General features: G+C 43.5%; 1 protein-coding gene across 4 annotated transcripts; it reads right to left on the bottom strand.

The window, feature by feature from the left end:
- Window positions 1–20371: 20371 nt before the first annotated feature.
- sec31a (SEC31 homolog A, COPII coat complex component) lies at window positions 20372–102276 on the bottom strand. 4 transcript variants are annotated; one of them, XM_059988866.1, is made up of 30 exons: window positions 102092–102276; window positions 96424–96476; window positions 89741–89830; window positions 87359–87482; window positions 85721–85919; window positions 81877–81972; window positions 76496–76636; window positions 74561–74703; window positions 73608–73707; window positions 72342–72503; window positions 71415–71567; window positions 69462–69686; window positions 65374–65448; window positions 65121–65174; window positions 61228–61302; window positions 60398–60494; window positions 58724–58902; window positions 58506–58632; window positions 56537–56682; window positions 52150–52323; window positions 51726–51908; window positions 41163–41252; window positions 38766–38901; window positions 36268–36549; window positions 32238–32276; window positions 30420–30481; window positions 28115–28366; window positions 25051–25170; window positions 23704–23775; window positions 20372–21204 (listed from the first exon to the last, which is right to left on the bottom strand). In XM_059988866.1, the coding sequence occupies exons 3-30, from the start codon at window positions 89817–89819 to the stop codon at window positions 21025–21027; spliced, it is 3765 nt and encodes a 1254-aa protein (XP_059844849.1). In that variant the 5' UTR covers window positions 89820–89830; window positions 96424–96476; window positions 102092–102276; the 3' UTR covers window positions 20372–21024. The 4 variants fall into 4 exon arrangements, with proteins under 4 accessions (XP_059844849.1, XP_059844848.1, XP_059844850.1 ...); XM_059988865.1 differs by lacking the exon at window positions 96424–96476 and having other exon boundaries at window positions 102092–102275; XM_059988867.1 differs by lacking the exons at window positions 32238–32276; window positions 96424–96476.
- Window positions 102277–106523: the final 4247 nt, after the last annotated feature.

Below are 106523 nucleotides of genomic sequence, written 5' to 3'. Positions count from 1 at the left end.
CCCACTCCCAATTCCATCCTGGAAGGCCGATCATCAGTGACACAACTGGAGACAGAAGAAATTCCATATGCTGGAGTCTGGAGCAAATCAGCAGGCCGGGCAGCATCTGTAGGCGGAGAAATAGTCCAGATGCTTCTTGATCTGAAACATCAACCGTTTATTTCTTTCTACAGATGCTGCCTGACATGAGACTGGACTTGAGACACCACTGTGAGGAACTACTCTAGAATCATCTTGGGTCTTGTATGGTTGATGTCAAGCAACCACTGTCATCTTCCTCCATATGAAGTAGGAGTCCAACCATTGGAGGGATTTCCTCTTAATATCCTTTACCTTCAGTTTTACCAGAGTTGCTGGATACAACACACAATCATCTGATGTCCACGACTCCTTGATGTGACCAACAGGACTGTGTCAAGTATTCCTCTGTCAGTTCAAGAATTCGAAGTGGAGTTCCTCCATTCTTCCAAAAGAGAGGTCTGCTGCCAGGCACGGAATCATAGATATGATTCCCTTTCTCCAATACTCTGTCACAACTAGTGTTCCCCTGATACCCCTGTCCAAATTAGAATTTATCACTTGGATGACCCTAACTGATTTTAAACTGAGTATATAATCCATAAGTGTTGATCCTGATTTCACACCCCCCCCCCCCAAACATAGCGTAGATTTTCCGTTTGGATTAGTTAGATTTTTTTGCCATAATTTGTTTGTAATGTGTAAAAGATTTCAGAATTTCAAGCAGGAACTAAAAGTCTGCAATTTTTTGTAGAAAAAAAACAACAACCATATAAGGATGGACCAGGCCACAAAATTATATTCGTCTTTCATATTGAATGAATCATCATTGGGAGTCTGTGTTTGTGGCATTTGTTTGCTGATTTGGAGGAGGGACTAAACGTTAGGCTGCCCTTTTGAGTGGAATAACATGACTCTAAATCTTTGCAATGTAATATTTAAATTTAAAATAGTACTCCAAAAAATGGTTACTGTATCATAATACCATTAAGAATCATTTGCTAAGGTAATTTTAAGTTAAATTTGTGCTTAATTTCTTCATATAAATGACTGATGCCACATTTAAAAAGGTGTTGAAAATAAAATAACTTGTCAGGAATATAATCAAGTAGCACTATTATCATTCTTAAATCTAACAGGGAATGCTTTTGAAAGCAGTATGTCTTAACCTTTGATAACAGCAAGGGAAGCTACTAAATATCAAAAGAAAAACTAAAAACAGCATTTTCAACTTCCTTGAAGATAAATTTCTAAAAAAAGTTCAGATCACAACATTCAGGAAGGAGCTTACAGAACAATTTAAGTGAAGCTTTATAATACCATATTTCAAAGGGATACTATTATTTTGCTAATGTATTGTAAATGCCTATAAATAGCAGGTTTTAAACTTATGCTTTAATGAGCATAGAAAAGTAATTGTTTGTATAAACAAGGCTCAAGTTCTGGTAGTATAATGCCTTTGTGCAAGTTTAGACACTTCTCAGAGTTGCCCTTCCTAATGACACAGAATAACCAAATTCAGGAAATGCTGCCTGAGCCTCCAGAGTAAGCACCGCTAGACTAATGTCGCAACAGAACACATTATCCCAGTAACCCAACAATCTTAGTTTGATAGCCTGGATAATTTTTTTTCCCTATATATCATCTGGAACAAATGACATTTATAAGTTGAGAAGCCCATAGATCTTCATCAAGAAGTTTCCTCAGTAAGTGGAAATGAGATTTTTTTTCCCTCAAAGCTCTTTCGCAACACAGCGGATCAGAAGCATACTCAACTGGAGCCTCAATAATGAGGTTGGATTTTACTGCCGAATAAACCTTCCTCGCCCAAACTCTGCAGTTAGGCTTGGCCCATGAACTATGAGTTTTGCCTATCTTGGCTGCTACCCTGTTCATCCTCAATGTCTGCCGAGCTTTTCCTGCATATTTCAGAGACCACCATGTAACCATGGAGGCATGGAGAGTGGAACAGGAGGTTTGTGAGAATAAGGAGTGAAAAAAGTAAGTTGAAGTATGAGACACCAGAGAGACAAAAGCAACAATGAAGAGAAAGGGAAAAGAGTGGAGAGAGAAACAGAAATGTGTCAGGAAAATGGAAAGTTCTGATTGGAGGAGAGAGAGAAAGACAATGTGCTGAAGTTGTTTCAATATCACAAGCTTTTTACAAGGGTGAGAGAGATGAAAATCAGAGAGATATTACTCTTCACTGATGAATCAGATGACACCGATAAAAAAAAAACTATTGTCAAGGAGGAATGTGTTGTTGAGGTTGCAAATGCAGGTTGTCATGTATGATCAGAACAAGATATCTTGTTTTCAGTGTTAGCTCTCCCACTCCTGGCTGATTTCATTAAACGTTCAGTCTACATTGGAACAATGCCTCTCTTCTTCCTTCAGCTCTGAATCAACCTTTAAAGTAGGACTTCTGCTTTCATCCACACCATTATCAACAGGAAAACTCAGATGGTTCCTTCTAGGGAGAAAAGCTGCTTTCCTGGTGTCATGGGCCTGACTCTAGTTCTACATAGTTGTGGTTGATTCTCAATTGCCCCAAACAGGGCCCACAAGACGATATCGAAGAGAAACAAAGCATGGGCAATAACTGACCATTTTGACCTCAGATAATATCCACTGACATCTTTCACTAGCAACACATCTGTCTCAAGGGCTGTCTCGACCCTGTAACCAATCTGTACTGAGGATTATCTAGAATATGACCTTAGCCAGACTCCACAATCTCAAAGATCATTTCCATTTGGACTCAGGGCCCTCAAGGATCTGTGCCCATTCTGTCCCGAGTACTCTCTCTGGCCTGTTCTGACTGTTTATGATTTCCTAAGAGGGTTTCAGGTACGTCTCCAGACTATTCCCAAAGTATTTCAAAGCTGGTCTCCATTCTATTCAGTCTGATGAAGAATCTTTGGTTTGAAACATGGAATTGGTCTTTACTTTCTTCTCACAACTGGGTCTAGTTGCACAAATCGTGCAACTGGATCTTCAACTTCCTCACTTGCTGGCCCTGGTCAGTACAGTTTGGCACATCTCCTCCACGATCACCATCAGCGCCGGTACACCACATCCAGGTTTAATTATCATCCAACAGTACATGGATACAGCCAAGCGAAATGGCTTTACTACAGGGCCAAGGTACAAATCACAGTCCATGCAATCATCCAGAACACAGGGTCCAACAAAAAATATATATTGCCTGTAGGGTTGCTCGCTGAGCCTGGGGGTTAGGTTGCAAAAGTTTTGTTGCCATTCAAGATGACATCTCCAGTGCCAAACTGAGTGTTGTTTCTACCGGGTGCTCATGTTTATGTACATGGGTCTGACTCAGGGCTCTGGTTGATTTGCTGTCACACTGGGTCCTGGCCAACCGGATAGCTGAATGATCTCCGCTGGCCCACATCCCTGGTCATTGGTGAATATGAGCATTGGTTCCTCAGGTGTCCCTTGGCCCCAATCCCACAGATACATAGGTTCAGAAATGGCATCCAGTTCAATATGCTTGTTAATAGAGTCTTCCGTTGAGAACCAAGCCTCTAAGAATTCTCTTGATTTCTTGTCAGGAGTCTGGGAAGCTACGAAATTCCTGGTAGAAGCACAAAACTAGTAACCACCTGGACTGCTGCAACAGGCAAGCCCACAGCTTGAGGTCTAGTTCTCACAGCTCTTCTGCCTTCTGTCACACCAATGAACAAGGAGGCGGACTCGCTGTTATCTATTCAAGATTCAATAAACATTATCTATGTCCAACAGAGTCCTCTGATCATGGGAGAATTGTCCAAATCAACCACTTGCTGTTAGACTGCACACCGACTCCGATACCCTTCTGTAGCAAGCAGTAACATGGTCCACGCCAAGGCCAGCTCCTCCACCAATGAGCAGCTCATGGCTGGGGTAGACCTGCAGTACTTGAAGTTCTTAATGTCCAGCATTGTCTTGCAATTGTAATAACGATTTTTGAAAAAGACCTAGCACAAGGTTGTTTGCTTAGCCCTCTGCTCTACTTGTGAGGCTGTGTTCAATGCCATAATTTATCTATTTATATTTGTTTGTATTTGCACTTTGTCTTCATTTGCACCTTGGTTGTTAGCCCTTTTGTGTAGCTTTCCATTGATTTTATTGTATTTCTTTGTTCTGTTGTGAATGCCATCAAGAAAATAAATCTCAGCTGTCATATAACCATATAACAATCACAGCACGGAAACAGGCCATCTCAGCCCTCCTAGTCCGTGCCGAACTCTTAATCTCACCTAGTCCCAAGTCCCACCTACCTGCACTCAGCCCATAACCCTCCACTCCTTTCCTGTCCATATACCTATCCAATTTTACCTTAAATGACACAACTGAACTGGCCTCTACTACTTCTACAGGAAGCTCATTCCACACAGCTGTCACTCTCTGAGTAAAGAAATACCCCCTCGTGTTTCCCTTAAACTTCTGCCCCCTAACTCTCAAATCATGTCCTCTCGTTTGAATCTCCCCTACTCTCAAATGAAACAGCCTATTCACGTCAACTCTATCTATCCCTCTCAAAATTTTAAATACCTCGATCAAATCTCCCCTCAACCTTCTACGCTCCAATGAATAGAGACATAACTTGTTCAACCTTTCTCTGTAACTTAAGTGCTGAAACCCAGGTAACATCCTAGTAAATCGTCTCTCTGCCCTCTCCCTAATTTATTGATATCTTTCCTATAATTCGGTGACCAGAACTGCACACAATATTCCAAATTTGGCCTTACCAATGCCTTGTACAACTTTAGCATTACATCCCAACTTCTGTACTCAATGCTTTGATTTATAAAGGCCAGCATTCCAAAAGCCTTCTTCACCACCCTATCTACATGAGACTCCACCTTCAGGGAACTATGCACTGTTATTCCTAGATCTCTCTGTTCCTCTGCATTCCTCAATGACCTACCATTTACCCTGTATGTTCTATTTGGATTATTCCTGCCAAAATGTAGAACCTCACACTTCTCAGCATTGAACTCCATCTGCCAACGTTCAGCCCATTCTTCTAACCGGCATAAATCTCCCTGAAAGCTTTGAAAACCCACCTCATTATCCACAACACCTCCTACCTTAGTATCATCGGCATACTTACTAATCCAATTTACCACCCCATCATCCAGATCATTTATGTATATTACAAACAACATTGGGCCCAAAACAGATCACTGAGGCACCCCGCTAGTCACCGGCCTCCATCCCGATAAACAATTATCCACCACTACTCTCTGGCATCTCCCATCTAGCCACTGTTGAATCCATTTTATTACTCCAGCATTAATACCTAACGACTGAACCTTCTTAACTAACCCTCCATGTGGAACTATGTCAAAGGCTTTGCTGAAGTCCATATAGACTACATCCACTGCCTTACCCTCATCAACATTCCTCGTAACGTCTTCAAAAAATTCAATAAGGTTTGTCAAACATGACCTTCCACGCACAAATCCATGCTGGCTACTCCTAATCAGATCCTGTCTATCCAGATAATTATTAATACTATCTCTAAGAATACTTTCCATTGATTTACCCACCACTGATGTCAAACTGACAGGTCCATAATTGCTAGGCTTACTTCTAGAACCCTTTTTAAACAATGGAACCACATGAGCAATACGCCAATCCTCCGGCACAATCCCCGTTTCTAATGACATCTGAAAGATCTCCGGCAGAGCTCCTGCTATTTCTACACAAACTTCCCTCAAGGTCCTGGGGAATATCCTGTCAGGACCCGGAGATTTATCTGCTTTTAACTTTCTTAAAAGCACCAGTACTTCCACCTCTTTAATTGTCATAGGTTCCATAACTTCCTTATTTGTTTCCCACACCTTACACAATTCAATATCCTTCTCCTTAGTGAATACTGAAGAGAAGAAATCGTTCAAAATCTCTCCCATCTCCCTCGGCTCCACACATAGCCGACCACTCTGATTCTCTAAGGGGCCAATTTTATCCCTCACTATCCTCTTGCTTTTAATATAACTGTAGAAACCTTTCGGATTTACTTTCACCTTATTTGCCAAACCAACCTTGTATCTTCTTTTAGCTTTTCTATTCTCTTTCTTAAGATTCCTTTTACATTCTTTATACTCCTCGAGCAATTCCTTTACCCCATGCTGCCTATATCTATTGTAGACATCCCTCTTTTTCCAAACAATGTTTCTAATATCCCTTGAAAACCATGGTGCTTTCAAACCTTTAACCTTTCCTTTCAACCTAACAGGAACATAGAGATTCTGTACCCTCATAATTTCACCCTTAAATGACCTCCATTTCTCTATTACATCCTTCCCATAAAACAACTTGACCCAATCCACTCTCTCTAAATCCCTTCGCATCTCCTCAAAGTTAGCCTTTCTCCAATCAAAAATCTCAATTCTAGGTCCTGTTCTGTCCTTCTCCATAATTATATTGAAGCTAATGCTATTGTGATCACTGGACCCGAAGTGCTCCCCAACACATACATCTGTCAGCTGACCTATCGCATTCCCTAATAAGTGATCCAACACTGCCCCATCTCTAGTCGGTACTTCTATGTATTGTTGCAAAAAACTATCCTGCACACATTTCACAAACTCTAAACCATCCAGCCCTTTTACAAAATGAGCTTCCCAGTCTACGTGTGGAAAATTAAAATCTCCCACAATCACCACCTTGAGTTTACTACAAATATCTGCTATCTCCTTACACATTTGCTCTTCCAACTCACGCTCCCCATTAGGTGGCCTATAATACACTCCTATCAGTGTTACTACACCTTTCCCATTCCTCAATTCCACCCAAATAGCCTCCTCAGAGGAGCTCTCTAATCTATCCTTCCAAAGCACCGCCATAAGATTTTCTCAGACAAGCAATGCAACACCTCCTCCTCTGGCCCCTCCTACTCTATCACACCTGAAGCAACTAAATCCAGGAATATTTAGTTGCCAATCACACCCTTCCTGCAACCATGTTTCACTAATAGCTACAACATCATAATTCCAGGTATCAATCCACGCTTTAAGCTCATCCACCTTTCTTACAATGCTCCTAGCATTAAAATAGATACTCTCCATCTCCTCCTCTCTTTTCATCCCTAACAATGCATTCAAATTTATTATCCTTTTCTTTCTTCTCCCCTACATCTTCGGGCTGAGCGCATCCCTTCTCCATCACCTGCCTTTCCTCCCTCACACACTGTCTATTTACTTGCTCTACTGGTGAACTAACCTCCCCTCCCATAGTTTCCTCAAATTGATTCCCACCCCCCCCCCACCATCTCTCTAGTTTAAAGTCTGCCTTGTAGCCCTAGCAAACCTCCCCGCTAGGATATTGGTCCCCCCAGGATTCAAGTATAACCCGTCCTTCTTGAACAGGTCACGCCTGCCCCAGAAGAGGTCCCAATGATCCAGAAACTTGAATCCCTGCCCCCTGCTCCAATCCCACAGCCACGCATTCATCCTCCTCCTAATTCTATTCCTACTCTCACTGTCGCGTGGCACAGGCAGTAATCCCGAGATTACTACCTTTGCGGTCCTTCTTCTTAACTGCCTTCCTAACTCCCTATACTCTCGTTTCAGGACCTCTTCCCCTTTCCTACCTATGTCATTGGTACCTACATGTACCACGACCTCTGGCTCCTCACCCTCCCACTTCAGGATATCTTGGACACGATCAGAAACGTCCTGAACCCTGGCACCAGGGAGGCAAATTACCATCCGGGACTCCCGATCACCTCCACAGAACCACCTGTCTGAACCCCTGACTATCGAGTCCCCTATTACTATGGTCCTCTTTCTGCTATCCCTACCCTTCTGAGCTACAGGGCCGTCCTTTGTGCCGGAGGCCCGGCCACTGTCACTTCCACCAGGTAGGCTGTCCCCCCCAACAGTACTCAAACATGAGTACTTATTGTCAAGGGGTACAGCCACTGGGGTACTCTCTAGTACTTGCCTCTTCCCCTTCCACCTATCTGCCTCCCGTGGCTCCGGAGTGACCACCTGCCTGTAACTCCTCTCTATCACCTCCTCACTCTCCCTGACCAGGCGAAGGTCATCGAGCTGCAGCTCCAGTTCCCTAACTCGGTCCCTCAGGAGCTGCAGTTCGGTGCACCTGGCGCAGATGTGGACGTCCGGGAGGCTTGGAGACTCCAGGACCTCCCACATCCGACACCGAGAACAACAAGCTGCCCTCACACTCATACCTCCTGAAAAACTGAAAAATAACAAGAACTAAAAGATAAGCCTACTGTGCCCTCTTCCGCCTAAGCCCCCTGAGCCCAAGCCCTACACTCTGCTCCCGGCACACTCCGCTGCCCGCAAACGAAGCTGCCCGCTTCTTAAGGCTGCATTCTTTTTATATCTTCCCTCCTTCCCAGGCCTCCTCACGTGCCTGCGCAGTCCCGCCTCTCAGAACTCCGATCTGAGACGCAATTGGACAATTTGAAAATGGCCGCCACCGCACTTCCTCTCAAAGCCTCGCTGTCCTCTTCCAAAAGAGAATCCAAAAAAGAGAATATATGTACAGTACGTGCATAATAAATTTACTTTGAACAGAATCTATGTGACTTACTGTTTCCAGTATTTTGAAAGATGTCTGTCTACAATCCGACTCCAGTGCTTCCTCAATATATTCCAGTCTCTGAGGTGTGGCTCGACCCTTCTGGATTGGAAATATTCATAGAATCACAGAACACTACAGCACAGAAATAGGCCCTATGGCCCACCTCACCTGTGCCAAACCATTAATCTGATTCATCCCATTGACATGGACCCAGACCACACCCCTCCCATCCATGTACCTATCCAAATTTTCTGTTGATATCGAACCTGCATCCACCACTTGCGGGTTCCACACCACCCTAAATGAAGTTCCCTCTCTCGTACCCCTGAAAAATTTCACCCTTGGCCCTTAACCTGCGATCTCTAGCTGTGTCATCTACCTTGGTTGGAAGAACCTGCTTGCATTTACCGTGTCTAACCCCTCATAATTCTGTATACCTCTATCAAATCTCTCCTCAATCTTCTACATTCCAGGGAATAAAGTCCTAACCTATTCAACATTTCCCTATAACTCAGGCCCTCAAGTCCTGGCAACATCCTTGTGGATCTTCTCTGCACTCTTTCCATCTTCTATCCAAGCTGGTATCTTGCCTGTAATACCACTAGCTCTTATTAAACAGCCTCATGTGTGGCACCTTCTCAAAGGCCTTCTGAAATTCTAAATAAACATCCGCATGTTTCTTTGACTTATTTCCTCAGAGAGTCCCAGCAGGTTCATCAGGCAAGACTTTAGCCTATTTTATTGTGTTCCACAAAGTTGCCCAAAACATCATCCTTGGTAATGGACTCCAACATCTGTCCAACCACTGAAGCCAGGTTAACTGACCTGTAATTTCCTTTCTTCTTCCTTCCTCCTTGCTTAAAGAGTGCAGCAACATTTGCAATTTTCCAGACCTCAGGAACTATTCTAGAATCTAGTGATTCTTGAATGACCATTTCTAATGCCTCCATGGTCTCTTCAGCCACCTCTTTCAGCTTTCTGGATGTAGTCCATATACCCACCTTCAGACCTTTCAACTTCTCAAGCACCTTCTCCCTAGTAAATGCACTCACTTCTGCCCCCTGGCACTCCCAAATTTCTGACATTCTGCTGGTATCTTCCACAATGAAGACTGTTAGTGTGACTGAGTTGAATAGAAACATAGGAAACCTGCAGCACAATACAGGCCCTTCGGCCCACAAAGTTGTGCCGAACATGTCCCTACCTCAGAAATTACTAGGGTTACCTATAGCCCTCTATTTTACTAAGCTCTATGTACGTTTGTACCTATCTAAAAGCCTCTTAAAAGACCCTATCATATCCGCCTCCACCACTGCTGCCTGCAGCCCATTCCACACACTCACCACTCCCTGACATCTCCTCTGTACCTACTCCCCAACATCTTAAACCTGTGTCCTCTTGTGGCAATCATTTCAGCCCTGGGAAAAAGCCTCTGACTATCCACACAATCAATGCCTCCCATCAATTTATACACATCTATCAGGTCACCCCTCATCCTCCATCGCTCCAAGGAGAAAAGGTTGAGTTCACTCAACTTATTCTCATAAGGCATGCTCCCCAATCCAGCAACATCCTTGTAAATCTCCTCTGTACCCTTGCTATGGTTTCCACATCCTCCCTGTAGTGAGGCGACCAGAACTGAGCACAGTACTCCAAGTGGGGTCTGACCAGGGTCCTATATAGCTGCAACATTACCTCTCGGCAACTAAACTCAATTCCATGATTCATGAAAGCCAATACACCATATGCCTTCTTAACCACAGAGTCAACCTGCACAGCTGCCTTGAGCATCCTATGAACTCGGACCCCAAGACCCCTCTGATCCTCCACACTGCAAAGAGTCTTACCATCAATACTATATTCTGCCATCATATTTGACCTACCAAAATGAACCACTTCACACTTATCTGGGTTGAACTCCATCTTCCACTTCTCAGCCCAGTTAATCGTGCACAGTTGCTGATTTGTCCCTAGGCATGTGACAGTTGCTATATTAACACCCGTTTAACGGGCTCCTAGCTGGGCTCAAGTCCTTCCATGTTACATAGGAGGAACAACTCAAACTGCGATATTCTGCCCCAGTTTGTAAAGGAAGAGATTTCTTCTGATCATGCTTTTGTTCTGGTTCAGTGGCAGCATGCTCTGACACAGCTGCTTCTGTGGAGGTCAACCAAAGGAGTTATTGCCTTTTTTTTAATGTATCTTTTACAATCACAAGACCCTGCTGGACATTAATTTAAACTACTGCAGATCTACCCCATCTGTGAGTTGTTCATTCGCGGATAAACTGAAAGAGCTGAACTTGGTGTGGACCATGATGTTGCCATAACGGAGGGGCAAAGGAGATGTGCAGGCCAACAGCCAGTGAATGCCTCGGATGCTTCTCTTGTGATCGCAAGACCCTTTTGGACACTAGTGATGTGGAGTGCTGCAAGTCCAATTCTTTGGCTTATTGGCAAACCAAGGGGGGGGGGAGTGGATCATAGGGGGCTGCAGGGCTTTGACCAGAGCAAGAGCTGGGTGTCAAGCTGCAGTGTCGCCTGTTGGCAGGTGCCCAGGGGGAGGCATCAGAGTTGGGCACTGCACCAGAGTGCCAGAGGCAGTATGGCACGGTGTCCATGCTGGAGTTGGTGCTGCCCCCTGGTATTCACTCGGCAGAAGACAAGCTGCATTGTGTTTGACTGCAGACTGCTACAATAGTCATGGACCCAGGGATCTGGACTGTATGTATTGTTTGTGTCACTGTAGTTTACTGCTGTCGTATATGTGCTATGTGTGCTTTGTGCTGTGAATGACTTTTGATACTGCATTTTGCACCCTGGTCCTGGAGTAAAACTGTTTCACTTGGCTGTATTTGTGGGTATTCATGTTTGGTTGAATGACAAATAAACTTCAAAACTTGTACCAGAAAAATGGCATAAGTGGTCAAAGAAAACCCTGTAGGAATATACCTCAGGGTGAGTCAACACTCAGAAAATGTTTCAGCAACATTTCCTCATCTTTGACTCTGAGTCAAACCGGAATTTCAGACCTGTCTCTGAGGCGCTGCTGACTTGCAGAAATTATCTTGCCCCCAAAGACTTGGTTGGGAACTCCAAGGCTGGGTCATTTAGGCGGGAAGCTTCAATCACTGCCTGAAGCTCCAAACCTGCACCAAACAGAGCCGAGAGGCCTCAGGCTCAGACCATTTCAAAAGCTTGCAGGCATGCTCACCTGGATGCGGCTTCGATCCCAAATCAAAAGGTTATGGGTTCACAACCCCCTCTCATGAAGCAAGCACAACTCTAGACCACTGTCCCAACGTAGGAATGAGGAAGTGTACACCTGTCCATCCAGTGGGAAGTTTAAACAACAGTGGGTGCAAGAGATCTCATGACTCTGCTTAGAGTAAGAGGAATTATCTCGGGGGAGGGGGTTGGTTCCCCATATTTATCCCTCAATATTGTTAGAACAGTTTATAGCATTATCGCATTTGTGAATTAGATATTGACAAACTGTCTGCCACTGTGACTCATTCTCCCATACTACCAAGTGTTCGGGGGTCTCATCACTCTTTCTACATTGCACCTGGAACACACGACCCAGCAATATGGTGACAGAAGGTTCACCAGAGGAATCACTCAACATTACCACCTTCCTCAGGATGGTTAAAATCAACAATTGCAGACCATAGTAGCAATGGCTGCATCTCATGACTGAAAGTTTAACCGTGGTGGACAACTTTTGGTGAACAGAACAATAAAAAAATAGAGAATGAAAGATTAGTAGAGAGGATAATTAAAGGAAATGAAACCTCGTGTTTACTTTGAACGGGGTTAAATATTATTGTTATAAACACAAGAGATTCCGCAGATGCTGCAAGTCCAGAGGAGCAAACATGAAGTGCTGGAGGAACTCAGCAGGTCAGGCAACGTCTAAGGAAACGAATGAACAGACAACGACTGGGGCAAAGACCCGTCATCAGGCCTGCAGAAGGGGAAGAAGCCAGAGTAAGGAAGTGGAAGCATGGGGTGGGGGGTACAACCAGCTGAGGGGAGAAATAGGTGAGTGAGGAGGGGGATGAAGGAGAAACTGGGAGGTGAGAGGTGGAAGAGGTAAAGGGCTGAAGGAGGAGGTATGTGACAGGAGAGCAGGGAGGAACATGGGAGATAGGGAAGGAGGGAGGTGATGGGCAAGTGAATAAGAGAGGAGCCAGAATGGGAAATGGAAAAAGAGAGAGGAGGAAGGGGAGGAATCACTGTAGGCTAGAGAAATTGATGTTCATACCATCACATTGTAGACTAGCCAGACAGAATACGGGGTAAATATTATGCCATTAGGAAATGCAGTGTGTTATGATATTAAGGTCTTCTCATCTGTCATGTATGTTGAAATTTATAGAAATTCCACTATATATCATTTATAGAGTTATGACATTAATGAAGATTTATCAATGTCAAGAAACAATATTACAGTACAGTAGGCTAACACAAACCATGTGTTTGTATTTGGTAAAATCTATAATGTCTGCTTTTCTATTTTCTAGCTTCCTAATCATTCACCAGATTTTCATGAGCTATTTTGTGGCAGATCAGAATCAGTAAAACGAAAGAGTTGATTATGGTCTTCAGGAAGGGTAAGATGAAGGAGCACATACCAATCCTCATAGAAATATCAGAAGTGGAGAGAGTGAGCAGTTTCAAGTTTCTGGGTGTCAAGATCTCTGAGGATCTAATCCAGTCCCAACATATCAATGTAGTTATAAAGAAGGCAAGACAGCAGCTATCCTTTATTAGGAGTTTGAAGAGATTTGCCATGTCAACAAATATGCTCAAAAACTTCTGAAGTTGTACCGTAGAGAGCATTCTGACAGGCTGCATCAATGTCTGGTATGGAGGGAGGGGCTACTGCACAGGACTGAAAGAAGCTGCAGAAGGTTGTAAATCTAGTCAGCTCCACCTTGGGCACGAGCCTGTGAAGTACCCAGGACATCTTTAGGGAGCGGTGTCTCAGAAAGGCAGCATCTATTATTATCCAGCACCCAGCGCATGTCCTTTTCTCATTGTTATCATCAGGTAGGAGGTACAGAAGCCTGAAGGCACACACTCAGTGATTCAGGAACAGCTTCTTCCCTTCTGCCATCTGATTCCTAAATGGACATTGAACCCATGAACACCACCTTACTTTTTTTTAATACACAGTATTTATGTTTTTGTACTTTTTAAAATCTATTCAATATACTTAATTGATTCACTTGTTGATTTATTTATTATTATTTTTTAAAACTTTTTATTATGTATGGGCTTGAACTGCTGCTGCTAAGTTAACAAATTTCATGTTACGTGCTGGTGATAATAAACCTGATTCTGATTCCCTAAATTATGTTAAACACAAATGAAATATTCAATTACATAATATATTCACAGGATAGTCTGAATTAAAATAATCTGATAAATCTTTTCACCATGCCTCCACGATGTTCTTGCTGCTGCATGTTTTTGAATCACGATGAATATTCACTTGCTGATTTATCTCATTTTCAGATATATTATTAGTGCACTTCAACAAAATAATTTACACACATTAAATTCCAACCCATTATATAAATTATCTCACTGTGTATCTACTCACGCCAGATACTGTCTAAGAGGAAAGTTGAAATCCCAGCCACGCATAACAGAAATTTTTAAAAAATCAGTAAGGTAGATTAACATCACAACAAAAGGAAAATCTATGAAATTACTCCACAAAGAACCTCCACAAAATTTATGCAAATACAAAATGCAACAGTTGTACAGTTGTAAAAAATTACAGCTCAGTCATATATATTAAATACAAGACATAACTAAAGTTATTAGATTAGATTAGATTCAACTTTATTGATGTGCCAAGTACAGATACAAAGCCAAATGAAATGCAGTTAACATCTAACCAGGAGTGCAAAGAATAGTGTTATTTACAAAATAACTGCAAATAAAAAGTAAGTGCTACAGCACAAAATATAAAAGTACTGAGACAGTACAATATGGGTGCAATACTGTTTAGCGCTGTGATGTGAGGTTCAGCAGGGTCGCAGCCTCAGGGAAGAAGCTCTTCCTGTGCCTGCAGGTGTGGGAGTGGAGGTTTCTGTAGTGCCTACTGGAAGGGAGGAGAGTAAAATGTCCATGGTTAGGGTGAGATGCATCCTTGATAATGCTATTCGCCCCGCTTAGGCAGCGTTTATGGTAGATGTTCTCAGTGGTGGGCAATTGGGTACCAGTAATCCGCTGGGCATTTTTCACCACACGCTGGAGGGCTTTGCGGTCCAATACGGGACAATTGCCATGAGATGCAGTTGTTGAGTATGCTCTCAATGGTACAGCGGTAAAAGTCCGTCAGTATCCTGGGACAGAGGTGAGCTTTCTTGATGCTCCACAGGAAATAAAGGCGCTGTTGCGCCTTTTTGATCAGGATGGAGGAGTTCAGGGACCAAGTGAGACCCCCAGAAACGTGGACACCAAGGAATTTGAAGCTTGATACACACTCCACTACAGCTCCATTGATGTAGATGGAGATGTGAGTGTGGCTCCTAGCATGCCTGAAGTCCACAATGATCTCCTTGGTCTTCTGGGTGTTAAGGGCCACGTTGTTGTCAGTACACCATGTGGCCAGGTGCTGGACCTCATCCCTGTAGGCTGCCTCGTCATCCCCTCTGATCAGGCCTACCACCGTGGTGTCATCTGTGAGCCTGATTATGGAGTTAGAACCATTTACAGGAACACAGTCATAGGTGAAAAGGGAATACAGAAGAGGGCTCAGCACACAGCCTTGAGGCATGCCAGTGTTCAGGGTGAGAATGGAGGAGGAGAGGTTGTCTAACTTAACAGATTGGGGTCTGTTAGTCAGAAAGTCCAAGGTCCAATTGCAGAGGGATGAGCTGATACCAAACTGACAAAGTTTGGCGATCAGCTTGGAGGGGATCACAGTATTGAATGCCGAACTAAAGTCAATGAACAGCATTCTGACGTAAGAGTTGGGGCTGTCCAGGTGGGTCAGGGCAGAGTGAAGTGCCGTGGAGATGGCGTCCTCTGTTGACCTGTTGGTGTGATAGGCAAATTGATGGGGGTCCAGGGTAGTGGGCAGACAGGATTTCAGCTGTGATGGAACCAGTCTCTATGATGCGGGTGAGTGCAACTGGGCAGAAGTCATTCAGGCCTGTGGCAATGGAATGCTTTAGCACTGGCACGATGGTGGCAATCTTGAAGCTTGTGGGGACAACTGCCTGGGCTAGGGACAGATTGAAAATGTCCATGAAGACTCCGCTAACTGCCCTGCACAGACTCTGAGCACACGGCCAGGTATTCCATCCGGACCAGCTGCCTTCTATACATTCACCCTGCTCAGGGTGGCGCTAACATCGGAGGTGGAAAGTGAGAGAGGCAGTTCACCAGGTGGGAGATCCACTTTGAGGGTGACCTCCTTGTTCTCTCGGTCAAAGTGAGTGTAGAACTAATTGAGCTCATCAGGGAGGGAAGCAGAGCTGGTAGGGGGCACAGTACTAGGTGGTTTGTAATAAGTCTGTAATAAGCTGTATGCATGCCATATGCGTCAGGGGTCTGAGGAGTTGAAATGCTCCTCAATCCTATGTTTGTATGTATGTTTAGCCCGAGAGATTCCCGTCCTCAGGTTGGCCCTGGCTGAGCTGTAAGCCTCCTGGTCTCCAGACCTGAAGGCTGAATCTCTGGCTTTGAGCAGGAGGCGAACCTCTCTGTTCATCCATGGTTTCTGATTGGGGAAAACTTTTATTTGTTTTTGTGATGTCACTCTATCTACACACTTGTTGATGCACTCAAGGACAGAGTTGATATCTAAGTCGATGTTAATCTGAGAGTCTGTGGTGGCATGGGCAGCAAACACGCTCCAGTCTGTGAGCTGGAATTGGTGCTGAAGAAGAGTCAGCACCCACCAGCCAGGTCTAATAGTCTTCCTTGTGGTTTCACATGTTCAGTGACCGGGCTATACTTTATCACTTTACACTTGCATTTTTACAGTTCCATTAGAAGTTTGCTTGAGATCCTAGAGAAAGGAAAATCAGATGTTTATAAAAATTCATTCATGGGATGTTATGTCAAGTCAAGTCGTCACTTTTATTGTCATGCTGGCACAGTACATAGTAAAAATGAGACAACGTTTTTCAGGACCATGGTGGTACATGTCACAGTACAAAAACTAGACCGAACTACGTAAAAAACAACACAGAAAAAAACACTAGACTACAGACCTACCCAGGACTGCATAAAGTGCACAAAACAGTACTGGCATTACAATAAATAATAAACAGGATAATAAATAAGTAGGGCAAGGTGTCAGTCAGGCTCTGGGTATTGAGGAGTCTGATGGCTTGGGGGAAGAAACTGTTACATAGTTTGGTCGTGAGAACACAAATGCTTCGGTGCCTTTTCTCAGATGGCAGGAGGGAGCAGAGTTTGTATGAGGGGTGCATGGAGTCCTTCATAATGCTGTTTGCTTTGCAGATGCAGCATGTGCTGTAAGTGTCTGTAACAGTGGGAAGAGAGACCCTGATGATCTTCTCAACTGACCTCACTATCCGCTGCAGGGTCTTGCGATCCGAGATGGTACAATTTCTGAACCAGGCAGTGATGCAGCTGCTCAGGATGCTCTCAATACAACCCCTGTAGAATGTGATGAGGATGGGGGGTGGGAGATGGACTCTCCTCAGCCTTCACAGAAAGTAGACAATGCCTGCATTTATCTCCGTAACAGCCCCGTCTCCCCCAAATTGATGTGGCAGCTAGAAGCCAACCCCACTGGAGGCACAGCTTTGAATTTGTCTGTGTAGAGCTCTGCCAATGTATTTCTGAATATGACTGGCATCTGTTTTTCATCTGAAACTAAATGATCTATCTCTTTTCATGTGTGATGTGTCATGAAACATGCCTCTCAAATGCTTTCTCTGGAGATTAAAGTGCCTCATGGCTTAAGTGCTAGAATCTCTCGTTAAGCACTCAACGAGGCATCAGTGACGTTTTATAAGAGTGAAACCTTTGGCTTTCCATATACTGGGGTGAGGACTCCAGTTATTGCAGTATTGGTATTTGAATTTCAGAAACAGAGGCTTGGGCTAGTTATCAATGAGCCCAGATAGCTACCAAGAATTTGATAACAATGCCTTGAGTCTTCTCTGCAGAGTAAATGGGTGATGCTGTAGTCTAAGCATCCAAAAGCTGAAGAATAGTTATAAAAGAGTTCAAATTATTTCCTAAATGGAATGACCTAGTAGTTTTAGGATTAATTATTCCATTAATACCCCTCATTTTGGCTTTCAAAATTTCCAATACACTCCAATGTCCAAATGACTGTTTGGGGATGTGACCTGACCATCCCCATATTGACCGAGTCTCCCGTCTAAACTTAGATCACTTTCAACCTGGTCTTCAGAATTTACAAAACCAGTAATCAGTACGTTAATCAACTTTTTTTTTCACCAATACATTCATGCAACATTTTACCTATAGTTCTCAGAATCAAAATCAAGTTTATTATCACTGGGAATAATCTAGCCGAGAGAGAAAATAATAATAATAATGATAAATAAAATAAAACATAATAATGAATAAAGTAGTAAACAAATTATCATCAATATCTTTGTTCTGTTTTTTTCAGTTGACAGCAGGTACCAGTTTTTGTTATTTACAATGTATAGATACCCTTTTCTCTTAAGTATTTTTGACTTGTGATCCTTTTTGTGAAGTTATTCCATTTGTGCAAAATCCCTTTTATTATATTAATGTTGGGTTTCAGTCAAATATCCGTGACACACTCAAGACTCATGAAACATCAAAATCAGTATACTGATCAAAGGGACTCCTTTGATGTTGATTTTTTAAAATACAATTACAGCATTTTCATTAGTTCAGTCTGTGGCGTGATCTGTGTTAAAAGGGTTTGATATCACTGAACTAAAGGTATTCAAGAGTGCCGGGGTGGGGGGGGGGGCACACAAACCCATTCTAAACAAAATGATACATACTTTGACCAACAGATGAGGCATGGTATTACAATATAAAGTGTTGGAAGTAGGTGGCAGACAGTGGAGAAATAAACAGAATTCACTGTTTGAATAAAGCAAGTTGGAATGCTGCTCTCTGTGAAACATGACCCCAGGTCATATCTGTGAAATCTCTCATCCCATCAATGTTTAATTTCATTTGTTTCGAGCTATGGCAGTGTAACAGGCCCCACCACCCAATCACCCTCATGTGACTAACCCTTTGGTAGGTAGGAGGAAACTGGGTCACCCGGACGAAACCTACGTGGTCATGGGGACGATGTATAAACTGGTTATAAACAGCGGCAGAATTATACCTGGGTTACTGGCGCAGTAATTGTGTTGTGCTAACCGCTACCATGGCATCCTAAACCATGTCTGGTTACACTGGAGTACCAGACGCTTTATCTGATACATGTGGCAGCGAAGTACACTATCTAAAGTTTCTATTTCTTGTCAGTGATGATTGTTTTTGCTCTTAAATACAAGTCAAAATTTGGTTGTTATGATATGGTCTGAAGGTCCCCATTTCTGAGTGTTTGAAGTCTCCAGGTTACACCGAGGGAACCTAGTTTGGAGAAGCGATCAAGTTCATGAGCTAAAGATACACAATCCTGCAGGTTCATTGGAACTTGGATTTGTTGACATATTAATAAATTTATCTCTACTCTCAGGATACTGAAATCAAAATTTTAAAAAGCATTTTCACAAAACCCGATCTACATTATCGGTGGATTGTTGGAAATACCTCAGATTTCATGACTGTTACGTGCCAGAAAGGAGTAGGTGTTCATGAGCATTTGCTTTAACTGAAGCCAGAGTGATTATCTCCAATTGTTCCATTTATTGCGAGGGCATGTAGAAATACACATTTTCCATTTCATGGGAACTGTGATTTTTAATTAGAGGAAAAACACCTGACTTTGTTTGATGTAACAACAATCAGAATATCACTTTCCCACAGATATTTTAAGTGTATTGAATATCAGCATTACTCTACAGCACTACTCCAGTAAGTTAGTAACAGTTCAACTGTTCATGAGCTTCAATCCATGTTTAAACTATTTGCTTTAGACTTTCCCCACTCAACAAAACGTTCTGGTAAGTAACAAAAAGGAGGATTATACTGAATTGAACAGATACTTTATAATACCATCTGCCAAAAATACACTCAGTGGCCACGTTATTAGGTACAGGAGTGGGATCCGGTGTGGCCTTCTAATGCTGTAGCCCATCTGCTTCAAGGTTTGATGTGTTGTGCGTTCAAAGATGCTCTTCTGCACAGCACTGTTCTAACACATGATTATTTGACTTACTGTCACCTTCCTGACAGTCTGAATCAGTCTGGCCATTCTCCTCTGACACTCTCATTAACAAGATGTTTTTACCAACAGAACTGCAGCTCACTGGATTTTTTTTGTTTTTTTGCACCATTCTCTATAAAATCTAGAGACTGCTGTGCGTTAAAATCCCAGATCAGCAGTTTCTGAGGTACTCAAACCACCCTGTCTTGGCACCAGCAATCATTTCACAGTCAAAGTTACTTAGATCATAGTTCTTCCCTATTTAAATGTTTGGCTTGACCAATATCTGAGCCTCATGACCATGTCTGCATGCTTTTATGCATTGAGCTGCTGCCACATGATTGATGGATATTTGCATTAACAAGCAGGTGTACCTAATAAAGTGGACACTGAATGTACTTCTCTGATAATCAGCTATCTTAACAGCTATGAAGGATTAAAAGAATACTAAAAGGCAATATACTTAAATAAATTAATGTTTATTTAAAATAAGATGAATTTTTAGGTGTGTTTCCAATTCATAAAATTGAGCACAGAGCAGACAAGCTTGTTGGAGTTCTTGTACAGTTTACACTGCATTACAAGCAGCTATTTCAACTTTTCCCAGAGCCTTGGTTGTTAACTGAGTATCATCAAGTCCTCATAATATACTCTTCCACTCTATGTAAATGCACTGTGCTAATCACAGACTTGTGATCTAAAAGTACACTCTGCCACCAAAGTCAGTGGGATAAATCTGTATTATCTCATATTTTGATCAGACATGCATGTAGTTCGATTAAAACAATACTGTGTGGATTCCATTTGTCCTATGTAGGTCGTATCATTTCATTGGTTCGTTTTTTTAAAAAAAATATACAGGCAACATAGATTTAAAAGATCAAGGTGCATTCCCATTGACATAATTTTATCAGATTATATATTGGAATGTTTTGCCTTGTTACAGAAGGCGCTATGGTAAAATGCAACATGGACTGAAGCAATTGTCCAATCTACATTTAACCACAAGTATTCGAATGGTCTTTGCTTAGATTTTCCCACCCAAGTCAGCATAGGTTTGGTCATCATTGATTTCGTAAAGTATATAGCTGTCTTTTCAAATACATTTTGATATCAAACACCTAGTTTATTAGCCTGGGTGAGGACCACCTTCAGAATCGGCATAAATGCTGAGATCTCACTGAAGTTGCTGGTGCTCACTATGTGTGTGTGTATGCTTAACCCTTCGGTGTAGTTCTGGCTTTCAACGCTCCTCGCTATGCTGTGCAAACCACCAATTATGACTGGCGAGAGCTGTAAGAAATGGAACAAATTATTAAAATCAACATCACATTTTCTCGACTACAAAACTTCTCTCGCAGCTAATACAATATTAATAACACCACTTTAAATAATGGTCTTCCAGCCCCTTCTAACAGAATTTATAGCAAGGTCAGCCTGATAAGACATGGATTCCTGATCAGAAACCGAGAATACTCCCAAACACAAGTCAACTTGTAGATTTAAGTACTTATTTTCAAGAGTGAAATAAGTCACAGTTTTAAAGTGAGATTTATTAAAGTTCTGGCATCTTGGTATTAAAATGCACTACACACTTTGCCAGAAAGAATTAAAGATACACCAGCACTTGCATTGGACAGTACAACTCCCCTAGCAAAGAAAAGCTGGGATGGTGGACAGAGAGGTAGTGTGCACTGGGAAGAGGGTAAATAGAGAAAATATTTGATGGATTCCTGCAGTGGAAGGTAATATATGACTAAGCTTCCACCAGTTACAAGTCTTAACACAGCAGCTGTGGCTTCTTAGTACGGCTGTGGTGAATCAGCAAAACAAATGTTGCATCCAGCTGGCCATCCAGCTGAAATGTTGCGCGCTGCTTTCTTACGCATCGTTAATATGGGCTGTATTTGCCACACAAATGCTAATGGTCCTTTGAAACAGGTCAGCTGGAATGAGCACATCAGGACTTGGTAACAAGCAGGAGGCTTCATTTCTGACTGGGGGCCACAACTGTTCTGGGCAGAAACGAGGATAGGTGAAGCGGTCTGGACATGCTGTTTATTTGACACTATTTTCATTCACATCATACAGTGAAAGGGCTGAAATACTTTTCCTGCCACTCACACAGCACTGGGAAGCGAATAGCAGAACAGTCTAATATCAGCATCTGCCAGAACCACTACTTAAAGAGAGGACCAAGTTAAAGAAAAAATACTTCAAGAAGAATAAACTTACAAAGAGTATCAGCAAAACCTCTGCATATACTTATTCTGAGGAAGAAGAGATACCCCATTTCCTCCACTCACTGATCACCCTGACCACACCAGGACTAGTTTTCAAGTCCGGTGCTTATAGGAATTGTACTTGTGTTTTGCCGAGCTGGGGGTGGCCGGACTCCAGTTCAGCATTCAACTTTGCCTTTTACCCAACACCAAGGAAATGCCTAATTTCTTCTAAGGTGTAGCCCTACTCACTACCCAGGGTGGGGCCACCGGGCACATTTGCGAGATGTCCCTGTTGATCAAATGGCTCGACGATACTCACCTCCAGGGCTTGTACGGAGGGAACAAGGGTGCTCTCAGCCGACAGCCTGTCCCACAGGAGTAGCAAATGAGCAATTTAGAGCGGACTGCACACTCTCTTATGACTATTAATTTCTGAAATGGAGGTAGGAATTACTGTCCAGGGCCGGGGGCCTTTCTGCCCAGCTCAGCTTTCTAACACAGCAACTGAGTCTTCAGTGGTCTAAGAGATGCTTTCGAGAAAGTTAAAACTTCCAACCGTTACTCTTATGCACAAGCTCTTATTGTAAACAAGTGAACAATAGGATCCTCATCAGCCCATTATTTAATCAACAGAAAACAATGGGGTCCACGCCAGCTTAATTAAACAATACATTCACCTGGCCTGATGAATGTCTTTGAACATCACATGCGGGTGAAGTCACCAAGTAGTAAAAAAACAGTATAAATGTTACAGAGCAGTAAGGCTCGTTAGGAATGGTCAAGGAATGACAAGAGGAATGACAGAAAGACCAAGTGATTAGAATCCATTTCTCCTTCGTTTTCTGCAACAGACAACTCGTTGGCATGGTTTTTTTTAGCTTATAGGAATTGTACCTGTGTTTTGGAAAGCCTTGTTTTAGAAATGGTTTGTAATTTAGAAATCTTTTTTGAGATAGAACTGCTCCAAGTTTTTAATGTGTCTTAAGAATCTTATCTAAATTCAAATGTAATGTTTAGTGTTTAAACTACTTCATCAGCTGGCAGTCTCTCCTCCGTGGTAGGGAGGAAGGACCCACCCACCGCTCAAGTAGTGGGCACTGGCAGCTAAGCACGCCATGAAGGATAAACAGGGAGGTGATCTTGCCTCTAAAGAGTAGGTGGCTACAGTATAACCTCCCTTTAGTGAAGGTACCCGTAGCTATCTATATTGAATGGGGCTTAAGATAATTGAGTTAAGAATTTTGCAAACAACAAACCTAACACTGTCACAGGAAAGCATTCCTGGAAGTTATATCTGCACAGAGTGGATTTTAAGCAAATTCCACATGCTGAGAGGGTTTACTGATATTTTTTGCAAAGTATCACTCTGCAGGATTTGGGGAAATATAAAAAACGAAGGTGGTTTTCAATACAGTAAAAATACAGAAAACATTAAAATATATATTTATTTCTTTAAATAGATGTTCAATGTCAAATCAGGATGATTAATGGTTACACTAAACCCGTAACAAGATGCAGCATGCCACAGAGTAGAACACAGAAAGGAAACTAGGGTTAAGTCACTCACCATTTGGTCCCGTAGCTTATCATACAGGGATTCTAGTCGCTTGTTAGCATCGTCCAGCTTTCTTTTGGTTTGCTGTACAAAAGTTTTTTTTAGAATAATCTAGTTAGCAAAAGATAGCAGCAGCAGAATCTTTAAATAAAGTTTACTGTAATCCTCCTGTTGCTATTAATGCACTTGAACACTCAGCGGCAGTTTCCCCTGCAGGTTGTGCAGCCCAGGATGCCTCAGAGTACTGGAAAGCCACTTTCCCTCCTGACTTGGGCTACTATCTGTATGAAGACCACAACTCTTCTTGTGACAAACAAGAGGAAATCTGCTGATGCTGGAAATCCAGGCCACACACACAAAATGCTGCAGGAACCCACCAGGCCGGGCAGCATCTATAAAAAAGAGTACAGTTGACATTTCTGGCTGAGACCTGTCAAGAGACTGCATGCTCTTCTTGTAGCTACATGGGTATGCCCCGTTCGACAGGCTAAGTGGTGAATAAAAATTATTGTAATTACAGATGAGTGGCAGTAGAATCAAGTTGGATGGGAAGCAGGGGACACAAGAGGAAAAGTGAGAATGGTGCTTGATGGCTGGCAGAGACTCAATGGGCCAAATAGCCTGTTTCTATGCTGTGTGACTCTGCAACCCCACGTCTCTTCCTTCTAAACTTCAAGTTTTCATCTGCTTAATTTTCATGACTTGTTGTCATGGGGTGATTGATTTGGGGTTTGGTTTAGAAAACCTTTCCTTCCCTTCCATCATCATTCTGTAATAATTCTTACTCAATGGGAGACTGCGGGGTGCAAGTGGACTGTCAATGTTCCTACGGTGCTTACACTTCAGAACTGACTGTCTACACCTGCCTTTCTTTGTGGTTTAGTGGCAATCTGGTATCTACATTGAAGAGGTGGTCACAGGACACCAAGAGGACTTGTTGACCTCCCTTCTCCACCAGGATACGGAGACAGTTGCAACACGGGTATTGTGGTTCTAGCTCAGTTTAGCAACATAGGTTTGGGCTGCAGTTGGAGGAAGCCCACAGTCTCGGGCAGACCATGTGGAGTCTACTGAGGTCAGCACTGGGCCCAGGTCACTCTGGATGCAAATCAGCAGCTCCTTCACCTGCACCTCTGTGCTACCCAAGACTGTCATAATTCACCGCTTCACCTTGAGAGTCAAATGCTTTCAAAACAATTTCAACCTTGGCAGTGGAGCGCTACGATTGTGAACGCTAGACATGTCTAACTGGTGGCTCAGAGCTCAATCAGAGCACGAACACATCAAAGGATCGTGTAAGAATATTCACCCCCCCCCCCCCACAAGAGTATTTAACAAATTAGCACAGTCAGTATGTACCGGGTCAGTAGCTGCATTCATACATCGTTGAATCAGTCCTTCAAATGTGATCTTCAGGATCGCATGCTCTTCAGGAATGGGTTTCTTGGCAATTTTCTCCGTTGTTATCGGTTGCACTGGCTGAACAAGTTCAAACAACACACAATTTTCAGATAAATTCAACACCAACTCTGGTATTACCACTAATCACCTCTCAAAGTTTCCAGCATTAAGTCAAATGGAGCTTCCGCAAGTGAGTCCAGCTGATGTGACTACGTTATTCATTACAGAGCTACCATATGATGAGTTGTGTAGGGCAACTGTGGACCCTAACGTCTGGCACATTATGCCAAAGGCCAAATTTATTCAATAAGAATAGAAACATTTGCCATCATGTGGCTAAAACTGAGATGCCAACCTGTGGAAATTGTTACAAAAGAGGATTCTGAGAGTGCCAGATGTCAAAGACAGAAGTGATCCAACCACCTACAATCAGATCAAGGTGTTGCAGTCCTGTCATATCCAGTCTTGAAAAGTGGGGTGAACAATTCAGCCAGCTAACAGGGACCGAGGCAGAAGGAGCCTTGTTCGAAATAATGGCGGGGCCGGATATGCAGGGTGTGGTGGGGTGGGGAGGGGAGAGGAGGAAGAAAGAGAAACTATGTTAAAATGTTCCCAGTAACCTTCAGCCTGGAGTGCCAGGTGGATGTCCCAGCCTGCTCTCCACCATTACAATTATCCAACTTTATCAGATGTAATTTGTTTCAAGTGATACGAAGGAAGAGATAATATACTGGGCACAATGATAGCCAAGCTTTACTATGAAGATACACTCTGGAATTAGCTGTTTCTCGGCCAATCTGAGCCAATACAGCCAGCCACCTGACACAATGGGCAATTGCTCGAAATTGTGAATGGCAGGACAGACCCGAGGCAGCTACTGGCCATCCAGTAAGGAGTAAAGCCCAGTTCAGCTTCCACTGGAATGTACCACGGTTAACCACAATGTAGCCCTGATCCAACCAGTGCACAGCAGGATGGCGAGCAGTCACACCTTTGAAATCAAGGCAACACAGACTGCAACAGAGAGAGAGCCCATGGAAACTGGGGACAGGGAGATATCTCCACTTAGCACAGATCTGATGGTATTAGTTTACAGTAAGCAATCCCTCATGCACACCAGTGTCCAGGGGTCAAACGCTATTTCATCAGACTACCTTAAGTTCAGTGGCAAGATTCTCTGTCGTAGGTTCATAGAGACCTGCAGCATGGAACAGACCTTCACTCAATCCCAGCTACGATGCCCATCTAAGCTACCCTCCTTTCCCCACATTTGCTGCATATTGCTCTGGAACAGGGCTTCCCAAACCATGCTCCAAAGCCCTTGTATCCATGTACCTTTGTGTCAGTACTCTGAAACATTATTACAGTACCGGCCTCAGCCACTTCCTCTGCTATCTCATTCTACATACTTACTGAACACTCTCTGGATGAATGCGTTGCCCCTCAGATTCCTACTAAATCTCTACCCCTCACCCTAAACCTATGTTCTTGATTTCTCCAACGTGGCCTGGTGCATTCACTCGATCTATGACCGTTAAGACACAAGTTATCAGGCCTTTGATTCCTTCCAGTCTGCTCTGCAAAACCCTGACCCTCATGATTTTATGCACCTCGAGAAGATCGCTCCTCGTACTCCCACACTCTACTGAAAGAAAGTCCCAACCTGCAGGGCCTCTCTCCACAACTCAGTCCCGATGTCCCGAATCCCAAGTTTAGCCCCATCGCCTTCTTGGTCAATGGGAAAGTATGTGCTCATTCTTTCCAGACCCAGGCTGCAGAGCAAATGGTCAAATACACAGCATTCAAGAGCAAGGCTCCACCCCATCCTTACAGTTACAATCACCAGTCCCTCATCATCAACCTTCTGGAGATCAAAACGGATCCAGAACTTAACTGGACCAGCCATTAAAAATACGGCTACAAATCAGAGGCTGGACTACCTGTGAGAAATCCTTCACCTCCAGATTCCCAACCCCTTCCACCATTAAAATGCATGTTACAAGCCTGGGAGAATTCTCTTGACAGGTTTGGCATCAACCCCACAAATCCATCACCAATATCATCAGGGATTAGAATAATAACTGACAACTAACTCACACATTCCACGTTATTCTGACTTGCCTTGTACCTCAGGGAATGCCTTTACTGACAACCGACAATAAATGACAACTAATTCACACATTCCACCCTGCCTTTACCTCAGGGAATGCCTTTACTGACAACTGACAATAAATGACAACTAATTCACACATTCCACCCTGCCTTTACCTCAGGGAATGCCTTGTACCTCTCCCAGTGCTTCTGAGCAACAGCTAGCAGCTCCCCGCTATCTTCTCAAGAGCAGCAAGGGCTGGATGTGGATGAAAATCGATGGTCCTGCCATCAACAACTGCCCGCTGAAATAGAAAACACTATAAAAATAGATACCTGCCACAGCCAAGAGTTTACGTGGAGAGGATCAGTGGCATAATTGGGACAAGAAATTAAGTGAAGATACCAAATTTGGAGAAACCTTTCTGTCGTACGTAAAACAGAGCACGCATAAAGCACTCACCTTATCCCAAAATAAATCACCACACAGCCTGAACCAGCTTTCCTTCTTTCTAAATCAATCTTCTGCATTAAAGTACTGTACAACTTTACCAGTGTTTATAAACTAAACAAACATTTGACAGCCAATTGTTTTGCCCCCCTCAGCCTGGATTGTCCATGTAACTAAAACAGAGATATGAACTAACATTTAGATTACAACTGGCCAAGTCACCCTTTAGCTTATTTACTCCATTCCAATTGAAAGGAGACATAAGGCCGGAAATGACTCAAAGAATCAGCAGGCTGAGCTTAATCCATTCGGAAGAAGGTGAAAAAAGATGGTGGCATGCGTGATTATATAGCCTACTTATATTGTGCATGTTTACGTGGAAGTTTGCAGTACCTGAATAAGTTTACTGATTTTGACTCAGCCAAGTTGGCCCTGGGTTTAATACAGGAACAGGTATAAAACACGAGAAAGCAGTTATACCAGCATGATGTCACCAGTCGGAGCGCCGGGCGCTTCTTCCGTGCTATGCTTTGGCACCATCGTCGGTACGGCCGGTTGCAACATTCCCTGATATGGATTCTGAGCTCCTGGGTTTGGAAGCTGCTGGGAGGTCTGGAACGAAGTGTGTGGTGGAGGAACAGACTGCTGGCTCTGGATCGAGGTCTGAGAGTCTGCGACTGGGTTCATTATGGGAGCAGTGATGGGTGCAGGAGGGGTGAAGTTGCCGGAAAACTGCAAAATATTGTAAATGAAAACAAGGGATAATTGTTGAACATATATATTAAAAAAAACCAGACTGGTTTAATGTCAAAAATCTAAGAGTAAGGTTAAGGTACATGTAGTGGAAATCCATAACTTTGTGGGACTCAGAGATGTTAAACCATAGGTGTCAAACTCAAGGCCCGCGGGCCATATCCGGCCCGGCGTACAATTATATCCAGCCCGCGAGATCATTTTAGATAGATCTATTATTTTAATTATTAATGGCCCGGCGATATGAAGCCTATGATTGTAAGTTAATACCAATCATAAAAATAATGCTTGCTCAGCAGTTTTCTTCATAAGAAACGGAATTTGTGAAGTGAAACACTTTGTAGTTATAGCAGAGACTGAGACACATGAGAACAGGCTGAAAAAACGGAGGCAATGAAAGCTGCGTTCGCACGCGCCCGACTGATCTGGCCCGCATGAAGCTGCATTTTGCCCAATCCGGCCCGTGACCTAAAATGAGTTTGACACCCCTGTGTTAAACCAACGGTTCACACATGCAAACATGCGTGCATATACTTATGCAAATATACATGTAAATTAATTACCAATGAATACATGCATATTTAATATTGTTACAAAAAACACTAATAATAGAAACACAGCAATCTGAATGCAAAATACAGAAGAGAGTAATATTCATCCTGCGATCTGATATCATTAACAACAAATTCCTGACAACCACCAGAGGCAAAATTGCTAGAAACTATTATTAAAGAAATGATAACAATCCACTTTTAATACAAAAGGACAGGGGCAAAGCAAAATAGATTTACAAAAATATAATCAAGTTTGACATTTTAAATTTAGCAGATAGGAACCCAGTGGACGTCGAACATTTGGACTTTCAGTATACTTTCAATAAACTGCTATTAATTGCGGAACACCAAAAGAAACTTAAAGTGCGAATTTATTTTTAGGTTGGGAAGGTACTGGGATCTCAACTACATCGTAATCTATATCCAAGGAACCCGAGTATAATATATCCAAGTCAGGTGCCAGTGCAAGTTACAGAAGGATGCGGAGGAGTTTCAAAGGGATATAGCCAGGCTTTTTGAAACGGGCAAGGCCCCAGTGCATGGACGAGAGGGGATTCTGCAGAGATCAAGCTGACTAGGCCTATATGCTTTGTACTTTAAAAAGGAAGGAAAGAAGGTGATCTCATTTGGGCACAGCAGCATAATCTTGCTTCTGACTAAATGTGGACTCAAGCAGCGAGTTGAACGTGATATATGGAAACCCATCTCATTGTTACTGAATGGCTGTCACCTTCAACTAACAGAAGTCTGTGGCAGTGCTCCTAGCAGTGGCAGATTTCACTTAGAGAGTCCAAATGGGTCATCAAAATTTGGGAAGGGGTTTTGGCTAGGTCAGAAGAACAGGAAGCAACTTCAATCGTAATTCTCACCTGTTATACATCCCCACAGTATCTTTAAATAACAATTTTGCATAAAGTCACATTAAGAGTTTACAATTTCCTGACAATGTGTCTTGTTTATTATAATGTCACTCTCCCAGTGCAGTAACTATGCATTTCTTTGCCGTCAGACCTATTCCAGCTCCACTAATCCCTTTTTCCCCCCCCCCCCCCATATGCCAGTCTTTCTCACATGCCCTGGTCCACCCTAACCACTTTGTACAGCAGCCATTTAATTGAACAACCCAAGCATCTGTGGTAAAAAGGAACACGTTGGGGCATTTGACACGTTGGGGGATGGAGCACGGAGCAGCAAGAGTGAACTTGACACGGACAGCACCAGAAATCAGGATTGGATCCACGTTACCTGCTGTGCTGCCCCAAAACAGAAAGGTATAATGGCTGGCTTACACAGATAACACCATTCTAATTATGGACAAATAAATCTGTAATGGAAACAAAATCAGAAATGCATAGAATAGCTCCGTCTATTGCCTGGCCTAAATATAGTTTGGCCACTAACACTGGCCCACCTCACATACAATATCTGGCATGGATCCCATGTTCCAGTTAAGAATATTTAAGGATTTGTTAAGTTACCATTTGCTTCTTCTTTGGCATCCTACTCAAAGCTGGAGGGTCGTTCCAACCATTTTGTGGTCCTTTGAAAAAGAAACAGCTTTTTAAAAAATTATTATTTGAGTTACAAGAGTGCTTGACAAAAACAAGAAATTGCCTGAATGTCGATCTAAAGAACATGCATCACTATTAAGACGAGAGGTGTTTTGCAATCTTTTTCCTTGGTTTGATTTTTTTCCCTCAAATCCCAAAATGGAGAAACCAACACGGAGGAGTTACTGATCTTGAAGTCAACAGAACTGAGAGTTGCTTGGTTAAGTGTATTCAGTTGTCAAATTTTACTTAGCTATTCCAAGTGATGGTGAAGACAATGCTTCTAACTATTTGTCAGCTCTCCGTCAAAAGCCTTAAAATAATTCTACATCCACTGACTAAATACGCAAAATTTCAAGCAAAGCTGGATTCAAAAATGACTGAACAGAATCAGCAAGTAATTTGATATTTAGCAGCAATGTAAGAGTTTACAAAAGTTTTCATGCCTGCTCACTGTTCAACTGCTACAACTTAACTTCTGATCTTTTAAATGTCACTGAAGCACACTGAAATGCATTATACATTTCCACATTACATAAATGACAGAGGCAATGCATAACAGCTCCTTTAGTACGTGGTTCTCAAATTTTGGTTTGGTCTTAACCATTCCTGTTAACTAAGGTGCTTCCCAGTCTCCTCTGAAAGTCCTCACACCTTGCTCCAGCAAAATTACAGTTTTGACGGTTAAACCTACTTCCCGATTCTTCACATCCATTCCTCTCCAATCATTACACGCTCTAAATCATAAATCAACAAACACACTTGCTCAAATTTTATGCTGCAAGCTGCACTTTCTTTGAAAGCCTTTGCCCTCTTATTACAATTCACAAACAGAATTTTAGCAGGATGACAGGACCTAACCAATAATCGTAAAAGTTACAGAAATGGGCTTTGAATACTGAACTACATCACAGCCACCTCTGCTCCTCATCATAATTTGACCACCTTAACATGCAAGTAATGAGCACTTTGCATTGAAAAATGTGTTCCACTGGATGTAGCAGAAAAACTGATGTGGCCAGCATGTGGCCATGTGGCATGTGGCCAGCCAATGGACAACACTGTAATAACCACCATCACCCACGACCCACGTGAAAAAAATTGCCATAGTTACAAATACTTGTGTCAATACAGCGTCAAAGGGAAAATGAAATTGCCGTGTAATCAATTAGATTAATCTCTTGAACCTTGTGATCACGGAATAAAATTATTACAGAAAAACTGCATTATGTGATAGATTTTAATTATTAACTCAGGGTGTAAATGGAACGACTGAGGAAAATAAAAACGTCAAACACTATTAGCTAATACTAAATATGACATGTTTCCAGCTATGCATTAACTGTAGGATTTGCAGCTGAACATGCAATAGCAGTTTTTGCTCTTTGACCTTGCCTAAAAAAAAGCGTCTTCACACCTCACTAAATATGAAATGCTTGAATCGAAAAGCAGAAATATTGTTATACAAAATCTCACTGGATTAAAATAAAATTGAGCCCAAAGGTTTGCAATTAAAGTAACCCTTGCTACACAGAACAGTGCCAGCAGTTTTATTTTCCTCGAGTAGAAGCATATTTAAACATAACACGGAGGCGTGGATCATCATGGTGCTAATGAAATCATGCATATCAGTTTCATTTTAATTAAAAATTGGCATCATTGGGATTACGTTTGAATTTTTACAGATTATTCTCAAATCAAATCAACTGAGATTTCCAGAGTAACATTTCATTAACTCTAGTTCACCTTCTAAGAAAATAATTTGGTCCTGGGGATACGTATCTCCTGCAGACAAAAGCAAAGTCAATTCAGAACCAGAGACACACAAATGTGGCTTAACGTTTTGTTAATTGGGTGATGTCAGAGCGATTCTGGGGTTTGGGACATGTACATTTAGTATTTGGCTTTGGCGAACAGTCTTCATATCTGAATATGTATTGTACGTTTAATTTGGAGTGCAGCTCTGAACAATGGGTTCAGAAAAGCTGTGAGTCCCAGTCCAGACAATGCAGATTAAAATTCATTTGGATGTTTGTGGTGTGGATGTGAATCAGGTGGTGGTAAAGGTTGCACGTAGTTTTGAAGAAAGCATTGTCCATACATTGTAAATCTGGAGTTGTCCTTTGATGTTTGGCACATAAAGTATCGAGCCCCACATTGGCCCAGCGAGACCTTGCCACTGAAAGCATCTCTGTATGATACCTGCTGTAGCTGGTTTTTCTTGTATAAAGAAGCTCCTTTCTATCTACCAGTAATTTCTCCAGTGACTTCGTTCTCCCAGCAATAGATGATCTCAAATAATTTAGTAGTAGGTTGACATTTACCGGGCACGTAAACCTCTCAGAGATCTGTTTGTGTCTCCTACGTCCTTGTAAAGCATGAATAAGAAGGTTAGTGTTTCAATGGTCAATCAGTCTGCAAAATATTCTGCCTACCCTGGAGTAATATGTACAAACAGTAACAAACTGGAAGCATTACTGAACAAAGAGCACAGGCCCCTGACTCCCAGCTTATAGGCTGGTGCTGTTTACAGACTACATGGTGACTCTGGCAATGTTTTCATTGAAAATACACATCCGTTAAGAGCTCCAGCCACACCACAAAAATCTGCAAACTACACTTCTGAGGATTACTTCTAAATTGAGCAGGAAATATACACGAATAAACTCTTCTTGGGCTTCCAGCCCAGTATGGGTGTCCACTATAACCGACGTTTCGATGACAAATTCTGCCATCTTCTTCAGCAAGCAATACCACCCTGTAAAAAACCCAGAGCTGGAGAAACAGCAACAATAGCTCCAAAGCCCTCATCCCTGGGAGATGACAGATATACAAGGAAGATGGTCTACACTCGGAAAGAGGTGGAGGACTCTGGCGAGCTACTGTTAGCAGCCTATGTCCCAGAAGGGGTGATGGGCTTAATTTCATCCAATGGTGTGGAGGAAAGTTTAAGGAATGCTTTCTCATAGCCATTGAGTACAATTAGCCCATAACCTTCTATGCCTTGGCAACTCAAGTGCTTTTACACAGATTGATGTTATATCTTCTGAGAAACACAAGCCAATCAGGTATACTACTGAACTTCACTAGTACTTCCCATACTAGTGTCTGGGGTCTGCGTCCAACATGAACTCAGTTAATGCACCCAGCAGGTTGGCAACAGCTTGTTCAACTTCTCCGTCCCCATCAACTGAAAACCTTCTCCTGTGTGGGGAGCACAGAATATTAGACCCATGGTTACCTGCATCGTTCACCCCCCCCCCTCAGTTCTACAACAGTGGAGTAATGCGAGACAGAGCTTTTACTCTCAAACTTCAAAGAAAAAAAATGAATCCCTCTGCACACTTAATTTCTTCTCATGTAACACTCTTCAACAAATACTTCATCTACCAGCAGCTCCAAGAACTGTTACTACCCTTCAACCAACACAAGGGGATCACTACACTCACTGCCACAACATCCGATCTCACTTGAAGGACTCTTATCCTCTCGTTATTTATTTACATTTGCAATTGCACAATTTGTTGTCTTCTGCACTCTGGTTGAGCTTCCATTAACCCTGTTATAGTTACTATTCCATAGATTTGTTGAGTATGCCCGCAGGAAAATGACTCTCACAACATTACATATTTACGCAAAACACCTTGACGTTGAAGCAAATTGCTGGGAAATGATATTAGTGTAGATTAGTACTTGTGGTGGGCCAAGAGTCTCTTTATCCTAAAACTCCAAGACTAATTCATGGATCTATTCTGAGGTATACTCCTGACTCTAAGTTGCCTTTGATCAAGTGGAAGGCCTGGATTCCAATGCCTTCCGTTCCATTCCAGCCATCTAATGCCATGACAAACTGAGCTTTAGTTCACCACATCTTCTAACATTGTCTGAAACTATTAACTCCTGATTAGCAAGAGTTAATAATTCAATTGCCTTTGACTGAAATAAACCATATATTTTCTTACAGCAAATTATACACAAATAAAGAATGGTATAATTCCTCTACGTGAACAGGGGAAAAGCAAATCTAATAAAATTAATGTCCCAGGACTCAAAATAACTTCATTGTAGTACTTTTAAATTAATTTGACTGATTTTAAGTTACCTGATGAGCTGAGATAAGAAACTGGAAAAATGTTTGCCGACTAGACTGGGCTAGTGTGCTTTACGTACGGCTGGTTCATACCTAACTCAGCCAGCCACGTTCTCAGAGTCGCACGTGAAGTACAGAAGAGAGTTTATGCGATGTGAGAAACACAAACTTCAGAAGACATTTCAAAATGTTCCACAAAAGAGACTGTTGGCTCAGAGAGTTACACAAAGATTAACGAACGGGGAAGAAAATTGGGCAGAATAATAACAAAGAAATAAAGGTTCCAGAGTATTAAACCTTCTGCTGCAAATGTGCTGTGTCTGCCTGACTGCCTCCAGAGTACTTGCTGGTGCCTCAGCCTTTGTGTTTCTTGCTTATACTTGAGATAAGAACATTCCCTTATTACAGAAGATGAAATGATGCATCCAAGCCAGAGTAGCCCTACAACCTCCAAAACAGAATTCAACGTATCTAAGTATTTACGGGAAACTTTTGGACCTGTTCTCCAACAGACATGGATTGTCCAAACTCTGAGATGGTTGAGCAATACAGTACAGAGGAAAGTTCCACAGTCTTGGTGTAGGTGCCCATGTCCAAACAGAGTTAAAATCTTGTTCAGACAATAAAGATGGTGAGAAATTTATTTAAAAAAAAGCCTTACAGTTAGGCTCCACTTGGAATAGCATTGTATTTCAAAAAGATATGGCCTCACAAATAATTCAGATTTAGCGGGTGGCTTGAGAAACAATTGGTTATGACGAACAACTGAGTAAATGTGTGACATTCATCAGAACTAGCAGAGTTTACGGATGACGGGAAATATCCACCTCAGGGTTTCCGGGGAGGTGGGGAGAGAGGCAACAATCTGGAGTTGGGACAATTCCAGACAAATCCAGGAAAACACTTTCATAGAACAGTATATGAAAATGTGGAATGTGTTTGGCAGAAAGCCAGTGACTTCAAACTGATTTAAAATGCAGTTGGAAGCAGAAGCATAAAGGAAAACAGAGAAACAGTAAGAAATTATAATTCAAAAGATTCAGCTGTTGTGGAGGACAATGGACCAATGGATTCGATGGACCAAGTATTTGCCATTTTGGTGAAAATCCAATCAAGTTTGTGTCTTTGCTGGTGAAGTGGAAATGCAGGAGTTAAAATAAATAGGAATTAGTTGATGGAATTATAACTTGGACTCATCGCTCACGGTGCAGAGGGCAACTACCAGACCTGCAAGTTTTTCAGAGTCAAAGTGCAACACAGAAATGTTCTATTTCACTTGCTCTTCAACAATCATACAAATTGTGATCATGCTCCATGCATGGTTTAAACAAGCACTACCTTCATGAAAAAGCAGAAGTAACTGAAACTAAAGTCATGCCTCATTTTTGCTTGGTATATATCATGCAAGGCTGTGTCTCGATGCAATACGTTTTTGCTTGTTAATGAATAGTTAAGCCAAATATTTTTCATGAAGGGGGACATTTTGAAAAGGTCCTGGACAATGCACAGTAAGCTGTTATGGAGGACATGCTTCACCTCCCCCCTGCATATCAACCACAATGCCACTAATCATACAACGTTAAGTGCAATTCCTGTTGAAAGGAGAGAATGAAAGCCAACGACAAGCCAATGACAGCAGACCTGTTCTTTGTGAGGCAGGCAGTCCGATACTTGCAGCTGGTGTACCTGGTGGTCCTGTTGAGGGTGGATAGGCCACAGAGGACGCCGGAGCTCCTGGTCCGCCATGCTGGTAGGATGCTCCAGAGAGAGTCGGGAAAGCAGAGGCGGGGCTGGAGGCTGGAGAGGAAACCTGCGGCTGCCCTTGGAACCGAGGGGCCATAGCTGAGGGCAAAGAGTGAGAAGAAGCAGGGGGGAAATATGTAGATGGGGCTGAAGGTGCAGAGTGTTGATGAGGTTGATAGTAAGCTGGGCCTCCAGCTCCGTGAGGGTACTGCTGTGGCTGATGAGCTATGAAACAAAATTACACCATTAACAAGCAAGAAAAAATAATCGATTATATCATCATCCCATGTAAACACTAGACCATAGTGAAAATGAGAATAAACCCCACAACCTGACTGCATTACAAACTTTGTATTGAAGTGAGCTTATCGGCACACAGTGTTGGCGGCAGCTGCTGCTCTTTCCGAGATAAACTGCAGCAAACGCAACACTGCAAACTGTGTTAGCTTCCACATTCAGTGGATACAGAGCTCAAAGCTTCAGCCGAGATCCTTTGGTAACTCTACACAGCAGCAGGGAAGAGAACCTTCCACCCTGATTTTAAAGGGATCAGGCACTTGTTACAGGTGAGCACAATTCTTCTAAAAATGTTTGATGTTTTCTCCAATCACTACAATTTACTAGCTTGGAGGAGGCATATTTGGAGGGGTTTTTGTTAGCTTCGAGTTTCTGCCCTCTGAGACACTTGTAGGCACTTTCCTTGGCACAGGGCACAGTTAGGAGGATGAGCAGAGGGCAGATACAACTGTTCGAGCTGCTGGAAGAGAGAAGGGGACTCTGACCACACTATCACCTTCAGCAATGTTATTAAAGGAGAAATTCTTCTGCACAATCCACAACGCCACTATGCTTCAGTAAGAACTATTGGACTGGAGCTTTTCACTTCATGCGGCCACAACTTCAGGCAGCTCACTGTCAATATCCATCAAGGTATTTGTGCAGATTAATTAAACTAGATGAGTTTGGCTTCTTGGAGCTGGATTCATCACAATATTATTGAGGGTGCCATCTAGTGTTTGTGTAAGGGAATTGCAATTGAAAAGGAGAGAACTGCATTCTTTTTCATGCAAATGGTGTTGGCTTTGGCTAGCTTACACTTAATCCACCTGCCGTCCAACACCACATTTCCCACTGTGCTATAACCGGCCACCTCCTCCCCTCTCCCAATCCAGTTTCAGGCTCTCGGTTTGAAACGTCGACAGTCCCATTTCCCTCCACTGATACTGACTGATTTGCTGAGACCCTCCAGCAGGTTGTGGTTTCCTTTCCGCTTGCCAGAGAACAGCTTGAGTAAAACTTAGTTACTCTGTTTTGCATTTATTATTGACCTCCATGTTCTGGCCTTGGGAGCTTAAAGAGAGCATGGGAAATGTGGTCCTGGACAGTTTATAGGGAACTCAGAAAACGACACATCCAGTCAGATGCCAAGCATTTGAACAGCAGGTTAACAGAGAATTTCTTTTTCTCCTTATACATTGCTGAAGGCACAAAATGTAGAAGCAAGAAGATTGGTGGAGGGAGTCAGGCAGCATGGTTCCCTCAAAATAGATTTCAACCAACTTGTGATCCTAATACCCACTTTATACCTACCACCCAGTCCCGATTTAAATAGTAATTCAGTGAAAAAGAGAGCTCAATCCAACAGGCTTATGCCAGAGTTTACAGTTCACACATGCCTCCTATTTCAGCTCATTACTTTTGGGCAAACTTCTAATCATGCTTCCCTCAATTAACTTAATCACCTCAACTGTGGATTGTGTGGCAAGCTCGACACTCTCACTTGTCTGAAAAATCAAGTTACTATTGAATTTTATATTGACAGCACTGATCATCTGCAATTCCCCAAGAGTGGAAAACTCTTCTCAAATTCTAGGCCCGTTTGAAGATTTGAGGTTAAAGGTGTACTGTGGGTACCTGTCGCCATTTGCTTAACCCAAATACCCAGGGGATTTACATGAACGTATCGAAACAGAATTTACAAGATGTAGCTAAAAGTAAAATGTAGAGTGCCAAACATTTATCACACATTTTCCTGTCAGTAAAAATGCTTCATAATAAACTGGACAGCAAAAACAAAATGGGAGCATGAAAGGATATCACCAAAAAAAAGATTCTACGCTTTAAGTTAGAGAATATTTTCTTAAGTAAAACTTGTCTGTTAAAACCTTAAACATGCATGAACATTAACTTACTGGACAGTTAATCAGAACTCTACCCATAGGAATTTTATTTCCCACATTTATTGCTGGTTTAGGATCACAATTCTTCCTGTTACCACATTACTATCTTGACTTCAGTGGGTAACAGACATATTCAGGGATCCCAGGTTGCTCAAAGACGCAAACTTTCTTCATTGCTACCATCTGGCCTGACTAAGCTTCAATTATTCACCGGATAATTTCCGTGACTCATAGCAGGGAGGGTGCTCCAATTAAACTTACTTGGGGGGAGGGTCTGACGGGATCCAATCGGGGAATAGAAGTTGTATGCAGCGGATGTCGAGTTCGGTGCCTGGACCTGCCCAACAGGATTTGGAATCACCTGCGGTGCGAATCCTGGTGGTGGGGGGGCTTCACCCTGAGGAATGAACAAAACAGCCTGTGAGTACATGGAACCAAACTTTGATAAGATATGTATTTATTAAAAGGATAAACAAGATGTGAACAGCATCAATCTTTTAGAAAGCTGGATGGATTTCAGATACCGTTGAATCATGGGCTAGCCCTGTGAGCAATTTCATTCAAACACTGACAATGTGACTTTCTTCTATCAAGTACCAACTTTAAAATAAACTACATTTGTACTGCTTCTCTTGTTTAATATTGGTCTCAGAGCAGCTTTGGCTGATGCAGGCACTGAGTAGGAAAAGAAAGATTTTGGAGAAGAGCCAAGGAAAAAAATTCTATTTTTATTTTAGAATGATATGTATTTATTGAAGTGCGCATGGTAACAACTCCAAGGATTCGTGGAGAAGAACTGCTGGGGATTTGGAAGCACTAATGGAAACTGAGGGACAGTTTCATCAGAAAATCAAAGTGAGTGCAATGGAAAGTACTTTGCAAGTTTGGGTCCAGACAAGCAGCCATACAAAATGTATTTTCAAGTTTCTTACACAGAGCTGAACTGCCATTCCACTCACACCACTGCCATAATGCTATTTCATTTTACGTTTATGACTCAATACAAAATGGAAACCAAAGTCTTTATGTAAAGGAACTACAGTTCTTGGTCTACCATCATGTGAAGAGCAAGTTACAACAGCAAAAAAACCAAATTTACTGACAAACCATTATTTTTACTTAACAAAGTCTAGCCACATTACTTGAGCAGAGAAATGCAGAATATGTTCAACTTGCAACACTTGTCAAAGATCATGTCTAAAACATGACTTATTAAATATGATGGTTATCTCCCTTTTCACAAATCTAACACATTAAACTTTAAGATATGGTCCAATTTGGAAGTTGAAATCAAATTCAGGCATTTGTGCATTAGGGGTGATATCTGTGAGTTTCAACTGTGCATCAAATTTCATTCTTAAGTGTAGGAATGTTCAAGCCAGCATCTTACTTCCCTTTTGCACATCCATTTTCTCTGTTTTTTTCTAGATAGCAATTAAAACTGATGGTAATTGGTTTAACAGTTTGACAAGGTAGTCCCTGAAAAGAAAAGAGTTCTGAAATTGAAAAGGGAATAGAACTAAACTCCAGTGGCTTTTTTAAAAAATCTTATCTGTGACATCATCTAAAATGAACTTGGAAAATATGAATATTAGAAACAGGATGTCTTTCTGTGTGCTTCAGAATGACTGACAAAAGACTAGTTTGTTGCTCCATCTTTTCACTGCTGTGTAGATTTATTTTTGCATTCAACAAAAGTGTGCCAATGTACTCAAGTGTGACCTATATTTTTTTTGAGCTCTGCAAAAATAAAATCGTCACTAATAGGCTCTTCAGTACAACAACTAACAGCTTCTCTAGTAATCAAGTTTAGTAATCTAGTTAATGAGACCTGCGCATTGCAGCAGGAACCGAATTTTTCAAGTACCCTCGGCATGTCACTTCTTCACTTCCCTCAATCAAACGTTTGCTAAATACTTGTCATGACAAACTATGCAGGTGTCAAATTCTCACCTTAAATTACAGTTAAATTCAATTAAAACCAACTTAAGTACAATTAAATTCTCATCCTAAACACAATCTCCTGCCTGTCCCCATGAAGTAAGTTACTATAATGAAAAGTCACAACAGTAAGAACAAATGGTCTTAAATAATCTAATTTTAATTTTTTTTAAATTTTTCCCTTGTTGGTGTTTGGTGCACTCCAGGAACAGCTGGTGCAGGGAATCAAATCATCAGCTAACTCCCTAGATGTGATCATTTATGCAAAGTCAGATGGCTGGATATTACCCGCCCCCCCCCCCCCCCACCACCAAATTTAAACAAAATAAAACTGAGGCATCACTAAACCAGAAATAGAGCTCCGTCAGTGGGTGGAGCAAGTCAAATTGCTAGGACAGAACTGTTTCCTGGTTGGCAGCACTAAACACAGGATATTGGATCTCATGCCAGGCCTATGCTGGGGATAATAAATCGGCTTCTGATTCTGAAGTTGCAAAGTTTCTGTTTCTCCTTCCGAGAAACTGATATATTTGAGGCCCACAATTTTACTTCATTTTGGAAAATGGAATTTTCTTTTGGAAAATGTGTTGAATTTATAGAATGTGCAACTATTTGGCAATGTTTAGTGCTACCGGCCAAGAATTAAATTCTAGCCCTGGTTTCTGCCGTGAAAGCAAGGCTGCAAAGTGAGAGAGCAGGAGATTAACACTGTTGTACCTGTGTGTTAGATGCAGAGAGTGGAATAAAGCTGGGAAGGGCAGTGGATGTTTGATTACTCCATGATGTGACTGTGCGGGCTGCTCTAACCTGGAGCAAACAGAGACAGACACCAATAATGGAAAAAAAATAAGGAATCACACAACACGCATACAAAAAATAAAGGATGGCATAAAAGCTCCCATCAGTAATGCACAAACAAAAGTAAATAAAGACCAACGCTAGTTAAGACACTTGCATTTTGAAGTTCACTCAGCCACACACACAAAATGCTGGAGGAACTCAGCAGGCCCAAGAGCATCTATGGAAAAGAGTACTGTTGATGTTTTGAGCATGCTGAAGGGTCTAGGCTGGAAACGTCAACTGTACAGTACCCCTTTCCATAGATGCTGCCTAGCCTGCTGAGTTCCTCCAGTACTTTGTGTGTGTTGCTCGGATTTCCAGCATCTGCAGACTTTCTCTAGTTAATGATATTACTGACCACATTTGAAAGATGTTTAAAAATATTGTACTGCATGCATTCTATTCAAATCACCACTGCTTTTCTCCTGAAGACGCACACCTTCAATTGCATTACAATGTCCCATAAAGTAGGTTTGGCACCAAGCATCTTCAAATACTCACACAAGACTCACCTAGGGTAAACTGTCGTAACCTTTTCCCTCACAACAGGGCAAGGCGCCTCAGGTCTAAGGTGAGACGGGAGATTTAAAGGGGAATAGAGGAAAGAGAATTTGTTTTTACTCACTGAGAGCCGTTTATATCTGGAAGGAACTGCCAGAGGAGATGGCGTACTCAGATATAACCATCACAATTAATAGCTATTTTGTTAGGCACATCCTCCAAGAGATCACAGCTTTGCCGTACAGGTTAGAGGCTTGCCTGCCTCAATGACCCGGAGATCTCAGTTGGCTGGAGTCAGGGCTTTATGGTAGAGTCACCCATGCCAAACAGGTCAAAGGGTAGAGGTCGGATTAAAAATGGACAATTAGTCCTCCAGGGGTTCAGCTCAGGGCCAACAACCCTGACCAGTAAAACAAAACTGTTATGGAAACAGCAATGAAGAATCCTTCTACAGAATCCTCCTCTTGGACAGGCACGTGGATGAAAGAAAAACAGAGGGTTATGGGGTAGTGTGGGTTTAGTACTTTTTTTTAAGGATTATATGGATCGGCACAACATGGAGGGCTGAAGGGCCTGTACTGTGCTATAGTGTTCTATGGTACTATGGTGCATCTGAGTGTGACGGTATTCCTGAGTCTCCACCCGGCTGACAGTAGTGAAAACCGAGGAGTAGCTACTGGCACGATGAAGGAAGCCTAAATCCCGCCAACACCAAGCTGCCAGTGTAGAAATTCAGTGGACTCTTCCCAAGGTTTGAGACTTACGAGTTAAACAAGATGTATTACTGTTCACCGTGCCCATGAGAAAACGGGGCACCATCTAATCCTGGATAAGGAATGTATGGGCATCATCCGAGTATTCTGTCAACAGAGACGTGAGACGATCGGAGAAGGGGGAATTGCTGCACCAGATTCAACACCTGGCTGGTGCCCGGTTGGTTGATCAGCAGGGCAGTGCTGAGCTTACAGTAAAGCAAACTTCCCACGTCTCTAGTCCAGACAACATCTGCCAGAGCTGAGGACAGGATTGGATTCGACTGACCTCCCTGCTCTCAGGCTAAACAACCTCTCAGGGTTTGCCGGCAAGGGCCGGACAGGAATTACAGCCATTTCGCAAGGCTTCCCAGACTCTGGCGAACAGTAGCCTACAAAAACAAGTTTTACTTTATTTCAACAGGGTGCAGACTTCTCCTGTCAGACACTTCAGCTGTGTGCAGAGATCAAAGCAGTAATGCAATATAAACATACTGTATTTTGAATAAGCACCATCCAGCAGCCAAGGAGACGGAACCAATTCAACACATAATACCAATTGCTTCTCATCTCAAAGCGAAGGCACTACTATGTGGCTGTGGAAGTGATCAATCAGAGCTTTTTTAAAGTTGACCACAGAAGTTCACCCTCTGTTACAACTACTCAGCCTGTGATAAGAGCACCATACAGGTTTTGAACTTTGCTCCCGAAACTCAGCTCAAGTTCCAAAGGGGACCAAGTTACGGAAGCATACCGTCATTCCACAGTACTTTCAGGATCGACACTCCCATCTTGCGGCTGTAGATGCGAATGCCTTTTCCCACAGGTTTAGCTTGTCCCCAAACGGTATCAGGAGAAAGGATATAGTAGAAAGGCTATTCTGGTTTTCCCCACCTCGGCAGGATATTTAGAAAGAGCAGTAAAAAAGGTTGCAGGCCCAGTAAACCTGCTGGAAACATGCTTCTAGTCCAGTCAGCATATACTGGGAAACTTGGAACACTGTGGCTGCACCTTTGAATCAAGCAGGGGGAGCATCTCTTTCTCTCTTTTAAACACGATAGTGCTCGAATCTGCTAAATGATTCCACCAGTTTCAGATTGGTGTGTTGCCAAGCATCGCGGACGGAAATAAAGCCAGGAAATGGACTAAGGAGGACCTGTGGCTGCAGAAAAATGTAAAAATTAAGAAACAAATTCAATCATCACAGATGGGGATGTCTGGGCAAAGAGGTGGCAGACTGAACACAGTGCCAGGAAGCATACAGTCATGCACTTCGGTAGATGAAATGAAAGGGTTGACTGTTTTCTAAATGGAGAGAAAACACAAAAAACTGAGGTAGAAAGGGACTTGGGAGCCCTTGCGCAGGATTCACTGAAGGTTAATTCGCAGGTTGAGTCTGTGGCGAGAAAAGCAAATGTGATATTAGCATTTATTTCAAGAGGACTAGAATATGAAAGCAAGGTTGTAATGTTGAGACTTTATAAAACACTAGTGAGGCCTCACGTGGAGAATTGCGAGCAGTTTTGTGCCCTTATCTTAGAAAGGATGTGCTGAAACTGGAGAGGATTCAAAGGAGGTTCACAAAAATAATTCCAGGATTGAACAGTTTATCATTATGAAGAGTGCTTGATGGCTTTGGACCTCATTTAAACCTATCAAATGGTGAAAGGCCTCAATAGAGTGGATGTTTCCTACAGTGAGGGAGTCTAAGACCAGAGGACACAGCGTCAGAATACAGGGGTGTCCTTTTAGACCGGATATGAGGAGGATTTCCTTTAGCCAGAGCATGGTGAATGTGGAATTCTTTGCCACAGGCAGCTGTGGAGGCCAAGTTATTGGGTATATTTAAGTCGGAGTTTGATGGATCCTTGATTAGTCAGGACATGAAAGGATATGGGAGAAGGAAGGAGATTGGACCTGAGAGGGAAAATGGATCAGCCTTGATGAAATGGCAGAGCAGATTCGATGGGCCAAATAGCCTTATTCTGCTCCTATATTTTAAGGTCTTATGGAACATGCAATCACTGGGGAAAGAGGTAAATTTCCCTTAGATAAAATGAAAGTGTAAACACAATTCTAGAAACATCTTAGTAGTGTGTTACCAGCAATGCATATAAATGACCCTTTACCCATGAGACAAATGCAGCAAAACGAGCTGTATTCTTCAATCAGACCCGCTCGTTAATCCTGTCGGAGTTTACACAGCCAGAACAACAGGACCTTAGCACACATGGGTCATTATCTGAATGTTCTGCCTCAGGTTAACAACCCAACTGGTGATACATCCAATCAGGAATTGTGACCCATCGCCAAGGAAAGCTCTGGCCAGGGGGCAGGGGAGCAAAAAGCGAAGTAGGAAAAACTGGCCAGGAAAGGAAAATCTGCAAATCCTTTGAGTTCCTGGGTGAATCTAATAATCCAGAAAAAGACTGACCCAGATGGAATAATCCAGAGCAACACACACAAGATGCTGGAGGAACTCAGTGGGCCAGGCAGCATCTAGGGAAAAAAGTTTCAGACTGAGTCACTTGTGTCTTTTTACATAAAACTTCTGAAGATACTTAGCCCTATAGAAAATTGTAACTTTTCACTACAAGGTCTGACATCTGAATATTTTACCATCAAGAAGGATGCCAAATTTATGGAAACATGGATACTGTCATCACATTGTTTTGATGGTGAAGGTTTAAAAGATCAGCAAGTCCTACTATTATGCAATTGTCAGAAAGAACCGCTGGGCTGGGGTCTTGCAGCTGTGAGGAAACCACTGTAGTTGCACAAAAAGGGGAGTCAAGTTCACAGCGAGGAAAACAAAACAGAGATAGAACTGACAGAGTCTGAAATAAATAAATCTGGAGGACATGATGAGACGTCATTAACGTTCCACATAAACAGCCCCATGTTCTCAAATCTCCAGTAGTCACTCCCAAATACAGGGTATTCACTATTGTTGCTACGAAATATTGCTGCTCAGTTGGTGGAAATGAACATTATACACTATGCATCTACGCCACATTGACTCCGCTCTGTGACAAGCTCAGGCTGAGGCTGTGGGCCTGCGCCAGGCTTCATGTCTGAGGACTCACCTTCATTCTCAATACTACCTGCTTACTTTTACTGCTTGCACCATTTGTGTTTTCCCCCCTCCATGCACATTGGGTGTTTGCTGTTTTTTAATGGATTCTTTTGAGTTTCTTGTTCTGTGGCTGTGTGTGAGGAGACGAATCTCAAGGTTGTATAATGTTTACATACTTTGATAATAAATGTTCTTTGAACTATACAGTAGTTATTCTTGATTCAATACTCTCAAATCTGAATATATTGAAACACAGTGCTTCATCATAATCAACTCCTAAAAAGATTTGCTAACAGTCCACAAATGGTGTTATTCAAACAGGTGATCTATGCGTGTGCTGGTAACGCACCAAGATGGGAAATAAAAGAAATATTGGCAATTACATACAAACTCATCACAAAATAAGAAGGGCTTCAGATAATGATTGACTGTGAATCTCGGGTAGCTCTGAGATTGAAAAGGGAAACCTGGACCAGGACCAGATACTTGTACCTTCCAGAATATGATGCTTTGAAAGTGAAGGATATCAAACAACAAACTCAGATGAGCAGAACACATGACTGGAAAAGAATCTTAAAAAGAAATGTAAAATAAGAGAAAATCTGCAGATGCTGGAGTTCCAAGTAACACACGCAAAATGCTGGAGAAACTCAGCAAGCCAGGCAGCATCTATGGAAAAGAGTAAATGGTTGATGTTTTGGGCTGAGCCCTGCTGAAGGGTCTCGGCCCGAAACATCGACTGTACTCAATGCTGCCTGGCCTGCTGAGTTCCTCCAGCATTGTATGTGTTAAGAGGAATGTATTTTGTTTATAATCTTGTGAAGGCAAAAACTATCTAGTAAAAATATTGAAAATACTGGAGTTGTGTAAATAATTTTGATCTGTTAACTTTGATTCACAATCATCCAGCTCTTCATTTAATGAGAACAAATCAGTTGCACAGCGGACTTCGAAGTGAATGGTCCCGGGTTCGAATCTACTGGCCCCTCGCACACTTCCCTTCCGTGTCAGTGTCAAGCTAGCAACTCAGCCTCGTAAAAAATAGATAAACGCTAAGGGAACGTCAAAGTTGCTGCCCAATGTGCCACAAAGGCACAGAGGGGAACAACGAGGAATCAGGAAGGAAAACGAAACGGGGGATTATACAGTGTGTTTCACTGCGATCACAATGGATGGTCCAGCTGCCAATCTACATACCTATCTGACTCAGTCAGCACCCCTGAGGCTCTCATTACAGCACCAAAAACAAGGGATTTAAAAAAAAAACAAAGTTATCAACAATATTGAAGAATCAAGGCAATGATAGAAAAACAAAACGACAGCATTTTCCCTGGGGGAGAGAGAAATGGCCTTATTGCTTCACAAACAGAAGTGCAGCCCGAGGAAGTCCCCATGTCTATTCACTCACATCTGTACAGACCAGGTGGACCACTTACACAAGAAACTCTGCAGATGCTGGAATTCCAAAGTAACACACACAAAATGCTGGAGGAGCTCAGCAGGTCAGGCAGCATCTATGGCAATGAATAAATAGTCGACATATCGGCCCGAGACCCTTCTTCAGGACTGAGAAGGAAGGGGGAAGATGTCAGAATAAAAAGGCAGAGGAAGGTGGATAGCAGGACTGGGATAGGTGAAGGTCAAGGGCTGGAGAAGGAGGGATCTGACAGGAAAGGAGAGTGGACCATAGGAGAAAGGGAGGGAGGAAGGGATCGAGGGGGAAGTAACAGGGAGTAATAATTCATCTCACCTGTCTATTACTTCCCCTTAGGTCCCATCCTCCTTCCCTTTCTCCTATGATCCACTCTCCTCTCCTATCAGATTCCCTCTTCTGCCCTTGACCTTTCCCACCTGCCTGGCTTCACCTATCACCTTCCAGCTAGCCTCCTTCCCCTCCCCCTACCTTTTTATTCTGACCTCTTTCCCCTTCCTTTCCAGTCCTGAAGAAGGGCCTTGACCCAAAACGTTGACAGTTTATTCATTTCCAAAGACGCTGCCTGGCCTGCTGAGTTCCTCCAGCATTGGTGTGTGTTGCTTACAGTGAACCATTTTCCTGTTGACAAATGTCACTTACACTACTTTTTTTTGCCATTTATGTCTTTGCACAGTATGTCAGCACAAATCAACCCATTTCCTGTCATCGCCTCAGTCTGATTCTGATTCCAAATTCTCACAGATGCTATATAACAACTCTCTAACTGAATTTATTACGCCAGAATTTTATGCCATGCTCACAATAGTATCATTCTACAGGAAAATCCAAGCCAACATTTACTAGTGCAACACACACAAAATGCTGGAGGAACTCAGCAGGTCAGGCAGCATCTATGGAAAAGAGTGAACGGTTGATGTTTGAGGCTGAAACTCTTCTTCAGGACAATTTGCTACAGCTTTTCAACTTGCTGACTTGCTTGACAATTCTTGTCCCATTTATCAAACATTTCCATGTCTCTTTGTAAGATGCTGTTATGCACTGTGTCAAAGGTTCATTCCTGTTGCCCCATAAGTCTCCCTACAACCGAGCTGCTGGTAGATACTAACTAACTAACCTTATTACTACTGCGGGGGTGGGGGGGAATCCATTTCAAATTATATTCCTAGGTTGAATTACGTCTTCAACACGCAATAAAAACAGAAAATTCAGGTCAAGCAGAATCTTTGCAAAGAGAAACTTAGTCATCAGAATGAAATGTTTAGTTCCTCTTTCCATAAATACGGCTAACTCGCCAAGCGTTTCAAGCATCTGCCGTTTATCTTTTCTCTCTATACGTAGTTGATCTGCTATATATACATTTATCTATACACTCTATATATTTATCTAATGATTATTAGATAAATGATTGAACTAAACATGAGATGAAAAGACTACTTGGCTCTTTGTTCCAGCTCTTAAAAAAGAGCGGCCCAATTAGTTTCAATCCGCTTTCCTTTCACTACAGCATGGCAGAATGTCCCCCTTCAATTATTTATCCCCTTCTCTTTTGGAAGTTAGTAATCAATCTATTCCCGGCACCACTAACGGCAACGTTGAGGCATGCTCAGGAAAGAGTGAAAGCAGCTGGAGACGCACATGCTCTGCTGAGCTCCAGCTGTTAAGGTGCAAGTTAGCAAGACGAATCCAACTAGTAAAACATCTTACAATCGCTCGAGGCGTTCAGTAAGAATCAGAGCTTGGTTGTTGAAATAATCAGATGATGAATAAGGATGCCGAGTTCCTTGCGAAGACAAAAGACCCTGCAGCAGATTGCAGCAAGATCTGCGTCAAAAATAGAAATAAAAATACTTCAAATAATAACCAGTTTTCATATGGGAGAATAAATCATCACCCTCAAGGCAACAGTAATTTCACAATCCTCTCGGGTAGCCGCTCTGCCTGTTCTGCATCTAAATTTGATTTAATTAAAGTGCGTCAACCTTTTTGCACAAATCCAGTGTGGGATAAACTTCTGCACAAAATGAAGCAATCACTGTATGACTGAGCATCTCATGAAATAGGGGCTTTAGGGAAAGCACATCAACATTGCACTTGGGTTGCTGAAGGTTTGAGAAAGGGGAGGGCAGAGGTCATGCCCACCTCCAGGCCCCTCTCTAACTACCGGGCAGGAGCCTACAAATTGGTTTCCTTGACGCCTGCCTGATCATGCTTCCACCTCCAAAACCAAATGGCACGAGTAACTGAGGGCAAAAAGAAAAATCTTTAGAATTTTGAGATGATGTTGAAAATGATGCAAGCAGCATTTTCAAGAGAAAAAAGGAGGTTAGCAACCTTCCTCAGATCCTTCATGAAAATTGTTCTGGGCTGGATAGTCCTAGCCATCTGACTCACTCAACTGTACAGGGTCTCAACTGGTCTGAATAGCAAAAGGCTCCTGGTGGCAGAGAAGAGGTTCTTCCCCAAAACTGCCCACTTAATGGTGTGACTGTTGTAATTGTTATTGGCTTTAATAAACAACTCCAGCATTCAGATACATAAAAATCAGAATTAACACAAAGATATAAAGCATTTAAAATATAAAAAGCACATGGATTAAAACTTTAAAGATAAAGAAGCAAGTTATTGTCCTCCTTTTGCTTTCTACCTCAAGCCCCCAGTGAAACTGAACCCCATGGCAATGCCTGGAGATCTCAGTGAGACCAGGCCCCGGGGCTGGTGTCCTTACAGCAGAGCAAACAGGCTGGCTCAATCCTGGAAGGCCAGTAGTCAGCTCTATGCTCCAAAGTCAGTGTCTTGCTTCAGCTTCAATGGCTGAATGCTGGTAGTTGCAAGTGGAACCCATACTAACGTCAGTACAATGTGGCCTTCTAACATTTACCCTTTTGATGTGATCAGTAATCCACAATGCACTGATGAAACAGACCGTTTCAATGTAATACAAGCTTGGTTTCTTTCTTTAAGAACAAACTATTGCTGAGAATAAGCTTCACTGACTTCAGCAGGCGCTTTCTGTGACCTTCCATCTAAAGAACAGCAACTTACAATCTCCTTTCACTGAGTTTATTTGTCTTCACACTCATATTCTATGAAACTTTCACTCCAGCAGGTTATTAATAAATATTACTGTAGAAAATATGTAAAAACTTAAAGAGAAAGTGATGTCAATGTGGACTACCCCTATTAATAACATTATTTATTACTTAGTTACACAAGATCAACATTTTTATAACAGAGGAACATATCAGAATCCTTTTTGACTGCCTACTTTTCTGTCATTTGGGATTGTTTAAAAACTCTATACAAGTTGTCATTGCATTACTTCAGTAATTTTCCTTTGCATCCTTTCCATGGGCCTGACATCTTTTCTAAACTAGGGAACACAAATGCGCACAATATTCTGTGGTTGAATAGACGGTTCACTGAGGGTTAGGACTACCATTGTAAAGTCAGGGGCCCATGTTTAAATACGTTCATACTTATCCTTCATTTCTCTCTGGCTCTTCGGGTTTAACAATGTCATATAAAATTTTTATTCTCCTTTTCAACATGTTTCTGTTGAATTTCATCTGCCTATCCAGCATATTAAAAAAAAACAAGTTTAAGGCTCTTGTGACAAATTCTCTTCAAACTTCATACAAGCAGCAGTCACTGTTTTTTCCCCCCTATCAAGCCACAATTTTCTCAAAACAAATCAATCTATCTTTAATTAATCCACATCTTCCAATATGAATGATCCTCCTACTTTGTATTACGTCCTCCAGAACTTAAACACTCACATTCACTTTGTTGATCTGATCACCATTTCTATTTTTTTTTGAACAAAGCTGAAAAAACAGCCCCTGTTCTGTGCAGTCTATCTACATTTCTTGTTGCTTGGTAAAGCAACCAATGTAATGAAAGACCTCACTCATCTAAGGTCCCATTGTTATAAGATGACTGGTTGATAAGGTGAGCTCTTGACCACACAGTCTACCTCGTCGTGGCCTTGCATCTCATTGCCTGCCTACACTGCACTTTCCTTGTAACACTTTATTCTGCATTCTGCCTTTCCCCTTGTCCTACCTCGATGTAAGTTATGGTGATATAATATGGACGGCGTGCAAAACAAAGTTTTTCCCCACTTTACCACAGTCCATGTGACAATAATAAAACCATTCACCAGCTCAAAGTAACCTTCCAGTCTTCAGGCAATATTTTTAAATCCAAAGGCAGCTTTGAGATTGCAGTCCAAAGCCGCCTGTTCGCATTATTACTTTAAGAAGCGTACTATTAGTCCCATTTTGACCAGGTCTTAATGCATGCTAACTCTCTTATCCAACAGCGCCCATGTCCTTCCAGTTTTGTAAATGTATTCTTCTGTGAAAACTGGGAATATCAGACAACTACAGACAGAAGTGACTTAAACAGGGGCATTAGCAAACGAACAGATTGGGACCTGGATTTATAATATCACATAACTGGGGCTGGCAGAGCCCAGACATTAAGCTTGGCTCTTTCAGTGTAACTGGATATGACACTTCACCTTATTCAAATATCACCTTGAATGAGCACACGCCTGATTCTCACAAGGAATTTCCACCAACAGAAGACAGACATTTTTCCATTTCACTTACATCTCAGAGAACATAAAAAGTTCTATATAGGTTGCCCTAGCCTCGGGTGAAAGAGACCCTTACCTGTGGGTAGTACTGTTGGGTGAGGGCTGAAGGTTGCGGCTGTCCCTGGCTGAGTGAGTGACCGGAACCGGCCCTGACTCTCGGCCCTTGATGCTTCGCATAAGAGGACGGAGCCGATTCCTGCCCTGCTACTTGTTCACCCTGGGCACGGAACAGTCTGTCACGTAAATGTAGGATTGTCATCTTTAAAAAAAAGAGAGAAAGACTCACGTTATCAGAACTACACAGACCACCTAAAGGTAGCGGTGTTTTCTTTTCGTGCTAGCAAGCTTGTTACTTGAAAACAGTAAACAAAGGCTTCACAGCAATAATCTAATAGACGATCAATAAAAATAAAAGATTATTCATTGTACTTCTGGTAGCAAAATTATTCTATATTGAGCAGCAGACCAAAGTCTACGAATGTAGTAACACGTCGACTTGCCTGATTTGCGTCAGTAGGCAGGTAAGATAAAGCAGCGGCCAAACTCCCCTGGGCTGCCAGCAGACTAGCATACTGACTCATCTTCTCCGCTAGGACGGCCCCTACTCCGTTACTCTGTGCTCCTTGGGTAAGTTCGATGGCTTTACGCAAAATCACTACTTTCTCAATGAGATCCTGAAAACACAGAACAAAATAAAAATGCACAACATCAAGATCCTGGCAATGGAGAACCCTCCTCTTGTTAGATCATCGGTTGGAATGATGCACTGGGTAAGGCATCATGTCGAAATTAAATAGGGTATAGTATAGGAAAGCTTGACCATTTTTACTACATGCCCTTGCAGAGTTCCTGATGCACAGGGCTGCACCCTTTCATAATGTTAACCCTGCAGTGTTATTAACTGCTGAGGTGATCCGGCCAATATACAACGCAACTATGACCTGCTGAGGCAGCCAGTCCAAGAAACTTAGCTCCCATTCCATGTGCAGGCTCTCAGTCTCAAGAGTGCTTCTTATCCACACAACAGTGGTGAAGAGTAGCCCAGACCATTGGCATCAACCCCTCCATGTAAGCAGAAAAGTCCACATTAAGACTGGCGAGATCATAGCCACGTTATGTCCACACCAACCTTTTCCATTTGAATAGGAAAATACATTCTTCTATGACTTAGCATAATTCAGTTTTTCAAATACAGAAACTTTTTAAGAGACCCTCCATACTTGGAATTAACACACTAGTAGTCAACTCTGTAAACCGTTTAACATTCCAACAAACGCTTTCTTAATATTGAAGCCCAATCCAAAATGAATCAACAGAAGAGAGCTACTAACATCTTGCTCAATCGCAAACGTTACGTTGCAGTGTGAAGGGTGTTGTCTTTCAGAAAGTCTATTTTTTTAAAAAAGTCTCCCATTACCTAGCAGCTTGGGGGAATTTTAAATAAGTCATGGCATAATTGAAAGAGAAGTGAATTCTCCCAGCAAACCAATTACCTTTACTCTCTGAACCAGACCAACACCAACACATGAATTTGTCACTCACACCTCAACCTTTGGAGGTTTCTTGCTAAGTGCAAAATATTATTATTACATTCTATCACAAGATCAGAGCTAAGAGTAAGTAATCAGAGATGTTGGAGAGTTACCTGATCAGATATTGTGTAAATACTTAACACAGAGCTGTTTTCAACACTGCAAAAGGCCAATGCACAGTGCCGTGCAGTGACGGAGTGACTCGAGCTTTCAATTCTAGCTGCCTTGCTGTTAGAAAAAGCGAGGAGTATTCCAGCAGTTCTATCATTGTTGGCTCAATTTAGTGAGTTTTCTGGGTATAAGTTAAATCTTAATAAGAGTGAATGGTTTCCTTTGAATAGACAGGTCCCAATATATGGAAATTTACCTTTTAAATTAGTTAATGACTCTTTTATTTACTTAGGGATTAAAATCACAAAAAACCATAATGATTTATTTAGGTTTAATTTTTTACCCTTAATTGATCAGATTAAAGGCTTGTTTACTAAGTGGTCACCATTATCTTTATCTCTAATAGGCAGGATTAATGCTATTAAGATGGTTATTTTACCTGTTTTTATATATTTTTCAAGCGGTACCAATTTTTATTCCGAAATCTTTTTTTTTTACTAATGTTGATTCAAAAATTTCCTCATATATATGGCTGAATAAAAATCCCAGGTTAGGTAAAATATATTTACAGAAGACAAAGAAGGAAGGTGGGTTAGCATTACCTAATTTCAGATTTTATTATTGGGCAGTTAATATTAGATATTTGTTATGTTGGTTGAAAGACTGGGGTGGATCTTTTGGCCCTCATTGGGTGAGTTTAGAAATTAAATCGGTACCAGGTTATGCTCTGGGTTCTATTTTAGGGACTTCTCTCCCTTTCGCTCTTTCTAAATTGCCGAAACAAATCGACAACCCGATAGTTAAACATACTTTACGTATATGGTTTCAATTTTGGAAATTTTTCGGGTTGACTCAATTTGTTTTAAATATTCCTATTGTATCTAATTGCTTTTTCCACCCTTCCATTGTAGATCAAGCTTATTCGGCTTGGAAAACTAAGGGATTACTAAGATTTTCTGATTTATTTTTGGACAATTGTTTTATGTCTTTTGAGCAATTATCTAATAAATATAATTTGCCTAGATTTCATTTTTTTAGATATTTACAGATTAGGCATTTTTTAAGTACTGTACTTCCTACGTTTCCAAATTTTGTGCCTTCAGATATTTTGGAGAGTTTGTTTGAATTAAACCCTTTTCAAAAAGGGCTTATATCAAAACTTTATAATATAATTATGAAGATACGTTCAGAGCCCTTTTATAAGACCAAAAATGATTGGGAAAGAGAGCTTAATCTCATTATTCCTATTGAGAATTGGGATAGAATTCTTCAATTAGTTAATACATCTTCGATATGTGCCAAACATTCGTTAATACAATTTAAGGTCGTACATAGGGCCCATATGTCCAAGGATAAATTAGCTCATTTTTCTTCTTATATAAATCCTATTTGTGATAGATGTCAATTTGAAACCGCGTCTTTAACTCAGATGTTTTGGTCATGTCCGCTATTGGAAAGATACTTTTGATATTATCTCTGCGGTATTGAATATCGATTTACAACCTCATCCTATTACCGCAATTTTTGGTTTACCAATGATGGACTCATTGCATTTATCTTCTTCCGCCTGCCGAATGATTGCATTTCTAACTCTGATGGCTAGAAGATCTATATTGTTGAATTGGAAGGAAATTAATCCTCCCACTGTAATTAATTGGTTCTCTCAAACTATGTTATGTTTAAATTTAGAAAAAATTAGAAGTGGTGTATTCGATACCTATTAAATTTGAAAAGATATGGAGACCATTTATTCAATATTTTCATATGATGTAATATGACCCTGTTCCAAGTTCATTTGATTTTCCAGCTTTAATCCTATTTATGTTGAGAGGATTGGAGTTGACGACATTGATGATTATGTATTCTTGAGAAATATTATAAACAGCCCTTTTTTTTCTCTTTTTCTAGTTTTTCCCTTCTTTTTTTGCTTCTTTTTTCTTCTTTATTAGTTATTAGATTAGTAGGTTAGTTAATTTTGCATAACTTTTTTTTTCTTTTTTCTGTTTTTTTTATATCATATTATGAAATATCTAGATTTACCATGTTCATGCATATACTGTATGGTTCATGTTTTGGTAAACGCATTTATACTGTAACAATAGACAATAGGTGCAGAAGTAGACCATTCGGCCCCTCAAGTCTGCACCGCCATTCTGAGATCATGGCTGATCATTCACTATCAATACCCAGTCCCTGCCTTGTCCCCATATCCCTTGATTCCTCTATCCATCAGATATCTATCCAGCTCCTTCTTGAAAGCATCCAGAGAATTGGCCTCCACCGTCTTCCGAGGCAGTGCATTCCACACCTCCACAACTCTCTGGGAGAAGAAGCTCTTCCTCAACTCTGTTTTAAATAACTGACCTCTTATTCTCAATCCATGCCCTCTGGTACTGGACTCTCCCAACATCTGGAACATATTTCCTGCCTCAATCCTATCAAATCCTTTAATTATCTTAAACGTTTCAATCAGATCCCCTCTCAATCTCCTCAATTCCAGCGTGTACAAGCCCAATCTCTCCAAGTAAGACAGCCCTGCCATCCCAGGAATCAACCTAGTGAATCTACGCTGCACTTCCTCAATTGCCAGAATGTCCTTCCTTATAAGCAATAACCATTGCTTATGTATTTTTTCATGTGTAATGGGAATTTGTTTGTAATCCCTTTATTAATATATCAACTGTATTTTGTTCATATTATTATTAATAATAAAAAGATTGAGAAAGAAAGAAAGAAGAAAAAGCGAGGAGTGAAACCCCACAATCTTCCCGAGGAAAAGATTAAAGAGTGGGACTGGAATATGAGACAACAAAAGGTGTTGAAATCTTCCTGTCTGGATTTGCACTAAGGCTTAACTTAGATGCTAATATTATGTCATCCAGTCTGTCTTTAGCCAGATGTTATAACTAAATCTTTTCTGGGAAGATGGAGCTGAAAATTACAGCAATTTCATGGCATTTAAATAAATGATCATTGAACTGAACTGATAAGGATGAGCACCCATGTGTGAAACCAGTTTGGAAGGATATTTTTCAGCTTAGCAAGTCAAAGGTAGTGCCATCTGGGACTTGTACTGAGATTTATTTTTTTATTTTTATTTTTTTTTTTAAAAACACACTAGGGAAGAAGCCCCACTGCAATGAAGTACATCAAAACATTACAAACAAAAAGAAAATATCACCGTCTCCTCTTGGAAAATTAAAAACAGAACTGCATTGCCCAAAGGAATTTCAGTCAGACTAACCTGGAGAGCGTGGGGAGAGTTGCCATTCTGAGCTCTATCCCAGCAGGCAACCAGCTTCTCCACGTTCCCGGCACAGATGTAGCACAGGCAAGCTTGAGCTTGAAGGCTGTTGTCCCCTTCACTTTCCAAACGTGCGCCCAAATAATCTTAGGTGAAACAAACAACAACATTTTTTTAAAATACCTGCTTTTTGTTTAATTTACTTTCAATTTGCATATCTTTCTGAGAGAGCCATTCCCAGATCCGTGGCTAAAAGCGTGACCACACGGGTCCCCGGCAGACTAGGCCATTTTCCAAATGCACCCCCCGCCCTTCAGCTTCAGCAGTGCATTCCCCGAGTGAGTGGCCGACCAACACTCATTGCGTACTGAGATTTAGAGAGTTCCAACAGACCAAGGTATTGACATCATGACTAAAGTCTGCAGTCCGAGGAGCAGTGCTAGTGAGAAGAGGCATGCTGATCCAAATCTCTGTTGGTGTTCTTAACAGAGTTGTACAATATATCTTTTAACTGCACTCAGCTGAAGAACTTTTACTTTTAACTCAAAAGGCAAATTTTACCTCAAGTGAAGTGACCTCTCCCAATTGTATAGAGGTACAACTTGGAAAGAGGCCTTCAAGTCCAAACACACTCATCCCACACTAATCCCCTTCTTTTATTTTTCTCACCTTCTCGTCATCCTCTACAGATACACCGCGCCCCCCCCCCCCACAATTAACCAGCTAACCTGCATGTCTTTAGCAAGCAGGAGCAAACTGAAACCCGTGTCACCGGGAGAACACGCCGACAGGACCCGAGACAGGGATTGAACCGGAGTCACTACCGTTGTGAGGCAGTGACATCACCGCGTGGCCACATCTAACTGACTCGCAAATAGGGAGCTAGCATCTTGGAATCTAGAGTACATGATCAGATCGGCAGATTCATAAAGTGTCTGGGGGATATCCCCATTTGACCTGTGTCCTGCCTCAGACAAGCCCCTTGCAATCCACAAACTATCACTCTTTGCCTACTGTACCTACTTTGCCTACTGCCTACTGTACCTCCTACACCCACAGCCAAGTCATTAACGTACATCGGAACAGCAGGGGCCACCACTAGACACAGACACTCCACCCATTACTAATCCAAACTTGGATCCAATTAGCCACCTCACCTGTGCCTTAAGCTCTGAGACCAAACTACCACGTGGAATCTAGTCAAATGCCTTACATAGATCACGCGTACAGACCAGCCCTCTTTGATCTCCTCAGCCATCTCCTCTATACTTCTGGCAAATTGTGGCATGGCGTTTAGGGCAGCAATGAAGGTCCTCCATCTCTGGCAGTGTTCAGGGCTTCCTTCATCGTGTCAATAGCTTCCTCTCGGTTTTCACTACTGTCAGCCGGGAGGAGATTCAGGAATGCCGTCACACTCAGATGTATAAGGATTCTTCATTGCTGTTTCCGTAACGGTTTTGTTTGACCAGTCAGGGTTGCTAGCCCTGAGATGAACCCCCAAATCTGGAGGTCTGGTGAACCACTCTTAGTCTGTCTACTACCCTTTGACCTGTTTGGCATGGGTGACCCTACCAAGAGACAAAGCATAAAGCCCTGACTCCAGCCAACATACTCTCTGGGTTATTGAGGCACGCAAGCCTCCAAACCATGATAAGGTTGTGATCCTCCTGGAGGACCTCCTCAATAAACTCACAGATTTCCCTTACAAAAAGCAATGCTGGCTATCCTTGTTGCTGCCACAAGCTAAATTACACAGGGGCAATTTGTCTTCTGCAAGTTACTGTCATCCACACAGACATCGGAAGTAGTGATACCAGAAATTCTGAAATAAAAACAGAAAATGCTGGAAGTACTCAGCAAGTCAGTCAGCATCTGTGCAGCAGGAAACATTAATATTCCAGTTGCAAAGAATGGAACTTTATAATTGTTTACAGTCAGTCAGAACATAGGGCAAAGTGACTCTACTCACCACAAAGTGCAGCAAATTCATCAGGCCCAGCGTACGTCAACAAGGCAGCCAAAGCTTCTTTCCAGTTTTGAAGATCACATGACTGCAGAATTTCTTCCCAATCCTGTGTCACCACAGCATCTATCAACTAAGTTTTATATCGAAAATTTAAGAACAGAATTCTGCGATACGTATTACAATAAAGATGATGTCAGTGGTCAAAAAGAGAGCCACCTCACCCTGGTGATCTTGCTATTTGTCTTGGCGAAGTATTTTTTCTGTGTCTTGGCCAGAAGTTCCTGTCCTCCGGCTATTGCTAAAATGATGGCGTCTGCCATTCGGTTATCGTGCAAGCAAAGATCCACGGCTCCTTCAAAGTTTCCCATCAACAAAGCCTGCGTGATCAACCCATCAACATCTGAGGAATGGAAAGAGTTGGTCATAATACATTCTTCTCACCAAAATGCCTTAATCCAAGCACTGGTACAGTTTAACATCAAACTGAATGACCACTCCGGGTGTACTTTAAAAGAGGCACTGGGCTCGGCCATCTATCTGTTCAAGAGGATATAAAAGACCTTGAGGCACGATTCTCACGGCAACTTCTGCTGGTGACCAGGTCAATGCTGGTCCTTCAAGCATTACCGTCAAAAGCAAACCAGTGGACAATTACTGTGTGAAGCTCATAATCTGCATTAATTAATAGCTACATTGATTTATGGTGAAGTGCCGAGTTTTAGAAGCAATCCATTTGGTGCACAGCACCTGTGACATTCCAAAATCCTGATATGCAAATTCACTCCTCCCTTTCCTACACCAACATTTACACAGATTTGAATCCGTACCACTTGCACTATTAAGCTTCGAAACAATGGTAATCTCGTGACACAAAACCCAAGACAGATGCTCCTCAGCACATAACTGATGAGGGAAGCTTGGAGTAACTTGGAAATCTGCCACCTCTGTGGCTGTCAGAGCATCTTGACTTTTCCTTCTAGCTCACCCCCAGATTTCAAGAAGTCCTCAAAAGCCTCACAAGATGACTGCGCTGAAGCTGCAGGAAAACTCCTGCCGATAGTCCAACTCAAGCTGTTCATTCAGGGAAGGGAGACCCAAGACAAGTCCTCTAAGCCACCTAGTAACTAAGTGAGCGTGTAAGGTTAAAGGAAATAGTCGCGTTCACAGAATTTAACCTTATATTGCCTGCATGGGAGAAATTTTTTAAAATTAAATGCAATGAAAGGCTCAATTAAATCGGTACATTACAAAGTTTAGAAACTGATGTTCTGAGGAATTGGTACTCTAGGAACAAAGCAACAGGAAATAACCTCTGTCAAGAGCATCCACATAGAGCCAGCAACTAGCAATGAATAGAGAAAAAAACAAAACCACATGCATTTTGTTCAATTAAATTGCACCTATTTTATCTGCAGATAAGCAGTTTGTCACTCATACAGCTTGTACACAGACTGAGTGGATTTCCCTTAAAAAGAAACTTTACTAATTTAATGATCATTAATGATGGGGGTTGAATTCTCTGGATTTCATTGTATGGATTTAAAGCCTGAATAATTTATGGAAAAGATATCATCTGTTTATTATTCCAAGAAAAATATTTTACAGAGCAGAGGCAAATATTCATTCTAGCAAGAACTAATGCAGACCCAATGAGTCAAAATGACCTTTCTCCTTGCATGCTATAAATCTGAAATAATTACAGGCTTTTCTTGGAGAATCTAACAATTATATCAACCAATTTTAGGGATGCGGTTTGCTGGGTTAATTATTGAGCAAAAACATTAATTATGCAATTAATTTTTGTTCTGACTTATTCACTCTATTCAATGAGAGAAAGTTTGCTCTGCCATTACAACTCATCTGAACACAAATCAAGCTTTGTACAAACTAATTACCTCCACTAATAGAGATACTGAATTTTGTTTCTTTCTCAACTTGCTTCTTAGATGTTGCCTTATCCAAGTCCTCATCCTCTTCATGCTCATTTTCCACCTGTGGGCATCAATTATGAAAACACTCACAAGCGCGTTATCATTGGTACTCACATTTAAAACACAACCCATCTTATTCCATTCTCTAAAGTTTTGAAGGGCATGACTGCCAAGAGTTGTAACTCTTGAGCTGAAAATGGGTAACTGTTACACTGCAATCAGAATACAAGGTTGTCAAACACAACCCAACTCCAAATAATAATGTGCAGACCTAAATTTACAGCCCAGGCAGATTATCCTTTTCCCCAACGGTCAGGCAGTGAGTGTTGGAATCATCGGAACTTCCCTCAATTTACAGTTTAGTTCCATTAAGGGTTCAAAGGTTTAACTGAGTCAGCTGAGTAACAGCAAAACTGGCCTCAGTTAGTAACAGGAAAAATCAGCCATGGTTCCCAAACTGGATCACGTCAAGCAAGTCTACAGTATCCTGCTTCCTGGAAACATATACAGCAGCAGGAAAAGATACACTTGCCCTAAACGGCCCCTCGCCACGACATGATGCAAGTGTCATTTACTCGAGGTACTGGAGGACAAAGTAGCCCATCAAAGTGTCAGCATCTTCGTGGAAGGAGGGAAATCCCATTTGACAACAAAATATTAAGAAAACATATTCAGATCTTAGGTCAATACTTCACATTTCCAATACCAAGCTGACGTTTCTAAATACTAGTACAACCAGCAGACAATATTATCATATTCAGATTGACAAATGACAATAAGGATTAATGTGATACCTCTCCCAGGCACTGATCTTCTAAAGCAGGGCTGTCTTCAGCATTCTCTGCTGTCTGCTCAGAGTCCCTGGGAGCCTTAAAGAGGAAGGGTTAGATGACAACATCAGAAGGAAGAGTAGGAAGCACAAGCCAAGCTAGATATAACAACATCTGGGATCAAAATGGGCTAAGAAGATTATTCCACAAGTGATACAGATCATAATACCAGAGTCTGTCAGTAAAGCATGAAACTCAAACCACTGAGATACTGACATTCGTTCAGATCATCAACTGTAATGATTCTAAAGATTTACTTAAAAACATTAGCATATTATAATGCATTAGCGGTCCTCAATATGATGGGGCATTGTCTTTCCCCTCCAAGCTCAGCTCCATCCCTAGGGGATGTAGGTCAATGGAAAACTATTACTTAACCCAGAACTGGACTGGTATTCATCTTGGAAGGACCATTGATGGTTGATGTGACAAACACTCAAACCCTAACCGGAGTGGTGTCACCACCCTGAAAATGAATCATAGCACCCAGATTTGTTCTGGATCTTCTCCTGTGGAGAGAAATCGCTGCTAATACATCATTCCTCAACAACTGTTTCCCTCATATCACTGCACAAAATAATCAACCAAAAAATAAAACTACGTATTTAAAAATAAAATAGTAAGATGCTTAAATAGTGATAGTATAGTTTCAGACTCAATGCAAAGTTGAATGAGTCAGAAATGCTTAACAGACTCACATTTTGCTCCATCTATCTCGCTTCTGAGCTTTTAACATTGATGGCACTACCTAGCCTGTTGGGTTTTTATGGAGATGACTTGTTCCATACTGGAGAAGTTTTAATATTCAGTTCAAGTACACCTGACGATCAGCTGCCTCTATTTGGATAGGCCAATCAGAAAACAAAATGACTTAATTGTCCACTGTTAACATTGCCGTTTTGACCCACTTGCCCTGTTTGCAACAGCCATTTAGATACCAGGATGCTGTACCAGCCACCTTTCACCTCCAAGCTTAAGACCTCCTTTGGTACAGCAGAATATTACACCCTCGACTCTGCCTTACTATTTACTACCCCAGAATTCAGGAGAATATTCTTAACTGCACTAATGTACTTTGCCCCGTTTACCACATCAGCCACCTTGGTATGAAACAACCCCAACTCTGTATCATCCAACCTGGATTTAAATTCATAACACAAAGATGAAAGCCATGCCCAATGAAACACCGCAACTGTTTAATCTATAAGAAATATATTCGCTGGTTTAAGTAAAGATTTTCAACTTGTGGAATAATATTCACCCCATGATCTGTTTAATGATGCTAATATTCAATACAAATCAGACTGATATAAATTAACCACTTTTTCAGATTACACAATTATTTGATTTAGTAATTGGTACAATTTTTAAAAAGCTACTTCATCAAATCAAAATTATGAACTGAATAGTAGAGTGCTGCAATTGGAGAAAGAAAGTAAAGAGAAATAAAAGGTGTTCAAAATCACACATGGTTTGATATTTAAATAGGGAGAAACTATTTTCAACAATCAGTGATTTGGGTGACCAGAAAGCAAATTTAAGTTAGGTTAGAAATGAGATTTAGATTGGAAGAAGTTCAGCAGAATGCTTCATTGAGGAAGTGTTGAAATCACGATCCATATGAATTTTAAAAAGAAAATTAGGAGCACATCTGAAATCAAGAATTTTAAAGAAAATAAGAAATTATAGTCTAATTGCTTGAAGAAGGAAATTCATTCAGGGGTTAGGGACAGATTACACTATCACTCCCCAACCTGCAAAATTAGACTATGAACTTTCCAACCACCCAAACTAAAACACTGCAAAAGTTAAACAGTACCAACATGTCTTCCCTAGAAATAATTAGGGAACTTTATTTCTTATAATAGTGTTAATTCCGGGAAATCAATCTTTATTTTAGTTCAAACCAAGTTGAAAGACTATAGTATAGGGTTTATCATTACTAGAGGACACGAGGAGATTAACAAATACGTTGAGATGTGGAGTCATAGAAATATATCGTACCGAATCAAACCCATTGCCACCAATCCTACATTAATCTATCTTTAACCATAATCACAACACAGCATAACTGTGACCAGTAACCAACACAAACAACGCATTGCCAAAGGGTTTCGGCCTGAAACATTGACGGTACTGTTTTCCATAGATGCTCCCTGCCCTGCAGAGTTGCTCCAGTATTTTGTGTATGTTGCCTGGACTTCCAGCATCTGCAGATTTTCTCTTGTCAATGACTAATCTATCTTCCTGGTTCTTACTAGTCACGACTTTTTCCAATGCCGACACCTTGTGCACCCCCTTCCCTTTGTCTCACCATTGGGAGGTAAACTACCTTCTCCACCAAGTGTTTAATTATCCCATCTTGTTAACCAATCATCAACTGATCTAACTTCTACAAATCACCACACAGCTCTTAATTGATCAAAGCTCACACTTCATTGTCTCTGCACAAACTTCAACTACAAACGTTTGTATGTTGATCCAGGCCAACAACTTAAAACACGAACTCTACTTTTCCCTCTGTACGAATACTCACTCAGACCACTTCTCCAATTTATAACACCGAAATAGAGAATCTCCCATTCGCCAAATGATTGATCCTTTTTATCCCAGCCCTTGGCTTGGGGGTTCTTCCTCGTGAGTCTCCGGAGTTCTTGCTGTTTTGCATTCGAAGCCCCTTGTTCTTATAAACTTTCCTATCAGTTCAAATGCTGTGCTTCAATCTCATTGGCTCGAGGTCACCTGACTGACCTGCGTCAGGCTCCCATTGGACGTCGTCCAAGCCAGCAACAATTTATTGCCCTTCTGCAACTGACAACTTGTACGTGCTGCCGAAGCGTTTTGGCCCAAAACCTCAACTGTTTACTCTCTTCCACAGATGCTGCCTGGCCTGCTGAGTTCCTCCAGCATGTTGCGTGTTGCTTGGATTTCCAGCATCTGCAGATTCTCTCTTGTTTGGAACTTGTAACTAATGTCTCTTTGTTCTGAATCAGCCAGTTACCAGGCTCGAGCTACTCAGATCAGGCACAGTCTCCCCGTCCAATTCTATCTGCAAGTTCTATCATAGCAAAGAACCCCCTCACAAATAACTTCTTATTTGGAAATTATCTCTAGTTCTGCAGATTATCAGGAGCATCACTGTGTCAACTTTATTTGCACCTTGATAGAACTATTCCTGAGTTCACAAGACAGCTCACAAAATAGAGTTTGCAGAACAGCTTCACAAAACGGCAGCCCCATTCCTTCACGCACATGGCAAGAACAAAGGCAATTGGTTTTCTACTTCCACTGTCCTTGACTCATCTGAGTTCAATGTTTTCTTCCATATTTTAAGAGCTCCATGACCAACAATCTAATTCCTCCTACTTTGGCTCACTCAGTATTTCTTGAATGTCTGTGAAAACTCTTGGAGGTGTTGGTTCAGTTTCTGATTGGACAGTTTACCTAATTTAATCCCTATTGAGACCAACAGCGAAGACTACCTGCAGGGCACAGAATGAGGCTGAGCCAACACAATCTATTTTACAATCACAGCAAAGTCATCGGTTTAACATAACAACACAGAATATTCAGGTTGAGTGGTCGGGACAGGAATCATTCAAAAGAAACTCCCGTCTGAGAAAGTTGTTAATAAACAGCAAAGAATGTTGCAACTCTAAAGGGACAGGGGTACATATTTCAGAGGACTGAGGGATTAACTTTATAATTTTTATGAAGAGCTGATACAGTTATAATGAGATGGAGGACCTCTTCAATGTAAGTTGGAAATAAGCACAGAGGACAATACTTGTCCCTGTTTCACAGCCAGCACTGGCAGGAATGTGTGCTACATTTCATCTGCTTTACCCCCTCTGTACCTGATCTGATGGAAGCCCGATCTTGCCTGCCCCACTTTGCAGTGCCGACGCAATCTAGAGTAGAAATTAAAAAAAAACATCAGGGTTAAATGGTGCCAACACAAGAGAAACTTGCTCAATTTATCTAGTACTTATCATCTGGCTCTCCAAGTACACTGTTAGCAATTAATCCTTTCACAAAGACACAATAACTACCACAATTTTCATCCAGCCTGTCTTTTTAATCTCAGCTTAATAGAAATATTCTTCTTACCTTTTCTGCAAGCTCTTCTTTTTTGTATCCGAGAAGTTCCAGGTACTTATTGCGATGATCTTTCTCAAAGTTCACCTGTGTTAAAGACCGAGAAGTCAATATGAGCGCCTGTGTGTTCTACATTCTGAGCTGACCCCGGTAACCATGTTGTGTTACACAATGCAGTTAACCAGAAAATTTTAAATAATGGAGCTCAACCGATTGCAAATGTTGGATTCATTATAAATAGAAACAGGAGTCGGCCATCTGGCCCATCGAGCCTGCTCCACTATTCAATAAGATCATGGCTGATCTGGCCATGGACTCATCTCCACCTACCTGCCTTTTCCCCATAACCCTTGATTCCCCTACTGTGCAAAACTGTGTCTTAAACACATTTAATGAGGCAACTTCTACTGCTTCCTTGGACATAGAATTCCACATATTCACCACTCTCTAGGAAAAGCAGTTCCTCCTCATCTCCATCCTAAATCTACTCCCCTGAATCTTGAGGCTATGTTCCCTAATTCCAGTCTCACCTACCAGTACAATTTTCTTGCCTCTATCTCATATATCCCTTTCATAATTTGACATGTTTCTAAGACATCTTTACTTCGTCGACCAAAGTGACCATATAGTTCCCTGCACTGTATTCTATCTGCTGCTTCTATGCCCATTGCTCCTAATGTGCCCAAAGTCCCTCTGCAGACTCCCTGTTTCTTGCCCTTCCACCTATTTTTTGTATCATCTACAAGCTTCACTTCAAAGCCATCAATTCCACCATCTAGACAATTGACATATGACGGGAAAAGCGGTCCCAACTTTGACAGAACATCTCTAGCCACCCACCGGCAGCTAACCAGAAAAGGCCCCCTTTATTCCTGCTCGTTGTCTCCTGCCAGTCAATCAATCTTCTATTCATGCCAGTATTGTTCCTGCAATACCACGGGCTCTTATCATGTTTAACAGAGTTGTGTGCAGCACCTTGTCAAAGACCTTCTGAAGAACCAAGTAAACAACTGACACTCCATTGTCTAACCTGCTTGTTAGTCCCGTAAAGAACTCCAACAGACTGTCAGGCAAGATTTCCCCTTAAGGAAACCTTGCTGACTTTGGTCTACTTTACCACGTGCCTCCAAGTATCCCAAAAACTCAACCTTCACAATGGAAGCTAACATCCTCCCAACCACTGAAGTCAGGCTAACTGGCCTATAATTTCTTGTTTTTTCCCCTCTCCCTTCTTAAAGAGTGGAGTGACATTTGCAATTTTCCAGTCCTTCGGAGCCATACCAGAATCTAATGTCTCTTGAAAGATCGCTACTGATGCCTCCACAAATTCTTCAGCTACCTCTTTCAGATCTTTAGTGTAAATTCATCTGGTCCAGGTGACTTATCTACCTTCTGACCTTTCAGCTTCCTAAACACCTTCTCTTTAGTAATAGCAACAACTCACTTCAGCCCCTGATACTCTCCAATTACTGCCATACTGCTGGTGACTTCTGCAGTGAAGACTGATGCAAAATACTGACGTTAGGTTCACCTGCCATTACTCTGTTCCCCCATTTCAACTTCTCCAGTAGACAAATGTCCTCTCTTTTACTCTTTATATATCTGAAGAACTCTTTGGTATCCACTTTCATATTACTGGGTAGCTTCTCATATTTCAACTTTTCTCTCCTTTTTGCTTTGCTTTTTAGTTGCCTTCTTTTGCTTTTTAAAAGCTTGCCAATCCTCTAATTTCCCACTAATCTTTGCTATAATATATGCCCTCTCCTTTCCTTTTCTGCTGCCCTTGACTTCCTTTGTCTCATCTTCCCCCCCCCCCCCCCCCCGTTTAGAATATTACTACTACTTCTTCAGGACATCTCTATCCTGTACCTTCCCAATTGCCCCACGAAATTCAGCCATCCCTGCTCATGTCCCCTTCCAGTCAATTTTGGCCAGCTCTTCTCACATGTCTCTGTAATCCTCATCACTCCACTGTAATACTGATATGTCCGATTTTAGCTTCTCCCTCTCAAACTACAGTGTGAATTCTAATATTTTAAGAACAGTGACTCCTAAGGTTTCCTTTACCTTAAGCTCCCTTATCAAACCTGGCTCATTTCACAACACCACATCAAATACCAAAGTCCCACTAACCTTTCCCACACTGAGGTTAACCACAAGCTGCTCTAAAAAAACATCTTTCAGGCATTCCAAAAATTCTCTCATTCAGGATCCATCATGTACCTGATTTTTCCAATCTACCTGCATATTGAAATCTCCTGTGACTATTGTAATATTGCCCATATTACACACCTTTTCTATCTCCCTTTATGATTTGTACCTCACACTCTGTTCAGAGGTCTGTATACAACTCCCATTTAGGGTTTTTTTCTTTACACTTGCAGTTTCTTTAACTCTACCAATGAGGATCCTACATCTTCTAATTCTATGTTATCTCTTAAGGATTTGATTTCATTTTTTAACCAACAGTCACCTCAGCCCCTCTACCTACCTGCCTGTCCTTTCAATACAGTGCATATCTCTGGATTCTAAGCTCCCAACTATGACTCCCTTCAGCCACGATTTAATGATCGTGGCTGAAGGGAGTCATAACATCATATGTGCCAATCTGTAACTGTGCTACAAGTTCATCTACCTTATTCTGCATACTGGGTGCATTCAAAACACCTTCAGTCCTGTATTCATCGCCCTTTTCGATTTTGGCTCCTTGTTACACTTTAACTCACCCCATTGACTGCAGTTTTGCCCTATCATCTGCCTGTCCTTCCTGACAGTCTCACTACACACTGCCTCTGCTCGTATACCAACTGCCCCAACCCCAGCCCGATCACTCAGTTTCCCATCACCCTGCCAAGTTAGCTTAATTGGTCCCCAACAGCTCTTGCAAACCTGCCCTCAAGGATATTGGTTCCCCTCGAATTTCTGTACAGATCATATCTTCCCCAGAAGAAATCCCAATGATTCAGATAATCTGAAACCATGCCCCCTGCACCAATTCCTCAGCCATGCATTCATCTGTCAAATTATCCAATTGTTACCCTCACTGGCACATGGTACAGGCAGCAATCCAGAGATTGCTACCCTGGAGGTCTTGGTTTTCAGCTTCCTTCCCAACTCTTGATACTTCCTCTTCAGGGCCCTCTCCTTTTTTCTTATTTATGTTGTTAGTACCAACATGTACCAAGACTGCTCCCCCTCCCCCTTTAGAATGCTGTGGACCTGATCTGAGATGCCCCTGATCCTGGCACCTGGGAGTCTCTGTAACGTCCACAGGATCTCTTGCTGTGGGATCCTTTGTTATTACTGCAGTCCTCATCTCCTCCTCCTGAGCACCAGACTTGGTGCCAGAGACTGGTTGCTGTGGCTTTCCCCAGCATCCAAAACGGTTACTTATTACTGAGGGGAATGGCCACAGGGGTACTCTGCACTGGTCGCCCGTTCCCTTTCCCTCTTCCGACGCTCACCTGACTACCTGCCTCCTGCAACTTAGGGGTGACGACCTCCCTGTAGCAGGAATCTGTGAGGTAAAGATGCGTCTGGTGGTAGGATCCCATGGAAGATAGCAGAAGTTGAGGAGTAACTTTAAATAATTACTCTTTATTTAAATATCCTGGCTCTTTTGCAGGGAGCAGTTACTTCATTCGGACGTCAAAATTATGGAAAGGACTTCCTTCCCCTTTTAAGATTACCTTGTAATTACTAGGGGAAGGAACGGAACATGGTTTAATCTGATAAAAGATCAAAGTGAGCAATGGATGATTCCTGACTTCCTGATTAGTTACCCTGTTGACATCTCAGTGGCCCAAGGGGATGGGGAATTCCAGACAATCCACTCTTATGATTTTCAGCCAACCCCAGGACTTTGATATTACTGGCACTATGTGTACATACCCATTTCATTGCTCACAAACTCAAGGTATTCAAACAGGTACTGCACAACTTTCATGTTTAAAAAAAAAAATCCAGAGACTTGGTCTGGACTATAAAGTTGGAAACTGAAACTGTGTGTCCGCAGCCTTCCCCACAGCTACACAACTATAAATCAGAGATCAAAAGTAATGCATCAAGAGTCTAGCAATTCCTTCTCCACTTGTTCTCACCTTTAAGAATCCCCAGACATTTCTCTCAAAGTCCGTCTGGGCAGCATTAATTTTCGACTGGCAGTACTCCACAAAACTTCCCGAGTGAATGGTGTTCTGCAGCTCATTGGAACGGTTCAAGACGTCCGACTCGGTCACCACCTGACTGACGAACACTTGGAATGGAACCTGCTGTTGCTGAAGCTGGGGTTTTGTGTGCTGGAATGTGACCAGCTTTCCTCCAAACTGCTCCACAAGACCAGTGAAGCGTAAAATGAACGAAAGAAAACACACACTGGTTAAGTTCATTTTACAGCATTGGCAAGTGCAAAACTATAGGTCAAAAAATCAATCTAAACTACATACTATAGTATACAATTTGAAGACAGTGACGGTAGAAACTGCGTGACCTTTGGTATTGTCTGTCCAGAGTTTGCCTGTTCTCCCTGTAACCACGTGGCTTCCCTCCAGGTGTCCTGGTTTCCTCCGAGTGGCCAAAGACAGGAGGGTTGGTAGGTCAATTGGCTACTGTGTGCTGATGATGGCACAATCTGGATGGAGCTGATGGGAACGTGGCAATAACAGAGTAGATTAATAAATGGCACAAGCCCCACACAAAGGTCTTGTCAAGAAACTCGCCCCATATCTGGAAGGGGAGTTCTGAAGTAAACTGAGGGAAATCTAAAATGGAAGGTTAGCACTGACTGAAATCAAACTGCATTAAAATGGTTGTTTCACTACTGCTCCAGTAACTGTTCAGTAGCTGAGTGTTCTGCAGGAAGGTCCCAATTCAAGCTACAAAAAGCCAAACACGGTAGGTGGTGAAAACAGCTTAAGTGGGCTCTGCTCATTAATTAGAAATCAGAGGGAGATATAGTACAGAAACAGGCCATTCAGCCCACTGAGGACACACTGACCATCACCCACTCATCTACACCATTCCTACATTAAGGTTTCAAAGGTACATTTAATGTCAGAAAAATGTGTACCAATCCTGAAATTCTTTTTCTTCACAACCATCCACGATAACAGAGGCATGCCACAAAAAACTGAATGACAGTTAGAACCCCAAAGCCCCTCCCACACGTAAGCAGCAGCAAAGCAACAATCCCTCCCCCCACCATCGGCGCCCCCACTGAGCACTCAAGCGTGCAGCAATAAAGACACAGACTTGCTGTACCCCGCAGACTGCTTGTAATTCGACATACCACAGGCTCTCTCTCTCCCCAGTAAGGGAAAAAGAGGTGTCCCCGTTTCACCCATTTATTATAGTTCCCACTTTCTCGCCCCTGATTCTACACACCGAGAATTTCACACGGCAGCCAATTAACCTACCAAACTGCACATCTTTGGGCTGAGAGAGGAAATCAGAGCACCCACAGGGTCACAGAGCGAACGTGCAAACTCCAGACAGACAGCTCTCAAGGTCACGGGATCTCTGGTGCGGAGAGGCAGCGGCACTACCAGCTGCGCCCACTGTGTTGCCCTGACAAGCGGAGCTGCTCGTTCCTGGCAGCCCAGGAGTCAGGTGAAGGGGGGAGCAGCCTTAATGTGATGGCTCCGGCAGTCAGATTCTGCCAGCGTTTGTTGCCCCACATCACACACAAATCTTCTCCAGCAGAAGATTTTTATTTATTGAGATTCTGGTTTATTGAGATCTGTGCCACCAGAAATGCCCCGATTTAATTCGAGCCTAATCATGGGACAATTTACAATGACCAATTAACCTGCCAACTGGAACGTCTTTGGACGATGCGAGGAACCCAGAGGAACCCCACACTGTTGTGGGGAGAACATACAAACTCCTTCCTGGCAGCGGCGGGAATTGAACCCGGGTTGCCTGTATTGTAAAGTGTTGTGCTACGCTATCCGCTGGGGAACAACTAGAGACATTAGATTCATGGTCCAGAATGGAGGGAGGAGAGCTGGAAAGTTCTAAATTACACACTCTGTTGTAGATTACACAGAACTTACAGCAAACGTAGCTCCCACGGGACGGCGGATCCACTTGGGTGGCTTCTTAAGAGGCAGCACAGTACTGGGCTGAGTGATGGACTGAGGGAGCTGCAAGGGAGGAAGAGCCTGTCCTGTACCAAATGGATCCAAATTCCCAAAGGAAGCAGAAATCTAACAGAGAGAGGGAGAGCATAAATGAACAATTAAGAGACAAGGAGGGGTCAGGCAGGAATCCAGATAGATGCTTACACCCGGATCTTTGCTGAATCCTGTATTGATAACATTCTCACTGTGCCTACAGCGCCTCATCCATTCTAGATGCAAACAGACGACAGTTAGTAGCAGTGACAGAGTTTGCATGGGCAAACCAAACAGCTCACTCACTGGTTTTCACCTGCAGAGTGTCTGTTACCTGTCAATTAAAAAAAAACAATCTCAATGCAGTTATGAAAGTCAGCACTGAGGTGCAACCCAGGTAGGCAGAAGATACGATGAAAGCGAGACTAGTTTACCCACGTCCTCATTTGGGGAAATTTCAAAAAAAGATACCAACAGCAGCAAAAAAAATCCTGTCAACTTTATGGCAGATCTTCAAAAATCCAACCCAGAAGTTTTTACAGCAAGATATGAATGTTGCAAATGTAAGACTCATCACAGTATGGTGCAGGCTGAAATGAATAAATACAACCCACTGCCAGAAGATTGCACATGAACATTGACGAGCTGCTGTTAAAAGGCCCTTGGCTCGACTGCTTGTGTTGAATGGCCTTACGGAAGCTCACAATTCTGCATAAGTCAGAAGACTGTATCTACATTTTAGCTCTTGGCTGAGCGCTGAAGAAGCTTCCACAAATGCCAATGCAGAATCTCCGTGATGGAGCAAGTGGCAAAGCACACATTAAATGGGAGAGGTGTCCCTGCTGGCTCTGCACAATATTTACTTACGTCGTCAACCTGCTTCTGCCTTTGTGCATCCAGACTCCCACCCATTAGCGAGTAGATGCTGATGTGGCCGTCAAAAGCAGCAGCGGAGAGGACAGCGGGATTCCTGGGGCACCACTGAATATCAAAGCACCACTGAGTCGCTGTCGGCAGTTCGTACACAACCTAATCACAGCCAGGAACAAGAAAAACAAGAGTAAATCACAGCAAACGTTGTTCGGATTAAAATCATACAGTATACTTTTGATTTCTGATTTCACCATCGGTGTAAAAATAGAAAATAACTTGCAGGTGTGTCATCGCAATGCCCGAACATCTATAGCTTTGAATAGTGTGTGCACAATGATAAGAGAGGCTTGAATCAGGAGATTCCTCAGAACATACTGAAATGTGGATCCTGTGGAAATGTGGTCTGTTTAAAATCATTTGGAGATGAGGAAATGTGAATTCAGGATGTTCTTAAGCAATTCAGCATGTTACATTATTCTGTAAAAAGACTGTCAATTGAATACATGATTCTGCTTTCTTATTTTTGGCACAGATTCCTATGCTGGGCTCCAAATGATTGCCCACGGGCCTTTTATGTGGAAATGCACTGTCAAAGAGAGAAAGTGAGATTTTTTTTAAATCTACATTGTTACCAAAGCTCTATCGGACACTACCTTAATACAGAACAAAAAATAAGCTAGCATCTAATAGAGCTTTTGAGACTACATAGATCTTTAAAAAATCCATTACATTCTCACAATGGCAATCAGTTTCCACTTAAGAGGCCTGCAGTCATTTTTTCAATTATTTATTCATTTATGGGATATGGATGTTGCCAGCCAAGCCAGCATTTATTGCCCATCCCTAGTTGCCCTTGAGAAGGTGGTGATGAGCTGCCTTCTTGAACCACTACAGTCCCTGAGATGTAGGTACACCCACAGTGCTGTTAGGGAGGGAATTCCAGTGACAATGAGGGAACAGTGATACGTTTCCAAGTCAGGATGGTCAGTGACTTGGAGGGGGATTTCCGAGTGTTGGTGTTCCCAGGTATCTGCCGTTCTCGTCCTTATAGATGGTAGTGGTCGTTAGAATGAAAGAAAAGTTATGTAAAGTGGACATTTTTCTAATTTGTGGGAAGGAAATTGGGACAGTTTGAGGTCAACCTCAGAATCTAATTTTCACCTTACTGACGTGAAAAGTCGTTTTTGACTGCATGCAGTGACCTAGCACTCAGAGACCCCACCCCACTGCGGAATCACTGAAGCGGCCAGCGTGACCAACCTCTGCAGTATTGGGGTTCCAGCAGAGCATACGGTTGTCCTTGCCACAGCTCAGCAGCAGCTCGGGATCCGCCAGGCTCCAGGCAATGGCTAAAATTCCTCTGCAAAACAAAGTCAATTCACAACCGTCAGCAAGGGTGAAATGCTGCCACTTAAAGACAGCCTCACAATTTTAGTTACATTGTGCAGTCTTCCTCTCTCGCGGATCATCCAAGTATACACTTACACCAGATTCGGGCATCTTCTCGGAGCTTGGCCCAAATTACCCTCCTGCGCACGACATCCCATCCAAAATACTTGAATGATTCTTCCAATACCACTGAAAATTCTGGCATGAATAGTGTGTCCAAGGTCTGAATGGGGCTCAAACATACTGGGGGGGAGGGAGGCAACTGCCTCAGAATAATACCTGAGAACCCTGAGGACAACGAAAGAAAATCAGAAACAAGCCTCCCTCCATAGTGGAGAAGGGTCGCTGCCTTGGATGCTACTGCACTGACGACAACAGAGAACTAACAGCCCTTTGTGGCAGGCCCAGTGAAGGTAGTGTAGCCACGTGTTGAGTGAGATGCCCACAGTTCCGAGAAACATAAGTGAGCACTGTATCAAAAACAGGGCCGCGAAGAGATAAATGCAAACTAGGCCGATGCATCACATCCACTGAATTCCAAAGAACATGTGCGATTAACTGGCCTCTCCAAATTGCCCCTCGTGCATAAGTGAGCAGCAGAACCTGGAAGTTAATGAGAATGTGGGGAGAACTGTGAAAATTACAGTATTGCTGTGGTGTTCTGTAAGTGGGTGGCCAATGGTAGGGTTCTGACCTGTCTCCTTTCTGCCAAGTTAACCAGATATGCTGAAAATAAAAAGGACATCTTAAGTAATTAGATTTTTAAAAAAACAAATGGGATTGCTCAGCAGTATTCTCCGTGGGGCTCGGACACAAACACTTACCTGGTGTGGCTCTCCAGTGTCCGCAGAGGAGACGTCGCAAACCGCAGATCCCACATCTGAATCACTGGCATTCGGTCATCCTCTGAGGCCACAGCTATCTGCGTAGCAACGTCGGGATGCCAGGCCAGGCCTGAGCAGTGCATCTGCCGGCAGAGGACAGAACAGTCACACAAGATGGCACATCAATTGTGGCAGCACTGAGCACTGGTGACTTAAAATCCAGGCATTTCCAGGTTGGGGAGGTGGGGGGGCAGTGTGCCAGGAAGGACAGCCAAAAGGAGAAAGCACAGCAAGTCATGGGTGAGAGGACAGTCAGGCGAGGGAGGCTGGGAGAAGAGACAGGAGTACTCTAGGGAGGAGGGGAGGGGAGAGGAGGCAGGGAGAGCGCGAGGAAATGGAGGTTGTGTGATCAAATTGGAGGCCAGGGAAGAGAAAAAGAGGTGGCCAGAAAGACAGGTTTGGGATGAAATGGGACGAAGACAGCTGGGGTGGTGAGGGTGTGGTGAAGAGTGACAGCACAGGGAAACCCAGCCAGATGGTGGAAGGGGAGAAGTTTGGAGCAATGGGCAGGGTAGGTACTATGGGAATTGTGGCAGCCCACAAGAGTTGCACAAATGCGAAATACCGTCAAGCACTGGTGGTTCAGTTTACTTTCACGCTATCCAGCTGATAGAAAAAGCAGAGAACCAGAGAAATGCAGGAGAGGGAGAACCAGCAGCAGGAAGTATTGGGTACAGCTTAAGAGGGTGATCAGACTCCATTCTAACATGCACACTGTCAGAGGTGTCTACGGTCTGCGATTTCATCTAACAATAAAATCCACTGTCTTTCGGCAGTTATTTTAAAGACTGTCTCTCCTACTGATGTGTGTGTGATTTGTACGCACTCAGTTGTGTACATTAGGCTGGAGGAACGTTGTTTCAGTTGGTGGTAGAATGCCAGAAACTGAACACAAACTTGAATTTCAACTTGGACTCTTTAGGCGTGTGACTGTCAGTGTAGAATCAGTTCAGGGTTGTGGTGAAGGAAGTTCAGGAGACTGATGGTTGTAAGGTAGTAGCTGGTGGTGAGGGGCCTGAGGCTTTTGCACCTCCTGACTGTAACAGTGAGATTGCTATCTGTTACCTGACGGAAACTGCCCAAATGCTTTTAACAACTGTTTACGTATGTTCTCATCTCTTAGAAAGGGAAAAATGAGTTGTCCCGTTTAGACTTAACTAGTTAGATGATACAAGTGCAGGAGCAGACGCCTTGCTTTGGAAGATCCGATGGAGAAGAGTGTGTGCTGTTGCCTCCTTACCCCAGGAAGGGCAACAAATCCATCAACATACACATGAAAGAATGCCAGCCAACATCATCAAAAATGACACGTGCAGTAGCTGCTGGCATAGCATTTAGCCCACAGATGAAGGGCTGCCTTTCCGTGTTCACAGGGAGCACCATTCACTGGTCCTTTTCAGTCGACCACTGTAAGCATACTCTCTGAATTCCCTGGACCCGATATACTCAGACTGAAGTACCTCACGAGAAGTGGAAAAGTGTTCCAATCTACTCCTGCCAAAAAGAAATACATTGCTCACATCTGCTTGAGAACAAACCCCCAGCAGGCAGGGAACAAGATCAGATCGTGAAAACTGATTTTAACACAGAGTGCTGCTCAAAAAGGTCCTGCACCACCAATCATTTGCCCAAAAATGTTAAAATGCATTCATCTTTAATGCATTTTGATTAAGACCAACTTTCTGCGTCAGTTAATTGAACTGTGCTGAGTGGCACAGTACGTTGAGAACTGTTCGATTTTATCCCAGAGAGCACCCTGGGGAGATGCGCCACTGGATCACAGCATCGTTCTCACCAACACAACACTTAATATTCTTTGCTGCAATTAAGTCACCACAAGAGCTGGCCTAATGCTTCGCCCGGAAACCCACTTACGCGGTTAGTGTGGTCGCTGACTTTCAATATGGGCTCATTCTTCCGCAGGTCCCAAACAACAGTGCGACCGCTGGGAGTCGCCGAAGCCAGAATATGCTGCACCTGTCTGTTCCATGCAACACAACTGACGTCTTCAAGTGGCTGAAAATAAACATTGATTACGGGTAAGTACACGATACACATCACCAGTTCGAATATCTTCTAGAATTCTACATTAGCTTACTAATCAGAAAAGGAACTTCACTCAATAAAACTGTACTCCTTTGCAATTCAGGTGGACAATGAAAGCAGGATGAAATCACCCAGGAGAGATTTGTTTTGATTATTTAATAACATCAGTATCACCCCAGCCGAGATCACCCCGACTTCAGCCACCGAGCAGCCGAGATCACCCCGACTTCAGTCACCGAGCAGCCGAGATCACCCCGACTTCAGCCACCCAGCAGCCGAGATCACCCCGACTTCAGCCACCGAGCAGCCGAGATCACCCCGACTTCAGCCACCCAGCAGCCGAGATCACCCCGACTTCAGCCACCGAGCAGCCGAGATCACCCCGACTTCAGCCACCGAGCAGCCGAGATCACCCCGACTTCAGCCACCGAGCAGCCGAGATCACCCCGACTTCAGTCACCGAGCAGCCGAGATCACCCCGACTTCAGTCACCCAGCAGCCGAGATCACCCCGACTTCAGTCACCGAGCAGCCGAGATCACCCCGACTTCAGCCACCGAGCAGCCGAGATCACCCCGACTTCAGTCACCCAGCAGCCGAGATCACCCCGACTTCAGCCACCCAGCAGCCGAGATCACCTCGACTTCAGTCACCGAGCAGCCGAGATCACCCCGACTTCAGCCACCCAGCAGCCGAGATCACCCCGACTTCAGTCACCGAGCAGCCGAGATCACCCCGACTTCAGTCACCGAGCAGCCGAGATCACCCCGACTTCAGCCACCGAGCAGCCGAGATCACCCCGACTTCAGCCACCGAGCAGCCGAGATCACCCCGACTTCAGCCACCCAGCAGCCGAGATCACCCCGACTTCAGCCACCCAACAGCCGAGATCACCCCGACTTCAGCCACCGAGCAGCCGAGATCACCCCGACTTCAGCCACCGAGCAGCCGAGATCACCCCGACTTCAGCCACCGAGCAGCCGAGATCACCCCGACTTCAGTCACCGAGCAGCCGAGATCACCCCGACTTCAGCCACCGAGCAGCCGAGATCACCCCGACTTCAGCCACCGAGCAGCCGAGATCACCCCGACTTCAGCCACCCAGCAGCCGAGATCACCCCGACTTCAGCCACCCAACAGCCGAGATCACCCCGACTTCAGCCACCGAGCAGCCGAGATCACCCCGACTTCAGCCACCGAGCAGCCGAGATCACCCCGACTTCAGCCACCGAGCAGCCGAGATCACCCCGACTTCAGCCACCGAGCAGCCGAGATCACCCCGACTTCAGCCACCCAGCAGCCGAGATCACCCCGACTTCAGCCACCCAGCAGCCGAGATCACCCCGACTTCAGCCACCCAGCAGCCGAGATCACCCCGACTTCAGTCACCCAGCAGCCGAGATCACCCCGACTTCAGTCACCCAGCAGCCGAGATCACCCCGACTTCAGCCACCGAGCAGCCGAGATCACCCCGACTTCAGTCACCCAGCAGCCGAGATCACCCCGACTTCAGTCACCCAGCAGCCCAGATCACCCCGACTTCAGTCACCGAGCAGCCGAGATCACCCCGACTTCAGTCACCCAGCAGCCGAGATCACCCCGACTTCAGCCACCCAGCAGCCGAGATCACCCCGACTTCAGCCACCCAGCAGCCGAGATCACCCCGACTTCAGCCACCCAGCAGCCGAGATCACCCCGACTTCAGCCACCCAGCAGCCGAGATCACCCCGACTTCAGTCACCCAGCAGCCGAGATCACCCCGACTTCAGCCACCCAGCAGCCGAGATCACCCCGACTTCAGCCACCCAGCAGCCGAGATCACCCCGACTTCAGCCACCCAGCAGCCGAGATCACCCCTTCAGCCACCCAGCAGCCCAGATCACCCCGACTTCAGCCACCGAGCAGCCGAGATCACCCCGACTTCAGTCACCCAGCAGCCGAGATCACCCCGACTTCAGTCACCGAGCAGCCGAGATCACCCCGACTTCAGTCACCCGGCAGCCGAGATCACCCCGACTTCAGTCACCCGGCAGCCGAGATCACCCCGACTTCAGTCACCCAGCAGCCGATCACCCCGACTTCAGTCACCCAGCAGCCGAGATCACCCCGTCTTCAGCCACCGAGCAGCCGAGATCACCCCGACTTCAGCCACCGAGCAGCCGAGATCACCCCGACTTCAGTCACCGAGCAGCCGAGATCACCCCGACTTCAGCCACCGAGCAGCCGAGATCACCCCGACTTCAGCCACCCAGCAGCCGAGATCACCCCGACTTCAGTCACCCGGCAGCCGAGATCACCCCGACTTCAGTCACCCGGCAGCCGAGATCACCCCGACTTCAGTCACCCAGCAGCCGAGATCACCCCGACTTCAGTCACCGAGCAGCCGAGATCACCCCGACTTCAGACACCGAGCAGCCGAGATCACCCCGATTTCAGTCACCGAGCAGCCGAGATCACCCCGACTTCAGTCACCCAGCAGCCGAGATCACCCCGACTTCAGCCACCCAGCAGCCGAGATCACCCCGACTTCAGCCACCGAGCAGCCGAGATCACCCCGACTTCAGTCACCGAGCAGCCGAGATCACCCCGACTTCAGTCACCGAGCAGCCGAGATCACCCCGACTTCAGTCACCGAGCAGCCGAGATCACCCCGACTTCAGTCACCCGGCAGCCGAGATCACCCCGACTTCAGTCACCCGGCAGCCGAGATCACCCCGACTTCAGTCACCGAGCAGCCGAGATCACCCCGACTTCAGTCACCCAGCAGCCGAGATCACCCCGACTTCAGCCACCGAGCAGCCGAGATCACCCCGACTTCAGCCACCCAGCAGCCGAGATCACCCCAACTTCAGTCACCCAGCAGCTGTATGCAGATGCCACTTATTTATACAGGTGGTCAGGTGCCAAGCTCCAAATCATCACTGACACATTTATTTACACCTACAAGAAGTTGGCATTTACGAACATACCAACTAGGAGAAGGAGGAAGACATGGCCCTGTTCAGCCTTTCAACATGATCGCAGTTGATCCCCGAAGCAAAGGTCACCTACCAATCTGCTCCAGCTTAATCCCACTCCTCAGTAATCAAATTCCATTATGAGACACTGAACTACTTCCCACATCTCAGGAACTACCTCTCAACAAAGGCAGGCATCGACAGTACAAAGTTACCATCGGTCCTTGTGCACCCGTACAATCTTCGGAAATTCAAAGCAAAAAGTGTTTGAAGATCAAGACTGACATAAAGCCATACCGGGGCTGACTGCTTCCCTCCAATGGGCTCTGAGGCACAGACTACCCACAGAAGAGATACCACCAATACCACAAAACCTTCCACATCAACTGGCAGAATACACAACATGGAATTCTTTAAATGCATGCCGGAGAGGTGTTTGAGCTAGTGCATGGCACTGCACTGCAATCTTCAGAAACATTGCCAGACAATTGGAGGAAGTGTCATTAGAAGAACATTTTGCAAATAGTGACTGTAATTCCAAGCTTTAAGGAGGACAAGGACAGACTGGAAATTAAGGTCCTGAATTGAGGGAATGCTTAATGCAATATGTTTACATTTCATTTAAGTACAATGAACCAGGGTTTACCATCTGCAGGTAAATCTGCAAGAGACCAATGAGACGCACTCTAGAGTGTTTCCATTTGAGTGGAAGGTAAGTTTAGCAAGCAAGTTCAAGGGTTGGATTGGACCAAGTGTGTAAGAGAGGGGGGTGAAGATGGACTTTTCTAAAGCTTTTAACAAGAGTGTATGAAATCAGTGGAAGTAGAAATCGACGTTCATGCCATCAGGTTGAAGACAACCTATACGAAATACAAGGTGTTGCTCCTCCACCCTGAGAGGGGCCTCATCGTGGCAGAAGAGAAAGCCATGGACCAACATGTTGGAATGGGAATTGGGGATTGGAATTAAAATGGTTGGCCACTGTGAAATTCTGCTTTTGGCAGGTGGGGGCGAGATGCTCGACAAAACTGTCTCCAATTTACATTGAGTCTCACCAAAGTGGAAGAGGCAGCATCAGGAGCACTGGACAGAATGGACGGTCCCAACAGATTCACGGGTGAAGTGTTGCCTCACCTGGAAGAACCATTTGGGGCCTTGAATGGAGGTGAGGGAGGAAGTGAATGGGCAGGTATAGCACTTAGACTGCCTGTAGGGTTAAGTACCGGAAGGGAGATCAGTGGAGAGGGACGAATGGACAAGAGAATCACGGACTGAGGGATCCCTATGGAAGGTTGGGGGAGGGGGGAGAGTTAAAGATGTGTTTGGTGGTAGGATCCTTTTGGAGATGGCAGGGATTGCAGAGGATGATGTGCTGGATTTCGAGACTCATGGGGTGGTCGGTGAGGACAAGAGGAACTCGATCCTTGTTAAGGCAGCAGGAAGAAGGGGTGAACAGAGATGGGAAGGAAATGGAGGAGATGCAGATGAGGATAGCATCAATGGTGGAAGAATGGGAATCCTGTTCTTTAAAGGAGGAGGACATCTCTGACGTTCTCGAAAAGAAAACCCTCATCCTGGGAAAAGATATGACGCAGATGAAGGAAATGCGAAAAGGGATGGCATTTTCACAGGAGACAGGGTGGGCAGAGGTATAGTCAAGATAACCGTGGGAACCGGTAGGTTTATAAAAGATGTTGGTTGACAGTTTGTCTCCAGAGATGGAAAGAGAGAGATCGAGAAAAGGGAGGGAGGTGTCAGAAATGGGCCAAGTGAATTTAAGGGCAGGGTGGAAGTTGGAGACAAAGTTGGTGAAATTGACGAGCTGGCATGAAGCAGCACCAACGCAGTTGTCAATGTAGTGCAGGAAGAGTTGGGGAGCTCTTGTGTTGAGTATTCAGTAATTTAGTACAGTGGGGCAGGCAACACCAAAGTCAATTCAAGCATTACATTAATACTGGGGAAGGGATGGTAACAATACCTGCACCTCGTAGTTAACAAGACAACTGTAAGGCAAGCTGGATAAACCATCGTCCACAGTACGTGTCCTTGCTGACAGTGAACCAAACAAAGGGAATAACTTTGATGGGATGCATTCCATTTGAACTGATTAGATACTGTTGCTTTAAAAAATACACTATCACAAGTAAATTACCTTCGGTTTCTGAGAGAAGAAATATTTTTCTGTCCATTTTAAGATAAAACCAGCAAATGAAAAGTTGCTCAAATATAAGGAAATGTTAATTAATAAACAAACCTGACATTTTGGTCCTGGTGTCATCGGTGTATCAAAATTATTCAAATCCCAGATGTAGATCTCAGACTCATTGGCTCCTGAGGCAACAAGGTTATTCTGGTCAAAATGAGAGATTAAAATATTAAGTGTTCAGGAAACAAAATGTTCACAAAAACTTGGGGAAAAGATGTAAGACAATGATTTTGTTTAAAATTGGGAAATATCTGAAATAACAGCAAAGCTGAAACAAAAGATAAACATGTTCAGACCCACTGGTGGTTCTTGTTTGGATTACAGTTATTAAGTATTACACTGGACAGCCAGCCCATGCTGTTCCTTTTATTTCGGATTTAACAGCTTTTCTCTTGTGTGTGCAACTTGGCGTAAATACATCTTACTCACTCTTTTCTGCTACAGACCCTGCTAGATGAATTGCAGATGTGGACAGGAGGTACAATTCTACAAATTAATTAGGTCAGAACTACGGGAGATTTATTTTCAGAAGCAAAGAAAACAAGAAACTTTGCTTAAGATTAACAGTGGAGGAATCAAATGATATAGTAAGAAGCATCTGAGAAAACAGGTTTAGGGTTAAGCTTTCACAAACTAGAGAAAATCTGCAGATGCTGGAAACCAAAGCAACACACACACAAAAAGCAGCTGACCAGGCAGCATCTACAGAAAAGAGTACAATACATCTTAGATTATTTTTTAAGCCAGCAGCCTAGTTTTGAAATGTCCAACTTCTTACTCGTTTCTTCATGGCCTCACCCTAAGTCTAGACTTGTGTCAATGACCATTTTTTTCACTCTGTCTTTGACAAATATACCTTTAATTCCTGGATCTCGGCAATGGAAATCCAAATGATCTTGCACTTCATTATTCACCTTCTCTGTAGCTTTCTGTTTCACCCTGTTCTACCTCAATACACTGTGTAATGATTTGATCTGCATGAACAGTGTGCAAGACAAGCCTGGTACATGTTACAACAATCTACCTTTCATCTCGCTCTCTCTTTGCTTGTAAAACCACCTCAGGGACCAAGCCTTCAGTGACCTGTTCTTGTGTCCTCTTTGACTCGATACAAGTTTCTGGCTATACAGTGCTTTGATATGTTTTACCACATTAAAGATGTTACATAAACCTCACGTCATTGTCCACACAATGATCATCGTATAATATCCTACAGCAACCAGTGTTTACTCATCTATTGTAGATTTGGTATCTTTCAAACCAACACAATGCAAATTCTCCAATACCTGTAAGGTACTTCGTTAAAATCTGGAGTTTATGAAAATTGCCACAAATCCATCGACCTTTCTTCCTTTCTTGCTTCCTGTGCCAGCAGTCAGCACGCTGGAGACTAAGTTCAAACATTGTCTCCTCGCCACTTAAAGTCTTACCTCCCCATTTCAAATCCAACAAAATCATTTTTCTCAATTTTTTAAAATCTTTTTTCCCCCTTGCAGTGTATTCCTAAGGATTTTTTTTCTATTTTGGTTTAACAGTATTTGTTAAGAGCATTCTGACAGGCTGCATCACTGTCTGGTATGGGGGAGTGGGTGTTACTGTACAGGACCAAAAGAAGCTGCAGAAGGTTGTAAATCTAGTCGGCTCCATCTTGGGTACTAGCCTACAAAGTACCCAGGACATCTTCGGGGAGCGGTGTCTCAGAAAGGCAGCATCTATTATTAAGGACCCCCAGCACCCAGGGCATGCCCCTTTCTCACTGCTACTATCGGTAGGAGGTACAGAAGCCTGAAGGCACACACTCAGCGATTCAGAACAGCTTCTTCCCCTCTGCCATCCAGTTCCTGAATGGGCACTGAACCCATGAAAGCTTTTTAAAACTATATTATTACTGTTCTTTGCATGATTTTTAATCTATTCAATATGCCTATACTGTAATTGATTTACTTATTTAATTTTATTATTTTCTTCTTTTTCTATATTATGTATTGCATTGAACTGCTGCTGCTAAGATAACAAGTTCCACGACACATGCCGGGGATAATAAACCTGATTCTGGTTCTGACTCTGAAATGCAGTCATTATCCATACAGATATGAAAGCAGGTTACATCTTTCTGTGCTGGAAGCTTTTGACAGAACGAAGTACAAGAGTGACAGATTTTTCTCCAAACTCAAAAGCGAGATGAATGAAAGGCCAAGTGGTGAAAATGAACAGACCTAACAATAGCACCATAGGGGGCAAAGAGTTTAATGATCTGTAAACTGTTCAGTATAAAGTGATTTGAGAAATCTGTGAGTTAATGCAGATATAGAGAAAGAATAAAGAGCACTTTGAGATTAAAAGGTAAAGGAGAAAACTATCTAAAGATTAAGTTTGCACTAACTTCCACCGGACAAGTGCAGCAGGAGTAAGTGCTAAAGGGCAGAACTACAGTTATAACCATGGGAAAGCCCTTCAACCCAACTCACTCATGCCCTCTGATGGCATTTCAGCCATATCACTCTCACTCATTTCCATCCTTGTGCCTGTCCAAATGTCATAGTTGTACCTGCCTCTCTCACATCTCTGGCAGCTCGTTCCATATATCCATTACCTTCTCGGTGAAAAAGCCCCTCAGGACCCTTGCAAATCTTTACCCTCATCCCTAAACCTTTTTCATGCCATGGACCCCTACCTTTGACCGATGGGTCCACGGACCCCCCGGCTGGGAACCCCTGCTTTAAACACTATGCCCTCTAGTTTTAGATTCCTCTACCCTGGGGAAGACTGCGACTACCTACCCTATTTATGGTCCTCATGAGTATCAATAGAAGAGATTGCCTAACATCAGAGCTCTGCTGAGTGTCCACCTTGGGAACAAGGGCATGACCTTTAACCCAAAGAAAATTTCAACTTTAGCGAAGTTTATTTGGAGAATTATGGGCAAACTCCCCTGACCCTCCATATATCATTAAACACCAAACTTCCTGTGCAGGTGGGCAACAAAGACAAATCGTGTAAATGTGGCCGAGACACCAGGATACACTGCTCAATGAGGCCTATTGCGGGCTATTGACCCATCTCATTGAAAAGTTAAATATGAATCGCAGATAAAGCATACGTGTTTCTACTGGGGGCGCCACCTTCCAGCCACATTCCGAAGGCCCGTAGTTTGGTAGCTTTTTATTTTGAGTTACCGCATGGTAATAGGCCTCTTGCTGGGCTGCCCCATTACACCCACACTAACCTATACGTCTTACGGGAGGAAACCGGAGCCTTCACACGGTCACAGGGAGAACATACAGACGGTGGCAGGAATTGAACCCAGGTCGCCAACACTGAAGTGGCCTTACGCTAATTGCTAGGCTATTACTGTTGCGTGTACCGAGGGGAACAGTGAAAAACTTTGTCGCGCACGGAATTCACTTCCTCACACCCTCCTTCAGAAATCAATGCACGCTGCTGTAACCAGGTTTCTGTTGAGCAGATCCAAAGCCCAAAGTGAGACCTGAATCTAGCACCAATGATTCAGGCAGGAGTCACACATCGAAGCCTGTGCAACTAAAGATGCCCAAGAGGTTAAAGTTCAGCCACATCCTGGAACTTGGCACAGGCGCTGCTGCACTTAGTAAAGGAAGAGGAGGTGGGTAAGGAAGAGTGACCCGACAGTAACCAGCAGATTGTATCTGTAGTGGAGCTGATTATAACTGTAATCAGTTTCATCAATTTATCTGCAACGGGTTAAGCACAAGTAGGGGAAAGCTTCGAGAACAAACTTGTTCTTCCCAAAGGTGATTTCCCCAGTTAATGCCATTCCTCATTTTCAGAATAAAAAAAAACACTCCTTCACCCCGGGTTTGTTGAAGTAACAAGCAGAAAAGTTGACATTTTTAATTTTTTTATACCGAATTACCTGAAAAGGATTAAAATCGAGAGCTCTGACTGGGCCACTGTGACTATCATTCTGGCCGATCACAACTCCCTCTCCTCCTGCAATAACTTCAGATGGATTATACAGAATGATGTTCCCATTTTCTCCACCAGCCACAAGGACACTGGACACCAGGCCCTCAGATGCATTTCCATGGGTGCCCCAAATCAGCTTGTGGTACCTGAAGAACAGACAAGGGCAAGTATACATTTTAGCACATTGCAGACTAACTCTGGAAAAAGATCCAATCACAGAATGCTGGAGGAGCTCAGCAGGTCAGGCAGCACCTACAGAGGGAAATAAACAGTCGATGTTTCAGGCCGAGACCCTTCATTGGGACTGAAAAGGAAGGGAGAAGCCTGAAAGAACATGGATTCTCATTCTGGCTTCTTCCCTGTTCCTTTCCAGCCCTGATGAAGGGTCTCGGCCTGAATCACCAACTGCCTATTCCCCTCCATAGACGCTGTCCCACCTGCTATGCTCCTCCAGCATTCCGTGTGTTGCTCTGGATTTCCGGCATCTGCAGAAGCTCTTGTATTCCGGAAAAGGTCATTAACCTGAAACAGTAACTCCTCTTCTCCTGCCACAGGTGCTACCCGACCTGACCAGGTAGGTCAGAAAGGGATTTGGGCAGTGAGAGAGCAGGATGGTAAAGTGAACAGTCAAGTGGGAGGGGAAAGGACAGGTGAGAACAAAGAAATGAGGGAAGGTCAACCTCAAAGATGGGGGGGGGGGGGGAGTTGGAATCCACTGTTTTTTAAAATACATTTTATAAGATATTAAATGAATTAATGTAGGACTAAAATTGTAGCTTAATCATAATTTGTAGTATTTTAAACTCATACATTTGTCACCATGCGTGGTGGTTTGCCACCAGCTACACTAACAGTATATCACCCTGCTCGTTTCTCATTGGCTAAGTGTTGGCACATTACCCATGTGATGTAACTGTGCAGCCGTTGATTGGTTTACTCTTATCTAAGGAATTTCTGTTATCTGGATTGTAAAGGCATGGGATTTTCAGAGGCGCCATTGTTTCTTTCATTGAATCTATTAAATCTTGCCTCTCAGCTCTTCAATTAGTTTCAAATGTCTATATCTTTGTTAAAACTTTAAAATAAAATATCATTAAGAATGAAAACTCCTTGCTATTGTTCATCCCCAGAAGACAGGGTGCAGAGGTTGAGAGGTAAACGAGGAGTAGACAGGGTGCAGAGATTGAGGATAAACAAGGGGTAAACAGGGTGCAGAGGTTGAGAGGTAAAGGGGTAGACAGGGTGCAGAGATGAGAGGTAAAGGGGTAGACAGTGCAGAGGTTGAGAGGTAAAGGGGTAAAGGGGTAGACGGTGCAGAGGTTGAGGGGTAAAGGGGTAAACAGGGTGCAGAGGTTGAGAGGTACACAACGGGAGTAGAATCCAAAGGGTCAATATTAAAAAAAAGTAAAATGTAAAACCCATGCCCATTGGAGTCAGCTCTCCAAACCATAATTTCACAGATGACTTGTTGAACCACTGATTTCCATGCAGGGCAATAATGATTGGAAAAGGACTCCTTCTTCCCTGGTCGAAAAGTCATTCAGTCTACCTTGACAAACAAAACACATTCATGATTTTTATTTACCTGTGACTGGACGAGAAAGTACCACAGGATTTCATGTCCAGGGTTGCATCGGCTAGGTCCAGCTCAAAGATCTCCAGGGAAGCGTTGGTGCTGAACGTCGCGTCCAGCTGCTGGGCTGAGGTACCTGATGTCAACAGTAATCCACAATGGAACAGCTGAGCATTCAACTGAGTGATCTCAACAACACTACCAACACAGAATAACACACCCAACACCGTAAATATTGCTTTAAAGTTTCTGGACATGAACTATTTCTGACATTGACAAACATCAATTGTTGTCAGCAAATATACGTACACATCTATGCAACCAACTGAAAACTATTTCCTCCACTAACTCTGCCCTAAAAAATCCTACATTTCAAATTCTCACTCCTCACTCTGTGTTCGGGCTCACTGCAACCCGAAAATAGCCAGAAGTCCTCTCAGAAATGTTAAAATATTACAAAGTCCTCTCTACAAAGAATGTCACTTGATTATTAAGCTTCAAGTTATTTCATAACAGATATGATAGAGAATATATGCATTTATGCCCAAATCACATGTAATAAAAGTATTATTTTCTAGGGAAAGGTAACTCGAGTTATTCTAGAGTTTGAAGCACATTAACACACAAGTAAAACCAAACGCCAAGGGGCAATCGTTTTGTTACAGACAATTGTTTGTACATGGAACAGACCTTCAATTTATTTGTATGTAGATATAATTCAAAAATATGTTGTTCATAGAGAAAGCTGGCATCTTGGGGGAACATTAATCTAAGGAAATTAGGCTTGAAGGGAAATTTAAAAGACTCCAGATTGTGAGACCATTAATTTAATCAAAACTGTAGTGTATACAAATGGAATCACAGGAAAAGCTGGTGTAGCTAGCAAATAGCGAAAAAATTCAGATCCTTAGAACAGACTTGCACTCTAATCACGAGTAGGACTCCTACATATACCGCATATGACCATTACATTAGACCACAAGATATCAGACACGTTTGTCAGAGGTATTAAGATTAAAGACTGTTGAAGTTTCTGCCCCATTCTAAAAAAAAGTTTAAAATGTGAAACTATTATATACTTAAAGCAAAGATTCTTTTGCTCAAGTTAATGTGAAATTCCCACTCAAAATGATTCAGTTTGGACAATGCTACAGTAAATATTTCACTAGGGGCCTCTTTTACTACAATGATCAGGTGAGGGGTGCAGAGAACAGTGGGTGGAAATGATAATTAAATTGACTGAACTACTTTGACTGATTAAAGCAAATCATTTCTCATTCTGTAATTTCAATGGCCAAGGTCAGAGAGATATAAATTCATATCGACACTGATCAGAACACGGCCAATCAGTGTTTGCCTTTCTCGAGGGTGTGCCAAGTCTAACGACAACTGTACTATGCTCCATTTAGGAACACTTAGAGAAGCTGAGTCACATCAATTAACACACACATATTAGGGTTTGCTTGATCACTCAACATTCAAAAGCATTTGCCAGCAGGATGGTAAGAAGAAATGAAAACAAGGGTTCTACCCCCAAACATTCCAAGATCGATATCGTAATGCAGTAATTATAATAACCCCCTCTTCACAATTACAAATTTTTCAAGGAACAAAAACTTTAATCCCTCCCTAAACTGTTCAAACTGCATGGTTGACCCCGAAATGGAACAGAAACCATTCTTGTACAAAGGGTGAAAACAAGGCAGCACAAAATAGAAAAAGACTGTGGGGGGGGGGGGTGGAGAGGGGGAGATGGGGGGAAATGGGGGGGGAGAGGAGAGAGAACACAGACACAGGCCCCCCTTCTGAACACCAGCTATACGTCTTACACTTATCCCAATATTAATCTCACTTCTTATTCTTTCGAGTCTTGGCTGAAATGTCAACTCCATAGACGTAGCTTCACCTGCAGAGTCCTTTCAAAAGTGTGTGTGTGTGTGTGTGTGTGTGTGGATCTGTCTGTCTGTCTCTGTATTTCCAATAACTGCAAAATCTCTTGTGTTTTACTTTCCCATTCTCTTTGACCACACACCCACCCGCCCACCTGGGTGCAAATTCACCTCCCAAACCACACGTTTTTGGAACGATGGAAGAAACCTGCACAAGGTCAGGATTGAACCCAGGTTTCTGAAAATTTGTGGCACTGTGCCTCCCCCCACCACCCCCAGGTGCCAGCAATAATACTTGTAAACAACTTTTTCTTAATTTAATTTGATTTTCACATTTTCAATTCCCACTAGCACTGATTTAGCTGAAGTCAGTGAACTTTCCTCCCCACCACCCCAGTGAATCAATATCATTCAGGTAATTCTATGTGCATAACGAGCTTTTTGTGAAATGCACGGAAGACTTGCGCAAATGAACTGTTTTCCATTCAACGTGCGACTCTCTTACCTGCAGCCAGGTAGATAGGGTGATGTTGGGACGGACTCCATGCCTGGATGGCGGTCCGGTTGATAACCTTCAGCTTCATTCTTGTTCAAACTGGGAAGGAAAGAGAACATAGGGGTGGTGAGCAGGGTGAGGAAAGTCAGTTCTGGAATAAACAAAAAGGCACTGATCCACAGAAACATTCAGTTCAGCACAAAATGAGCATCAGGGATGGAGCGTAGACTAGCACGGTTAACATTGCTAGGATTTAATAACTTACCAAGCATGCAAGGAGGACCAGACAGAAAAATAAAACTTGGGAAACATTTTAAACTGCCTTTACTTCCACTGGTGAGTACAGCCTCCTCGGACCTTGTCTGGATGATTGCATAAGTACAACGATTGACAGCAAAATACTTTCCTCTAAGAATGGACATCACAGCCAAGTTGGATTCTTTCCCTCACAAGATCAATATCCAAAAAGATCCTTGCAACAATCAGAGTACATTTTTCAAATATTTGGTTACAGTAGTGAGTTGATGTGGCAGTCAAGCGGCAGTCAAGGAAATCAAAGATCTTCTGCATATTTTGCAAAGATCTTTGTGTATTCAGCACCATCGCATGATACTCATCAAAATCTGTATATTTTGCAAGATGCATTCGATCACACGTGGTTAGAATCAGATTCATTATCACTGTCCTGTGTCTTGAAATTCGACGTTTTGTGACAACAGTACACTGCAGGCATAAAAATACTATCAATCACATTAGAGCAGGCAAATTGAGAGCAAAGTAGAGAGGTGGTTTTTGTGGGCCATTCAGAAATCTGATGGCGACGGGCAAAGAAGCTGCTCAATGTGGGCATTTTCCAGCTCCGTTGATGAGGAGAACCGAGGAGAAGATGTCCTGGAACGTGAGGGGTCTTTACGATGCCGCCTGTAACAGTTCAAGTACAAAGAATTATCTTACCAGAATAAGGACCTGATAGATATCTTTAGGACCATGTGAAAGTCTGATACTGTAGATGCAGGACGAAAGGTCCAATTGCTGCCAGAGCAAGGGTGTGAAACCACGTGTTTTAAGATTATCATAAACTTAAACAAGAGGAAAGCTTACACTTGGCCTGTTGTTGCTCAGAATGTCAAAGTTGCTAAGGAATGGCATAGATCATTTGGAGACAGAGAAAGATGCTTTTCAAATCAGGTCAGCTCAAAGAAGGGGCTTTAGTACATGCATGAGCTCAAGACTGGGCTGAACATTCTTCATAAATGTTTTCACAAAAAAAAAATTTCAAATGACTTTGGATCAAAGTATTTTTAACAAGATATGCATTTAATAACTTTGAGAGAGGTTGAGAACCAAAATCTTTGGAAAAGGAACAATTTTTTTTAAAAATCCAGATGGCTATTGCTTATATAACAGCAACAGGTCATTTGCAACTCAGAACTATTACAAAATGGAAGAGTAATTCTTTAAATGTAAACAACGCTGAGGAGTTATAGTAAATGGAAGAACGATGCTGAAATGCCACAGAAAGTACTTCTATTGTTTATTTCTTTAACTACGCAAAATATCAAACTACCTCCAAAACAGACATCAGAATTCCAATGTCTACTGTTTACGAAGTTTTATAATACTCTGACATTATACTCAAAAGTGATTCAAAGTCAGTAGTCATCACCAAATTGCTCTTCCCAGAAACTAAGGAAAATAAAAGTTTAGCCAGGAAAAGATGACCGTCTTCTTTCCAAATCAATCTCACAAAAATTCATTGCAAGTGTGTAATTTACTGTGCCAGATCCCCTCTTTTCAATATTTTAGCTGCTTCCAACAAAGCCCAGCGCAGCGCAGCCTTTAAGGACAAGGCCAGATTTGGAAGACGAAGAGCTGTACGGTATAAGATTCTTACAGACACCACTGATTCATCACTGGAAGAATATTTCCCCTGGCCCATTCCTGAACTCGGAATCTTTTCCTGTACCGCAGGCGATCAGCAATTTAAGTCTTGGATAAAGGAAAATTGAGATACTGGAGGTTTGTAAATTTTGGAAATTCTATACGTTGAGACATTCCGCAGTTGAAGTTGGATAGATACCCAGATGGTAATGTTGTCAAAAGATATAAGATCAGGATGGGGAAAAGACACTGATCTAGCAGTTCAGCCTCTCCCCTCCAATTATTGAGTGATGACAAAGTATCACCTAAGATTACCAAGGTCATTTCACAGCATTCACTTCCATAAATTCATGTTTCTTTACTAGTTAGGAGGCTATTCAGTCCATCAAGGTGATACTAACTCACAGAATGATATCGTTACTCAGCTAATTTTCCGTTTTCTAGTCTCCCCACTTTCCTATCAGCACTCCTCAGATTCCTCCATTCACTTACACAAGGAAAACTTGCAGTGACCAATTTATCAACCAAACGAAGAGCAGGAACTGCAGTACTTGGAAAGAGCCCACAGAGCCACAAACAGAATGCACAAACTCCACAGAGCACGGTGGGCTAGCGTTGAACTTCAAGGCACAGTGTCAGACCACTGAAAGAACCATATGACAGCTTTTAAACTAGCCCTCTATCTCAACTGGGTGCATTATAGGCCAAAGGTAGATCCAATCACAAATTCATTCCTAGAATTCAATCAATTCTACAAAGTATGATTCTAAGAGAATAACCAGAGGCATCTAGCAATTGTAATTTAGTTGCCTCACGTTGGAAGATCAATGTGGAAAATCAGCACTGGGAACTATGGATTGGTAACAACATCTCCTCACTGATCATCAGCACGGGTTTAGCTCAAGGCTGCTCTGCTCTCTATTCAAACATGACTGTGTGGCTAAGCACATCTTCACATTCGCCGGTGACACCACTGTTGCTGGACAAATCTGAGGTGGCGAGGAGTCAGTGTACGAGGGCAGACTAGAACACCGGGAGACTCGAAAGACCGGAGGCGCTGGAACTCCAGGTGTTCAAGCAGCATCTGCGGGCGGGAAGAAAGGATCGAAGTTTCTGGTCGGAACCTTGCATCAGGACTCCATCAGGATTGGAGACTTGGTTGATCATTGCTGCATCAACATCCTCTCGCTCAATGTCAGAGGCAGTCGTGGCAGGCCGCAGGGTTGCTTCGGTTGGTGAACTCAGCCGGGTTCAAGGGTCAGAGGCAGTCGTGGCAGGCCGCAGGGTTGCTTCGGTTGGTGAACTCAGCCGGGTTCAAGGGTCAGAGGCAGTCGTGGCAGGCCGCAGGGTTGCTTCGGTTGGTGAACTCAGCCGGGTTCAAGGGTCAGAGGCAGTCGTGGCAGGCCGCAGGGTTGCTTCGGTTGGTGAACTCAGCCGGGTTCAAGGGTCAGAGGCAGTCGTGGCAGGCCGCAGGGTTGCTTCGGTTGGTGAACTCAGCCGGGTTCAAGGGTCAGAGGCAGTCGTGGCAGGCCACAGGGTTGCTTCGGTTGTGAACTCAGCCGGGTTCAAGGGTCAGAGGCAGTCGTGGCAGGCCGCAGGGTTGCTTCAGTTGGTGAACTCAGCCGGGTTCAAGGGTCAGAGGCAGAACAAATGCACCACGGTTATCACAGGATTCATAAAAACAAGTGTGTCCCCACAAAATCATTCTGTCTTCCCCAAGCAGACGCCCTGGATAAACCACGAGATCCACAATCTACTGAGGGCCAGATCAGTGGCTCCTGGTCTGGTGACCAGACGAAATACAGGAAGTCCAGGTACGATCTCCGGAAAGCCATCTCACGTGCAAAGTGGCAATTCTGGACCAAACGAAACACTGATGGAGGCTCGACAGCTGAGTCAGGGCTTGAGTACTGTCACCTCCTACTAAGTGAAACCAAGCAACATCGCTGACAACAAGGCTTCGCTCCCGGATGAGTTCAATGCCTCTATTCTCACTTTGTGGAGGCACCTTCACAAACTCCCACAGCCCCCAGTGACCCTGTGATCTGAGGCCGATGTGAGAGCATCCTTCAGGAGGGTGAACCCACGGGAAGTATCCGGCCCAGACAGGGTACCTGGCCCAGTACTAATGACCTGTGCTGATCAACTGAGATCTTTAACCTCTCGCTTTGGCAGTCTGAGAAACCTACCAGCTTCAATTATACCGGTGCCCAAGAACATGGTAACCTGCCTCAATGATTATCGTCCACTGTGATGAAGTGCTTCGGGAGTTTGGTGATGAGACATATCAAGTCCTGCCTGAGAAACGAATTAGATCCACTCCAATTTGCCTGCCATCACAAGAGGTCAACAGCAGATGCCATTTCATTGGCTCTTCACTCAACCCTGGAACATCTAGACAGACATCAGAATGCTCTTCATTGATCATAGCTCAGAATTCAATACTGTCATCTCCTCAAAACAAATCAATAAGCTCCAAGACCTGGGCCTCAATGCCCCCTTGTGCAACTGGATCTGAATTTCCTGATTTGTAGACCCCAGTCAGTTCAGATTGGCAACAACATCTCCTCCATGATCTCTATCACACAAGGCTGTGTGCTTCGCCCCCTGCTCGACTCACTGCACAGCTCCAATGCCACGTTCAGATTTGCTGGTGATATCACTGCCATGAGCAGAATCAAAGGTGGTGATGACTCATCATACAGGAAAGAAACTGAAAATCTGGCTGAGTGGTGCCACAACAACAACCTCTCACTCAAATCCCCAAGACCAAGGAGCTGATTATTGACTTCAGGAGGAGGAAACCAGAGATCCATGAGCCAGTCCTCATCGAAGGATCGGAGGTGGAGAACTTTAAATTCCTCAGCGGTGTGATTTCAGAGGACCTGTCCTGGGCCCAGCATGTAAGCGCCATTACAAAGGAAGCACGGGAGTGCCTCTACTTCCTTAGAAGTTTGCAAAGATTCGGCATGTCACCTAAAACTTTGACAATCTTCTATAGATGTGTAGTGGAGAGTGTATTTTCCAACTGCGTCACGGCCTGGTATGGTAATACCAATGCCCTTGAATGGAAAATCCTGCAAGATCAAGTGGATACACCACAATTAAAGTCCTCCCCACCACTGAGCACATCATCATCAGGGAAACCCACCATCCAGACCAGGCACTCTTCTTGCTAATACCATCAGGAAGGAGGAACCGGGGCATCAGGACCCACACCATCACATTCAGGGACAGTTATTACCCCTCAACCATCACTGAACTGTTCCCACAACCTATAGTCTCACTTTCAAGAAATCTTCATCTCATGTTCTCGATATTTACTTACTATTATTACTTCTTTCTTTTTTTTTGTACTTGCAGTTTGTTGTCTTTTACACCACTGGTTGTCTGTCCTATTGAGTGCAGTCGCTCACCGATTCCATTGTGTTTCTTGTATTTACTGTGACTGTCCACCAGAAAATGAATCTCAGGGTTGTGAATCGTGACAAACAAAGTAAATTTACTTTGAACTAAAGAACTGATTGCTGACTTCAGGGGGGTGTACGTGGGGGGACTGGTGGTGGAGAGAGTCAGCAGCTTTAAATAACGGGGCATTAACCTGTGTCCTGCAGGCAGACGTAATTGTGAGGAAAGCGCGCCAGCGTCTTTACTCTTCGGAGGTTAAGGAGATTCAGCCTGTCACCGAACACTCTCACGAGCTCTTACCAACAGCTGGAATAACTCCGACTCGTCCCAACGTGGCCCAAATGCACGGAAACTGAAGAAGCTGCAAAGACTGATGGAATCTGTCCAAAAAGCCAACACCAGTGGCTTGTACAGGAGCTGCTGCCTCAAGGAGGAAATATCCCCGGCATCTGAGCCACCTTTTCACAGCTACCGTGACACAGGAGGTCCCACACACCAGACTCAAGTACAGCAAGCAGTCTTCCCTCAACCATTCAGTTCCTGAAGCAACCAGCAAAACCACTGACACCACAGAGACTTTGATCGACTTGCTGTAAAATGAAATTAGTGCTGTTTTGTTCTGACTTTGCAGTCACGTAGGATTAATCTGCTTCTCTTGCGAAGGCTGCTTGCGCGCTGCTGCCATGCTGCTGTAAGCTAGTTTTCCATTTTGCACCTGCGTCTGCGCGCACTTGTGTGCACAAATATAAAGTCAACCGTGTCTTTGACAACGTAAATGATCGTCAAAAAGGAGGAATGCTAAAACGTGAATGAATGGGCAGATGAGGACAGAAACAGCATTTCTGTGACGTCCACTAGCGGCTGGGTTTGACACTGAATGTCAAAATCCAATAGGGGGGCTAAACTCCAACAGGAACATTATAGCCACGATACTAATCAAATCTGAGCTATCATACATGTAAATGTTTGAGACCTACAAAATCCTGAAGTCAATGGTTCAGTGAAAGAGTGGGTTTCTGTTGACACATATAGTTCTTATTCACATACTCATCACAACTGGGATAAGGTCCCCCTTGTCTCTGCCTACATTCCCACCAGCCTCCATATTCAACATGTCATTCTCCACAACTTCCACCATCTCCAATGGGATCCTCACACTAAGCACAACTTTCACTCCACCCCCCCCCCCGTAGGGGGCTCGTTCTCCATGTGGCTCTCTTCCCCACTGATCTTTCCCGAGATTATCTCAAGGAGTGGCTCAGCAGAGTAGCGGTTTGCGTGATGCTATCACAACGTCAGCAACCAGGGCTCAATTTCACCACAGTTTGTGCATTCCCCTGCGACTACTGCTGCTTGTTTCCTCCACATTCCAAAGATGCGGAATTCGTAGACTAATTACTCACATGAGTATTACTGGGTAGCAAGAGCTGATCGGGCCAGCAGGATCCTTTCTGTACTGTAAATCAGAATAAATAATTAAATTAAATACATTGTCCAAGTATGACTTTTCTCCTGGTCAAAAAGAAAACAAAAAGTGAGATGCATGTTAAAAGCCACATAAAAGTAGGATAAAGTAGATCTATTATGTAAATCATTAGCTGATGGCCAGAACAGACTTGGACCATTTACGATGGGCAATATCAGATTAACTACTTATGAAGAGAGTCAATATACTGATAAGAATCACAGGATTCCACTCAGAATAAAACAATTTCTACTTTATTTATAAACTAAAAGGAAGAAATTCTTAACAAAATTAACAGAAGGGATAAAGGAGAGGCCATTCAGATTAGTAGCAGGATAGTGGCACTGGTTGGAGAAAGAGAGGGAGGGAGAGGGGAGAGTGGGAGAGAGAGAGAGAAGGGACGGGGGAGAGAGAGAGAGAGAGAAGGGACGGGGGAGAGAGAGAGAGAGAGAAGGGACGGGGGAGAGAGAGAGAGAGAAGGGACGGGGGGGGGAGAGAGAGAGAGAGAGAGAGAGAGAAGGGACGGGGGAGAGAGAGAGAGAGAGAGAAGGGACGGGGAGAGAGAGGGAGGACAGAGTGGGGGAGAGAGAGAGAGAGAGTGGGGGGGAGAGAGAGAGGACAGTGGGGGAGAGAGAGAGAGGACAGAATGGGGGAGAGAGAGAGAGAGGACAGAGTGGGGGAGAGAGAGAGAGGACAGAGTGGGGGAGAGAGAGAGAGGACAGAGTGGGGGAGAGAGAGAGTGGGGGGGAGAGAGAGAGGACAGAGTGGGGGGGAGAGAGAGAGGACAGAGTGGGGGGGAGAGAGAGAGGACAGAGTGGGGGGGAGAGAGAGAGGACAGAGTGGGGGGGAGAGAGAGAGGACAGAGTGGGGGGGAGAGAGAGAGGACAGAGTGGGGGGGGAGAGAGAGAGGACAGAGTGGGGGGGAGAGAGAGAGGACAGAGTGGGGGGGAGAGAGAGAGGACAGAGTGGGGGAGAGAGAGAGGACAGAGTGGGGGAGAGAGAGAGTGGGGGAGAGAGAGAGTGGGGGAGAGAGAGAGAGGACAGAGTGGGGGAGAGAGAGAGGACACAGTGGGGGAGAGAGAGAGGACAGAGTGGGGGAGAGAGAGAGGACAGAGTGGGGGAGAGAGAGAGAGGACAGAGTGGGGGAGAGAGAGAGGACAGAGTGGGGAGAGAGAGAGGACAGAGTGGGGGAGAGAGAGAGGACAGAGTGGGGGAGAGAGAGAGGACAGAGTGGGGGAGAGAGAGAGAGGACAGTGGGGGAGAGAGAGAGAGGACAGAGTGGGGGAGAGAGAGAGAGGACAGAGTGGGGGAGAGAGAGAGAGGACAGAGTGGGGGAGAGAGAGAGGACAGTGGGGGAGAGAGAGAGACAGAGTGGGGGAGAGAGAGAGAGGACAGAGTGGGGGAGGGGAAGAATGGGGGAGAGGGGGACAGAGGGGGGAGAGAGAGAGGGGACAGAGTTGGGGAGAGAGAGGGGGGGCAGAGTGGGAGAGGGGAAGGACGGAGGGGGAGAGAGAGAGGGGACAGAGTAGGAGAGGGGAAGGACAGGAGGGAGAGTGGAGAGAGGGGGGAGAGACAAAGTGGGGGACAGAGTTGGGGAGAGAGAGAGTTGGGGAGAGAGAGAGTTGGGGAGAGGGAGAGGGGACAGAACGAGAGAGAAGGGACGGGGGAGGGGAGAGAGAGAGGGAAAGGAGATATGAAAAAATAATTTAATCTGAAAAATCAATTTCTAAGATTAAGAGCACTAAGCTATAACCAAAGGATCAACCTTTGTTCAAAACAATTTACCCAAATGAAACTTGACTAAATTGAGTTGCCCTACAAATTACAGCACTCCTGAATAGAAGCTGACCTCGAAATTGTACCCAAGAGGGTCTTGTGGATCTTTCTCATACCCAGGTTATCACGTGCCTGTCTGTCCCATCGTGCTAGTCACATTCTGAGAGTCGCTGGAGTAACCCTGATGCTGAACCCTCCCCACTTCATACACAGGTCCAGAACACGTACAGTCAATCATCGCAGGGGAGAGCTTGGATCTCACTTGTACACGCACATTGAACAATTGATAATGACCAATAAGCCAGAGTACACCAACAGTACTGCTCACTCCCTAATCCACAGTATCAATCCTTTTGCTCGTGTACTTAAGAATGACACTGAACTATCTGGATCTTCAATGGTTGCACCAAATGCTGTGGTCTGCCCTTCACTGAGCACACACTACAATCAAAACTGCAAGCAGGGACTGGATAATTTCATTCTGCTGAGGGACCAAACGTAATGTTCCATTATGAGTTATTATCTCGTTTCAGACACATTGACTTTGAATGTTCCATTATTAAATTATCTTTTGTTTCAAACACATCGACTTTGTAGTCAAACGGCACAGTGTCGATGTGAGTAAGGTTGGGTTCAAACCAAAGTCCCTATCTGCTCCATCGGACTGTTTTGGCTTTCCCACACGGAGGGTGCTCCCATTCCAGAAGCATGGATCTAGACATAAACTGGCTTCCCACTGGCCAGTGTGATGCTGGTTCCCCCTGACAAACCGCTGTGCATGTGACAGAGAAACCGTCGCCATCGCTGACCACAACTCCTTACTGATGTCTGCGTGCAGTGCCAAATGTAATCATTTACAGTTTACCACACAGCAGACCAGCTTTCTCATTTTTGTGCATCAACCAACATTTTTTCAGTACTCAGTAAACCACTTGATCTTTGAAAAAGCATTCCTGACTCTGAAAGAGGTTCAGCACCGTTCATTAGACACAGACCCACATAGTCAAATCCTTGCGATCACCAAGGTACACGATTTCACTTTGGGTCATCCAGGGAACCCTGTAATGCAACAGAAGTACAACTCTGATAATCCGACGCCCTTTGACAGTTTGATTGCAGACCTTCTGCACACTACTGCTATTAAAGCCCAAACACACGTTCACTCCACTTTTATTTTTACCTATTAGCCTGTCATACCATAAAGTTGCCAGTGAACCTGACAGACCTGAGATGATTACTGACTTCGGGAGGAGGAAACCGCAGGTCCATGAGCCAGGCTTCATTGGGGAATTGGAAGTGGAGAGAGTCAGCAGCTTTAAATTCCCTGGTGTTACCAGAGGACCTGTCCTGGGTCCAGCTCGTAATTGCCTTTACAAAGAAAGCATGACAGTGCCTCTGCCTCCTTAGAAGTTTGCACAGATTCAGCATGTCATCTAAAACTCTGACAAACTTCTACAAGGAGTGTGGCGGACGGTACACTGACCGGCTGTATCACGGCCTGGTACGGACGGTACACTGACCGGCTGTATCACGGCCTGGTACGGACGGTACACTGACCGGCTGTATCACGGCCTGGTATGGACGGTACACTGACTGGCTGTATCACGGCCTGGTACGGACGGTACACTGACCGGCTGTATCACGGCCTGGTACGGAAAATCCTACAAAAGGTAGCGGATGGTGGCCCAGTCCATCACAGAGACACTCTCCCTGTACAGCACACCTATGCAAGAAAGCAGCACCCACCACAAAGGACCCCCACCATTTACGACACGCTCACTTCTTTCCTCTGATTCTTGTGTTCCCTTGTTGAGAAGAATTTCCCCCCACACAGTTTGTCCAGGAATTGAGACATTTCACACCAGGTCTCTCCAGCATTGCAAAAAGTGATTTTAAAAAAACGTAAGAAATATTCTAACAACAACACACACAAAATGCTGGTGGAATACAGCAGGCCAGGCAGCACCTATAAGGAGAAGCGCTGTCGACATTTCGGGCCAAGACCCTTCGTCAGGACTAACCGAAAGGAGAGACAGTAAGAGATTTTCTCCTTTGTTCCTCTTTTCCTATTTTACTGTAGTAAATTACTTCCAACTACAGGAAAAGTGAAACAGCACTCCAGTGTAACCCACTCTGTATCACTCCAGAGCGTACTGTACTCTAACATAACCTCATCCTGACCTCCCACCCCCATCCCAGACTCACACATTTTGATATGATAGGAAAAATCATTAGCTAAGACTTCACAAGGCCCTTTAACTCGTTTTACACTGCCTCCTGTCCCAGGGTCTATTCTTACAAACATCCATAAATTAATTCAGTCCATAATCCAGAAAAGTCACAAACAATATTCAACACAGAAACCACATTGTTACATCTGTGTCTTAAGTGGGATCAAAACAGAAATAACTCGTTAGAAGCAACAATCATTAAAAGTGAAGAGGAGAAGAATGATTTCTGACATGCCTACAAATGTCTGTAAACATATCAGCTATTTAAATTTAATATTATGGGGCCTTGATCATGTAATGTAATTCAGGGACAGTCTATGCACTAATTAGTCAGGTGAGGCACCAGAAATAAAGTAAAATCAGTTAATTTATTCATGCAGGTACCGAGTAGATCACCAACATAACCAGGTGATTACCTCACAAACAAGAGAAAATCTGCAGATGCTGGGACTCCGAGCCTCACACACAAAATGCTGGAGGAACACAGCTAACGATCTGATGTTTAACAATGCCTGTTCAGGAATATATTTTGGCCTGGAAATCATTGAAGAATTTCCTGGAGTGCCAGAGGATCTCCTGGATTCAGCCGAGAACCCATACCAACGTCTCAGCCGGAGAAACGGCTTGTTAAAAAGGATACCGAGACAGTTCAGTGCCAGTCTACATGTTTTGCTTTGTTGATCCAAAACTAATTGAAAGAAAAACACAGGGAGCCCAGGGATAAACATCTGCACTTCATTGTTACTTTAGTACGACTCACATATGATGTGGCGACGTGTTGATGTATGCCATTTACATACTTTTACATACAATCCATAAAGAATTATGTAAACAAAAAATGCTTGATGTAACAGTATATTTCTAAAATTACTGAAATATTGAATACACATTAGATACTGTGTCAGCGTCGCCAGAGGAGGGATGAAACTGCAAACCGTCTGCATCAACTGGAAGTGCAGCTACTACTGCTGATCCCCAACAAGGCAATACCACAACTTGCCCCAGTGAAGAAATATACTGGCATCACGATTAAGATGAGGTGCATAGTTCCACCTTTGTCGGTGCAGACAATAGTGGTGCTTTCATTGAGTTACTCCAGTGCAAATTCCACCCTTAATCCACCGATTCATAACATTTTCATTTGTCAAGCGGATGGAAGTCATTTTAAACCCTCGCTTCCCAGACTGTCTTTCCCATCAAATATTAAAACGAGGCCCAAGGTGCCTGCCCGGTTAGAGATAAACAGCACCATTCAGAAGCAGGAGAGGTCTGGCCAGCATGCAGCCCAAAACCGAGGGAAGAGGAATAACCCGGGACACAGAGCAGGCAGACAGCGTACTGTAACAGTGACAATAACCCGCTGGTCACACCGGACAGCGGGGAGGACGCCTGAAGTTGGACACCGTGTGAGGAAGTGCACTAATAAGAACTTCAAGCGTAGAAAAGGCCGGACCGAGCAGAACTGGTTCATGAAGCTGAAATAAAAGAAATGCCCCCACGGCCCGGTAACCCGGCTCACTTCCCTCGATCTCAGCCCGAAGCGGCTGCCGAGGCCCAGACTGGAGAGGAGCTCACCCCCGGCCCCGGCCCCCGGCTCACCTCGGGCTCCTGTCGGCGAGGGCGCGTCGCTGCCGCGGCACGGCCGGCCTACGCTCCGGTCGGTGCCGGTCTCGCAAGAGTCCACGTCGCCACCAACGTGGCAGCCAAAGCAGATTGGACCGAGGCAGCAACACTTCCGCTTCCTCAGCTGCCAGAGTCCGCCCAGCAACCGGCTGCTATGTGCGCGGGGGCCAGTGCCGCCGTCTGGAACCTGTGACCACGGGGTGGGTGCACGCCGACAATCAACAGCAATAATCAAAAGCAGTATTACAGCCTTTATCAATTTATGTTATGCATTTGAAGATCCTATGAAAACATCTTGTTATGAATCCCCATTCCCCCCCCTTCAGCTCCGCCCTCCAGGGGATTAGGACAGAGATAATGAAAAATGGTTTCATCAGCAGAGCCGAGGCACAACTCCGATAATCCTTAGACCAACTACAATGGTCAGAAATTCCAACGTGGGTGTTGTTTTTACCCTTGTGGCTCTGCAGATGACGTCTCCTGCAGAACTCACCAGGGCTCGAGGCTGACTGGAAAAATTATGATGATACCATGTACTATCCAAAATAGAAGTGAAGTGTATTTGGGTTTTGATAACATCCAGTAGTTTGGAAAATCTGTCAGAATATTTGATCAGCTGAATCCCGTAGATGGTGCTTCCTTTGCATCTCTGCAAAGTCTGACATCACCTGAGTATGGAGCGATGTTCAAATTGGGCATGATGTTCTCCTGGGGGTTTCTGGGATGTTAGCTTGGCTCCCCTTCGTGGAGAATGCCTGTGCGTCACTTCGTTTAACGCAGAGAGACTGTTGCACGGGCAACCACCACACAGTCCCTGACAGACCGAAGTCAGGGTCTGCTGGTATGGAGAGAAAGATGACTGGGTACCCCTCACTGCTGCAGTCTTCCTCCACCTTCACTGCCGTTGTGATGCGTCGTCAGGAGTTTTAATCGTAGAGTAAAACAATACAGAAACAGACCCTTCGGCCCAACTGGTCAATGCCGACCACCCCATCCTCCTTGCTAGTCCTAGTTACCTGCGTACAAACCTTCAACCTACAAGGCTTTCCTTCCGTGTGCCTATCCAAATATATCTCAATGTTTCAATTATTGTATACCTCCACTCGACTCCTTCCTCTGGCAGCTCATTCCAAGAGCTCACTGCTTTCTCAGTAAAGAAGTCGCCTCTGGGGTCTCTCCCGTAACTTATATCTGTGCCAACACGAGTGAATCTGCAGATGCTGGAAATAAATAAAAACACAAAATGCTGGCAGAACTCAGCAGGCCAGACAGCATCTATGGGAAGACCTTATATTTGTGCCCTCTAGTTTGACTTTCCAACCCTGGGGAAAAGACTACCTTCTCCACACCTCTCATGATTTTATAAAATCCTTTGAGGTGGCTCCTCATCCTCCTCTGCTTCAAAGAATGAAGGTCCAGTTTGGACAACTTCTCCCAATAACTGAGCCCCTCTAATCCCTCACAAATCTCTTCTGCACACTCCCCTGCCTGACAATGTCTTTCCTTTAACAGTGACCACAACTGTACATAATACTCCAAGTGCAGTCTCTCCTTTGACACATATATATACCCCACTCTTAAATTTGACGCCATGACTGATGAAGGTCAGCATGTTAAACCTTCCTCACCACCTTGTCTACTTGTGCAGCCTCTTCCAGCAGACTCTCACATCCCTCTGTCCCACAACCCTCTTCCAGCGGACTCTCACATCCCTCTGTCCCACAACCCTCTTCCAGCAGACTCTCACATCCCTCTGTCCCACAACACTCGCCAGTGGACTTTCACATTCCTCTGTCCCACAGCACTCGCCAGTGCCCTAACATTCACTGTGGTTTAAAAGTTGACAATGCATTACCTCACACTTATCTACATTGAAATTAACTCGCATTCCTCAACCCTTCTCTCTAACCAATCAAGATCATTCTGTAATTCATTGTAACCTGCTGCACTGTCAACATGACCCCTGGTATGTGTTTATGTGGATTATCAGGGATTTCCAATGCATTGTTTAAAGTGCAACTGCTGAATCTTGAGTACTGTACTCAGTGTTGGAGTATATTGATAATAGGACAAATTTCACTTTCCTCGTCGGTTTTCCTGTATGTTTTGTGTATTTTATATTTTATATATCTTAATAATATAAAATTATGTAAGATAATCTATATTATTTAAATTACTGTAATAGAACAATAAATATTGATATTATTTAATATCTTATATGTACATCCCAGTATTTTGTGTTGTTTAGTATTGATGCATTACTATCATGTACCCAGCATAAACATTACAACCAGGCATGCACTATACCATGTCTGACTCCACAGCCATAATCACATAAGAACCAAAGAGACTGGTCATTTTCACTTGTGTTGGACAACATCAAACCCAGCAACAGAATCAAGAGATCTCTGTTCGTTGTTTTGGAAACTTGACCATCACTTTCATTGTCCACCCTCGTCTCCTCCCGAGAAGGGAGTTTTGAGCCACAATCTTGAACTGCCGCAGTCCTAGTGCGGTTATGTCTGCAGCAGTGTCAGGGTAGATTTAGATGTTGCAAGGAGCAGTGGTATTTTTCCTAGGCAGGACAGTGTGCAACCAGCAGGTGGCGGTGTTCCCATGTACCTGTTGACCTTGTCACCGGTGGTGGAGGTCACGGGAGCCGTTGTTCCAGTATCTGCAGTGAATTTTGTTAGTCCGATAGTGTAAGGAATGAATGTTCAGTTGATGAATGGGCTGCTTTTTCCCTGATGGTGTCAAACTTCTCGAGAGTCATTAAAGCTGCATTCATGCAGAGAAGTAGAGAATATCCTATCACATTTCTGGCTAATTCCTTGTAAATGATGGAAAGACTTCGGGATGTGAGGAACTAGGTCATCTGCCAGCTTTTGTTTCTAGTCCAGTTGAGTTTCTGATCAATGGTGACCCCTTCTCCGCCGGATAAAGTTAGGGGAGGACTTGAGGACTGTGACTTCCTTGAAGGATTGTGAATAGCTAGACCAGGCATGGGGAAACTACGGCCCGTTAAGCTTTTTAATCCGGCCCGCAGAACTTGATGAAATTATATTAATAAACCTTGTTAATGTTTTTTCCCCGCAATTCTGGCGTTTTCCCAATAGATGACGCACTCTATATACATTGACCTTTCTTGAGGTGCAGCGTATTACTCCACATTTGCGCTTTACTTTGTGACCTTGTGGCGACCCATTTCAAGGCTCACAATTAGCCGGCGTTCCGGCTAAGGGAAATAGCTGCGGGGATTTGCGAGCACAGAGCTTTGGAGCCTCTGCGCCACGGGGGGCAGGTTGAGGGATGCTTAAGAGTGAGGCTGGGGATTTCGAATAAAGTTTTTCCCTTCGACTGCAGTTACCGACTGCGTGTCGTAATTTTAGCGCTGCGTGTAGCACACCGCTACAACCTCTCACCTCTTCTGTAAAGATGAGTGGAGCTAAGAAAAGAAAAGTGGATAGAGAATGTCGGGTGTTTAATAAGGAGTGGACAACTAAATATCTTTTTACCGAACACCGATCAACTGCTGTATGCCTGATATGCCAAGAGACTGTGGCGGTTTTTAAAGAATATAATATCAGCCGTCACTTTGCCACAAAACATGCCAACTATGCTAGCGACCAGACAACGAAAGAACGGGAAGCTAATGCTCAGAGGTTGGCAGCTAATTTACAGGCTCAACAAAATTTTTTTCACCGTCAAACTGCCATTCATGACTCAAGTACCAAGGCGAGTTTTATGCTGGCATTCAAATTAGCAAAGGCCAGCAAGCCTCTGTCTGAAGGCGAGTTTTTAAAAGAATGTATGGTGGAGACAGCAGGTGTATTGTGTCCGGAGAGCAAAGACAAATTTGAAAAAATCAGTCCAAACTTTTTGACTTGAGGGCCTCAAAGGGTTCTAAAATTTGACAGGGGGGCCGGACCAGGAGCAGATGGACGGAGTGTTTTGGTAATACACCTCATAAGAGAAAATAAAATATCATGGGATATGTAAAAAACATGTGCTTTAATTTCAATTGAAAATGAACAAATGCATTACAACAAAATATCTGTCTTTGAAGTCTCATGGTATTTAGCTATTTATTGAAATGACTTTTAAAACACTGAAAATTAAATGAATAAAATACAGCTTTTTTAATAGTAACAGTTATTATTTTAAAGCACTGAAAATTCTGTTGTCCTTCATGATATTATCATCATCACTCTCCTCCTGACTGTCTTTATTTCAAAAACGGTAGGAGATGCAGGTCTACTTGTCCTGCTCCTTCTTATTCCCCTGTGCCAAAACTCAACAACGACCCGCACAATGACAGAACAGTGAGAGCGCGCCAGTATGCGGAGCGCGATTTTTATTTTGAGAGCGTACGTGCACCTGCGCACTACTCATGTCCATCACTTAACAG

The sequence above is a fragment of the Hypanus sabinus genome, chromosome 14 (assembly GCF_030144855.1).
Source record: "Hypanus sabinus isolate sHypSab1 chromosome 14, sHypSab1.hap1, whole genome shotgun sequence".
Lineage (NCBI taxonomy): Eukaryota > Metazoa > Chordata > Chondrichthyes > Myliobatiformes > Dasyatidae > Hypanus > Hypanus sabinus.
This window is presented reverse-complemented; position numbering and strand designations above follow the sequence as displayed.

Coding starts and splice junctions, on each gene's coding strand:
- sec31a (XM_059988866.1), bottom strand. CDS start 89,819: ATGAAGCTGAAGGTTATCAACCGGACCGCCATCCAGGCATGGAGTCCG. Junction 73,708..74,560: donor ACACTGGAGAGCCACACCAG/GTAAGTGTTTGT, acceptor TTTGTTTTGCAG/AGGAATTTTAGCCATTGCCT. Junction 32,277..36,267: donor ACCCTCAACAGGACCACCAG/GTACACCAGCTG, acceptor TTTTGTCTGCAG/GAGATACGTATCCCCAGGAC.